Consider the following 144,179-nt stretch of genomic DNA (forward strand, 5'->3'; position numbering starts at 1 on the left):
TACTGACAACAAATAAGGTTAATATTGATCAATTTCGAATGTCTATTTCTCAATTTCAGGAGATCGAGGGACTTTTCATTCCGAGCTAACTTGGTCAACAAGGTTGAAGATTATACAAGGAGTCGCACTAGGGATGCAATTTTTGCATGAAGAGTTTGCGTCCTACGAACTTCCCCATGGAAATCTAAAGTCCAGTAACGTTCTATTAAGTGAAACCTATGAGCCACTGGTCAGTGATTACGCATTCCTCCCACTTCTTCAGCCTGACAACGCCTCGCAGGCGTTATTCGCTTTTAAATCCCCGGAATTTGCTCAAAACCAGCAGGTTTCACCAAAATCTGATGTATATTGCCTCGGAGTAATCCTTTTAGAGATCATGACGGGAAAGTTCCCTTCGCAGTACCTAAACAACGGCAAAGGTGGCACAGATATCATTGAATGGGTGCAATCTTCGGTGGCGCAGCATAAAGAAGAAGAGCTTATTGATCCAGAGATATCGAGTAATACTGATTCGTTGCAACAAATGGTAGAATTGCTGCGGATAGGCGCTGTGTGTATTGCAAGTAATCCAGATGACAGGGAAAACATGAAAGAAATTGTTACAAGGATAGAACGAATAACGATTTGACGAGATTTTAAAGAGAAAGTAAAAAGCCCTCGGAATCTTTAGATAAACAAACATAAGAGGAAAGGTATGTTATATAAATAGGAATGAAGATACTTTTATTCTTAATGACAAAAATCATATTTATCTGTTCATTAGGAAGAGGCCAAGAGAATACCACCTTTTTCTTCCTTTTTTTGTTTCATAGAACTTTTTCCCCCTTTTTTTGTTAGGAGACTAAAATCGTATTAGTCGTTTATTTTTGCTTTATTTTTCAAGGAACATTGTTGTTTATAAATCCATGTTTTGTGTTTATACAATGAATTTTTACCAGTACCTGTCTAATATTTTTGAATCTATACACATTTTAAAAGACGATTTATAAATTTGACCTACTAATAAATAATTGTAATATACGAGAAAATCACAATTAATTTTTTTTAATATCACGTAAGTTGTTTATAAATAAAACAAAAAGTGTAATAACTTTTTTTACTATTAAATTATGGTTGTTTTTGTACATATATATTGGAGAATAATAAACCAAGAAGTCACTACTCCTGCTACTTCGACCTTCATTTTTTCTAGAAAAATCTCAGCTTCAGGTCCGGGTCCATCAATGCTTCTAGGTAATATAGAGAACTTCTGCTAAAAGGGATTTTTTTTTCATATTTCAGGATATAGAAGGATTTAGCCTAATTTCATACTACGACAGTCTATGTAAAAATAAATCGTCTGTTAGAATTTGTTAGGACATCCTAGCGAATTCCTGACGGTTTTCTTTTTCCCTACGACATAGCCCGACGGATGGCTCCGTCAGAAATCTGTCGCAAATGAGCATTTTTGACAGGTTCCTGACGGATTTTTATCCCGGAATTCACTTGTTTTTTGGTGGTAAGATTTTGATCAGAATAGTTCATCATTTTGATAAAAATATATAAATTGATGTTTAATAGTAGCTTACAAAGTAACAAATTACAATAATTAAAGAATTCGTATACAGGTTAAATTAATATCATATCAAAATAATACAATTAGATATTTTATGAACATACTTTGTTACCAAAAAAAAATTGATGTTAAAATACATAGCTCAAAAGATTATTATTTTTGGGTGGTGTTTGCTTGATTGCACATATGATATACTATGAATTTTATCCAATTTTAGCTATGGTATATAGGTGTTTTAGGAACTATTTATTATGTATTGGAGTCTTTTTAGCACATTTACAGGTTAAGGAGTGTTTTGGAGAATAATGATGATTTTGATGCATTTTAGAGATAAAATGAGAAGAACCTCGTAGCTGACCATTGAACATGTCTGATGGTCGACGAACAGAGACCAACATCGACTGACGCACACCCTGTGCCGTTGATGTTGGGGTCAAAATCGGTCACGATGGAATCAATGTCTTAAAGTCCGTAAAAATCAGCATGAACGTTTTTACGAAAAGTAATCTTCGTAAAGAAATCTTTACGAAGAGCCTTGCGGTAAAATCTTGTTCAAATCTCAATCGAACCACTAAATACCGATTGTCCGAAGGCAACGGACACGTATCCAAATCGGCCACGGACAAGCTCACGTATGGCCATCGGACCACGCACAAGCCAAGCTCGGTCGCTACGTAGCAACCGAACTTTCCCAAAACGTCGATACGATACGAATCCATGCACTCTCGTCTACTCTTTAATGCTATCTCCCGTAGGCCATGGCTAAACCATTCTTTGTTTCTCATCACTCGAAGTCATCAGTCAAACTTTATGATAAAAACCGCGGGAATTTGTTTTTATCGAAGAAACCATAATAAACATTTCGAGTCAAAGACGGCCCAAAGAGACCTAAAACGCAACTCGAAGCCCACTTACGATTTCTTAACTGAAAACCCATAAGCCTTATGATGGTTTATGCTTGGTTCATAAGGCAAGATAAATGTGAAGTTTCCGAAGATAATCACGAAGATCGGGAAAATTGGAATATATCCATCTTTGATCTATGACGGCTTAAGGGCAGAAGGGGAAAGGCGCAAACCGACCTAGGAGCAAGTAAATAAGGAGTCCTAGGTGAGAGGCAAAGGGGATTCGAGACACAGAAAACTCTCGGCACTTAAAAACTTTGAGGCATTATTCTCAACATGCTCTGTTTCTATGATTGGCACCCGATTACCAGACGAGCGCCACAAGCAGTTCGATCTCTTGGTCCACTCTTGAACTACGTTCGGCTTGATCCTCGAAAGGGGTACGTAGGCAGCCTTTCATAAGGTTCAGTCCGAAATCAATCAAAACCGTTTTCATATCTTTTTCGTCTTCTGTTATCGAGCTGCGACTCAACTAGGTTTAAGGTTTAAGGTTTTAGGTTGCTAGAACTAGGTAATTCGCTGACAGCTCTTGCGGCCGAAGCTTTTATAATCTCTTGTAATAATCGCAACGCTCTTACGCGGATTCGAAATAAGATCTACCTTTTCTATAAATTTGTTTTGTTATCGTTTCATATTTTCCGCATTTATTTGGTCACTTGTCGTTGGCTCTCGCAGAGAATCTGGGACCTCAGGGAAAGTTAGGGTTTCCTGACTTTCCTCCGAGTACGGAAATCGACGGTGTGAATTTTGGTTCCCACAGTTTGGCGGTAGAAGGAGGGGGGTACGGATTACTCTAACTCATAGCCGCAAAACACTTGATCAAAACAATGTCTGGAAATAAGAAAGACAAAATCGCAGTTCGCAACAACGCTGGTAAGACAACTCAAGCCGCCGCTGCGCCTATGGCCAACGCTTACGCAAACGCCACAGTTCTTGAGAAAATCGAAAACCTTGCCGCGACTTTTCGCCACCGGAAGTGCAATGAAACGAGCTCGCGATTTCTCTTTCTAAACATAAAGGGAAACTATAAATCTTATCAAACACCATAAGTTTGGCTCATTACCGAACTAAATAAATCTCAACATGTAAGGGTTTTACCAAAACACGTTTTCCGAAAACTTTTCGGAGATGTAAAACTTCCTCTCCCCAAAACCGCAGAAAAACCCTAGGTTAATCGCGGAAAAAGGAAGCACATCAAATCGGGTACATAACTCGCCGTTGTACTTCTTCCGACTATCTTGCGGAAAAATCCTAGGTCAGTCGCAGAAAAAAGGAAGCACAGTAAATCTGGTACATAACTCGCCGCTGTACTTCTTCCAAATATCTTTCGAAAAAAACCCTATATTTATCGTATAAAAAGGAAGCGCAACAAATCGGTTATGAAACTCCCACTGCTGTACTTATTCCATATAACTTTCAGAGAAACGAAGTTAATTTCTATAGAATCACTCGAAACCTAAAACGGCTGACGAAGATTAAATAAAGCCAAACGGGAGATCGTATCCCCACCGCTAAAACGTTTTCTGAAGCCTAAGGTTTCGTAAGAATTCAAGTATCACTTCCATAGTAACAAATTCTGCGAGTTGTCGATGTCTGTCACCTAAATCTTACTTCGGAAAAAAAAACTACTCGAAACTTCCACGGATCAACGGATATGAGAAAAACTTCTGATTAAGTTTGGTTGCAATAATTAACCTCGTCACGGTTCTCGTACAACCAAAACTTGAAAACTTTTTTACGAAATAAATCTCGTAAAATTATGCTCGGCAACATCTTGCGAAATAACCTTTGCAAAAATTAAGCTCGACAACCTTTTACGAAACAAGTTCCGTAAAATTAAAATCGATAACATTGTGCGGAATAACTTTCGTAAAATTAAACTCGATATTATTTTTCGAAAAAACTTTCGTAAAACTAAAGTTGGCAACATTTGACAACCTTCGAAAGTCTAACAACAATCGTAGAAAAAGAATATCGGATAAGGAAAGAGATGGAGCGAAATCCGAGAATCAAAATTCGCCCATTCGCCTCTCTCCACGGTCTCACCATCCTTTCTCTCGCGCCTCGATCTGTTGCCAAAATCTCATCACCTGAAAAATCTTCCTGATCATCCTTGGCACCTCTTGATCATCCCTGGCTATTTCTAAACTCAAAAAGAGTTTCCGGCGAGATGCTCATTCATTTTCGTAAATCCAATGATACTCAGATTGAAACATGGATCACGAAAACCGCAAATATTGACAGCAGCCTAAACACGGCCAGGAAAGCAGAGAAGTCCAGGAAGAATCTATATTCTTGCTGTTCGAAATGGGCAGACAGACACGAAAAGAGTAAGGGCAAATGAGCAAGCAAAACGGAGAAGAGGCTAACCCGAATCTTCGAGAGAACTAAGGTATTTCCGACTTGAAATCAGGCTTGGAACTTTCGTAGGAAATTACTAAGAAATAGAAACGCCTTTGAGACTGCCGTAGAACTTTAGGGAACTTAAAACCTAGGTGGGCGAACTAAGTCTTAGGGGATTTTTCCTGTCCTGGTATATTATTCCATGGCTGTTCAGCCAGATCTTGCAAACTGATCTAAACTCCCTGAAAATCGAGAAACGATGGCCACGCATATCCTGCTCGCTTCCTAAAGAGAGAAAAAACTTGAGACACGAACGTCGTCTTAAAACTGATTCGTTTCTAGCGATTTTCTTAAAACCGACATATTCCAAGTCGTCAACCTGGAAACAACCAAATCACAGTCCCAACGTCGTCTGTAAATCGTCCCGGATTATCGATCATTCCAAACCTCGGAAGAAGAAACGTACACAACCCTTCAAAGTATCGGTTCAACCATTTTTTCGTAAAAAAAGGGGAGTAGGTACATATACTATACTCGTATACTCTCAAAGTTCAAAAACTTTTGCAAATCGTCAAGAAAACGCTTTCGTCCAAGCAAATCGTCCCAAGTAGGCAAACGACAATCTAAAATTCGTCTAAACGCTAGCAACATATCCAGACAATCATGAACATAATCTCAAAGACTATACAGCATTTCTTGTCGCAATCATGCGTATAGAAAACTTGTACCAATATCAAACTGAAACTCGACGATTAGCCAAAGTCTTGAAGCCCTTTCCGACTTTAATTAAAGCCATTTTCGTATAAAAATTTCTACGAGAAATCTTCAAGCATCAAAGCATTTCTTTCAGTTTCCGTTGAACCAAGTGAGTCACGGAAAATCATCGAGAACATTTGTGACAAAGAAAACTCGAGAATAAATGTAGCATCGAGCACATTAAAGGGAACACTTTCTTCCTGATCGTTGGCTAGATCTACCTCTGGTTGACCAATTCATTCCAGAAACGAATGTGTCATGAGAATCCTCTCAAAAAACCAATGAAAAATCCTCTCAAAAAATCAATGAAAAACGTTCTGCGACTAGATCGTAGTGAAATAAACTTCGGTAACACTCCATGAGTAACTCCAAGCAACTTTCACCTAAGATAGAAATCTCAGCAGAAACGTTTCTCGTAAAACCCGCAGAAACAACGCTACTTTGACATGTGTATACATATCACCGATTTACAATCTTCGTAAAACCGGTCCCCATTACTTACACGAAAAATCCTTCGTACAATCAGACCAAGTCTTACGAAGAAACTTTTGAAAGTAAACATAACTGGTTTTACGAAAAATTATATTTTGTATAGCAAACACAAAGCTGTAAAATCTGACTTTGGATGACCAATCTAAAGAGAGATCTCTTCGCATTACGATTTAATAGATCTCGTATTTTAGCCATGCGGCTCACTGGCTTCTGCGTTTCGTTCCCCTCGGTCACATCCGAGCAGGCAATCGTCCCGCAACTGACTCCGCACTGGTTCTGTATCAAACCTCTTAGGCTACGTCTTCCTCAGACAAAAACGAATCAATTTTCATAAGACTATAGGTAACATTATACGAAACATTCATCGTATAACTGAAACCTAAAGCATGGAATCGTTTTCTATGACTATCATCCATCTTAACACGGATAACTCTGGCAAACTTGGCCTATCAATCTCGACAAGCGCTCTTTAGCCCTCGGTCAATTACGCCTTACAGTAAAGGTCGAAACCAGAATTTGCCATCCCCTCTAAGGACAATTGTAAACTAACACGGCTTTGGTATTAACACAAAAGTGCCATGGTTTAATCCCTTACCAACACCGTCCTTGGCTATAAAGCTGAGCACAGCCTTCATGCAAAGCCAAAACAATTGAGCGACCACCGCTCCAATAACTTGACGGCTAAACGGTAATCCGCAATTTCTCTTGAAACGCCAAGTAACGATTACACAAACAATTATCGTATGACCCAGAAACGGGAATCGTACGGTAAATTCGTCATAACAAAACTCAGTCCTAACAACCAAACAGTTAACGGAAAGGTTGAACTTGTCGAAAATCGACCAAGTTCCATATACTACGATTCACATTAAGCCCACTGTGTATTACTCGTAAAATGCGGCATGTAAGGAAAAACTCGTAACAAATCTTCTAGAGCTATACGAAACATCCTCAAAATGAACGAAATAGATCTCGGAAGGCCAACACTTCACAAAACACTATGGAGGAAAACGCTTCTTCCCATGGACAAATTTACGCGACCGTCAGTCCAAATTCCTCGATCGCAAATCAAATTATTAGCATCCAAACATGAACAACAATTTTGGCTGCGAACATCCGTAGACAGACCAGAATGTTTCTCAAACGCAGGGCTAAGACTAAACCCTTACAATATCGCGAAACATCTTCAAGCCCGCGAACATTTCAAGCACGAAACGCGGCATATGAAAGAAAAAAATCAATCTTCAGCATTGCGAGACGTCGCAGACGCTTGAAGAACCATTTTTCGACAAAATTACCTTCCTCGATAAAGGCACCTTCTTGGAAGACCAAACAGTCATGCATACTAACATCTTCTCAAACACGTATTCTTCGCGAAGACTCAAAAACAGTAGTATCTACCGATAAGTTTGTTGCTGATCACAACAAAAATCGTAAAGTATATAAAAATCTCAGATTTAGGAATTTGATGCTTACTAACTCATTGATCAAAGCAGCTCGATATCCAATTAGAATGCCCAATCTCCCTATGTTACGCTTCACAAAAAAGGAGCAGCCGGAATCGTAGCTCTGCCTTTCCCAGTCAAGCAGAGATTGGGGCCCTGCCGGTTGATTTGGATATCTTCCTAGCCATTTACTGGTCGGATTAGTTGATTATGTTGAAGTTCGTGAAAGTGAGATGCGAGATGCGAGAAAAGGCAGGAATATATATAAGCTTTGACGCTGCGGGAATCGCAAGAGTTGAATGCCTGTCGAGTGTCAAAATAGTTAATAGGGCTATTAGGAGCCATTGTTGTGGGGTTCAGACATTGAAGAAGTGAAACGGAAGAGTCGTAATAGTTGATATTTGGCGATGAGAATGAATCAAATTCTGTTGTGACCCACATGGGGTTCAATTATTCTATTATGACCCCATGTATATTTGATTTTATTTTTTATTTAAATTTAAGTCAAAAAGTAGGTAAAATAACTAAAAACCCTAAATTTTTTAAGTTATTTACACATCCATGTCATTCCTATTTTACCCAAAATCCGGCCCGACCCAAATCCGACCCGACTTTCAACCCTAATTATTCTTTTTCTTTTTCCTCTTTCTCCATTGTTGTGTCTTTCACTTCTTCAGTTTAAAACAAAATCAAAACTTTTTCTTCAAATATTCATTGATTTTTTCTTTCTTATCCCAAATCGATTAACCCATAGTCATATTTAATCAATTTTATCTTATTCGAAATCGAATTTCATATTTTATGTACGAGTTCATGATAAAGAAGAACGCAAAGTATTACTCGTACAACTAGTACAACTCTAACTCGTGCAACTAGTACAACTCTAACTAGTACAACTAGTACTACCAAAATTAGTATAACTGGTATAAATAAAACACATATAACTAGTACAACTTTGAAATTAATATGGTCATATTTTGGATTTTGTTTTCAACGTATGAATGATGCTATAAATTGAATGATGTAGAACTAATGAGACATGGTTGTCTAATTTTTGTTCGCTTGCATGTGTCAAAATACATAAATAGTTTTTTTCAGTAATATTTGATTTGGATAATAATTTGGTTACTAGTTGTATTAATTATACCAGTTGTATCATTTCTAAAAAAAATACATTTTCATCTTTTTGCACCCGAAGCCCGAAGAAAGCAATTGCGGAGCCGGACAAGTTGCAGTACAAGGACATTTAGAAGAGCATACTGCAAAAATGATGTAAAAATTGAAGGATACACATATTAGTTTGGTCAGTTGATTGTTTTTTCATATAAAAAACACATAAATAGCCTCACATGTACAATAGGTTTAACAATAGTATAATTCTACAACATACTAGTTTTGCCATTTAATTGTTTTTCATTTGGAATACACAATGTGATTTTATAAATTTTAAAATGAAAAAGTTGTACCATGTGTACTAGTTCAACTACTCTAAATTTTGTACAACTGATACAACTAAGGCAACTGAGTGGTAGGCTTCCGCCCCAAAGTCTTTTTTTCTTCGCATGTACATAAAAATAAGATAAGAGACATACCAATTGTAAACACATATACAAAAATAACATGATGCAACTTGCATTTTGATATGTAAAGATGACACATCAATTTTTTGTTGTATTTCCATATATGATTTCAAATAGCTTTTTATTCTTATGTTTTCAAATTAACAAGGTCCATTCAGTATATCATAACATTTTTTACTTAAAAAAAATATTTTCATATACAAATAATTACAAGTGATGATGATAGATATGAATGGTACAAGTACTTGACATTAGTGTGCAACCACAATGATGCAGAACAAATGAAAATGTTGGTCTAATCAAATAAGAGAAATCTTAAAAGTATAAGATATATTATGTAAACTTATAGGGTGGTGTGATAATTGCAAGAATATTATAATAAAACCTTAATAAAATTAGGAATATATCACAAAACGGCCTCGTAACATTACATTAACTTAAACTAACAATTTTCGAAAGTTAAATTATGTTTTTCTGAAAATAATGTTGTTAATCAAGTAAACAAATAGATAAAGTATAAGGTAGATTATGTAAACTTTTGAGATGGTGTAATAATTGTCAACAAAAATTTACATAAAAATATTTAGGAATGGTAAAATTAGTACACTTATTTGACATTGGTGTTCAACCACAATGTTTAAAACATGATACACGTTTAAAACAGTGATGCACAATACAAAATGAAATAACATAGTTGTATTAATATTTGAGTTGTACTGGATTGTACATAGTTGTACTAGGTTTTGAGTTGTACCAGTTTGTACATAGTTGTACTTTGACAGTGAAATCGAAAAAAACTATTTGTACCACATAAAATTTAAATTTACCTCAGTTGTATCAATTCTTTATGTGTACATGTATTGTCCCCACTAAAGTCGAAACATTAATTTGGTTAAAATGCATTCGGTGCATGTTTTTCAAAAATATAGTGGACAAACAAGTTAACAAAACTTAAAAGTATAAGGCATATAATGCTTATTTACTTGTTTAGCCACATTATTTCTTGAAAAATACACATTGAGCGTCTTTATACAAAATATATGATAAATAACATTTGTGACATAGTATGGACACGTAAATAAGTGGTACAACTAATAAAAATATATTTTGTGTATGGTACAACTAATTTTTTCAATTTCGTAGTCCAAGTACAACTACATTCAAGTCGGTACAACTCAAAAACTGGTACAACTAAATGAACATATTAACACATAGTTGTACCAGTTTTTGAGTTGTACCGGCTTGAACATAGTTGTACTTAAACTACGAAATTGAAAAAAAAATAGTTGTACCATACACAAAATATAATTTTCTTAGTTGTACCGCTTGTTTATGTGGTCATACTATGTCTACCATATTATGGAATCATAAATTTTGTAAAATATGCCTGGTGAATATTTTCTAAAATATTGTGGTAAAACAAGTAAATAAATATTAAAAGTCTAATGTAGTCTGATGTTTATTAATTTTATAGGTTTTTAGCTATTAATTTTGATCATTTTATGTTTAAATATTACATTTAGGCATTATTGGGGGGCTTTTTGCAAAATTGACTCAAAACTCAAAGTCAAACCTAAAACTAACCCATGTTTTTTTTGGATTTTTCTTTTGTCCTATTCACCCCACAAGTTCATATAATTCACGAAAATGCCATCAAATTTTTTTTTTTTCCGAAAATGACATTTTTACTCTCTCACCCTCATCATCTTTAAGTAATTACAAGATTTCTATTGTCATCAATACCCCATCCACCATGAACAACCAATTTGAAGCTCTTAATGCACCTAAAATCGATTTACACTCTCTCTTTCTCACTTGTTATGAACTAAAAACAACATCTCTTTCACTTTGCCACTATATTCATCCAAAAAACTCAAGCTTTTGATTCAAATTTTTTTTTATGGTTGATAGAGCCATTCAAGCATACTATTCTTGGTGGGTTACTTTCGTTTGAGATTCTGGGTGGTTGGAGAAGACTCTGTGTGCTAAGGAAGTCATCTCACTAGTTAAGGTATGAAATTGGAATTTTTTCCAGATCTGTTCGTGTAGAAGACTTACCCGTAAGTAGTCTGGCTGTAAAAGACTTACGGATAAGTCTTCTGGTCAAACGGACGACTTACTTGTAAGTCTTCATCTTTGTTTGTTAAAAAATAATCTAGAGAATACCCTAGACGACTTACTGATAAGTCGTCTAGGATAAACGGGTTAGTTTTGCATTTGACCGAATTGTGTCAAATATTTGACTTTTCCTGGACGACTTAACAGTAAGTCGTCTCCGGGAAAACAAAAATTTCAATATTTTATTAAAGCTGGACGACTTATCTGTAAGTCGTCCCAGGTTACTTTTGCAATTGGAAAATAAAACTTAAATATTTAACTTTTCCCAGACGACTTACGCGGAAGTCGTCAAGCAAGACGACTTACTTGAAAGTCGTCCAGGATAAGCAAAGTCGTCAAGATTTATTTCCAAGATTCTGGTCAAACCTTGCTTATCTCGGACGACTTTCTCGTACGTCGTCTACCTGGACGACTTTCAAGTAAGTCGTCTGGGTAAAGTTAAATATTTAAGTTTCTTTTTCGAATTGCAAACTAACCTGAGAAGACTTACAAATAAGTCGTCTAGCTTTAATAAAATATTTAAATTTTTGTTTTCCCGGAGACGGCTTACTGGTAAGTCGTCCAGGAAAAGTCAAATATCTGACACAATTCGGTCAAATGCAAAACTAACCCGTTTATCCTAGACGACTTACCAGTAAGTCATCTAGGTTTTTTTTTTTAACAAACAAAGCTGGACGACTTACCACTTACTTGTAAGTCGTCCTATTTAAAATTCAATTGCAAAAATGACCTTTTTGGATGACTTACTGGTAAGTCTGCCAGACGACTTACTGGTATGTCGTCTGCGTCAATGTTTAATAAACTTTCATTTTCTCTATGTTTACTAATGTGTTTTATTTTGAATTTTTGTAGATGATGCGTCAGTTACATGCAGTGTATGGAGAATGGTTTTTGAAGATTGCCGTTGGGATTTTGTGGTTGATAATGTCAAAGGAGCGAGAATCATTTTTTTGGGGGAAGGTTCGACACATGCCGAACTTCGTCCAATGGCTTAAGAAGATTATAACCTGGACATGAGCACAGAATCTGTGGAGATAACCTACTCATTACCAGCAGAAATGATGCAGGCTCCAGACACCCCTCCTATTCATGTTACAAGTGATCGACAAGTTCGAAACTTGCTCGAGATAACCAAAACGCATGGAGTACGGCTTTGTGTATCAAGCCGTAGCAAGGTGGAAACGGTTTCAGAGTTCAGGGAAGAAGATGATGAAGCTGATGAATGTTTTGAAGATGATGATGATGATTTGGAGGATGATGGGGAGGAGGACGATGGGGAGGAGGATGTTGGTATCTCTATTGTTGCTGAAGCGGACAAGAATGGTGAGGATTACAGTGTTTAAGGAAAGGTTGAAGATGAGGATGAGGAAGATGATGATATGTGTTTTGAAGATATCAAAAAGATTGAAGGAGGAAGATCGAATGGTAACAGTATCTATGTCAGCCAGAGTTTTGTTAGCAAGGATGCACTGCTTTCAGAGCTGCGGTTGACAGCAGTGAGGTTTAGGTTCTCCTTCAGAATATACAAGTCAACGAAAACTCTCCTTGTGACAACATGTCCGGTTAGTGGTTGTCAATGGAAGGTCAGAGCGAGTGTGAAACATGGGACAAACACGTTTTGGGTAACAAAGTATGTGGAAAAACATACATGCTCAGTGGGAGACCGACTCGCTCAGCGGAGACACTATACTCCGAAGTATGTTGGTAGGCTTTTCATTGATCGTGTTGGAATCATTGATGGGTTGAATCCGCAGCATATCACTGATGCAATGAAGAACATGTTTGGCATGACGCTTGATTACACCACTTTATACATAGCACTTTTATATGCACAAACATTGGTGAGAGGATCAGCAGAAGATGGGTATTCGCGTCTGCCATCATATCTCGAGCAAATCTCCTTAGCAAATCCCGATTCTATCACGGCTATAGAACTTGATTCTATCAATAGATTTAAGTATCTATTTCTCTCTTTTGGAGCTTCTATCAAAGGTTTTAAGTATCAGAGAAGGGTCATTGTGGTGGATGGGACTCACCTAAGTGGGAAGTATGGAGGTGTTATGTTAGTTGCAGCCGCACAAGATGGGAATTTTCAGATATTTCCATTGGCTTTTGGGATCGTAGATGCTGAAGATGAACCTTCTTGGGAATGGTTTTTCACAAAATTGGCTAGTTGTGTATCTGATGAGCAGCCTCTGGTGATAGTCTCCGACCGGCACGCGGCCATTAAAAGTGCGTGTGATAAGGTGTTTCCTTGGGCAACCCGAGGAATATGTTATTATCACCTTCAAGATAACATTGTCAAAAAGTATAAAGGGAAACATCTCTTGTACTTGGTGAAAGGTGCTGCTTATGCTCATACGGTTTCAGATTTTGACCGGTACATGGCTGAGATACGGAGTGCAAACCCGGACCTTGCAACGTATTTGGAGAATGCCGACGTCAGCCTATGGTCAAGGGTTTATTGTCAGGGGGACAGGTACAACATAAAGACAAGCAACATCGCTGAATCTATTAATTCCGCTCTGAAGCGAGCTAGAGGATTTCCGGTTCAGTTCCTGTTGGAGTTCATAAGGGAGAAGCTAGGAAAGTGGTTTTGGAAAAGGAGAGAAGATGCTTTGAGTCTCCCAACTCAACATAGTCGAGGTGTTGAATACTTACTTGCTGTTCGATCAGAGATAGCGGATACGATGACGGTACAACCAATTGATGGATGGCGATTCTTTGTGGAAGGTGGCAAAATGGACTGTGTGGTTGATTTAGAACATGGAAAGTGTGATTGTGGTGTCTATGCAGTGGAAAAAATACCTTGCTCTCATGCTATAGCTGCTGGAACATCTGCTGGTTTGCATATCTCCACACTTGTATGTCCAGTGTACTCAAAGGATTTTCTGTTTGCAGGATACTCAGAGAATATATATCCTTGTGTTGGACAACAAGTTGAGGAACGCACATGCTTTCCTCCGGATGAAAAGCCTGGTCCGGGAAGACAGAAGAAATCAAGATGGCAATCTTGGTTGGAGCTATCCAGGATGAGAGGACGCAAACCCCAGAAGCAACACAGAGTTTATAGATGCTCAAAATGCAAGGAAACTGGCCATACGAAACCATAATATAAGAAATGACGTGGACGACCTTCAAGTAAGTCGTCCAGTTAGTCGTCCAGGGTTTTTTCTTCCAGAAGACCTTCAAGTTAGTCGTCTAGTGTTTAGTCTTCTAGAAGACCTTCAATTAAGTCGTCCAGAAGGTCGTCCAGTTAGTCGTCCAGGTTTTTTTCTTCCAGAAGACCTTCAAGTTAGTCGTCCAGTGTTTAGTCTTCCAGAAGACCTTCAATTAAGTCGTCCAGAAGGTCGTCCAGTTAGTCGTCCAGGGTTTTTTCTTCCAGAAGACCTTCAAGTTAGTCGTCCAGTGTTTAGTCTTCCAGAAGACCTTCAATTAACTCGTCCAAAAGGTCGTCCAGTTAGTCGTCCAGAGTTTTTTCTTCTAGAAGACCTTCAAGTTAGTCATCCAGTGTTTAGTCTTCCAGAAGACCTTCAATTAAGTCGTCCAGGAGGTCGTCCAGTTAGTCGTCCAGTGTTTAGTCTATGTATTAAAAATTTGTGTTATGAACTTATCTGTGTCAACTTCTTTGTCAAATTGCACTACCAAACAAATTTGAGATGGTCTTTCCCTTTATATTATCCGAAATATAGTTACAAAAGGTCACTGCTCAGAAGACTTTCCTGACTGCTTATAGTTAAGTCGTCCAACATTCCAGACGACTTAACTGTAAGTCTTCTGCGCAAAATATAGTTACAAAATAGGGATCAAGTTCAAATATAAAATAGGGATCAAGTTCAAATACACACATCAGCCTAATCTATCGTACAAAATAATCTAACGAAGCCTATTTATCACCCCTCATACGCACCCAGGTTGGCATCATTGTCCTTGTTTTTGAACTCATGCGCATCAGGAAGCTCTTGAAATATATCCACCGCCATCTTATCCCTCATAGTCTTCCCGTTGGCCTTAGAAAAGTCTTTTTTACTAAACTCTATCCCAAGAGCATGACATTCAATGTACTTTAGAGTGTACACGCCACAATCACCAGCTCGGGCCGGAGGTATATTGGTCGGTCTCTCATATGTGAATGGCTCCAGACTGTATTGGGCACGTTGTTTGTCTGAGGAAGCGCACTCAACAAGCAGATAAGGGACCATGTAGAGAAAAGACTCCATTACCACATCGAGTTCTTCTGGGGAGATACTGGAACAAATGCTGTCCCAGACGACTATGTGCCTCTTAAGGATCGATATCCACATAGCAATCCAATGAGTGTCGTTGTAGTTCACTGGCGCATAGAAATCATCAATATCCGTCCCCCAAACCTTGTTCGATTGGCAAAATGATGGTATAGCGCCTGCATAATAATTCCACGCCCCACCAGGGAGTCTTCTTCCTAAACCGTTCTGATCGGGCTCCGAGTCCTTAAAATCCTTGTAGTTGAATCTCCATTGCTGAGCAAAGAGATGATCAAGGAAGCACATTCTCTCGCTCCTGAAATGTTGTGGGTTAGCGTCGTACCTCTTCCTCAGCACATTAATCCAAGCATCAATATGCTGCATATAAAATAGGGTACAAGTTAGAAGATATCAGACGACTTACTGGCAAGTCGTCTACGTAGACGACTTACCAGACGACTTATTGGTAAGTCGTCTACAAAGAAAACTTATTAGTAAGTCATCTAAGTCATAGCAGAAGACTTACACAGTCCTCCAGCCACTCTAAGGAGGTCCAGGGGATTTGTTACCACCAAGTTCTACTTGTACGTGGTTTTTTATCGAGAGGTATTCTATAATGACTGCAAACACAAAATGTTGAAAAGCAATCAGTTTTTGTAGACTTTAGCAAGCTATTATGGGAAAAGCAAACACTTACGGACAAGTTTTCAACCAATCAGCGAGCTCCTTCAACTTCTTCTTGTCAATTGGTGCAAAATGATTATAGCCTGGATAAAGCTTTTTGTTTGGAATGATCACTTTGGTCGTGCTGTTTGCCGTATAAGGAGATTGCTATGAGGCAGCAAGTTTCCTTGTTCGATCACTCTTTGCACGGCAAAGTTCCAAAGCAGCATCCCTCTTTTCCAGATATCTAGCATCCTCCTTCTGTAAATCCAAAACAGTGGATTGATTTTTGTCCAATAGAGCAAGGCTCGGTTCTGGAGCTTTATCTTTCGAGGAACTAGCATCTGCGGGCACATCTGGACCTTTATCCTCCGGCAAGCTTTTCCTTCCCGCGTTCATCCCATTAACACTTTCACTCTGCAATATACAAGATGGGTTTATACAATAATAACCAAAGATCCATTTCAAACAATAATAACCAATGACTTTGTCCAAAGATCCATTTCATACACTATAAACAAAGCACACATGTTCTGACATACAAGAAACAAAGCAAATGCAACTTTTCAGTTCTTATTGTTAAGACTTTGTCTAGTCAATCTCTTGTTGGGAGAGGATTCGTTACTAACCCCGGGTTCGAGCGTCGGTTTAGGTGGAGGGGTAGTGTTTTGAGCTGATGCCCCTTTCCGTTTTGTGGTGATACCAACCTTCTTCTCCACAGCTTCCACCCTTTCCGACAGATACTTGATCTCCTTAAGGCACGTCCCAAACCCTTTCCTCATGGCATCAACTATGTCCTTGAACATGGTTTTAATATCCTCTTTGGTCAACCCACCAACATTCGTATGAACCTCTTCACTAGCCTCTACAGCTGCCTCTTCACTAGCCACTGCAGCTGCCTCTTTACTAGCCTCTTCACTAGCCTCTTTACGAGATTTCTTCCGAGGTCTTGGACTGTCTTCCTTCACTACCTTTTTCTTCGCTGGACTCACAACCGCCGGCTTTGTATTGACCCAAGTACCGGTGACTTTCCAGCAATCCATGGTCCACTTCCACGGTTTCTTCACAAACATGAGTTTAATTATGTTCTCCGCGGGCGTGTCCTCAACATCAAACTCCCATTTTGGAAACATTTCACCAATGTCCTTCTGAACAAAGTTGATCACCCTAGTCTGCAGTAAATAGAAGATATGAACTTAGGTATTTGACGGATTAAGAAAGATGGAAAGAAAAGACTTCGCAGACGACTTATAATTAAGTCGTCTGGAAAGTTTTCCAGCTGGATGACTTAGTAGACGACTTATAATTAAGTCATCTAGAAAGTCTTCCAGCTGGAAGACTTAGTAGAACACTTATAATTAAGTAGTCTGGATAATCTTCCCAGACGACTTAATTATAAGTCTTCTACTAAGTCATCCAGTTGGAAGACTTTCCAGACAACTTAATTATAAGTCTTCTACTAAGTCGTCCAGTTGGAAGACTTATCAGACGACTTAATTATAAGTTTTCTGCGAAGTCGTCCAGATTGCAGTAAATACCTGACTGAGAATAACCTCTTTAAACTGTCTGCGTCCTTTGCGACCCTTGTAAGCCAGTATCGGTGGAGACGGATTGTTTGGGAGAGGATTACCATAATTAGCACCCAATTCCGGCAGAGCTGTGTACACCCAGACCTGGAGAGCTTGCGCAAACCCATTAATAGTGTAACAACCCGAAATATCTCTGCCCTTCACAGAGTCCATCAGCACCTTAAACGCGACTCTCCCTCATGGATAATTCTCAAACCGTTCTAGCTCCATCACTAGCCTTGCCAGACTAACCCGTGTAGGGGTTGAATATTTTATCCCTTCAATGTATCCAGTAAAGATGGCAAGGTACGCGAGCCGCTTGCGATCATCCCGAGACCACCCTTCGCATCTCTCAAATTCTGTTATTATCATCTGAGTAGATGGCCCAGCTTCGACATGAACTCCCAACATCTCCCAGAAAGAAGTCAACTCCTTTGTAACAACAAAGTGAGGTATCTCAAGGTCCTCGATGTACTCGCAGTTTAGACCAGTGAGGTTTTCAAACTCTAACAGTAAAAACCTCATAGGTTCTGGACCAACGAGACTCCACAGCTCATACTTCTTGTTTATGTCCAGCTGGAAACCGAGCATGTAGTGAACCAGCCTTGAAGCCCAATCAAATCCCAGCTCTTGGAACTTGATGAAACTCCCAACTTCGACTCCTTCAGCTCTTCATATTCGTCATCATGAAGAGCTTTCTTTAAAGCATTATGCAACGTCCAACAAGTATGATACAAAATGCTATGCACTGCGGGGGGCTCTTCCCCTAATGTATGTATCCTACGGGGGAGTTCTGGTATATCCACTTTTTTTGCCTGCAAAACAATCAAAGACAACCATCTCAAAACAATCAAAGACTTATAATTAAGTCAACCATCTCAAAACAATCAAAGACTTATAATTAAGTCGTCTGGCAAGTCTTCCAAGACTTCCAGTAGAACATTTTAAAGCAGACCTGAAAATTCGGAGAAGATATAGTCGCCTTGACATAGCGGTTATATATCTGCAAAAATAGACGTGAAAAAACGAACAAGTGTATAAATTGATAGAGACAACGTTTTATGTTCATAAATCACTCGACAGTAAGATATATAATTTACCGGCGGCGAAGTTCAACGAGACGCCTCTGAGAGAATGCGCGCTAGGGTTTCCTCTCAGATCTTATATAGAGGAAGCGGCTGTGAGAACGGTGGTGAGAACGAAGGTGATAACGACGGAGAGATAACCGGCGGTGAGAACGATGGATTAGAGAGAATCGACGGAAATCGCCTTTGAGAGAAACGGCGTTAGGGTTTTCTGAATTTCGCGAAACAGTGAATAAAAAAAACACCTTATATATGTCCGGTAAATAATCCGGTTTGGTTTAAAAGTACACTGAAAAATTAAAGGTTCGGTCCGGTTTGGACGACTTACTAGTAAGTCGTCTGTTGAATACTGTACATCAGACGACTTACTAGTAAGTCGTCCCAGACCCTAACTTTAACCCCTAAACTAAATTGACTAAATTAACTAACTAACCACGTTATAAAGCCGTAATTATACTTAAATAGTGTTTACTATATACAGAAATAAACACACTTAGGTAAATTTTAAAGTTTTCAAAAAAACATTTATGCATTCCAAAATCTAACCCTAAGAACACATACAATGCTAGAACATATGTTGGCAAAACCTAAACAAAAAAATATCATGACTCACTACTTTCACTCATCTATGTTGAAAACAATTAACTTTTGTTATATCTTAATTTATATCTCTTAAAACATATTTTAATTACATGATTTCAATTTTTCACTTATCAAATATTTTTTACAAAAATTTTAAATTATTTCTAAGTAGAACTAGTCCAGATGACTTTCCAGTAAGTCGTCTGGACGACTTACGGGGATTATAAACGTAAAAAAATTTCGGTTTTTTGTTTGTTCACAAGGGGCTGGTTGTAATTTCAATAGTCTTTTAGGTTACTTTTGCATTTGATTCAAGTTTGGGTTTACTTTTGCATTTGAAATCAAGTTGTGAGTCATATTTGGCAATTTTCCCATTATTGGGAGTTGCATTTGTACAATTTGCATATACACGGGGTCTGGTTGTATAATCAGAAGTTCTGGGGCGAAATAGAGGAGAAAACTATAACTTTTAGAAGTTTGAAGCCACAAACGAAGATATCCAAAGTGCAGGGACCAATTCTACAAAAAGCTCAAAGTTGAGCAAAGCTTTGGATCTTTCGATCCGTGAGAGTGGAGGAAGCGACCAATTCCCAATTTGCAAGCTTGATTCGTTCGTTCTGTTTGTCCTCGACCTAAGCTTCTTCCTGACTAACATGAATGGATCGTTTTCGGAAGATCGATGAGCTCGATCGTGTACACCGGCCCTTGATTGTGATGACACAGACGATGAGGATGATCTCGCACCGGTGATGAGAAACGATGATGGCGAACCGTCGGTGGAGCAGCGACGAGGAGATCCGGTGGTCTCGAGGGAGAAAAGGTCCGGCGGTCTCGAGAGGAGGTCCGACGGTTGAGATCGTATCCGTTTTGAGATCTTTTTTTTTTTATTTATTTATTTTTTATTCATTTCATTAAGGCTAAATAAGTAAATCAACTTGTATGAGGCTATAAAGTTTTTTTTTTTTTTTAGGATGCTGTAGATTTCTTTTTGACCATTTAATATGAGATTTTTGTCCAAGAACGAAGGAAATGAAGATGAAAATATTTAGGAGATTAGTTACATAAGAATATGAGCTGGCACTCAGTGATTGGCTTATTATTTAAACTGACGTGACATAACTAGAATTCGAAGATTAAACTCTTTTAGTATTGTAAGATATAGATTAACACAAGGTCAAAAAACCTCTAAATCCTAGTTGAGATTAAAGATATCAGCGTATCTATTTTAAAAACAATTTTAGATATTCTGTAAAATAGTTTCAACTGATTTACTTCAATATTATCCATAATTATAATATATTTAAAAATTATTAATTTATTTAAATTTACATTTATAATACATTAATTAAAAAATATAACATATTTTTTTCCGTGCTAACACTAGTATATTATAGAGTTAAGTCATCTCGGTTTCTGAATGTTAGAGGAAGATTAACCATAGAACCCCTAATGGGTTCTTAATTCATTTTAATATTTAGCTTAAGAACTTTTGTTAAGAACCTCTTCGTTTTAACTGCTCCAATGGTAGGTTCTTAATTTGGGGTTCTTAAGAAAAAATAATATTAAAGATAAATTTTATTTAAGATAAAAAATTATTTATTAAATAAAACATATTACAAAAAAATATTTTAAACATAGATTTAAAAAAAAAACATTAAAACAAAGATTAGTAAAATAAACGAGAATAATTTCAAAGAAGCATCCGAGCTCAGTTGTTGTCCTCATCACGTCCGAATTTACGCCATATATGTTCAACCAAATCAGCTTTAAGTTGTTGATGCATTTGTCTATCATGAATTATAGTTCGAACACCCATCATATTGGCGATATTTGTAGGGGTATCTGTAGAATACGTGAGATCAACATGTGAACTGCCGTTGTGTTCTTGTTGGAACTCTGAAACATCATATTGAGTGTGTCCATCTCGTTCGTCTTCTACTATTATATTATGGAGTATCATACATGCTCTCATAATCTTCCCAATTTTAACTTTATCCCAAAAAGTGCTGGATTTTTAACAATGGCAAAGCGAGCTTGCAAGACTCCAAAAGCACGCTCGACATCTTTTCGGACAGCTTCTTGATGTTGAGCAACTAAAACTGCTTTCGGTCCTAGTGGAATTGGAATAGATTGGATAAAAGTTGTCCATTTCGGATAAATACCATCGGTGAGATAGTAAACCAAATGATACTCTCTTCCATTGACAGAGTAAGTGACTTGCGGAGCTTGACCTTTTATTATGTCATCGAAAACAGGTGAGCGATCAAGAACATTGATATCATTTAAGGTACCTGGAGGTCCGAAAAACGCATGTCATATCCATAGATCATACGAAGCAACCGCCTCTAAAACGATCGTGGGTTTTCCCGAACCACGTGAATATTGACATTTCCAAGCGGTAGAACAATTTTTCCACTCCCAATGCATACAGTCGATGCTTCCAATCATCCCGGGAAATCCATGATGCTCTCCAATATCAAGGAGACGTTGAAGATCAGCCGTTGTTTGTCTTCTTAGGTACTCATCGCCGAAAAAATTTATTATTCCTTCGACAAAATTTTCCAAACATGACTGTTGGACCCAATTTTGGTCAATACCATAATGGGCTGCGGTCAAAGGCATGGGCCTTAAAGGGCCGGAGCCCGTAGCAAGGATACGAACTCGAGAAGGAGTCACCGAGGTCGTGGAGATCGTGCAACAAGAAGCTGAGATAGCGGAGCTACCACAGAGGTCTCGAAGTCAGCTTACTATAAAGGAAGAACAATGGAAACAGAAGAGGACACGTTGAAAACCCTAGAGAGAGCTATACACTTACACCGATCTTGTTGTCTTCCCACTTTTAGATTCTTTCTTTACCGATCTCATTTGTATCACTCAATCTAGTTCAATCCATTTTCACCTACTGGAAACTATTCAACATCGTTGTGTTCTAAAGATATCGTTGCCTACATCATTTGTCTTCCCTAGATCAAACCCAGATCACTATCAAAAACTTTGTGTAGATTTTAGGTTCTACATTTTGGCGCCGACTGTGGGGAAGATAAACGAAAACATCTTTGCAAAGAAACCGATCTAAGTTTCCTAAGCGCGACTATGGATCCCAACCAAACCACCGGAACCACGCCTTCGGGAGTCAACGATATCGATCCTATCGGACCCGACTCGGGAGCCGGAGTGACCCAAACTGGGTTAACGAGAGCCAATGATGCGACCGAAACAGCTCCAACACAACGAATCCCTCCAATCGGGACTTCGAGTCAAGATTGATCTCTTCCGATCAACCAGACGTCGATCCCGGAACGAGCTGGAGCTCGAGTTTGGAACCACCCCGGAGATAGATCATCCTCCGACGACCTAACCCGATCCCAATCCAGTCCGATTTCACCGACTCCTCTAGCCTAAACCCGAGGAGAACTAACCGAACTCCAAGGAATGATGACAACTCTAATCGGTGAGATTCGTAGTCAAATGATCGCAAACCAAGCCATTGCTAATAGACTGGACCAAGCAGAAAGGGAACTCGCAGAGCATCGAACTGCAAACATTTGGGAAAGAAATCAAACGCCCCTCGATCCGTTAAGGGCGACGTCCAACCCCCAAAGCACCGGACTGTTCGGCACTCCAAAGATCCCAAGCGCTTGATCTGGACGCTACACGGGAGAAAATTCACAACGACCCCTGCCGCAGGGCATGACCCACCGAAGCTTAAGCTACAGTGGATTGGACGAAATCGACACTGGACTCCAACGCCCACGAAGCACTCCGATCTAATTCCAGAACGGATCGATGGAGAGGCAGGGGGAGCCAAGGACACAAATCTCACCACCAAACCATTCTATCCCCAAGAATCGAACTCCATCCGCGACGAGGACCTTCCATCAAGCGGGGTTCGATAACCCAACGGAACAAGCTCGGAGACACGACCTTCGCGGTCCCGTGCGAAACTGGAACCTTCCAGAATTATATTGAAAGGAACGAGTTCTGCTCCCGATACATGCGATCGTGCACATGGCGACGAGTTCTGCTCCAGATAACCCCATTCACAAACAGAATCGTCGGCGTAAGGCTCCATCACGTCGGGAAACTGAAATTCTCCGAATACGCCGGAAACTCCGACCGAAGGCCCATGTACGAGCCTTCCGTTTAGCAATATCAAGAGCACACCTCACCGACAACAAAAAAGAAGCAGGTTATTGCCGATTCTTCGCCGAGAACCTCACCGGGGCCGCCCTCGAGTGGTTCGCAGGATTAGAAGAAAATTCAATCGACAATTTCACCCAGTTGGTATCTACGTTCCTCAAACAGTACTAAGTCTTCATAGAGACAAGAGTTACCGAAGCAGGTCTCTGGAATCTCAAACAAGCGCCTTTCGAGCCATTAAGAGCATACATAAACAAATTCCGAGAAAGCAAGGCCAAGATCTCACATCCGAACGAAGTCATTGCCCTCGCGGCGTTAAAGAATGGCTTCTGGTTCTCATCCAAATTCAGGGAAGAACTGGCGGTACGAGCACCTATCTCGTTGGACGACGCCCTACACCGAGCCTCTTATTTTGTCACCTACGAGGAGGAGGTCGCAGCCTTGAAAGAACAGTATAGAGCGAACAAGAACAGCACAACCAAAAAAAACCTGCTACTCCTAAAGAACCGACCACCAAAGGGCAACATTCCTACGCAATAAATAATTCGCCGCAAAAGTCTTCAACATACGACCTTAGCAAATACTGCGCTTTCCATGATCGCAAGGGCCACTCAACCGAAGAATGTCGAGCCACACTTCGCAATCAAAACGAAAATAAGAAAACTAACGAAGAAGCCGGAGAAGAAGAAGAAGATCCAGTGACTCCGAAATCCAACCGAAAGGCCAAAGTCCCAACAAACAAAAGAGGCAGGGAGATCGAGTAGGAATCACTGAGCTCTCCACCCCCAGCCCCGAAGAAAAGAGTCGACATGATTTCATGGGGGCAGAACAGCAACACAACCGACGAAGTCAAGAGCCAAACCTAAGGAAAAATCCTCTTTGAGATCTCGGTAGCGATCCGCACATTGGAAAATCCGTGTCACTCCATACAACCCAAACACAAAGCCTCCTTACGTAAAAATCTCTAACTTCAAGCGAAAGAACGAAATGACCAAGATTTGCGAGTGCTGGAGAAACCGACTCAAAAAAAGGACAGAATGCAGACCCTCAATCGCAATCTATCTGGGGGGCAGATACACTACCGACCAGCACTTACTAAAAGGTGGAATTTCCCAGCCCACAAAGTGCACAAAAAACGGATCGACTTCATTTACGGAGGCTATAAATTCTGCAATTCGGTCAACTCAATCAAAGCATACCAACGGAGAGCAGAAAACAACATAGGAATTAGAGAGCCCCTGTCGGGTCCCGATCACGAAATCACCTTCAACGAAAACGAAACCGCATACCTCGATAAACCACACGACGATGCTCTCGTCATACGAATCGACGTCGGTGGCTGCGAACTATCCCGAGTAATGATCGACACCGGAAGCTCGGCCGATGTCCTCTTCTACGAGGCGTTTAAAAAATGGGATTCACTAAAGCACTCCTAAAGCAAGAGCGAACTCCCCTCATCGGCTTCGCAGGAGAGACCACCTATTCTCTCAGATCGATCGAGCTCGCGGTAACCGCTGGAGAAATCAGAAAAATCGTAGAATTCATCGTGATAGACCGTCCAGCCCCATTCAACGCAATCCTTGGGAGACCTTGGCTATCCAGCATAAAGGCAGCCCCCTCGACATATCACCAATGCCTGAAATTTCCAACCTCGAAAGGAGTCGAAACTATCAGAGGAAGCCAGAAGAACTCCAGGACATGCTACCTCGCGAGCTTTAAGGACATCGAGCAACACCCTTAATCAGGCAGCCAAAATTAACTACAGACGTACCTACGTACACGAACAATTGAACAACAGACCCTATCCTGGGAAAATAATCGAACTACGTTATGACTTGATCCCTCGACGACGGTACGTAGGCAACTCACGACACGAGTCCAGTCACCTTCCACCTACAGAACTCAAAGTGGGCATATCGCAACACCCGAAGAACAACGGCACAACAATATCAAAAACGGCCTTCTTTTCACAAATATGTAACGAAACAGAATCCGACATCCTAATAAATACAGTTCTCAGACATTCGAACACACCAGACTTCTCGAGTCAGAAAATCGCATAACTGCGATAGTTGACCAAAACCAGGACCCTGATCAAGTCCTCGGTTGCGGCCAACTCCGCCAACAAGCGCGACAAAACTAGCTAACAAAATCTTTTGTTACATCGAAACAGTCGATAAAAGTATCTACAACAAATCGACACATGGCCCCAAAAGATCGGCCCCACATAAAACATAAAAATGGTAACAAATAAATCGGGACCCACGATCCCTTCTTTATTAAATAAAAAATAATAAAGCAACAAAAGGCAGAGGAAAAAACAAAGAAAGTCCCTAAAGCTACTCTTCGATGCTGAATTCACCATCCTCAAAGCGATCACCCGAGCACTTCGCCACGTCATCCGCCGCAGAAGGGACCTTATCGAAGAAATCCTCCGGCAGATCCTCTGAAATCTGAGGCAGGTCGAGCTTCCCAACGGAGAAATCCGAAGTTGCCATCACATCGACCTCAGACCCAAGCTCGATCTCCTTCGCTCGAAGCCGCAACAACTCATCCGAAGCTAGGAGATTGTTGTTCATGATCTCCTTCAAGAGATCTATATTTGCCATGACTTCCCGAAGACGAGCGTCACAATCAGTTGCAGCCTTCTTCTTTTCCCATTTCTCCTTCAGAGAGACTAGCACATCCAGATAGCTATCCACCATAGTCTTTTTGGCCTCATGAGTCGCGCGGCGAAGGTCGTCAGAAAACTTATTGGCAGAAGATTCAACCTTCGCTTCCAAAAAGGAAACTTGCTCGAGGGCCGACTTCCTTTCGTTGCTCACAACTCGCAGACGAGCTTCGAGCGAAGCAGCCTGATTCCCTAGCTTTTTAGCGGCAGCTAGTTGAGCAGCATTGGCACGCTCCCGGTCTTGAGCCATCTTTAGACCGAGATTTAGCTCACGAACGACCTTCTTTATTTCATAAAGTTCGTCAGAACGCGAAACATCTTGCAGGCGTTTTTCTAAAGTCGCCGCAAACTCGTTGTTAGCCTCCATAGCCTGAAACATGACAAATCAGTACAGACAAAACGAACCAAAGATTCGACAAGGACCAAATTTCAAAAGGAACGACCTTGGCATGAGCCACAGCCATCTTTACGTAAGCCTCGCACTCCGTCATATTACGCAGAGAGGGAAGCGGACATCCAGCAGGTTTGAAGTGCCTCACCAAATGAGCAACACTATTCTGATCTTCCGTAATAGGACAATCCTTGGAATGCGAGAACTGCCAGTGGAACGGCTTAGCAACAGCCGCTTCGCCCGAGACACCAAGACGACGATCCGAAGCATTCGTTTTAGCCTTTTTCGGAGGACGATCACGCCCCTCCAAACCCGTTGGGCTACTCGACTTAATGCGAGCAACAGATTTTTCACCCTCGGGGTCTTTGGCCCCTTGGGTTGAAGGCCACAGAAGTTGGGTCTCCTCACGAAAAACTTCTGTGAGCACATCACTCACATCTCCGTTTTGTCTACCAGGTCGAGTTCGTACCCTATCGGAATCGTGAGAGTTCGATCTTCTCGAAGTCATATTCCTTTAGCGAACAAAAACGAAACTAAATGAGATACTATGAAGAATCCTAGAACAAAGCCAGAGGTTTATAGGGATCGGAACCTCGCTATATCTCAACAACCCGAACAAAAAGAATCTTGAAAGCTAAGGAAACAGGGATATTCCAAAATATTATGCTTATCCATTAAAAGATATCCAAGATATCAAGATCAAAGATCGTCAAAAACAAAAATATATTAAACAAAAAAAACTAACTAGAAACAGAATCATTGGGGACAGACGACCCCCCGACTTGATCCACCGAATCATCTGAGACTTGAGGAAGATCGAGCTTGGAGATCGACCAATCCGGCACGGCGGCTAGGGCGACAAGATCCTCGCAGTCTCCTTCCATTCCCTTTAATCGTGCAAGCTCCACATCCACAGTCAGGCCCCCATCCTTGAGCTCGTTCAGGAGATCGATGTTGGCGGTCACTTCTTGTAGCCAGATCTCAACAGACACTTCCTTCTTCTTGCTCGCCCACCTATCATTCAAAGACTCAAGAACTTCCCGATACTTTGCCGCAATATCGCGACGAGCAATACGAGAAGCGCAGCGAATGTTCCGATTTCTCTCGACCTCGAGCGCCGCAATTCTTGCGATGAACTCTCCTCCAGTCTTCAGTCAAAGCTTCGATCTTTTCGGCATCCTTCTTCCCTTCTCGCTTGGTGACTTCGAGCTCCTTCGAAAGCCTCTTGATCTCAAAACCAATACTCTCGATTTCCTTGTCGTTCCGAGAAGCCACGACATGATCCTCCATCGTCACGACATACTCATTAAAAGCTTCCATCACCTGAGAACAAAATGGAAATGAGCAAATACCACAAAACAGCTTTACAAATAGAATGAAGGCGAGAGACGAACCTTAGAGCTCGCCACAGCAACCTTGGCGTACGCTTCCTTCTCGACTAAGGAAGCGAGAGATGGGAGACGACAACCCACGGACCTCATGCGACCAGCGAGGGATATTAAGTCGCTTTGGGCCGCAAACGAAGAACCATCTCCCTCAGAAACAAACCTATGACGAGATGGACCGGGCAAGGCACCTTCCGATGACCGTCGTCGCTTAGGAGTCGCCTCCACGGTCTCGTCTTCTGAGCCAGGACTCAACGAGACAGAAGGTAGAGTCTCTCGTGGAACATCTTCTTCATCGGAATCATGAATCGAGATCAAGGGAGATTTTCCGGAAGCTCGGTCCCTCGATGCAAACCCAGAAGTTCGAAACGACGATCTCCTCACAAGTTGTCTAGTTCGTCGATCTGAAGACTGGGTCTGAACAGAAGGAGTCGCTACCATCTCCTGGGAGTGTTCGGCCTCGTCTTTAGACTCCTCGACCAAAGGAGCTCTGCCGGTCCCCGCCGGCAAGGCGAAGGCAGTTTGAATCCGAGTTCGATCAAAAGTAGACCAGTCCGAAGGACCCTCATCAGATCGCGGATCTCATCTGACCTTGAAGAGCTTCCAGAAGGAACTGAATCAAACGAAAATAAACAAAAATTTTAGTCTTCGACTCCTCAAACAAAGAAATCATCAACACATAGGCAAAAGAAAACTAACCGATATTCTCGGCCCAACGCCGGGGAAGCTTGGAGAAGTCGAAGTCACCCATAGACGCTAGATCCATCTTTAAAACCAAAAATTGCTCGCGCCACTTCTCGTCGCGATAAGGGATGTCCTCGATGACGAGGCGACCTGGGCGCGGAGACACGAGGAAAGTACCAGGGTTCTGCTTATTCCGCTTCACCAGAACGAGCTGATAAAACTCGCTAAGACCAAAAGCAAGACCCTCCTCCCTAGCCTTAACCAAGAAGGCGACAAGATGTCTAAGAAAATTCGGGAGAAGCTGGGTAAGCGATAACCCTAGCTCCCCCAGGACCTCGAGTATTTGCTCCGGAATCGGGAAGGTAATACCGCAGGAATGAAAGAATGAAAGATAAGCTCCGTAGTAGCCTTCTCTCACGGTTTCGGGAGTCTCATGCGTGCCAACCAAGTCGAGGACGACGGAACGGTCAACCCATACATATTGTAAAGGTTCTCGAGATCATCGGCTGTAGTAGTCGGATGAGGGAAATTGAAAGACGAACACATCTTAAGCTCAAAGAACAGAAAGATTCAGAGCAAAGGAGAAAGAGACGAGAAAGAAGAAGTGGGGGTGAGGTAAAAAGAAGATCCTCTACGTATATATAAGCCACCTTAACGGCTCTATCATCGCTATAAGGAAAAGCAATTATGACCTAGCCTATGCCCTAGCGGCGGCTATAGTAGCCGTTACCGATTAAAATAATAATTAAAAAAAACGCGTCAACGAACGGCTTTTTTCGAAAACAATCATTAAAACCGAATCCGAGCGATATCAGTTATCAAACGAGAAGACCCGGGTCAAAAGACAACCGCTCCTTTTCCTTTTCGATCAAATCAAAAGAGGTTGGGGAACAAATGTTGGACCCAATTTTGGTCAATACCATAATGGGCCGCGGTCAAAGGCATGAGCCTTAAAGGGTCGGAGCCCGTAGCAAGGATACAAACTCGAGAAGGAGTCGCCGAGGTCGCGAAGATCGTGCAACAAGAAGCTGAGATCGCGGAGCTACCAAAGAGGTCTCGAAGTCAGCTTACTATAAAGGAAGAGGAATGGAAACAGAAGAGGACACATTGAAAACCCTAGAGAGAGCTATACACTTACACCGATCTTGCTGTCTTCCCACTTTTAGATTCTTTCTTTACCGATCTCGTTTGTATCACTCGATCTAGTTCAATCCATTGTATTTGATCTTATTCATCAATAAAGTCCATTTTCACCTACTGGAAACTATTTAACATCGTTGTGTTCGCCTACATCATTTATCTTCCCTAGATCCAACCCCGATCACTATCAAATACTTTGTGTAGATTTTAGGTTCTACAATGACCGAGTAGTAGTTGAACCGAGTTGGAGGTATTCGTCAACCGCATCAGCCGGATTACCATATGCCAAGACACGAATAGCTGCTGCACATTTTTGAAGTGTAAAGAGACCAAGTCTTCCGAGACCATCTTTTTTTGTTGAAAGAATTCCATTTCATTGGAGAGTCGATCAACAATTTTCATGAACAACGGCTTGTTCATTCTAAATCGTCGGCGGAATAGATTATCAGAGTTTGTTGGAGTTTCACTGAAATAATCATTCCACAGGCGAACATTGCCTGCTTCACGATTCCTTTCGATATAAACTCATTTTTTCCTTCTTCTCCTTTCTTCTTGTTGATCACCAAAATTAGTTAAAATATTGTCGAACGTTTGATCGAAATATTGATCAAAGTGTTGATCAAAATTTTCATCTTCTAGTTCGTCAAAGTTATTATGAGAAGAATATGCCATAAAGAATAATGAGAAGAAGAAGAGGTGATATAAGCAACAAGATGAGTTTGGTAACTTTGGAAAAAGATAAAAGCAACAAGATGGTGGAGAAGAAGTATGGAGGAAGAAAGAGAAGTTTGGAATGGAGAAGAAGTATGGAGGAAGAACGAGAAGTTTGGAATGAGAGATCATATGGAACAACAATACTTTAAATACAAAAGAGATCATAAAATATTTGATGTTTTATGGAACAACACATGACACAAGACACGACTTATGGAACGACACAAGACACGACTTATGGAACAACACATGACACAAACATACATAAAATACACTCTCATTGCTTCTCCTTTACAACTCCGTGATACAAACATACAAAAAGACACTCCCATTGCTTGTCCTTTACAACTCCGTGACACATTCATACAAAAGACACTCTCATTGCTTGTCCTTTACAACACAACACCGTGAACCCAAAACAACAGAAGCAACAGACAGCTTCTGCTTCAATAATACACACCATAAGACAACAGACAGCTTGTGATCCACGCGTGTTTGCCCTGCAAATATTCACACAACAAGACAATAACATCAGACCAAGAATAAGTTAACAAGGCTAGAACAAACAACAAGCAACAAACAACATTTTTATTATTCAAACAGAGACACGATCATGAGAAGAACAACACAAACATTTTTATTATTCAAACAGAAAAACAGAGACACGATCATGAGAAGAACAAACAACAAACAACAAACAAGCACACATCAACAACTTAATAAAAGCAAATCTGAAACTGCTTCTTCTACTAGAACTAATTAGAGAGCAACTTAGTAATGAGCTTCTTCTTCAGATCTTCTTCATACTCAGCTAGCTCTTGTTTAGCGATTAATGAGTCAAGTAGCCTCATCTTCGAGAGCCTCTCTTTGACAGCCAAATCCTCTTTCTTGATGTTCCACATAATCTGAAACTCATTCACAGCCAAATCCTCCTTTTTATTACCACGGCCCTTTGAAGCCTTAACACCAGGTGGTCGGATGGTAGCTTGCTTATCTTCACCAGTGGTGGTTTCAAATGCGTGAGAGCTTGATGATTGTGCACAGTCATCGAGCTTCCTTCTTTTAGCGCTGCCTTCGGTTTTAGAACTAGACAACTCACACCATTTATGGTCATTCCTCAAGTCCTTCCATGCATGCTCTAGTGTGAACTTCTTTTTGTGGTTGTTGTAGAAGATCTCATGCGCAAGTTTCAGAACATCATTTTAATTCTGGCCGCTACTCTTCTCCCTACTTGCAGCTTCATACGCCCCACAAAACTTGTTCACTTGGTCGTTGATCTTCTGCCAACGCTGCTTACAATGACTAGCCTCTCGAGCTCCAGAACCTGCCACCTTGGGACTTGCCGCGAAGTATGCAGCTATCCTTTTCCAGAACGCACCAGCTCTTTACTCATTAGCTACAACTGGATCTTTGCTTGTATTTAACCAAGCGCTGATGAGAGCTACGTCATCTATAGGCGTCCATGTCCTCCTTTCCTTCCGCTCTGCAGGAGTTTCTTCTTCCGTTGCTTGACTGCTAAAGACAGGAAATTGGGAGGAAGAAACTTTGACACTGTCTTGAACAAATCCAAAGACAGTGTCTTGCTGACTATTCAGCAGGTCAACAAAGTTTGACCTCGGCCTATATGAATTGGAATCCATATCCGAATGTCTCAAGAAAGAATGAAAAGAGCTGTGTTTTAGATAGAAGGAAGAGAAGAATGATATTTTTTTTATAGAAGAGAAGAAGAAAAGAAGGAAAGAAGCATTGATCACCATTGATGAAAGCGTTCATAACACCCAACCATTTCGAGAAGACATTTATCTAACACATTAAGTTTGAGCTCGCACTTCAACTTTGATTTCTATCTAACTTCTTACATCTATTTATTACCTAAGACAGTGTTCAATATATCACTAACCACAACATTAATTACCCTGTGTTTAATTCATACCAAAGGCACAATCAATCCAGTTCAGAACACTGTCGAAATCAACATTATTCAGAGCCTAACAAAATATTTATCAAACTTTCAATCTATCTAAGTTATAAAAGATAGAAAATGTACCTCTATGAAATAGTAGTCGAGCGTTGATGTCTGTTGATCCGCACCATCTTGATCCGAACCATCTTAGAAGAAGCTTGATGTCTCTTGATCCGCACTATCTTGGTCCAAACCATCTTAGACGAAGCTTGATGTCTGTTGATCCGTTGTCTGTTGATCCGACCATCTCGACACACATAGAAAATAACCAAATCAAAATGGATCAGAGGTGACCAATTTATTAATCACGAGACATAAACAAACAGAAGAGACAGATCATATGAAGCAAACAGATCAAAATAACTAAGAAAGACGACAATCTAAGACATGCATCAATTGAGAGATTCAAACATAAAAGTACATAGCTTTAACCTTTCGATTCGTCGAGGTGAGGCGTGAAGAGAGAGATAGAGGTTTGCCACCGTCGAGGAGAGCCGTCGGGCCACCGAGAGAGATGCCTCGATTCTTCGCCGAGGAGAGATGAAGAATCAGACTCGGAGTGTTGGAAGAGAGAAAGAGAGTCGCGGAGTCGTCGATCAAAACGAGATAAACAACGACTCCTCCGACACAGACGCCGAACCAATCGTTGAGACTTCGAGGAAGACCGGTGGATTCGACGAGGAGAGGTAGAGAGACGCGGAGTCGTCGATCAAATCGAGAGAAACGACAAGTCCTCTGACATAGACGCCGAACCGATCGTTGAGACTTCGTGATTCTCCGGCGGATTCGACGAGGAAAGGTAGAGAGACGCGATTTCGTGTGCGAGAGGGAGAGACGCCGAGTTCTTTTCTCGAAAGAGAGAGACAGTTCTTTTGTCGAAAGAGAGAGAGAGAGAGACGCATGACACAACACGTGTCCCACAAGAAGCAATTCTTCTAACCCCTGATTAAGAATTGCTTCTTCCCATTTAACCTATTTTCCTTTTAATTTAAATCCTAATTAAACTAAGACCCCCCAATAAGCAACCCGGTTGATCATGGTCTTTTAGTGTAACGACCCGGATTCTTAAGAAAAAAAAATATCGGGTTTCTTTTTCTATTAATTTAATTTCTCTAAACCGACCTGTTTTTTTTTTTTTTTGTAAAATCTCGGGTTTCTTTTTCTATTAATTAAATTTCTCTAAACCGAGCTGTTTTTTTTTTTTTTTTAAGTAATTATCTCAACGTTTTGTTTTCGTTTGCCAAACCGGTAGGTTTATCTTAATTAATTATTTTTACCTAGCTATATATATATTCATATGTATCTCCACCCTCTTCCTTACCCTAGCCGCACACGTCTCCTTAAATGGCGATCAAAAGAGGAAGCCACTACAATGTTTATTAATCGTGTTTTATTTGCGTTGTGTCTGTTCTTTTCCGATCTGGTGGGTTGTTGCGAGAAGTAAAGATCCATGGTGAAACCCTAATTTACCTTAGTCATCAAGTCAATTCGTTTGTTTTCTGATCTGCTTCCGATTCTCTATTTTGGCTAAGGAGAGGGCTATTCTGTTAAATCATGTACTAGTGTAACTCTTTTTATGGTAGTTTAGATTTCAAAACGTGATCCGTCTATTTGAATCGAGTCTTTCTGAGTTTTGTTTGGTAGTTAATTTATCCAATGTTAACCGGAATTGTTTGATGTTAAGTGATGATATATATATATATATAGTTATACGGTAAGGACTATGTGGTGGGTGTGGGGGCCCGAAGAGATCTGGGCTAGCGATGCATATGAGTACGGGGGCCCAGATTTATTTGAGCTAGCAACGTATAGAGTGTGGAGGGGGGGGGGGGGGGGGGGGGGGGGGGCACAGAGACATCTGAGCTAGCGACGCATATTGGATGAGTACGGGGGACCCAGAGACGTCTGAGCTAGCGACGTATATTTGGTGTGGTGCGGGATGCAGAAACATTTGCATATCGACGCATAGTGGTGCAGTGCGGGGGTCCAAAGATGTCTATGGACTAACGATGCATATTATAATATTGTATATCCGTATTAGGAGAATACCGGATGTGTGGAGTAGCTATGTACCATCAGCGCATTGTTTATTTTGTGTGATGTGCTAGGCATAGTGTTTGTTCATGTTAGAGCTAAACTTCCATAGTGGAAGTTCTATTTATCTGACTTAGTGGTTTACGATTTAACATCTCATACCTCACTGAGTGATTCCCCTGTTACTCACTCCTCTTTCTTCCCATTGCAGGTGAGCTTGCCGAGTAGTTGGATATCTGGACGGTTTGGTGTTTTTGGGATAATTGTATTTATTCGGTTTCAATTAATGATTTATACGACTTTTACATTCAATTTATTTGACATATTTTTATAATTCAATTTAAAGATGTATTTCTTTCGGATTAATTTTATTAAATGTTTTGATATTTTATTCGGTACTGAATAACTCGGTCTAATTCGATATTTCGCTGGTAGTAACACGCCGTTCTCGAGAGAGGAAGAGACAGATGTTACAATTTGGTATCAGAGCCAGGTTTCGTTCCGGCTCTGACCCGGGACGGTGATTTATGGGACTTGGATTTTAACGATTTTGATAGTTATTAACGTTTTCGGGGATTGGGAACTTTTTCAAAAAAAAAAAAGAAATATGAAACCCTTCTCTCAAGTATCACTTGGTTAGTTTTTAGCGTTTCTGAGTTTGTTTTGTTTCGCAGGAGAAGACCAAGTTTCTATTTGTTTCATTTGTTCTTTATCTTGTGTTCTTCTTTCCTTCATAGCCGTTGAAGTTCTTTGCCGGCTCTTCTTGGAATTCGCTCCGAACTCCAGTTAAGTGGAGAATAACTGTAACGATGTGGATTCTCAAAAAAAAAAAGCTCAGATTTCTTTTCCTATTAATTAAATTTCTCTAAACGAGATGGTTTTTTTTGTTTAAGTAAATATATCTCAACCTTTTGTTTTCGTTTGACCAAACCGGTTGGTTTATCTTAATTAATTATTTTTACCTAGCTATATATATATTCATATGCATCTCCTCCCTCTTCCTTACCCTAGCCGCACACGTCTCCTTAAATTGCGATCAAAGGAGGAAGCCACTACCATCACACGCCTCGTTAGGTGCCGCCGCATCCATGATGGTGAAGTTATGTACCGGATCCGTTAGATGGTGAACATGACCGAGATAAGGAGGGAAGGTGAAGACATGCCACCGTCTCATCGCCACCGTATCATCACCACTCGTCAACTCCAATGCGGTCTATATGCATGTTCATGGGATGAACGTAAGACCTTTTGCTTCCCTTACGTGATGTTCATTTCATGCTAATGATCCTTAATCGTGTCATTTGGTCAAGCGTGAGAACTCATGCATATAGGTGTCTATTTCGTTGTTGCTTGAGCAACAAGTAATCATCCCTTTAGCCCTATATTAATTAATTTATTAATCGTGTTTTATTTGTGTTGTCTCTGTTCTTTTCCGATCTGGTGTATTGTTGCGAGAAGTCGAGATCCATGGCAAACCCTAATTTACCTTAGTAATCAAGTCAATTTGTTTGTTTTCCGATCTGCTCCGATTCTCCGTTTTAGCTAAAGTGAGGGCTTTTCTGTTAAATCTCATACTAGTGTAAACTTTTTCTATGGTAGTTTAGATTTCGAAGCATGATCCGTTTCTCTAAATCGAGTCTGTCTGAATCTTGTTTGGTAGTTAGTTTATTCAATGTGAACCGGAATTAGGGGTCTAGAGGATTCAAATGTTGTTTGGATTGTTTGATTGTGTGATGTGCTAGGCATCGTGTTTGTTCATGTAATAGCTAAACTTCCCCAGTGGGAGTTCTATTTATCTGAGTTGGTGGTTTGCAGTTTAACATTCTATACCTCACTGAGTGACTCCCCTGTTACTCACCCCTCTTTCTTCCCATTGTAAATGAGCTTGCCGAGTAGTTGGATATCTGGATGGTTTGTTGTCTTTGGGATAATTTTATTTATTCGGTTTCAATTAATGATTTATACGACTTTTACATTCAATTTATTTGACGTATTTTAATAATTCAATTTAAAGATGTATTTCTTTCGGATTAATTTTATTAAATGTTTTGATATTTTATTATGTTTTGAATAACTCGGTTTAATTCGATATTTCATCGGTAGTAACGTGCCATTCTCGAAAAAAGAAGAGACGGGTGTTATAGTGAGTGACCACCAGTAACTTACTTTATTAATAGCATTTATTTCTACGGATGATGCAATAGAATTGGGATTATTATGGCAACGGTTGCCAAAAGAGTAATTTTGAAGTTGGATCTAAAATTGAAATATTGTTTTAAAAAATAACATTAATAGGTGATAGTTTAATAAACTATAATTTTTGGTTAGTAACAGTATTGTATCTCATACATGAAAATGGTTTTATACCAATTTTAGATCAATTTGTTTTTCATAGTATGCATGATTTAATAGTCTAATATATTTAGTGGGGGTTATTGGTTGATGTATTTTAATATATTTGAAAATCTAAACTAAATCTAGTGTTATTGGTTCTATGATTTTAAAATCGTAATGAAATCAATTGTTGTTAGTTTTATAAATTCTAATTCAAATAAAATATTGTTGGTTTTATGATTTATAAATTCTAATTCAAATCAAGTATTATTCAATCATACAAATTTATTAATAGATTTTATTTTATAATGGATTTGAATAGACTTGTATAGATTTCTTTGTTAAAAATACAAAGAGTCAAATCCGAGGAAAAACCTCCGGATTTGTAAATATTAATCCGAGAAAATTATATGAATTTCTAAATCAATCAAAATATATAAACCAATAACACTTCCTTCGAATTTCCAAAGAAAATATATTATTATTTGGTTTATGTATTCTAGTTGATTCAGAAATCCAAATAGAATTTATAAATCCAAGTAAAATATACATATTTTAAAATTTAACATATGAATTTAAATTAGTATTTACAAATCCGAAGGTTTTCTTTTGGGTTACCTTCAGATTTGAGATTTTATATTTTAACAAAAAAAAATACAAATCTATATAAATCCATTATGAAACCAAATCTATTAATAAATCTATATGATTGAATAACACCTGATTTAAATTATAATTTATAAATCATGCCACCAATAACACATGATTTCAATATATATTTTACAATTATATAACCAAAAACAATATATTTACTTTGGATTTCCAAATCTATTAAAATACACTAACTAATAACATTAGAAATAAAATTATATATTCAATATCTTATTAAACTGAGAAAATAACATTACAAAATATTTGGAGAATTAATTATCCCATATATTAGATTGACGTGGTCACATGTGTCTAGACGCAATATTTTAGTCAAAATATTTCTCAGGTACAAGTATATTATATGCAAGTATTACAAATAAACACTCTGTTTTCATGTTATAGATGTTTTCGTCTTCAGATTTTAACCATTCCTTTTTGTTATATGATAGTTAAAGTACAAAAACGTACAATTTACTAATTTCCGTAACACTTCTAGAAAAATATATGACATTTGGAACATAGCAGATGCTTGCAGTAGACGTAACAACATTTACAAAACTGGATAGAGTATTGCTTAGCAAATGAAATTTGAAGGCCTGTTATCTTCAAACAAACATATGTTTATTCTAAATCGCAAAAGATCTATATATTTAAGGGAGAAGGAGGTCTGTTCTTCTTGAACCATGTCACTTTACCCAAGGATTCTCAGATTGACACGTCAGATTATTCTTCTACGACTTTTGCATCACTTGCATTTTAAACAATCTAGAAGTCTGGAACTATAATGTTTGACTTTTCCTCATCCAGCCCAAAATATCATCAGCCCACTATCTGACAAACCAAATAATGCAGCCCAAAACCGAATCAAAATAACCATCGTATAGGGATTTATCGTCTTCACCATTAACATCGAGAAAATCTAATACCTTCTCTTCGTTGTCCCGTAGAAGTCAGTAACGGCTCCACTGCACTTGCAAAGGATACCATTAAACCTTGCACTGAATCTCAGTTAAGACGACCCTCAGTACGTCTCATTAGTTCACCACCTCGGTCCTCTTCAGCTTCTTCAGGATTTCGAACCTGTAAATAGGCATCTCTGGCTTGATGGTTTCCACAGATTCATAGCTCCTCTCTACTCAAAATTCAGAAAAACTCATGCAAGAACAATGGCCGCTTCCCAGATCTCTCTTTGCGACTAGAAGAAACAATTATTTCAAGCTTTGTAATTCTGTTGTTGCCATCTGTTTTAACGATTTAACGAAGATGGTTGAAGTGCCTGCTGTTGCTAATCCAATCCCACTGAGATGTTTAGGTTCTGAAATGTTGAGCAGGTATTTTATCATTTTTACTGAGTTCGTGCTCATAAGTTTAATTTGCAGCCGTCTCATACCAGAAAACCCTTCTTTTTCAGACATCATTGGTGCGGTTTGCGACATCAGGGCAAAATACAATGACCACACTCAGACTACTCAGCGAGTGTTCCAAGAAGCTCCAACGAGGAATTTCATCTTTCATCTGCACTAAATGTTTTAATGCAAATGCTGTTGGAGTTTTCAGGTTCTCTTTATTCATGTTTCTTAATCATCCATATTAGCTTAGAGATTTCTATTATTTTCACTAACCAAGATCTTGGAATGACAACATAAATGCTTTTTAAGGTACCGTGTTCAGATGCTAGTGGAGGCGGGTGTAATGACCCAAATTCTGGTCCAAAGAATTCAGGTCGAGGCCCAACACCTTTTTCAAAAGTCCAAGGTATTTTGTTATAAAAACCCACCTCTATCCACTTTGGTTTCTCAGAAACTTCATACAAAAAAAAAAGAGTTAGAGAGAGAGTGAGCTAAGAGAAGAAGTGTGATTATTTTACAGTGAGTGGGTCGCCGGAGCTCGTCGCCGAAGCAACCGTGTGCCGTGATCACGTTCAGCTCGACACCACCGTTCGCAACCCTAGGTAACCACCACAAAGTCATCATGCATTTAGTTTAGTTTCGGCCATTTTAGTAAATCTATCATATCTCCCTAACCGTTGAGAATCTCGTGCATTCAAGACCACCATCGTGTTCCTCTCGTCGAGACAAAGCGGTAGACACAAACCACGCCGCAATCAGAGCCTGGACGAAGCCGTTAGAGCCTCCCGAAGTTTCACATCCGCGAGCGCGTGAAACACACGTGCCGCTGCAGTCCGTCAGAGTCACCGCACCGCGCATTCCGGCCACGCGCCGCTGTCTCCGACCGCCGTTCGCCAGAGTCGCCGTGCTCGGCCACCGTCAGTCTGCCGTTGGGAAGCCGCCGCCGCATCGCCGCCGCACCTTCGCCACCGCCGGTAACATTCCCTGTAAGCCACCGCCCCTCTTCCATCGCCACCGGTGACCTGAGCCGGTGACTCGCCGGTGACTCGGCCAACTCGACTGAGTTGACTCGGTGAGTCAACTCGGTGACTCGGTCAACCGGTGGTTTGACTAGTTTAATTGGTTTAAATCGATTTTGGGCTGGTTAGGTTAAAATGGTTGGTTATTGGAAATTGATTTTTGGTTAGAAGTAAACCAAATTGCAATTAATTAGGATCTGGTTCAATTGAATTCGAAATCGGTTAGGGTAACCGATCGGTTAGGTCAAATTGATTTCTGGTCAAGAGTTGACCGGATTTACCTTTGACCAGCGAGTTGACTTTTCTCTAGACATTGACCAGACCCGTTTTAAACCGTTCGAAAGGCGTTCTGACTCGATTTTTCGCCCTGGTTTCAGATTTGAGTCTATTTGAGCATCTGGAGTTCATAGATACCACTTCTTCTTGTTGCTAAGGTAAGGGCTTCTCCGTTTAAATCCCGAACTAGTTTAGTGCTACCATTATGGATAGTTTAGTTTCGAAACATGATCCGTCTCTGTGAATCGAGTCTGTTTGAGAGTCTTGCTTGTTTATTATTATTATTGATTGTTAAACAGGAAATAGGATAATAGAGGATTCAACGGTTGATTAAAATGATTGATGTTAAGAATTGTTATACATATGTATATATATGCGAGTCCAAGTGTGGAGATTTGCGGGGTGCAGAGCCGTCTGTACTGGCTGCCTATGTTTGAGGAGTTTTGCGGGGTGCAGAGACGTTTGCACTGGCTGCCATGTTTGGGGAGATTTGCGGGGGTACAGAGACGTTTGTACTTATGACGCCTTAGAGATTTGCGGGGTGCAGCGTGGACCACTATGCTAGCGACGCCTGTAGAGTTATATATATATATATATATATCCTTATGAGGAGAATGCGGGGTGCAGAGAATAGCTATGTACTATCATCGCATTGTTTGTCGTTGTATGGTGCAATAGGCATATGATTGTTCTGTGTGGTGTAATAGGCACCGTGATTGCTTCATGCTAGAGCTAGGCCTACATAGTTGTAGTGCTATGAACTGAGTTCGTGGTTTACGGTTTAGCATCCCATACCTCACTGGGCGATTTCCTTGTCGCTCACCCCTCCTTTCCCCCTTTCAGGTGAGACCGACGAGCAAGAGTGATTTTCGGACCGGTGCTATTGGGCTTTTGGGCTTCTATCGTTTTATCGCTTTTATCGTTATCGGGCCTCTAGGCCTTTGGGCTTTTATCGTTTATGTTATTTCCTATTTCAGACTTCCGGATTTATGTCGTCTTTATATTTCAGAATTATGTTGTCTTTATATATTTCGGACTTATGTTGTTATCAGTACTTTCATTTTGACTTATGGTATCGTATTGTCTTTTATATTATGATATGGAGATTATTATTATTATTCTTTCGATTTTATTTAATTTCCGCTTTTATTTATTTATTATATTCCGAGAAAACCGGGTGTCACAATTTTGGTATCAGAGCGGGGTTTCGTCCCGGCTCCGACCCGGGATGGCGATTTTGGAGACTTGGTTTTATTCGGTTTAAACGGTTTTAGACTATTTCAAATATTTACGGGGATTTGGGAATTTTGAAAATGAAAATAAATAGCACATTTCCGTTCGGCATCACTCCTTAAATGTTGGTATCCAGAGTTCGACAGAAGTTAACTTTTTCGCTTTTCTTTCAGATGCCGCCCAAGAAGAGAGTTGTTCGTACTCAGGCCGCCGGAGTTGCTAGAGAGGCTGAGGATGAGCATGTTCAGCCCGCAGTTCCGCAGCAGGCGGCTCCGCCTATTGATCAAGATGCTTTGAGACAGATGGTTCACGATGCGGCTAGGCAGGCTGCACAGTAGGCAGTCCAGCAAGCTGCCCAGGAGGCTGCCCGAGTAGCTGCTCAGGAGGTTGCCAGACAGATGGCTGCAGTTCAGCAGGGTCAGCAAATTCCGCATGGTCCTCAGGTTCAGGTGCAGCAGGGTCCGCAGATTCACATGCAGCAGTCCCCACCAGTTCAGGTTCATCATGATCATCAGGTTCCACATCAGCCGGCTCCAGCCCAGCAATACCCTCTGGTTCCCGTTCAGCCGGTTCCAGGAGTTTTTCAGGTTCCACCGCCGCCACCTGCTTTCCCAGTTCAGGTGCCCGAGGTTGATGAGACATTTATCAGGGTGTTGGGACAGATGAAGTATGTGAGTTTGGAGCATTTCAGTGGAATGACGGAACCTACTGTTGCTCACGATTGGAAGCACAGTTTGGATAAGTGTTTGAAGACCATCTCGTGCCCACCAAGGCTCAAGCTTAACATCGCTGAGTTGTATTTGCGTGGAGATGCATCAATCTGGTGGGATGGAGAGTGAGATTGATGCACCGTGGCGAGCTGACATATGATGATTTTCTTTACGCGTTCAACAAGAAGTATTTTCCGAGGGAAGCTTTGCATGAGAAGAAGAATGATTTCGAGCATTTGAGGTAAGGTGCAAAGTCTGTTAGGGAGTATGAGCTTGAGTTTAACCAACTCCGCAGATTTGTGGGTAACAACATAGATGAGGAGGATCTGGTCAAGAGGTTATTAGATGGGATGCGAGTAGAGCTTCATGGTAGGTGCAGTGTGGTTACCTACACAAGTTTAGAGGATCTGGTAGAGAAGGCGGCTGTGCAGGAGAAATGTATGGGTGAGGAGCAGAAGTTCTCCAAAGCAGTTCAGCCTAAGGCAGGAGGGGCTTCGGGGTCGCAGAAGAGGCCTTGGGAGCAGACTGGAGCACCCCGTTGCGAACGTTGTCGTCGCTACCATTTTGGAGAGTGTTTCCAGTGCTATAATTGCGATTAGTTTGGGCATCTTTCAAAGAATTGTAGGAAGCCACCACGTACTCAGGTTGCAGCGCCAGCAACGGCAGTAGCACCAGCAGTGGCAGCGAGGAACTATTACGGCTGTAACCAGCCGGGTCACATCTACAGAGATTGTCTGAGGAGGGGCAATGCAGCACTTCCACCACCACCGAAGCGTCCAGCGATTGTTCCACGGGTGTTTGCAGTTGGTGATCCCCAGGGAGTTGAGCCGATAGCGGGTATGTGACTTTTCCATACTTGTTTGTGTTTGAATATTTTGGTGAGTGGTTATCATGTGTAGTTAGTAAAAATCTTGGGTAGGATCAGTTTTGGTTGGAGGAGAGTCAGCTCATACCTTATTCGACACAGGAGCCTTTCATAGTTTTGTGAGTCCGCGTGTAGTCCAGTCTTGGTCCTTTCGGGGTGTCTTCGAACCGAAGGCTAAGAAGATTCAGACAACCGGCACAGAGAGATTGGGAGCAGTCGGCGTTCATCGCGATGTACCCGTTATGCTTGGAGGAGTCGACTTGTTCGGAGATTTGACTGAGATGGAGCTGAACTACTATGATGTTATACTCGGGATGGATTGGTTATCACGACATCGAGTAGTACTGGATTGTCCGAGAGCGAGAGTTCATATCCCCAGAACAAAAGGGAAGATCATATTCCAGGGGATTCAGACGCACCATGGAATTTCCATTGTCTCCATGTTGCACGCAGATGAGCTACTGAAGAGAGGAGCAGAAGGATTTTTGGTGACCATTTCGATGGTTAAGGAGGTTGGTCAGTAGGAGCTGCATGACATTCCAGTGGTTTCCGAGTACGAAGACCTTTTTGAGGCTTTAAAAGGGCCACCACCAGCTAGAGCAGACGTTCTTACGATCGAGGTTGAGCAAGGAGCAGCACCAGTTTCACGAGCCCCATACCGCCTTGCACCAGCTGAGATGGTGGAGTTGAAGAAGCAGTTGGAAGAGTTATCGGATAAGGGATTTATCAGGCCGAGTACTTCACCTTGGGGAGCACCAGTGTTGTTTGTGAAGAAGAAAGATGGGAGTTTAAGACTTTGTATCGACTATAGAGGTCTGAACAAAGTGACCATCAAGAATAAGTATCCGCTTCCCCGTATTGACGAGTTGTTGGACCAGTTGCAGGGAGCTTCTTGGTTCTCTAAGATTGACTTGGCATCGGGATACCACCAGATTGCGATAGCTGAGGGAGATGTGCGGAAGACGGCCTTCCGTACACGCTATGGCATTATGAGTTTGTGGTGATGCCATTTGGATTGACGAACGCACCGGCAGCATTCATGAAGCTTATGAATGATGTGTTCCGGGAGCACTTGGATAAGTGTGTGATCGTTTTCATTGACGACATCTTGGTTTATTCTCGGAGTAGAGAAGAGCATGCTGAGCATTTGCGGATTGTGCTAGATAAGCTTCGGGAACACCAGTTGTTTGCCAAGCTGAGTAAGTGTAGCTTTTGGCAGAGAAAGATTGGATTTTTGGGCCACGTGGTTTCATAAGCAGGAGTTGCTGTAGATCAGAAGAAGATTATCGCCATTTCAGAATGGCCGACGCCATAGAGTGCTACGGAGATCCGCAATTTTTTCGGTTTAGCAGGGTACTACAGGAAGTTCGTCAAGGACTTTGCCAGCATTGCAAAGCCGATGACGAAGCTGACGGGCAAAGACGTCAAGTTTGATTGGTCAGACGATTCATCGAGGAGTTTCGCTGAGTTGAAGCGACAGCTGACACAGACGCCAGTTTTGGTACTTCCGAGGCCAGGGATACCATATGAGGTCTACACTGATGCTTCAGGTACCGGGTTGGGATGTGTATTGATGCAGGAAGGTCAGGTCATTGCATATGCATCACGTCAGTTGAGGCCTCACAAGGTCAACTATCCTACGCATGATTTGGAGTTAGCAGCAGTTGTATTTGCATTGAAGATCTGGAGGTCATATTTGTATGGAGAGAAGGTGAAGATTTTCACGGACCACCAGAGTATGAAGCACATATTTACGCAGACGGACTTGAATTTGAGGCAGCGTAGATGGATGAAGTTGTTAGCAGACTACGACTTGAAGATTACTTATCATCCGGGCAAAGCCAATCATGTGGCAGATGCCTTGAGTAGGCGCAGAAATGATGTATCGGGAACTAGAGAGGTTCAGGAGCTTACGGAGACACTTACTAGCCTCAGATTATGTGCAGTTACTGTAGAGGGAGACACAGTTGGCGTTGAGGCTGTGGAGCAGGCAGATTTACTATAGAGGATACGCAAAGCTCAGGATAATGATGGGGCTTTGTGTAAGCAGATTGAGATGGATAGTGTTGGTTATCATACAGCCTCCAGTGGGATGTACATGTATCGAAACCGGGTTTGTGTGCCAGACGATGAGCCGTTAAGGAAGGAGATCTTACGGCAAGCACACCACTCGAATTTTTCAATCCACCCGGTGAATACGAAGATGTACATGGATCTGAAGCGATATTACCATTGGCCTGGTATGAAGAGGGATGTTGCTTCATTTATATCGCAGTGTCAGACGTGTCAGATGGTCAAGGCCGAGTATCAGGTGCCTAGCGGGCTATTGCAGAACCTGCCATTGCCAGAGTGGAAATGGGACATGGTAACTATGGATTTTGTGACGGGTTTGCCGACCACCTCAGGAGGAAAAAATGCCATATGGGTAATCGTGGATAGACTTACCAAGTCAGCCTATTTCCTAGCGATTAAGAAGACGGACAGAGCTGATCAGTTAGCACAGACTTACATCAGCGAGATTGTGAGATTGCATGGAGTTCCTCTCAGCATTGTATCAGATCGGAATACAAAGTTCACGTCCGAGTTTTGGAGAGCCTTCCAGAAGGCGCTTGGGACAAAAGTTCATATGAGTACGGCTTATCACCCGCAGACAGATGGTCAGTCAGAGAGGACTATCAAGACCTTAGAGGATTTGCTCAGGGCTTGCGTCTTAGATTGGGAAGGTAGTTGGGTGAAGTATCTACCTCTAGCCGAGTTTGCCTACAACAACAGCTATCATTCGAGTATTAGGATGGCACCATATGAGGCTCAATATGGTAGACCTTGTCGCACACCACTTTGTTGGACATAAGTGGGGGAGCGACGTGAGATAGAACCAGCCATGGTTCAAGAGACGGTAGAGCAGGTTGAGATGCTCAAGGTTCGGCTTAAGGAAGCCCATGACCGTCAGAAGAGTTATGCAGATAAACGGCGTAAGGATTTTGAGTTCCAGGTTGGCGACCTGGTATACCTGAAAATGAGGACATTTCAGGGAGGGTCTAAGACTCGGAAGCTAAAGAAGCTTAAACCGAGATATATGGGGCCATATCCTATTTTGGAGCAGATTGGGGCAGTTGCTTACCAATTGGATTTATCAGGAGAGTTATCAGACTTCCATGATGTTTTTCATATATCGTTTTTGAGGAAAGTCGTGAAAGAACCAGAGCTTATTTTGCAGCAGCCGCCCAGTGACCTTGGTAGAAATTTGCATGCGCCGTGTCAGCCAGTAGAGATATTGGATCGCCAAGTGAGAGCAGATCATGGTATGATGACCATGTTGGTCAAAGTTCGTTGGGAGAGAGATGGTATTCAGGAGGAGACTAGAGAGTCCGAGCCCCAAATGAAGATTGATTACCCAGAGCTATTTTCGGACGTCATTGGAGAGACAATTGGTGATTCGAATTCGGGGTCGAATTCCTTATTAGTTGGGGAGAGTTGTAATGAGCCAAATTCTGGCCCAAAGAATTCAGGTCGAGGCCCAAAACCTTTTTCAGAACCCCAAGGTATTTTGTTATAAAAACCCACATCTATCCACTTTGGTTTCTCAGAAACTTCATACAAAAAAAAGAAGAGTTAGAGAGAGGGTGAGCTAAGAGAAGAAGTGTGATTATTTTACAGTGAGTGGGTCGCCGGAGCTCGTCGCCGGAGAAACCGTGTGCCGTGATCACGTTCAGCTCGACACCACCGTTCGCAACCCTAGGTAACCACCGCAAAGCCGCCATGCATTTAGTTTAGTTTCGGCCCTTTTAGTAAATCGATCATATATCCCTAACTGTTGAGAATCTCGTGCATGCAAGACCACCATCGTGTTCCTCTCGTCGAGACGAAGCCGTAGACACCAACCAAGCCGCAATCGGAGCCCGGACGAAGCCGCTAGATACTCCCGAAGTTTTGCATCCGCGCGCGCGTGAAACACAAGCGCCGCCGCAGTCCGTCGGAGTCACCGCGCATTCCGGCCACACGCCGCCGTCTCCAACCACCGTTCGCTGGAGCCGCCGTGCTCGGCCACCGTCAGTCCACCGTCGGGAAGCCAACGCACCTTCGCCGCCGCCGGTAACTTTCCCGGTAAGCCACCGCCCCTCTTCCATCGCCGCCGGTAACCTGAGCCTGTGACTCGCCCGTGACTCGGCCAACTCAGCTGAGTCGACTCGGCCAACTCAGCTGAGTCGACTCGGCCAACTCAGCTGAGGCGACTCGGTGAGTCGACTCGGTGAGTTAACTCGGTGACTCGGTCAACCGGTGGTTTGACTGGTTTAATTGGTTTAAATCGATTTTGGGCTGGTTAGGTTAAACCGGTTGGTTATTGGAAATTGATTTTTGGTTAGAAGTAAACCAAATTGCAATTAATTTGTATCTGGTTCAATTGAATTTGAAATCGGTTAGGGTAACCGATCGGTTAGGTCAAATTGATTTCTGGTCAAGAGTTGACTGGATTGACCTTTGGCCAGCGAGTTGATTTTTTTCTAGACATTGATCAAACCCGTTTTAAACCGTTCAAAAGGCGTTCTGACTCGATTTTTCGCCCTGGTTTCAGATTTGGAGTCTATTTGAGCATCTGGAGTTCATAGATTCCACTTCTTCTTGTTGCTAAGGTGAGGGCTTCTCCGTTTAAATCCCGAACTAGTCTAGTACTACCGTTATGGAAACTTTAGTTTCGAAACATGATCCGTCTCTGTTAATCGAGTCTGTTTGAGAGTCTTGCTTGTTTATTATTATTATTGATTGTTAAACAGGAAATAGGATAATAGAGTATTCAACGGTTGATTAAAATGATTGATGTTAAGAATTGTTAAATATATGTACTAGTGGTTTGTCCGCCTTACGGGCGGGGCGGTTGTTTTTCGGTTTAATTTGTATGTAATTGATTTAGCCATATTTTGAGCTATTGAATGTTGTATAAAAGTGTTAGTTGTTGTTGGTGTTTTTATGAGAAAGAAATTGTCACCATTACACGGAGATTTCTTCTATAGACTTGGAATGTTTGTTTTGGGTTTTCAACTGAACATTTTGTTTGATGTGAGAGCCGATGAGATATAAGTGGTTGGTTACTCATTTTTGAAGTATTTGTGGGAGCATAACGTATTGTAGGAATGTATTCTATAGAATGAGGTTAAATAGATGATTTTATTGTCTTCTTCTAACTTTTGGTTTTAAATATCATTTATTCATGGGTGTTAATTTTTTTAGAGTTATTTGTTTGTGTTGAACTGAATTTTTTTAAACGTTTTTCAGTTTCTTTTTTATGAAGACTATTTTTTTACGAAGACTATGTATTAATTGTATATTGCATTTATTTGGAGGGATCATCATAGTATTAGTTGTTATGTAGAGTTCAGCTTTAGTAATAATGTTACTTTAATTATAAATTGCTAAGCAGTATATGGGTTGGGCGAAATATGTTAGTTCTCTGTACATCAAAAATAATTACAAAGACCTCATATAATATTTTATATCAAAGAAACTAAAATCGATATTACTCTCCATATCAAACTATTAAATTACAAACAAAACATCTAAAATTATACTCCCTGATTATCATATATACGTAGTGAGATGAAATTTTAAATACACGAACTAATTGATTTAAAAAAGTCTATATGTAGACGATAAGCATATTAATATTCTTGAAGCATTTGGAGAAACGGGGTTGAGTGTAGCTCAAGCAAGGGCTTCATGCCAAGATACATTTGTCATGGAAGCAATTTTTGTATCTCAATCCAAAGCCAAACTGTGGAGTGTATATGGTATGACCGATACTCTGGTTAGAGCACTCTACCCACTGTAATATATTGGAAAAAGGAACTAAAGAAGAAAAATAGAAGCCGAAGAATGTAATTCTTATTTTCGAATGGGAATTTGAATATATATGTTGTTTTGAAACTCATTTCAGATCCAGTGTTGCCCAATGCACACCATGGAAATCAAAGTCAAAGTTAAAACAACATGAATTTATTTGGGCAAATTAAATTGCTTCTTTTTGGTTTTTTATTTATTCTTTAAAAACAAAATACATAAAGGATAGAGTCTAAACTCTTTGAAACAGGGGAATAGATAAACTGGTGGAATCGATCCCTTCTCCAACGGATTAGTCTCGTCTAGTGCAATTGATTAACGTAATTGATAACGTTTGGGTGTTGATTATTAATGTATAAGAATATTGTAGACATATTTTTGGTAGGCGATGAGTTACTGTTTTGGATGGTAGTAGGTTCCGTTGTATATTTTGTCGTAATTTTCGCCGTGATATATACGTGTAGATTGAGACTAATACTCATATCTTTAACAAAAAGATATATACGTGTAGAGAATAGTTGGAAAGAAGATAGCAATGAACGATTCTGTATTTATTATGTTTTTCTTTTTGATTTGCTTGATTTGAGTAGATATTTTAATATGCTTATATTTTTGGAAGATTAAATTTATGAGATTGTTGTTAAGCTTAGTTTTTTCATGATTTCACGGCGATGGGATCCTGGAAATGGAGGCGGCGAACGGGTGGATCTACAGGAACAGCAAGGCATGGAGTGGGGGTTCTTAGATTGGGCGATGTTACCGAATCTCAGGGGATTTGATTTGGATATACGGAATGGATATTTTGGAAAATTAAGAAGGACTGTTTCAGAGATCTCGATTACGATTTCGATCATCATCAAGACGAAATCACAGAGATCTACAGGTATTGAGTCTGGCGGTTTAAAGATTCTGTATTGTTTCTCTTTTAAGGAGAATGGGGAAGTACAAAGGCGATATGGAGAGTTGTGATTTCTAGTGTTTATGATAATAAAATTCCATGGAGAAGATTGGGAACGAGATTTCACAAAGAATATCAGTTGGAGATATATGGAATTAAAGGGGATCAACCTTGGCTCGGGTATTTGGAAAGTGGGATTTATTATAAAGGGGATATTGGGTCTCTGTTTTATTGGAACTCATCGAATCAATCTTGTACGTTTTTCTACAGAACAAAACAAGGTCTTTCTCTCATTTTGTTCATCATGACACAGGGGCAACTAGTGGGTAACGGTGGGGATATGAAAGAAGGAGAGAGTGCTCGAAAAAGATTGAAGATTACGGTGCCTCACTTCGACAACTCGGCGCTCATCAAGACCTACTCCAAAACTCTGATTGGAAGGTGTATGAATCCTCCGGAGCAAGATATGAAGGCTTTGATCCAGAATGTACCTAAGATATGGAAGTTGGAGGATCGGGTGATTGGGACAGACTTGGGGTTTGGCAAGTTTCAATTTGATTTTGAAACGGAGAATGATATTGATGCGGTCATGAAGCTTCAGCCTTATCATTTTGAATACTGGATGCTTGCTTTGGCGCGGTGGCAACCAAAGAAGAATCAACTATTCCCATCCGAAATCACTTTTTGGGTTCGAGTGATTGGTGTTCCAATGGAGTTCAGGACGACCCCAACTTTTGAAAGCCTCGGCGAGGCACTTGGAAGATTAGTAGCAGTGGATGTGGAACATTGTCGAGTTCAAGTGGTGGTGGATGCGTTTCAAGAGTTATGCTTTGAAACCACTTTGGACTTCAAAGGGGGTGAGTTCTACGATGGCGAGGAAGTAAAGACCTCTTTGAGGTATGAGAAACTGTTCGGGTACTGTGATGTTTGTTCGAGTCTCTGTCATAAAGAGGAGCTATGTCCTCTGTCAAAGAAGACTGTCGCGATGGCGAGTCCAGAGAAGAGAAGGAAAGATAGAGAAGGGAACGGGGGTTGGTATGATGGGGGGAAGCATGACGATCGAGCACGGAGCTATAAGGGGGTAGTCATCAATGGAGCTCCGAAACAACAATACAAAGAGCGAGATGGCCGCGACTACCATGGGAAGGGCAAGGGCAAGATGACTGATGAGGCTGACTTGAAATGGGTTAAGGCGGCTGATAGAGGAAACAAGGGATCCTCTAATGGCCACAAAGGCTACCGCGGAGATGGCGAGGGCTCGAGATACAGAAGTTCACGGAGAGATGAGACTAAGGTTGATACTCAAGAGGGCCATGGTAGGACTTTATCAGGACACACAGGGGCTCAGCAGGTTCATGGTACAGTAAGGAGTGAGGCGAAGGAAGATGGAGAGATTAGGGATCCTGTGGTGATCGACAAAATACTTCCCTCTCAAGAATTCCATGAACAACTTGTTAAGACTCAGACGTTGGGAACAGAAGCTATCTCAGATCTTATGGAGGTGGAGAAGGGGCTCCAAATGATTCAGGGTTTGGTGGAGAAACAACCGGTTTTGGAGGATGATAAGGTGATGAATATGGATGAGTTTCGAGCTGTCTTTTTGGAGCATGGAATTGATTTGGATGCGGCAGATAGCTTACCAGACGTTTCTGATAGTGAGCTGGAGGAGATGATGAAGGAACAGGAGGAGGGTGATAACACCCAGAGGGAGCTGGAGATAGGCACTAACGCTGAGAAGAAGGAGCAGGTTGATGAAGTAACAGGGAAGAAGCATGCTTCTCGCAAGAGACTGCTTAAGGCCTCATTGGGTACCGCAGTGAGCACGAAGATGAGGATTGCGTCTGCGCTTGCTTCGCCGCGGAAACGAGCTCCGACCAAGATAGGCACACGCCATGGAGATAACGTCAAGCAGTAGGAGAGCAAGGGACCCTCAATCCCGAAGAGTGGAATGCCAAAACATAGGTTTTATGAATCAAGTTTTCTCTGTTGTTTTAAGTGGGCGGGGTTTTAATTTTCGTATTGGGTTTTACTTTTTTAAAATAAGTTCTATGAGCAAGTATGGTGTAGTTGGTTCAAATGGTAGCACGGTTTCTTTTTGCGGTTTGGGTTTAAGGTGTCCTCTTTGTCCTTTTAATCTTGTTATGTGGTTTGGGAATAAAAAGGAACTTTCATGGATTCAACATTGGGTTCATCTTAGATGGTTTTCCGTGGTTAATCTACAGGTATCTCTTGGTATAATGGTGCTAGGTGGATTCTCTGGCGATGACTTTTGGAATGTATGGGAGAGTTGGATTAGATCTAGTACACATAATGTCACTAATAATTGGTTTTTTCTTACCATTATCTTGGTCGGGTGTGTAAAGCCAAATTGGCTAGGTAATGGGTTGGTATTAGTGGCTTTGAATGTAAAGGGTGTGGCCCAAAAGCAGTATGAACAAATGCTTGCGATTTTGGTTCTTATGGCCACAGTAGCTATTTTTTTAAATAAGATTCATTATAAGGATTCTACGGGGAGAATTAGTAGGGGAGATTCGAGGAATAATTATTATAATTTGCATTGCCTTGGATATGTGGATATATTTGAACTGCAATGGATTAGATTCTTTATGACATGGACTTGTCTTAATAGATTTCCTCGATTGATTTCGAGATCATGGTTATCGAGAATGAGACTGAACTCGGGTGTTTCAAGGGGGCCTTTGTTATTAAATCACAGTTATAATAATAATGGTTATCGGAATGTGGCATTACGTCAAGGTGTGATGGAACTATATAGGGGTTTTGTATGTGTTGAATGTGTAACAATTGCTCTGGTATGGTGGTTATGGAATGTTGGCGTTTTCCGGTCTTTGGGTGACCTCAAGCCTGAATCCTCTAGCTCGCATGAGCAATATAAAAATATTTTTTTATGAAAATACTAAGTTGGAATTGCAGAGGACTTGGAAGTCACTGGACCATAAGTTATCTTAAGGAAATACGGCATAAGCATAAACCAGATTTTTTATTTTTGTCAGAGACGAAACAGGAGTTTGAATTTGTTCAAAAATTTCAGGCTCACTTTGGATATGATAGCTTGGTTACTGTGGATCCAAGCGGGAGAAGTGGTGGTTTGGCTCTTTACTATAACAATGAATATCAAGTAAAAATATTATACTCTAGTAATAGAATGATTGACATAGAAGCGGTGTCTAATGGGAAACAAGTCTTTCTTACTTTCGTTTATGGAGATCCGGTTCAAAAGCTAAGAGAACAGGTATGGGAACGCTTAACTCGATACGGATTAGCACGATCTGAAACCTGGTTTATTATTGGCGATCTAAATGAGATTACTGGGAATCATGAAAAGGATGGGGGGTCTCTATGGAGTGTAGCTTCTTTTATCCCTTTTAATAATATGATAAGGAATAGTGGTTTATTGGAATTTCCGGCTCGGGGAAATAAGATGTCATGGCAAGGTCGGAGAGGTAAAGGGAAAGGAGCATTTACGGTTAGATGTCGACTGGATAGAGCTTTGGCTAATGAGGAATGGCATACTCTTTTTCCATATTCTTATACAGAATATTTGAGATTGGTGGGATCGGATCATCGACCTGTGGTAGCCTTTTTGGAAGAAAAAGTACCAGGAAGGAAAAGAGGACAGTTTAGGTTTGATAAACGATGGATTGGTCAAGAATGGCTTATGGAATCAATAGTATCAGGATGGACAGAAAATCAGGAAGGCCGTTCAGAGGATTTCATCACAAAGATTGGTAATTGTCGTCATGAAATTTCATAATGGCGGAAAAATAATCAACCATATGGGAAGGACAAAATTCAGAATCTCCAAAATGCGTTGGAAGAAGTACAAACTGATAATAATAGGTCACAAGAGGATATTATTGAGATATCTAGGAAATTACAAGAGGCCTATAAGGATGAAGAGGAATATTGGCATCAGAAGAGTAGAAATATGTGGTATTCATCTGGGGACCTAAATACTAAGTTTTACCACGCTCTGACAAAGCAACGTCGGGTCAGAAACAAAATAGTAGGCCTCCATGATGAAGCGGGTAATTGGGTCACTGAAGAGAACAGTGCTGAGAAGGTGGTAGTAGATTACTTTGAGGATTTGTTTAGATCAACAAACCCAAGGGAGTTTGATAGTTTTTTGGAGGAGATAGGTCCATCTATTTCCCCTCAGATGAATCAAATGTTACTGCGAAGAGCAACGGAGGAAGAAGTTCGACAAGCGTTATTTATGATGCATCCGGAGAAAGCGCCTGGCCCAGATGGAATGACAGCCCTTTTTTTCCAGCATTCCTGGAATGTCATTAAGAAGGATGTGGTTGAGTTGGTCAATAATTTTTTGATTACAGGTGATATGGATTCACGGTTGAACATAACAAATATTTGTATGATTCCAAAGATAGAGAGACCATCAAGGATGACGGAACTACGACCGATAAGCCTATGCAATGTAGGTTATAAGATCATTTCGAAGGTTCTGTGTCAAAGATTAAAAAATTGTCTTCCCCAGCTAATTTCGGAGACACAATCGGCTTTTGTGGCAGGAAGGTTAATATCGGATAATATTCTTATTGCGCAGGAGATGTTTCATGGTTTGCGAACCAACAAATCCTGTCAATATAAGTTTATGGCAATTAAAACGGATAAGAGTAAGACATATGATCGGATAGAGTGGAATTTTATAGAGGCCCTTCTTAATAAAATGGAATTTGATGCACATTGGGTTAAGTTAATGTGTGAGTGTATATCTTCAGTTCAATATAGAGTTTTACTCAACGGGCAGCCGCGTGGTCTCACTATACCTCAACGAGGATTACGTCAAGGGGACCCATTATCCCCTTATTTATTTATTATGTGTACAGAGGCTTTAATAAGGAATATAAAAAAGGCGGAGCGGGAGAAACAATTGACCGGTATGAAGGTAGCTAGAGTGTGTCCAGAGGTGTCTCATCTGTTATTTGCAGATGATAGTTTGTTCTTTTGTAAGGCAAACAAATATGAATGTCAAACTATTCTCAGGATATTAAAGGATTATGAGGCTGTATCCGGATAACAAATAAATTTCCAGAAATCCTCAATCCAATTTGGACATAAGATTGAGGAATCAAGCAGTCAGGAATTGCGAGACATATTGGGGATTCAGAATTTAGGAGGAATGGGATCTTATTTAGGTTTACCGGAAAGTCTAGGAGGATCGAAGGTTCAAGTGTTTGGTTTTGTACAAGATCGTCTCAATAACAGGGTGAATGGTTGGACTTTTAGATTTTTTACCAAAGGGGGAAAAGAGGTAATTATCAAGTCGGTGATAACTGCGCTACCAAACCATGTGATGTCGGTGTACAGATTACCGAAAGCTATAGTGAAGAAACTAACGAGTGCAGTAGCTCAGTTTTGGTGGAGCCCAGGAGGAAGTACAAGGGGAATGCACTGGAAATCATGGGATAAATTATGTGAACATAAGGATAATGGTGGACTAGGTTTTAAAGATTTAAATGATTTTAACACGGTAATGCTTGGAAAGCAATTGTGGAGGCTGATAGAGAAACCAAACTCTCTTTTCTCTCGAGTTTTTAAAGGACGGTATTACAGGAATGCTTCACCCCTGGAACCGATTCGCTCATACTCCCCGTCGTATGGATGGAGGAGTATCATCTCAGCTAGATCTCTGGTTTGTAAAGGACCAATTAAAAGGGTGGGCACAGGGTCATCTATTTCAGTATGGAATGATCCTTGGCTCCCATCCACTCGCCCGAGACTAGCTAACAAAAACCTTCATAATAGTTACCTGGACCTTACAGTGGATTCCCTTATTCATCAGGACTCCCGCACTTGGAATTTACAGGCACTTAGGACTTTGGTGGAACCCAACAATGCGAAATTGATTGAGAGTATTCCTCTGAGTAGAAATCAAATGGAAGACAGGAATGGTTGGCATTTCACTAATAATGGGAGATATACGATACAATCAGGGTATCATGTCGAAAGGATATATCCATATAAGGAAAAACCACCGGAGTTTTATGGCCCTAATGTGGATATTCTCAAGGCATTCTGCTGGAAAGTGAAATGCCCTCCAAAGAGTTTTATGGCAGTTGCTGACAGGTTGTATAGCAGTGACAAAGAATTTAAAATCAAGGGGAATAAAAGGAGATACAGTTTGTGCATGGTGTGGAGACCCAGAGGAATCAATAAATCATGCTTTCTTCGAGTGTCCTCCGGCACGTCAAGTGTGGCCACTATCAAAGATTCCATCAAACCCGACATTATTCCCTATTGGTTCTCTATTCGCTAATATGGATCACTTATTTTGGAGAATCAACCCGAAAATGGAGGGTCATCAGTTTGCATGGATATTATGGTACATTTGGAAGGATAGGAATAATAAGGTTTTCAGTAATATAGATACGGATCCGAGGGAGACGCTTAAATTAGCAGAATTGGAATCCACACTTTGGGCAGAGGCACAGATGATCAATAATTCAAGGGTGGCGCCTGAAGTACAGATCCAATCACATTTAGGGAACGCAGGACGATGGTGTTTCACGGATGGTTCTTGGAAAGATAAAGATTCTTTCACAGGACAAGGATGGTTCAGTACCATTCCGGGGTTTGAAGGTTTACTAGGGGCAAGGAATGTAAGGGCAAGTCTCTCACCTCTTCATGCGGAGATGGAGGCATTAATCTGGGCAATGGAATGTATGAAAAACTTGCGACAGTACGGGGTCACGTTTGCAACGGATTGTTCCCAACTGGTGAAGATGGTTTCAGAACTAGAGAAATGGCCAGCATTTGAAAGTTACCAGGAGGATATTAAGCTTTTGAGAAGAAGCTTCACCAACTAGGATATTGTTCATGTTCCTAGGACGAATAATACAATGGCGGATCGCTTGGCACGCAGTGCTCGGATACAACCGTCGTTCGTCGTACACATGGATGCAGAGTTGCCAGTTTGGTTTACAGAGTCCACATGAGTTTGTAGATACTTTTGTTGTCAAAAAAAAAAAAAGTTTATGAGATTAATTGTTGTTTTATCAGTAAAGAGTATTATAGTAATTAGTAGGTAGGAATGAATGCAATAAGTAAATATGATATTTTTGTATTTCACTTTTTTACGTCCATATATCTGGTATTTTTTCTTTATATTGTATTGAACATAATATGTTTTTTATTTCTTAATGGTTTTATTATATTTAATTGTTGTAAGAGTTCGTTTATATTTTTTTTAACTTACTTCAAGAAAGTTTCCGGAATAATAATTGGGGATTCTGTATGTACCCGAGGTAGTTTTGTTTTTCAAATAAGACACCTTATATGTGAAAAAATGAAATACTTTAATTTAGTAAAACGGTAAAAGAAATTCAAACAAAGCAAGAGCAGAAATCTTAATAAAAACTGAAACAGAAATTCAAAGAAGAAAACGGGAATGATAGCAGTAGATGGGCTTGACTCTGAAGCTCCCATCAAATAAAGTCAATAAACTTCAGCACTTGCTTGTAGCGAAAGCAACGCTTGCACCGAGTATCCAGATCATTGACGTGGCACCTTTTGGAGGGTTTAAGGAGCAGCATGTTTCGGACATATCGCTTCTTCATGGAAATGTCAAAATGGCGCAGAGATCTCCTAATCCTCCTCCAGCAACGATCAACTTGTTGTTTGTTGTCCCTCCAGCCTAGAGTAGCCATGTACCGTTTCCCTTCTTTCAGGTTTCCTCTGGACAGCATAAGCAGACCATACATGTACGTAGCGTTTGCGTAATCTCCATCAGCGGAACTGCGAAGGTGGAATAGTCCTTTGGCAGTGTTCCCAAAGTGAAAATACTCCTTCAAGCCCTCGATATAGTGGGCTTCAGGATTATTTTCCTTCAGGCACATCTCCATTAGGGCAGTATGGTCTTCGAGCGTATTGAGAGGATGGTCCGAGAAGTAGCCAAGGTCAAGATTTTTGAAAGACGATGGTGATGCTGCTCCTGGAACGGCATTGTACGACAGCGATGAGTTTTCGGCATTTTCATGTTGGGTTGACACAGCCAAAGGTGGGATTGTTTCGGGGGATTGGTTGGTTTCGTCAGGGAAGACGATGTAGTCATCTTGTGGGGAAGCCATGGCTTTGTGTTTATTTCTGAGTTTGTATATTTTGGGAGACAAGCTTCGGTGTTATATATATTTTTGGGATGCTTATAACAAAGATCTCGTGAGTTAAATGTATATCGTGTGTTTTAAAAGAGGGTCTGATCTTACTGCGTAGTTATAGGGATTTGATTTAGGCATGATTTGCTCTGTCAGTGATTTTTGTGTGAATTCTAAGGTTATGTGTAATTTTTATGATTAGAGTTTATAAATCAATAATTAGCGGTCCTCACTTGTCGGACTTTATTCTAATTTATCCTACTACCTCGTACAAAAGTTCTAATATGCACCACTTATAAAAAGTATTTTCTTTTTGGTTTTCTTTTAAGTCGAAAACACATCTAAATACGATAAACCCCTTAGTGAATCTTCAGAATTACCAACCCAATCACAATACTACCGGGTTATCTACCCAGATCCGATTCAAATGGATTTTTTCCTAAAATTTAATTAAAAATATATATTTTCCTTTTTCATCTCTCTCTCCCATTGTCTCGTCGTCTTCTTTCTCCTTCACAATTTTTTCTTCTTCTGATTTTTTCTTCTTTCTCTGATTTGTACAGCAGAGTATTTTATCCTTCGTATTTGATCACATTCTCGTTGGAGAATTCATTCAGTATGGATTTTCGTACTATCTTCTCATTGGGTAGCGACAGTTTGGTGTTAGTTTATCTAGGGATTGGTTCGGGTTGATTTGGTTTGAAACTACGTCGACCTTGGAAACTACATGGGAATTGTATGCTTCGATTTGGAGGAAGATGAGAGATTTGTTGTTGCTTTATATGTAAATGAATCAGAGAGAGAGATAAAGTCCTATGTGGGCATACATATTTGTCTTCATAGTGTTGGCCAGTGACCATAGGACTGATAATGGTTGGATGGCTGCGCTTTTGTGCGTTGAGAGATTGAAGACGCTGATAATCTTGTCTTGTAGGAAGAGGGATCCTTGTCCTGGACCGAAGAAGTTGCTGGGTTCTTGTCCGGCTCTCGAGAGTTTACAACTCAAAAGGTTTGTTACCATGTTCGCTTGGTGTGTTTAGGATGTTCTACTTCTTCTTAGAGTCAGACAGCACGCCATTTTTCTCATCCGCTGCGTTTTCTTTCCACTCTTCCTCTGCACTCTCTTCATTCAGATCATCAGCAGTGTTGAGTGGGCCTTTTGTATTCTGATCCTGCTGTTTACTGAACCTGATTAGGTAAACATTACATGGTCCGTTAAAGTCAATCTGGGTTTAATTTTGGAGAGTGTACACAAGTCGTTTTTGTGTGTGTGAATGATAATTTGATATTTCCATTTGGCAAAGATACAAACTTTTAGATTTGGTATAGAAGAATAGATAGAGAAAAGGCAATGGGTGTATGTTGGTTCAGTAAGCCAATGTTCTTTGTGAAGTCTGTGATTTAGATTTTTTGTTCAGTGGTGCTCTGTTATTTTCGTGTGATTCAGTGACTGCTACGTTTCATTTCGAGTATGTTACTGATCGTGAGGAAAGCTTTGGCCTTTATGTTACTATTTGTTCTAATTATGAAAGATGAAGACTTTATGTTATCACTCTCATATGAATAGTTTAAGCTTTTGTGTCTAAAATCGTCTTGTTTTGTCTGTTTGTACTAATAACTTTCAATGGTGTTCTGTTTTTTCATGTGATTCAGTGACTGTTATACCAATCAACAATGAGCGGAGAAAAGAAGCAAATTAATCAAGAAGCAAGACTTGATACAAATGGTCATCCACGGAATGGTTACACGTCTGTCCACGAGTTCAAGGTCTAAGAAAGCTGAAGAAAAGTAAAAAAAATTGATATATAGAAGAGCGAAAAAGCAAGACTATTGTTCTGAACTTGTCTAAATGTAACTTAAATTTTGGACGTTCGATGTTTGTTGTTTAAAACGTCTTGGTTTAGACTATTAGAATATTAGGTATTAATGTGTAAAACGAAAATATTTGGATAATTGAGTTTTTTAGGTGTTATTAAAAAAACTATTTTTTTTAGAAAATTAGTGTTTTCAATTATTCATCTTAATATGGTTTTTCCATTAGTATAGAAGCATAATGATGTTTTCTATAGAAATGAAAAGTTTTCTATCAACTTGAGAAATAAAGAGTTTTTATGTCTAATTTGACAACACATATGTAAAATTTGACAACACTATTGCTTGTGTTGTTGCAGGATTGGACTACTAGAATACTAGGTATTATTGTGTGCTAAAAACAAAAATTTGAACTTAGTATTATTACTAAGAAAACAAAAAAATTTGGATTTGTCTAAAGCGTGTCAAAAAATTTCAACAAAAAAAATATATCTAAAACGTGTTAAAAAAAAAAATAATACATATCTGAAAATTTACACTTAGTAGTACACAAGATAGTAGTAATATTTTCTTCTTCGTAGTAATACTTTGGCAAAATACAACATTTTTTAGTAATACAATATCAAAAAATCAAATTTATTAGTAATACTAATGCATTTAGACAGTTTTAGATTGTATATAACACATTTCTAGAAAAAAAGTTTCAAAAAATATGTATTTTCTGTTATTCATCTCATTATGACATTCTCATCAAGACATTAGTATGGAAATATAAGGATGTTTTCTATGGAAATGGAAAATTTTCTATCAACTTGAGAAATTAAGAGTATCTTATGTCTAATTTGGCAAATAAACACATATATGGACATATTATCACGTAATATATGATATACATCTTCTAAAAATAAACAATAAGACAAAAATTAATGTTCTTATAAACATGAATAATACATAGTAATTTAAGGTATTTTAAGGTAGTTCAAGGTAGTTCACAATAGTACATAGTAGTTCATATTAGTAGTACTAGTAATTCTAGTAATTCTTAGAAATTTTCATTTTCATCGATTTAATCCTTTTTAACCGACCACGAAGATGTTATTCCCACCATTGAATGTATTATTTTGGTTAAAAAGAGTGCAAATAAGCATTAATATACAAAATAGTCCTTAAACATCATTTTAGTATTTGTTTTATACCAATACACCTAAACTTTAGTTTGTCCTTAAATATAAAACCATTTTTTTTAAGTTTTCTGAATAGTTAATTGCGGACCGACCTTGTGTACGTTGTGGTAAAGAATGAATGTTTGTAACAACAAAACTTGCCGTCAACGTTTCAGTAAACAGCACGAATGTTTGTTGTTAAGAAAAAAACAGCATGAATGTTGTAATAATATATTTCTGTTTCGTTGTTTCAGTAAACACTATACATCGTGATCGTTGTAATAACATATTTTAATTTAGGTGGTGTAGTAAGATTTTAAATTTCATATCTGAAGGGAGGCACGTGATCTCGTATCGGAAGGGAATATATATTTGTAGCATGGAGAGAATAAATTCTATATCTCGACAGAGGACTCATATTTATTTACGCTCGTGTGCTTGTCAAGTAATCTAAACTGTGGACCTTTTGAACCAAGGAAATTGGTAACTCCAATAGAAGACATGTCTGTTTTAGAGGCAGTTAATCTTTTCTACTCGAGAAATCTATAAAGGATGTCGTACTACAATAACATGCGAAAACAGATCTTTGTAAACTTTGTGAAACTTTTTCTAAAATAAGAGATTAGAAAACCTAATTATTTTTTTTGAAGACAACAGCGGCTAAGAATGAACATTATCTTTTTCTCTATTGTTTCTTATCTGCCCGCTGACCGTGTGCTGTTGTGGGATTGACTGTTAAGCACTGGATTGGTCACCCATCCTGTTTCCTGCAATGTATAAGTGTACGCCTGGATGATATATGGTTTTTACGATTAAACTGTCGTTATGAGATTGATCTGTTAGTGTGTGACACCCCGATTTACATAATAAAATGTTACGATAAATAAATAGCTCTGATACCAAAATGTGACACCCCGATTTACATAATAAAATGTTACGTGATACCAAAACTTGTCACACCTGGTTTTCTTAAAATAATATAATTGCAAAAAAAAAAACAAAATAATAAATACTGAAATAATAATAATCTTCATATCATAATATAAAAGTCAATACGATACCAAAAGGCCTAAAAGCCCAACATCGATAACATACGAAATATAAAATACGACATAACCCGAAAGTCTGAAATAGGAATAACATAAACGATAAAAGTTCAAAGGCCTAAAGGCCCGATAAAGATAAAAGCGGTAAAAGCGATAGAAGCCCAAAAGCCCAATAGCACCGGTCCGATAATCACTCCTGCTCGTCGGTCTCACCTGAAAGGGGGAAAGAAGGGGGGGGGTGAGCAACAGGGGAGTTGCAGAGCGAGGTATGGGATGCTAAACCGCAAACCACAGACTGAGTTCATAGCACTACTAAAATGTAGGCCTAGCTCTAGCATGAAACAAACACGGTGCCTATTACACCACACATAACAATCAATATTCGGCTAGAGGACTAGCCGTTACAACTCATGCGCTTATAGTACATAGCTACTCTCTGCACCACGCATCTACTCATAAGGATATATACATATACTCGAAGCGTAGCTAGTACAGTCTGTCTCTGTACCCCCGCCCATCGTAGCATCGAATGCAAACGTCTCTGCACGACGCCCCAAACAGTAGCGTCGAAGCTCAAATGTCTCTGAACTCACGCCCATACCACACCGTAGCGTCGAAGCTCAGACATCTCTGAACTCACGCCCTCATCACATAATCCCTACTCATAACTATGTATATACATATATATATCAGTTCTTAGCATCAATCATTTCACACAATCGTTGAATCCTCTATTATCCTAATTCCAGTTAATAATCAATATCAATAATGAACAAGCAAGACTCTCAAATAGACTCGATTCACAAAGACGGATCATGTTTCGAAACTAAACTTTCCATAATGGTAGTACTAAACTAGCTCGGGATTTAACGGAATAGCCCTCACCTTAGCAACAAGAAGAAGTGGTATCTATGAACTCCAGATGCTCAAATAGACTCCAAATCTGAAATCAGGGCGAAAAATCGAGTTAGAATGCATTTCGAACGGTTTAAAACGGGTCTGGTCAAGGTTTATGGAAAAGTCAACTCGCTGGTCAAAGGTCAATCCGGTCAACCCTTGACCAGAAATCAATTTGTCCTAACCGACCGGTTTACCCTAACCGAAACGAAATCAATTTAAACCGGTCAAACCAGCGGTTAACCGAGTCAACCGAGTTGACTCGCTGAGTTGACTCGGACGAGTTGACCGAGTCACCGGCGAGTTACCGGTGTCGGTCACCGGCGGCGACGGCGGCAGCTTCTCGGCGGCGAACGGACGGTGGCCGGTCACGGCGGCTCCAGCGAACGTTGGTCGGAGACGGCGGCGAGTGGCCGGAATGCGCGGTGGCTCCGGCAGACGGCGACGGCGCGTGCGTTTCACGCCCGCGCAGAGGAGAAACTTTGGGAGGCTCTAGCGGCTTCGTCCGGGCTCCGATTGAGACGTTTTTGGTGGCTACGGATTCGTCTCGACGAGAGGAACACGATGGTAGTCTTGGATTCATGAGATTCATCACGGTTAGAAAGTTATAGTCGATTTACTAAAACGGCCGAAACTTAACTCAAAAACATGGCGGTTTTCGATTACCTTTGGTTGCGGATGATGGTGGTGACGAGCTTGATGACGTCCTGGCGTGTGGTGGATCCGGCGACGAGCTCAGGTGAGTTTTCTCCATTCTTCTTCTTCTCTCTCTCTCTCTCTCTCTCTCTCTCTCTCTCTCTCTCTCTCTCTCTCTCTCTCTCTCTCCTCTCCTCTCTCTCTCTCCTCTCTCTCTCTCTCTCTCTCTCTCTCTCTTTCTTAATTTTTATAGAAGATGGAGATGGTGGGAAAGAAGGTGGAGATGGTGGAAAAGAAGGTGAAAATGGTGGGGTTGGGGAAAGAAGTGGAGATGGTGGGATTGGGTCATTACAATTCTCCCCCACTTATAAGGAATTCGTCCCCGAATTTATTGCATAAGCTGACGTGCCCAATGTCATCATAGCAAAACCTCGAATAATAATCTTCGCTCGGCCTTTCAGGTTTCCTCCTAAGTCTTATCTCCCTACCAATGAACTTTGACCAGCATAGTCATCATACCATTATCTGCTCTTACTTGGCGGTCCAACAAAGTGGTGTACGACCAGACCCACCATAAAACTTCGACGGTGCCATCATAATATTCAAATGATAACAGGTACATCACGATGAATTCCTGATCGCTCTCAAACTCTCCATAACAACAAGCTAAATATGCTTATCTTTCGGTTAGAAGATCCTCCCAAAAAGACTAAAACTTAACCAAACGCGAACTCACAAAACTATGAAAAGCTCTTAAGTCAAATAAGGTGTGAGGTAACTCACACCAACCACAACCAATCATACACGAGATTCATTAATCTCGAACTATACAAGATAACCACAAAACCACAAATATTAACACAAGCAAGTATGATAAGAACATACCCGCTATCGGCTCAGCTCCCTGGTGGTCTCCAACCGTAAACACACGTGGAGCGATGGCTAAACGCTTCGGTGGTGGTGGAAGCGCTGCATTACCCCTCCTCGGACAGTCTCTGAAAATGTGACCAGGCTGGTTACAACCAAAACAGTTCCTAACATCCACTACTGGTGCTGCTGCTGCTGGGGGTGGCGCAACCTGGGCATCAAATAGCCTATTCCGACAAACCCTACTCTTATGTCCCATCTTTCCACAATAAAAGCATTGTATGCTCGGTTTGTCCCATGTCCTCTGCTGTGCCTCTGAAGTCCCTCCAAACTTAGGCTGATCTGCCTTGGAGTACTTCTGCTCCTCTGCCAAACCTGCCTCCTGCTCGGCAGCTTTCTCCACCAAGTTTCCCAATCTGTGATAAGTGGCGACACGGCACCTGTTGCGAATCTCTACTCGCATCCCATTCAAAAATTTCCTCATCAGGTCTTCCTCTAAAATGCCCTCTCCAGCAAACCTGCGAAGTTGGTTAAACACAACCTCATACTCCCTGATAGACATCTTACCCTGGCTTACATGCTCGAACTCGCATTTCTTCCTATCCATAGCTTCCTTCGGAAAGTATATCCTATCGAACTCTCGGACGAAGTCTGCGAAGGTAAGCCTCTCTGGCCCAAAGTGACTCAATCGTATTCCCTCCCACCATATAAGAGCATCTCCACGAAGGTACTGCATAGTCAATCTGAGCGACAATTCTGGTGGACACTCAATAATCTCCAGCTTCCGCTGCAAGGCTAACTTCCAATCATGTGCAGCTACAGCATCCACTGTCCCGCTAAAATGCTCCATCTCCATGTTTCTCATCTGACATGTCAGCCTGTAGAACCTCTCATCATAAACCGGGTAAACATGAGGTCGCGGTGGTGGTGGCGGTAGATCCTGAACACCATGAGCAAACTGCTGAACTGGACCCTGCTGATCCTGTTGGACCTGAACCAGTGGAACTTGCTGAACCCGAATCTGCGGACCCTGCTGCACCTGAACCTGAGGACCCTGCTGAACGGCAGCCATCTGACGAGCAACCTCATGAGCAGCTACTCGGGCGGCCTCATGAGCGGCCTGCCTGGCTGCCTCATGGGCAATCTGCTGAAGTGCCTCCTGAGCGGCCTGTCTAGCGGCATCCTGAACCATCTGTCTCAATGCATCCTGATCAATTGGTGGAGCCGCGGGTGGTGGAACTGCGGGCTGCTCATGCTCATCTACATCATCTCTAACGGCTCTGGCGGTCTGGGCACGGGTGGTTCTTCTCCTTGGCGGCATCTGAAAGGAAAGCGAAAAGTTAACTTACGCTGAACTTTTGATACCAACATTTAAGGAGAAGTGATATCGAACGGAAATGTGCTATTTATTTTTATTTTCAAAATTCCCAAATCCCCGAAAATATTTGGAAATCGTTTAAAACCGTCAAACCGAATAAAACCAGGTCTCCAAAAATCGTCATCCCGGGTCGGAGCCGGGACGGAACCCCGCTCTGATACCAAATTGTGACACCCCGATTTACATAATAAAATGTTACGATAAATAAATAGCTCTGATACCAAAATGTGACACCCCGATTTACATAATAAAATGTTACGATAAATAAATAGCTCTGATACCAAAAATTGTCACACCCGGTTTTCTCAAAATAATATAATTGGAAAAAAAATAACAAAATAATAAATACTGAAATAATAATAATCTTCATATCATAATATAAAAGTCAATACGATACCAAAAGGCCTAAAAACCCAACATCGATAACATCCGAAATATAAAATACGACATAACCCGAAAGTCTGAAATAGGAATAACATAAACGATAAAAGTCCAAAGGCCTAAAGGCCCGATAAAGATAAAAGCGGTAAAAGCGATAGAAGCCCAAAAGCCCAATAGCACCGGTCCGATAATCACTACTGCTCGTCGGTCTCACCTGAAAGGGGGAAAGAAGGGGGGGTGAGCAACAGGGGAGTTGCCCAGCGAGGTATGGGATGCTAAACCGCAAACCACAGACTGAGTTCATAGCACTACTAAAATGTAGGCCTAGCTCTAGCATGAAACAAACACGGTGCCTATTACACCACACATAACAATCAATATTCGGCTAGAGGACTAGCCGTTACAACTCATGCGCTTATAGTACATAGCTACTCTCTGCACCACGCATCTCCTCATAAGGATATATACATATACTCGAAGCGTCGCTAGTACAGTCTGTTTCTGTACCCCCGCCCATCGTAGCGTCGAATGCAAACGTCTCTGCACCACGCCCCAAACAGTAGCGTCGAAGCTCAAACGCCTCTGAACTCACGCCCATACCACACCGTAGCGTCGAAGCTCAGACATCTCTGAACTCACGCCCTCATCACATAATCCCTACTCATAACTATGTATATACATATATATAGCAGTTCTTAGCATCAATCATTTCACACAATCGTTGAATCCTCTATTATCCTAATTCCAGTTAACAATCAATATCAATAATGAACAAGCAAGACTCTCAAATAGACTCGATTCACAAAGACGGATCATGTTTTGAAACTAAACTTTCCATAATGGTAATACTAAACTAGCTCGGGATTTAACGGAATAGCCCTCACCTTAGCAACAAGAAGAAGTGGTATCTATGAACTCCAGATGCTCAAATAGACTCCAAATCTAAAATCAGGGCGAAAAATCGAGTTAGAATGCCTTTTGAACGGTTTAAAACGGGTCTGGTCAAGGTTAATGGAAAAGTCAACTCGCTGGTCAAAGGTCAATCCGGTCAACCCTTGACCAGAAATCAATTTGTCCTAACCGACCGGTTTACCCTAACCGAAACGAAATCAATTTAAACCGGTCAAACCAGCGGTTAACCGAGTCAACCGAGTTGACTCGCTGAGTTGACTCGAACGAGTTGACCGAGTCACCGGCGAGTTACCGGTGTCGGTCACCGGCGGCGACGGCGGATATTCCGGCGGCTTACCGGAAAATCAACGGCGGCGACGGCGAAAGGACGGTGGCCGGTCACGGCGGCTCCGGCGAACGTTGGTCGGAGACGGCGGCGAGTGGCCGGAATGCGCGGTGGCTACGGCGGCGGCAACGGCGCGTGCGGTTTCACTCCCGCGCAGAGGCGAAACTTCGGGAGGCTCTAGCGGCTTCGTTCGGGCTCCGATTGAGGTGTTTTTGGTGGCTACGGATTCGTCTCGACGAGTGAAACACGATGGTAGTCTTGGATTCACGAGATTCATCACGGTTAGAAAGTTATGGTCGATTTACTAAAACGGCCGAAACTTAACTCAAAAACATGGCGGTTTTCGATTACCTTTGGTTGCGGATGATGGTGGTGACGAGCTTGACGACGTCCTGGCGTGTGGTGGCTCCGGCGACGAGCTCAGGTGAGCTTTCTCCCTTTTTCTTCTTCTTCTCTCTCTCTTTCTCTCTCTCTCTCTCTCTCTCTCTCTCTCTCTCTCTCTCTCTCTCTCTCTCTCTCTCTCTCTCTCTCTCTCTCTCTCTCTCTCTCTCTCTCTCTCTCTCTCTCTCTCTCTCTCTCTCTCTCTCTCTCTCTCTCTCTCTCTCTCTCTCTCTTTCTTAATATTTATAGAAGATGGAGATGGTGGGAAAGAAGGTGGAGATGGTGGAAAAGAAGGTGAAAATGGTGGGGTTGGGGAAAGAAGTGGAGATGGTGGGATTGGGTCATTACATAGTGTCTAACCTGTATTGAGATTACTGAATATCTCTCTGTACACGATATGTGAAACTGCTTCCTTTGAAGTAGTAGCTTCTGTATCATCCAGAATTTTGAGACCTTCAGGTGTTGTCACTCTTGAGAGAGCAACGTACAATTGACCATGACTGAAAACTGGTCTCGGGAGATAGAGAGCGACATGTTTGAGGCTTTGTCCTTGACTTTTATTTATAGTCATCGCATAGCAAACTTTAATGGGAAATTGTCGCCTTCGAAACGTGAATGGTTTCGCTGTGTCGTTAGGCGATAACTGAATCCTTGGGAGCAAAACGCTGTCGCCTACATGAGTCCCAGTAAGCACCTCGGCTTGTATTATTCTGTTACCTAGTCTTGAAACCATCATTCTTGTTCCATTGCAAAGCCCATTTCGTTGGTTCAGGTTGCGTAGCATCATAACTGGGACGCCAACCTTGAGACTAAGTTTGTGAGTGGGCAAGCCTGGGAACTCGAGTGAGTTAAGGTATTCTTGTGTGTACTTTGATGTCCAGTCATCTTCTGGTGTAGATTCGAAGGCAACACTGTCAGCACTTAAGTAATCCTTCTCTGCAGATGGTACCTTGGACAAGAGGTAAGCGTTTATATCACGTGCACTTGCGTTTGTAGGTGCCAATATCGCTCGCTCTGTTAAGTAACAACGATTCAAGTAGTTCTTGACGAAGTCAGGGTATGCTGCCTCTGATAAAGACTGTTGCGGATCATCATTTGTGGGGATCACGAACTCTTTCCCTATTAAAAATTGGTCACCCTCGTCATTAGTACCTTCTCTACATCTAGCAGTAGCAGCTGTGCCATTGCCAACACTTAGTATCCATTCTGCAAATTCTTTATCTGCTTGACTAAGTCTCATGTTGATCAACAAAGTATAGACCTCTGCAGACGCCCATAGATAGGACTTGCTGATTGATGCTGCAACAGTGTCTTGGCGAGTTCCTTGAGGAATTACTGGTAATATTTGTCTGAAATCACCACCGAGAAGCACAGTTTTACCACCAAAAGGTTTTGAAGCAGCTTCTGGGTTTGCAGTAGATTGAAGATCTCTGAGTGTACGGTCCAATGTTTCAAAAGCCTGACGATGTGCCATGGGTGCCTCGTCCCATATGATCAAGTCTGTCTTCACAATCAGCGCTGCTAGCATTGAGTTTTTCGGGATATTACACATTGTATGATCATTCAAGTTTAGGGGTAACTTTAAACGTGAGTGAGCAGTCCTTCCACCTGGGAGTAGGAGAGCTGCAATCCCAGCAGACGCAACATGAATAACCAATTTACCAATTGACCTCAGCCTTGCAATAATGGTTCTGTAGACATACGTTTTCCCAGTGCCTCCAGCCCCATATAAGAAGAATAACTTTCCTGCTTGTGTATCAACTGAATCGATGACAGCGTTGTATATCTTCTTCTGGTCTTCGTTGATGGTGGTGAATAGTTTTTCATGCTCAATCCTCTCTTTCTCGGTATCGTAATTGAGTTCTTGACGAAGAACTGTGTTAGAAATCTCCTTGAGAATAGTTTCGTCTGGCCGAGGCATCCCAAGGAAATCAGTGAGTGATTTATCATTCTCTTTCAAGAGTCTTTCAATCTCCAACAAAGTATATTGCTGAAGTTGCTCATCCTGAAGAATCAATTCCGGAAACCTGAATTCTTTCTGTTTCATATAGAGAATTTCTTCAGACAAATACTTCCATGCATGTTCCCAGAGCTTCAAAGGATTAGCGACTTCACAGTAGATCAGTATGATGATAAACAACCTCCGTAGCTGCCATCCTGTTGCCCAGTGTGATGGTTCTTCGATAGCTTCATGCCATTCTTTGTCATCATCAAGTAGACCACGAGCATAGCAAGCATCCCTGAACTCTTCATATACTGTATTGCCAACTGTGCAGAGATATTCAAAACCAGTAGGTCCTTTGAAAACGTGAATGAGCATTCTCAGATAGTAAAGAGCTCCAGATGCTGGATGCACATAGGTGACTCTTCCTATGGAAGCCCCCGTTTTTCTTGGTGTCCAGGTTTTACTGTCGGAGTGGTATGTAAACCTTGTTGGGAACTGAATGTACGTGAGTTCTCTTGCCTCCTCATAAGTCTGGCATGCCACAAAGAACGCAGTTAGCATTGTTTTTTCAACGTCATCTTTTGACAGTACGTCCCTTAAGTTTTTGTCTTCGTCATACACGAGCTTGTGCTTCCCAGGAAGGTGGACTGTAAGCTTCATGTGATAAGCCCTTGAGATCATATTTCAGAAAGAGGAAGAGAGGAGCTGAGTTAACAAAAGATACGGGTAACTTTGGAGAAGTTGAGTCAGCTGAAGATGACGTGGCATTGGCTTTAGAAGATTGAAGAAAGAAGATCATTATTATAAATAGGAAAAGTATTATATTGTATTGGTTATCCGATTTGTATAGGAACCGAGGCTCGTAGAGAAATATCTCTTTGAGAGGCAGTTACGAGAGCTTATTCTCGTTTCTGAGGATCATCTTCATCTCTTTGGTGAATTTGATACGGAATCTCTTTGTTAATCATACAGGTACAATTGTTTGCTTAACAAATTGGTGCGGTGAGCGAATCGGATCTACGCGACCGTGTTACGATTCAACACGGTGATGGCTTCGTCGATCGCGTCGATCAATACGGATTTGGAGGAGATGCATAACAACATCGGAGAATTGAAGAAACAAGTCGAGGTGATTCACGGAGGTTGGGAACGCCTTACGCAATCGAATACGGAGCTTTCGTCTCAGATGGCGACGATCGTACAGTCGTTATCAGGAATGGAGGATTGGCAACGAGCGGATAAAGCGGCAGGTAAAGCCGTAGCGGGGACGTCGAGTCATCAAGATCAGGTACATCCTTCGATTCCAGTTCCTATCGTGGGAGAACATCCGTTAGGTTATCGGGGAATCGCAAATAATCTTGAATCGAGGAGTGAGTTGTTAAAGAAAGTGGATTTGCCTAACTTTGTGGGAGCAAATCCAAACGTATGGATCAACAGAGCTGAAAGGTTCTTTCGTTTGGGGAACTTTACAGAACGAGAGTGATTTGATTTGTTATCTGTGCGTTTTGAGGGGACTGTACTGAACTGGTTTAACATTGAGCTGGAGGAAGATCCGTTTGTCAGTTGGGAGGATTTTAAGGAGAGATTGGTTCTGCGGTTTACTCAGCGAATGGAGGATGAACCAGGGAAGAGACTGTTCTCCATTACACAGAGGGGTTCTATCACAGACTACATCAATGAATTTGAAGAGTTGCGTTCAATGGTTACAGGAGTGGATGAAAAAAATTTGGTTCATGTGTTCTTCAATGGTCTGAAACCAGAGATGAAGGAAGTGATTAAGATGAAAGAACCGAAAGGGTTACGTCAACACATGGCTGCAGTGAGCATGATGGAGGATAGTGCTTTTTGTAAATCAGTAGCAAGAGTATCTAACACGGTTACGACTTCTCGTGCTACTGGCTTTATTCCCTTACGATCTTCTTCACACTTCAATAGTAATAAATAAGATGCTGGTAGTGGTAACACAACAGCACCGGTGAGTACCAAAGATCAACAAGGGGTTAAACAACAAAGACCGGGAGGCCACGCAGGGCCTAGACGTTTGTCGCCAGCAGAGGTAGCAGAGAAAAGAAGATTGGGATTGTGTTATCAGTGTGATGAGAAGTGGTCCAAGACTCACGAGTGCAAATTTTTGGGACTGCAAGTGTTAACAGTTCTCGAGGGGTGTGAAGTGGAGATTCGTAATGAAGAGTGGATTGATACATTTGAGGATGAAAATGGAGTGGTTACAGAGTTAATGGTGATATCTTTATCTTCGTTTTTTGGCATGTCTTCACCAACAACTACGAAGGTTTGGGGGAGTATTGGGAAGCTTGACATTGTGGTTATGCTGGACAGTGGAGCCACTCATAATTTCTTGTCTCCTCGAGTGGTCCAGAAGATGAATATTCCATTGGTTCAAGACCGAAGATTGGAGATATTGTTGGGCACATGCATCATGGTTAATGGGGCAGGTTTCTGTGAAGGAGTGTCATTCAAGTTACCAATATTAGAGGACAGAGCCGATTTCATCATGTTGGAATTGGGACAAGTAGATATGATATTGGGTGTACAGTGGTTGAGAACCTTGGGCAAGTGTGAAGTAAATTGGGAGACTCATGAGATGTCTTTCACGTTTAAAGGAAACAAAGTGTTGTTACGAGGGGATTCATCTCTTCAGAATGGGAACGTTTCTAAGAAGGAGTTGCAGTGTAGTAAGTCTCACTTAAATGGAATCGACGCTGAGTTCTTCCAGGTCAATACCACCGAGACGCAACAAGAGACTCCACTTCCGATAGAGCACTTACTGGAGCGGTATTTGAAAGTTTTTGTTGAACCGAACCAGCTTCCGCCTCTACGTAATAGAGAGCACGCTATCAATTTAATAGCAGGAGCTGGACCCATAAGTGTTCGTCCTTATAGATATCCTCACTCATATAAGGAAGAAATGGAAAGATGGTTTCTCAAATGTTGCAATCGGGCATCATCCGACCTAGTCACAGTCCTTATTCTAGCCCAGTGTTGTTGGTTAAGAAAAAGGATGGTACTTGGCGATTTTGCATTGACTACAGAGCATTGAATAAAGTCACCATAGCGGATAAGTTCCCTATTCCAATGATAGATCAGCTATTGGATGAACTGTTTGGAGCAAAGATCTTCTCAAAGCTGGATTTGCGTTCTGGATATCATCAAATTCGAATGCAGGAACAAGATATTCACAAGACTGCTTTCAGAACGGCTGATGGTCATTATGAATTTGTGGTTATGCCGTTTGGCCTGACAAACGCTCCAGCAACTTTCCAAGCACTCATGAATGAGTTGTTTAGGCCGTATCTACGCAAGTTCATTTTGGTGTTCTTTGATGATATACTGGTATACAGCAACTCAGTTCAGGAACACATTCTTCATCTTCAGATCGTTTTGGATATTTTTGTGAAGCATCAGTTGTTCGCCAACAGAAAGAAATGTCTTTTTGGCCAACAGCAGGTGGATTATCTGGGACATCTGATTAGTGCTGAGGGTGTGGCTACTGATCCTTCAAAAACAATAGCCATGACAAAGTGGCCTTCCCCTAAATCTGTGAAAGACTTGAGAGGTTTTCTTGGTTTAACAGGTTACTACAGAAACTACGTGAAGAGTTATGGTACTATTGCTCGACCGTTGACAAATTTGCTTAAGAAAGATGCTTTTGAGTGGTCAGATAAGGCACAGGAAGCTTTTCAAAATTTGAAGGAAGCAATGGTGAAAGCTCCAGTGTTGGCTCTTCCTGATTTCTCAGCTACTTTTGTTCTGGAATCAGATGCTTCAGGCTACGGTATTGGAGCGGTATTGATGCAGAATAAAAGGCCGATAGCTTACTTCAGTGCAGGGTTATCAGACAGGGATCAGATCAGGCCAATTTATGAGCGTGAGCTAATGGCGATCGTGTTGGCAATTCAAAAATGGCGGCATTATCTTCTAGGGCGACGGTTTGTGGTGCATACAGATCAGAAAAGTCTGAAATTTTTACTAGAGCAACGAGAAGTGTCCCTAGATTATCAGAGGTGGTTGACAAAGCTCCTTGGCTATGATTTTGAAATTATCTACAAACCAGGGGTGGAGAACAAAGCGGCAGACGGGCTATCAAGGATAAATCCGCCAGTGGGGTTGGCTTCATTCTCTATTCCATCGAGTATTAGTCTTCATGACTTATTGGCTGAGATACAACGTGATCCGCAAATTCAGGACCTTTTGTCAGTGGTTCAGAAGGGTGGTAATCAGTCGGAGAGTTATTCGATTAAGAGTGGCAAGTTGTTTTTCAAAAACAGACTGGTCATATCAAGAACTTCTGCGTTTCTTCCATTGATTTTTCGAGAGTTTCACGACAGCTTGATGGGTGGGCATTCAGGTGTATTAAAGACTTTTAAACGGATTCAGGAGGTTTTTTATTGGCCGCATATGATGAAAGATGTGCAAGCATATGTAGCTGCTTGTGATGTGTGTCAGCGCCACAAATATTCCACCCTTTCTCCAGCAGGCTTACTTCAGCCATTGTCAATACCTACACAAATTTGGGAGGCGGTGTCTATGGATTTCATTGAAGGTCTTCCTCTCTCTCAAGGTATCAATGTGATATTGGTGGTGGTGGATAGGTTGAGCAAGTATGCTCATTTCTTTGGGTTGAAGCATCCATTCACGGCTGTCGATGTGGCTAATCTGTTTCTTCGGGAAGTGGTTAAACTACATGGATACCCTGTGTCTATTGTTTCGGATAGAGATCGCATTTTCCTGAGCTCTTTTTGGAAGTCCTTATTTCGCTTTGGAGGTACTACATTGAAATATACCACAGCATTCCACCCTTAGACAGACGGTCAAACAGAAGTATTGAATCGTTGTCTAGAAACTTATCTCAGGTGCTTTGCATCTTCTCATCCGAAATCATGGGCTCGTTTTTTGTCATGGGCGGAGTTGTGGTATAACACGAATTTTCACACCGCGTTGGGGACTACTCCTTTTCGTGTGGTCTATGGAAGAGATCCTCCGAATCTACTCAAGTTTGAGGATGGTTCAACGGGAAACTTCGAGTTGGAAGTGATGTTGCGAGAACGTGATAAGATGTTAACGCATATTAAGAATCATTTGGTACTAGCTCAAGACCGTATGAAAACAAATGCTGACAAACATCATCGTGAGTTGGTATTTGAGATTGGGGATATGGTGTTCCTGAAGTTACGACCGTATAGGCAGCAATCTGTGGTGAAGAGGTTGTATCAGAAGCTGGCTGCTAAGTACTTTGGGCCTTTTGAGATCTTGGCTCGTGTGGGTGTTGTGGCGTATAGGTTGAAGTTACCACAAGGCTCAAAAATTCACGATGTTTTTCATGTTTCACAGCTCAAACCGGTCATTGGGAAGGACCACGTAGTGTCGGAGTTACCACATTCATTGTCTATCAATAATGAGATCGTGATTGAGCCGGACATTGTCATTGATACACGTTATGACGCGGAAGGTCATTTGGAGGCTTTGATTTCGTGGACGGGCTTACCGGATCATGAGAACTCATGGGAACGTGCGTCTACGTTGATTCAGCAGTTTCCTCACTTGAAGCTTGAGGACAAGCTTCGTTTCGACGCGGGGGGTATTGATAAGCCCTTGAGATCAAATTTCAGAAAGAGGAAGAGAGGAGCTGAGTTAACAAAAGATACGGGTAACTTTGGAGAAGTTGAGTTAGCTGAAGATGACGTGGCATTGGCTTTAGAAGATTGAAGAAAGAAGATCATTATTATAAATAGGAAAAGTATTATATTGTATTGGTTATCCGATTTGTATAGGAACCGAGGCTCATAGAGAAATATCTCTTTGAGAGGCAGTTACGAGAGCTTATTCTCGTTTCTGAGGATCATCTTCATCTCTTTGGTGAATTTGATACGGAATCTCTTTGTTAATCATACAGGTACTATTGTTTGCTTAACATCATGACTGAAGGTTGGTTGTGATGAATGTGGAACGAAAAAAGTCTCCATGATGCTTCACATGCGGAGATATACCTACAATCTTGAAACCTCTCGATCTCATCAACCTCGATCTTTTGCTTTTTCTTTTCACCATCTTCAACCGATTCTTCTCCAGCCTTTTTAAGCAGAACAGTGGATCTGTCAACCCCTTTCGTGATGTACTTAAACAGATACTTTATTGCATTTGTCTTGCAGCACCATTCAATGTTTATGTGCGCTTGGTATTTCTTGAGAAGGCTGAGGTTATGAGCCACAACATACTGATTACCAATAGTGGTATCACCTTTCAGAACAGAGCTTCGTTCATCAGCTCGCCTTTTATAAACCACAAAGCCTGATTTGTCAATCCTCGTATTATCTGAGTAAGACTTTGGGTAGTTCTTGGTGCATTCTCCCTTTTCCATACAGGGGGATTTTGGTCTGTCCCGACCGCAAGGTCCGTGCATCATGTGCCGCTCTACCAAGTCAAACCCTTCCCTGTCTGTCTCTTTGTCTGGTAGCTCCGCTGAGATGTATTGGTCTATTACAGCAGCACTTGGTTCTCCTTTAAATCCTTCGAACCATAACAGTATGTGGGCATGTGGGAGACCACGTTTCTGAAACTCAATGGTATATACAGCTGCATTTATTTTAAAAAATATAACTATCAGTTCACTAATCTGTTAGCTCGCTAAGATGCTGTTTAAATTAATATGCACTGTGAGAACTAATATAATATTGTACCTGCAGCTGGCTTAGGAAAGAACACGCCCTTTTTGAAATCAGACATCATTTCATCGAGGTTGAGCTTAAAAATTCGGCATTCAAGGTCCGGTCTGTTGTTAGCTGTGTCACCACCGTAAACATCAAGGTGTTGTCTGAGTTCAACCCAGTTTGGGTTGGCGGTGAATGTTATGAATAAGTGAGGATTACCATGCCAACGACAGATGCCCATGGCATCTTAGTATTTTTCAGACATGTACCTTGGTCCAGCTGTGAATGATGAAGGCAGGATAATTCTTTTTCCTAATTCCTTAGCATCAGTATCACCGCTGTTCACGGCGTCACATATGTTTGTATATAATTCAGCTCTGAGCTTTTTCTGAATTAATCTGATAAACCGCAACCTCTATTGCTCTGTTGCAATGTAGGAATCGACAATATACTGATGAAGCAACCGACCTGACTTGATGATAGTCATACCCTCTGATGGTCTTGTCTGAAGCTGATAAGCATAAAATTCTCTCATTGTCATACATTCTCTTCTAATTCTGGAGTTTTCTGTAACATGATATGGGATCCTTTCATGATAACCATATTCGCCATAAGGAAAAAGCAAAGGATACTGAAAGCTCATGTAAAGAGGATGCAAATCACTGATCCTCTGCAACTTCTTCGATTTAAACTCCACGACAATATCCTTGCCAGCTGAATTTGCAGATAAATCACCAACTATAAGACCACCAATTTCGTCAGAACTTGGTAGATCATATTGTCTACCCATCTGGCGGTTGCTTACAAAATTGATGGTGAAGTCGTCTGATTTGTTGGTCTCTATTCGATCGCGAGCATGCCTGAATGTTTGAGCCAAGTGGTTATGTCTGTCTAGCATCTCTATCAACTGAGCAAGCAAGTTGTCGTCAACTGCCACTTCAGACGTCCCTTTGCTAAAAGCTTTCTTCCAGTTCTTCAATTCGTTGAGTTTGTCACCGATATACAACTATAAATACTGAGGTGTTTTGCCATCTTCAGGAAGGAGGGAGCCAATTTGATGCAGAACTTGACCATATACTCTGAATGCAAAAGGACCTGAAGTTCCAGTGACAGAATGATCAACATGACCTCCCATAGAAGTGATTGCCAACATTCCATTGAAGACGCGTATTTGCAAGCGGAAACTTGGTTTCTCTAAGAGTTCCTTCAGGGGCGACGGTGGTTCCTGACGTGGTGGAAGCTTTACACGGCCTTGCTGACAGCATATGCTAAATCTTCAGGTTGAATTTCGGGTCTCTTTCACTACTGCTTCAGCTCTCACACGTAAGCGTGACAATCTGGACAAGTAACCAAATCCCAGATGCTAACAGGAGGCCGCCTTGAATGCCCTGCAATGGGTTTAAAACATTGATGAATAACTAATTCAAGAGATTTTGTTAATGTTTAGATTGATAGTATCAGTTTTAGTACCACGACGACGGGTTCCACTCGTTGAAGCAACGTCTGCAATCAACACAAAATTTTTAGTTCCGGTAACGGGTGCAAGGTCTTATGATATAAATGATTATTTATTTGATAATAGTCAATGAAATTCAAACTGACTAAAATGCATGATTGTTTAGTCAAAAATAAGAACAATATTCCAGCATGGCCATATCTATAATATCAGTATAAATGGACGTTTGATAGAATTACTAACCTTTGTTTCTTTCCAATTGTAACTTGCAAACTTTTTTTCTCACATGTAAAACTCGAGCCTTCTTAGCGTCGTCTGCGTTATAAAGTATTAGTTAAGATAACTATAACTTCCGTTGTAAAGAATCTGTTCTATACCGGAAATGTAAAGATTCTATCTAACCCTTTTTTCTGCAACTTTCAGGAGTAATAGCTTCCGGAGCAAAGTTGGTTGTTAGACACGGTTGCATCTGCTTCATACTGTACGCCGCTGCTGCTGCTGGGCGTCTCTCTGTTCACAGACCAATTCTATCTTATATATTTTTCCAAAAGATAATGCACCAAGCTGATTAATGTATTTCCTATAACCTGATACTGTTTGACGGTGTATCATAGGAGTAACTTGTTCATATAAGATTGGCTCTGTTACATAAATGGGGCCAGCTACATGGGTGGGGTTAGAGGTTGAGACATTGTCCGGTCTGTCACGACGTTTAGCTGCTCGGATTAGTTGTCTTCTTTTCCGAGCCTGTCTCGAAGCACATCTTGTTGACATAACTGATGGATAACGTTTATATCAGTGAAACAATTAACACAAAATCAATAAAATAATATGTTGAGAATGAAAATGTGTTAACCATTGCTATCTGCTTCAACTGAAGGGCCTGGAAGTAAGGTTGCCTCTATGAGAGGAAGATATTGGCTGCTAAGCCATGGCTGACGTAATTTACACGCTAGGAAGAGCACAGAAAAAAATAAAATAAAAATAAGAGGAAATGCCAGCAAACAGAAGAAGTGAAGTTTGCGAATAACAGACTTGGTTTTCTTCTATAACCACTCTTCTTGACGGTTGATGACGTTGAGCTCGATGCTTCAGACTGAGGCTGATTATCTGAGACACCTCCTTTGCTGTCTTTGCATCTAGCTTTAGCGGTTGGTTTAACCATGCTTCAGAGTTTGTAATTTTAGAGTAGTCTTGGAATATGTAATTGTGTTAGGTATATTAGATATTGATCCAGTAAAGTGTAACAGCTGAGTAATGTGTATTTAATTGACTTTAACGTTAAATGTAAAAGAATGATGGTGGGTAGCTGTAAGAACTATCGTTAACCGGTACTGTCTTCTATAAACCTCTAAACTCTGCATGGTAAAGAGGCTAATCTAACTTTTTTTTTATTTAAGGTAAATCACAAATAGCTGATACTCTATTTTAACGTTAGTGCCAATTAATGTATGTTCGATCTTAATTAACTTCAGTGCCAAGCAATATCTGCTCCATATTAGAGCAGTATATGTTTAGTGTCCAGCGCATATAATAATTAGGTTTCTATTCATTGTTTTTTCTATCAGCACAGAGATACATGGGGAAAACTTTAACACATAATTAGTTGGTTTAGAATTTACAGTGTATTAGTTGATTTATAATTTACACGGAAAGCCCAATTTACATGATTTTATGATTGATCCAACATTGCCACAAATATTAGACTTCATCTTCACCTAATTTACATGATCTTATAAATTTAAAAATTATAATTTTTTTTTTGTAACTTGGAAGTACAATGTTTAGCATAAAGGATAATAAATAATTTGAGCATATCAAAGCACCAAAACGGAAGACTGTATAATCTTGAAAGAAAAAGATCAAATTGCATTCAGAGTTAAAACATCCACCAGACAGAGAGTTCAAATCTATAATAATAGGAAAAAGAGACTAAAGAGTTTAAATTAAAAAGAGGAACAAAAGATAAAGCATTTTTTTATAGGTAAGCGGTGGGAAATGATGCAATCCAGGTTGATCTACTCCTTGCGTGCCTTCTTCTTCACGTTCCCATCGTTGACAAGCTTCTGTTTGTTTGCAGCCTGAGAACCGTGATATGGGACATTTGATGCCGATGCATTGTTGCTGACAACGGTACTCTCATCAATTTTTGGTGCCACACCAACGGCACCATCTCCATTGTCATCGGGCCCATGATCACCCCCCTGAAACCATTGTAATGGTGTCAATATAGTGCTGTAAAATTTGTAAAATCTAACTTAAACAAAAAATACTAACATCGTTAACAAACGCTGGCAATGGCGCTCTCTCGTGTTCACTTATTATACGGGAGACAGTGAAGCTCTGGTGCTTGGAGGCGAAGTTGAACTCACCCAACTTAAGCTGGAAAGTGAAAGTTTTTCCAACTACTTCATTCAAGAACGGAGGGAAGTCGCTGTCGACCCTAGCATTCACACCCGCACCCTGCAAATGGAGGCTTAGGATTCCGGAAATGGATCAAAGACACAGAAGCATAAGCTACTGTTACATGTTCTGAGTGCTTACCAAAATATGTGCAGCCTCAGATGCTTGGATGTTGGTTAGCTTAGCAATCTCTGTATCAAATGCTACAAATACAACCGCATCCGTATGGTCCGCCACCGAGAACGCCACCCGATACCTTTAAACAGAAATGAGATAGTGTGATAAATTAACGCACATGCAAGGAGACAACTTCTCTGAAACAGTTGAATAAGATCAGTCAAGAAGCTCAACCTTAATACACCCGTAGCGTTTTCCCTATCACATGAGAGACAAGTGAAAGATGTTTCATCCCGCTGAAGCTTCTTTGCGCATTTGGAGCATCCAATATAGCACCATCCCTTCTCCGACTGAAGACTGGTCACCTCGGCCTTGCACAAAAACTCAATATTCTGAGACCAATAAGAATGTTCGTAAAATTAGAAGGAAACACAAGGAATAAAAGATTTTGCTTGGAATAATTTAACATGTGGGTCAGCGGCAAGGACATATTGGTTCAGTTCAGCAACGGTCAAGGGCTCGATTTTCTGAGCAGAGACCACTTTTGATTTAGAAGAGCTCGCATTGGCTCCATCACCAACCAGCCTAGCGTGCAAACAACACGCAAGAGAAATCAGTTGAAAACGATGATAAACCAATGAGGTGAACTATATCAATCTCAGCATAAAACACTTACCTTTCATAATGCTCTTTTCCAGCTGATGTTTCACAGTCAAAATAAAAGTGGGTACCAGATGTAGCGTTGAGAAAAAGCTTCCCTGAAAGTGAAAAGTGCGTAAGTGGACCGTGCTAATGAAGGGTTCCTAGGTGAAAACACGTATCTTACCTCCAACAACTTTGGGATTGATGCTTGTAAGGAGTATAACCTTTGGTTCAGAGATGTGCTCGTCAAACTTAGTTTGGAAAGTTACAGCACGATCATCAAACATACTGACACAAACATTGACATCCCTGATGCAATTTGATGTCGTGTTAGCTACAAAGACGATGACAATTACTGGATAAACAAATATACAGCTTACCCTTCCAAACGCAGAGTCACCATTACACGCTGAGGACCGCGTAGACCGTCGGTGATCGTGCTCCTGACGGAACTTACTTCACCAACGATATCTTTTTTAAAAAAAAAACGTTAATAGAGGTGAAAAAATGCAATTGGATAAGTTTATTAGTACAGAAGAGATAGACCTGGGAGCTCTCTGTTAGTGTTTGCCAATGTCAGAAGCTGTTCATGGCTGAAAAACCTGAATAACTCAGTCGGAATGTCCTTGTCCGAGTAAGTTTTTGTTTCAAAAAATGTTCCATCATTGAAGCGTATGGACACCGGAGAGTCAGAGAGTCGGAATTTTGGGTTAGCCCGTGCGACGTCGAAACCACTGAGAGATTAAACAGAGCCTTCACTGAGCCGCCTCCGGAAAGTGTCAACGCGGCTTGAGTTGATGCTCCCGTGTATCAGCGTAGACTGCAACGAGTCAAGAATAAACCAAACAATTAAACACCTAGGTTTAACTGACAGAAATAAGAAACAGAACACTATCGGATTTACCTGTTCATCGAGGAGAAGCATGTCAAGGCTCATAAGCTCTCCATCTTTCCTGACGTTGCGAGCTTCCCAGAACCTCAGAAGACGCACTTCAGCGGTGCTTGAGCAACGGCCTGCTCTCAAGTTAGCGAGAAGAACATAGGAAGACATATCAGAAGGCGTGCGTCGGATTGCTTAAGCTATAAATCTCAAAGTTGTACATCCTCATCGCTCCAAGACACACTTATTTATAGCGCCACCTTCGATCTGTTACAAACGCGGGTCGACAATGAGAGTAAATGAGATGGAGTGGGAAGAGAGGTGGGGTAAAGATTGATGACCGAATTAAAGATCGATTTCAATGAGAACGAATACGTTACATAGAGGAGAGAAAGCAGAGACGATGGAAAGAGGAAGAGACGATGGAAAGAGGAAGGCGAAGATCGCAATCTCGAGTAGACCTCGAACCCTAATCGCAATATCATTAAAGCCCATGATTTGAGGCCCAATAAAACCACAGTTTCACGCGGAAAAAAAAATGAAGCCCTCACCTGCTCGACACGTGGCGGCAAAAGGAGCATGGTGTGCTTAGGTGGAGGCCTAAGGAGCCTTTCTAGGCTACTTTATTAATATAGATATATATGCAAGTCCAAGTGTGAAGATTTGCGGGGTGCAGAGACGTCTGTACTGGCTGCCTATGTTTGAGGAGTTTTGCGGGGTGCAGAGACGTTTGCACTGGCTGCCATGTTTGGGGAGATTTGCGGGGGTACAAAGACGTTTGTACTTACGACGCCTTAGAGATTTGCGGGGTGCAGTGTGGACTACTGTGCTAGCGACGCCTGTAGAGTTATATATGTATATCCTTATGAGGAGAATGCGGGGTGCAGAGAATAGCTATGTACTATCATCGCATTGTTTGTCGTTGTATGGTGCAATAGGCATATGATTGTTCTGTGTGGTGTAATAGACACCGTGATTGCCTCATGCTAGAGCTAGGCCTACATAGTTGTAATGCTATGAACTGAGTCAGTGGTTTACGGTTTAGCATCCCATACTTCACTGGGCGATTCCCCCGTCGCTCACCTCTCCTTCTTTCCCCCTTTCAGGTGAGACCGACGAGCAGGAGTGATTTTCGGACCGGTGCTATTTGGCTTTTGGGCTTCTATCGTTTTATCGCTTTTATCGTTATCGGGCCTCTAGGCCTTTGAGTTTTTATCGTTTATATTATTTCCTATTTCAGACTTCCGGATTTATGTCGTCTTTATATTTCAGAATTATGTTGTCTTTATATATTTCGGACTTATGTTGTTATCAGTACTTTCATTTTGACTTATGGTATCATATTGACTTTTATATTATGATATGGAGATTATTATTATTATTCTTTCGGGTTTATTTAATTTTCGTTTTTATTTATTTATTATATCCCGAGAAAACCGGGTGTGACAGCGGATGAAGATAAAGTTGTGTTTGTTGCATTTTGATACAGCTATGACTAAGCTTACAGGTGTCAGGACTGCTGAATTAGTGAATCCTATGGTTTGTGCCATACAAATAATCTATCTTTGGTTAATCATTTTATAAAAATACATATGTATATTAATTAACAGTTCCATGTTATTTGATTGGAATTTACTAATACGTGTTTTGACTACATTCAGGGACATGTTGAACCAGACCCAAGAAGCTGTCAACTCCCTCAATTCCTCCAGGACAATGTTGGGAATACATACATATTCCATCTCAAGCTCAGTGAATTCAGTTTCTCGGCAAACTATAAGTCCTTCACCGTTGCACGGATCTTTGACTCTAATGAGTGAATCCCATGACCTTCTTTTGCACCACATGTAAGTCAACAAAAAATTATCTCTCCCTAAGTCTCCTTATACAGCAAACGACTTATAAGTCCTTCTGTTTCTCGATAGGGTGGGGGCAACAACCCTGATGGTGATATGCATGGAGAAAATTGTGCTTCTTGCAAGTTCCATTTTGGTGACTCCCCAACGGGCCGTAAGCCCCAAAAAGATGGAGATGAGCCAAAAGACCAGTCTGATGCCTGAGGAAACAAATACCAGACACCGAGAATGTTGGTAACGTGGCCCATGTGTCACCAGAAGGGAATCCATCCAAGAAGGCTCGAAATGCATAGATTCCTACATCGAGCACTAATGATGAACTAAACTTATGTTTTCACCAAGGCTTTTGCTTATTTTACTCACTTTAGGTTTTCAAATAAGGGTTAGGACATTTAGTCCACTATCTAATTTCATATTTTCTCGCTTTTTGGTTGTCACTTGGTGAACGTTTGAAGTTTTTAATATGATATTTACATATTTTATAATGCACCACTCTCATTGAAGGCCACACTCAATACGAAAATAAAACTTACAATCCATTTGTGCGACACATATTTGTTTTATTAAGTATTTTATTCATTTTCATGAACTCTCTCAAGCGAAAATGGGTAAGTAAGACAGAACAATCAATAACTTCCAAAGTTTCGGCAAATATTTAAACTTTAGCTTAGATCACATGTTTTGGTGGCTTAGTTCTATATGCTTACTTCACTATGACTAGAAGTTTGTTTACATGATATATGTAAATGGTTATGAGTGGTAGTCTACAGTCCATGCTCATAACATGCGTTACAAGTAAGGTGGATTGAATAACAAGCTCCATTGCTTTCAGGCTGTACGACTATGATGTGACTCTACATCCCACTCTCAGTTTAAAATAAAATTCAAATAATAAAGTGATAAACTTTTAAGTTCCTCATCTTCCTCTTACTACTTAACTTAAACCTCTCATCCCAATCAAATAAACTGATAATCCTTTTTCTTGGCTTACATATGAGCTACACATAACGACGCCTGGACTCCGTCACGTACATTGTTTAATCAACCCTCCAATCGTTGTCCGAAACCGCCCCTGATTATACGCCGTTTAATTAATAATCCATTATCAAAGCTCTCATTCGTAATAAGTATAGGCAAATTTAGACTTTAATGTGTACAATTAAAATGTTTCAGAGCTTTGTACAATAACTGCTCTTGAAAACAAAAAGCCACATGATTGTTTAGACCACAGCAGAAGGTCTTACTATATGCAAATGTCTTTCTGAGTTTTCAGCAAAACACATCTTACACGTCAAAAATCCGCAACACAATTACATATAACACAATTATAAGACGAAATGAATATTGATCACAAAACCCAATTAAAAAACTATATCAACATATACTTTTCCATACATCTAAACAGCCCACCTCAAAGCACATAAATTAGAACAAAACCCGATCACTGGATCACTTACAACAAATGAAACTCCCACGGTGCATTACCCATATCATCTACAAAATTGTCATAATACATAAATCAAAGAAACACACACCATTTAAATAATAAACCCATGCGCGGAGCGCGGACAACCTCCTAATTATATTATAACAGAGAAAGAAAGAACTCATGTGTCTTTTAATTAGCAATATACGAATGATTAATATTTCTAAATAAAAATAAAAATTTAGTATGTGTTTAAATTTAGATAAATGTACGCAGTTTGTCCATTTTAAATAATATTTTTATCACCTTTTTATTTTTTATTTTTATTTATAATTTATTCATTTTTTCCGTATAAATAAACTTAGGCCAATTTGACCGGAAATACAAGAAAGAGAAGTTTATTAGGATTTCATGCAAACCAAAAGATAATTAGGTAGTTAGAGAGAGATGCATAGGCGAAATTACTCACATGTCCCGTTGCATTGGCAATATACAAGTTGTGTATATAGGCTGCAGTGCTATCGTAGGCATATCCAACTTAGATACACCTGTCAGGTGTGGTCAGACGAAAATGACATTTTGTCTCACATTATTCCCGCATAACCTATTCGAACAGACCAAATTCCTGAGTGTTTGAGATACAATGCAGCAACCCTAATAATTAAATTGTTACTAATTTATGCACTTATCCCTTAAAATTTGCCTTATTAGAAGAAAAAGTCGAAAGTTTGAATATGGATATTTGGTCAAAATTTGAACGAAATCAAACACAAAGGAACTTTGCAAAGCAATTTAAGCATTATAAAATCTAGAAATAGCGTAGGAACATTAATTCAAGTATATATATTATGAAGGTTCGATGAAGAACATAGTAAACAATAACATACATTGGAAACAGAATATGATACAACGGTTAGGGAGAATCGAACATGACTATAGAAATACATAAAAACTGATAACGAAAGTATAAATTGAAGTCTATCCTTTTAGCATGTAGGCAATAACAGTGGTAGCTACGACGAACCCACCCCAAGAATAAACGACAAATTGAAGGAACTTCTGATCGAAATGAATGGTTTGTGCTTTGACGATATCTTCAATTGACTTCAAAATATCAACGTTGGGAGCTGTTGAGCGAGTGAGATGAACCTTGGCTACCTGAGCATTGGCTCTGCACAAGGCTTCTCGCAAAGCTTTGATTTCTTCTGTTTGGCGACGAATCTTCTCGCGAGCTTCCAACAGACTTTTCTTCGGCCAAAGACAGGGCATGTCCTTGTCTAACCACTCGAAGAATCCATGTTCCTCGCATTCGAAAAAGCGACGCCCAGGATTTGCATCGGTCCATGAGATACTTATGCTTGTCGGCTGAGAACAGTGGCAAAGAGGAGCACTGTTAGTTGCGTTCAACCCAATCGAAGCTGATGAAGAACTCTGAGAAGACGCCATTGAACCCGAAATGTATCAATGTAATCGAAACAGGGAAGTTTATACTAATGTTTAGTTTGTAGCATTGCATTAAAAAATAAAAATTTAACACGTGTTTCAACAAAGTCCACAAAGTTAGAGGAAAAAGAGATAAATAAGTGGATATAATAGGAAGAACGTTACAATCGAAATCGATTTATACCCAAACGGTTTACCTCAATTGATTGAACAATTTAAATCATAGCGGATGTAGGGGTGTATACCACTTTACTGAATCAAACCAGGCCCCGAACCATCAACAAGTCGGGCAGAAACCATCAGTAAGATTATCGGACTCCAGTAATGCACCACCAACTTCACTTCGTAGACTCCGCCAGAAAAAAAATTGAAGATGATTATTGAATAGTGCTACGCTAATAAGCAGGGGAACAATTTTTTTTTGCAGGCGTAGAGAAATGTAATTGCGTGATGTAGACTCTTACAAGATTACTGTAGCATAGACGAGTCAGATTTCCAGAATCTACGTTATAGGAGTACTTGTGGGATATATAGAAAGTGAAACAGTAGGTAACCAATAACCTAAATAACTTTTATATCGTGTATATCAAATGCAATTGCCCATAAACTTATTAGTACGATTTATTACGTAATATATAAGCAAATATAACCAAAACATAACACAAAAGAAACAGAAAAAGGCCAAGAAATATACTTCTTTAGTCATCTATTCAACATAATTAGTTATGTAAAAATACATAAAGTAACCATAATAATCTATTATAACATAAATATTAAAAAAAACAATTGTTAATAATAGAAATTATTAACATTGTCCAAAACAACTATAATAACTTCGACATAAGGTTCCTCTAAATTAAAACTTCATTCGACATTAGGTTCCTCTAAATTAAAACTTCATTTTCCACTATTTTACAAACATTCACAAAAAAAAATACAATGGTATTCGAAAATTCAATCTCATTCGGATCGAATTCGATTTGATTTGTGTATTTTATAGTGTAATAATACTAAAAATACTATAAAATCTTCCAATTCTGAATTTAAACAATACTAAAAATTCAGCCATTTTTAATTATAAAACTGAAATTTAGTATAGATAACATAATCATACTCACACCAACTTAACATAAAGAAATTTAAACAAAATTATATTTTTTTTATAAAAACCGATCCATCAAATCGGTTTATTAGGTCGAACTTGTGTGTATTATTAGGTTGTGAATGAAGAGGGGAACTTGTGTGTATTATTAGGTCGACCAAAAGATCATGTGAATGAAGAGGGGAACTTCATTATCGTGTTGTGAATGAAGAGGGGAACTTGTATGTATTATTAGGTCGACCAACTGGTCTTTATATACATATGGTAATGACGGTCTAAGTACTGGATCGACATGAGATCGTACTTATCCTTAACTAGATAATGACTAGCAATACGTAAGATAAACACCAACTATAATGTAGATAAACACAAGAGTAGATAGGCGCCAGTATGATCCTGCGGATGGGCTTGGCCCGTCTTGCTACACGGGCTGATAAATGGGTCGATCACTAAATGGTTTATAACACTCCCCCTTGATCGACACATCCGGTCAAGGTTCATTCATGCTTTGGATGTTGCCTCATTAAAACCTCTCTTGACAAACCCAAAACCCAATGTGGTAAAAGGGAAAACAAGACAGGAAAAAGAGTACAACACATGAACTCCCCCTGATGAATGCATCACCGAAGATCCTTCAGTCGACGCATGCCTATCTTCCATATGAGCTTCTTGAACGTTGAGGTTGGTAGTGACTTGGTGAAGAGGTCGGCTGAATTCTCACTCGAACGGACTTGCAATACTTGGACCTCTCCTGCCTTCTGAAGCTCGTGTGTAAAGAAGAACTTAGGAAGAATATGTTTCGTCCTATCTCCTTTAATGTATCCATCCTTAAGCTGTGCGATGCATGCTGTGTTATCCTCGTATAGGATGGTCGGTGGATCCTTTCCTTTGATCATACCACAAGTGGTACGAATATGCTGTGTCATGGATCTCATCCATACACTCTCACGGCTGGCTTCATGCATGGCTAATATTTCTGCGTGGTTAGAGGATGTGGCTGCCATGGTCTGCTTCATGGACCGCCAGGATATAGCTGTCCCACCGTGTGTAAAAACATAACCAGTCTGAGATCTAGCATAATGTGGATCAGAGAGATAACCTGCATCAGCAAAACCAACTAAATCTTCCTTAGATTTGTCAGTAAACATAAGACCCAAGTCTTTCGTTCCTTGTAGGTAACGAAGTATATGTTTAATCCCGTTCCAGTGCCTTTGGGTCGGACAGGAGCTGAACCTAGAAAGTAAGTTCACAGCAAAGCTGATGTCTGGTCGTGTGTGGCCAGCTAAATACATCAGAGCTCCTATGGCACTGAGATAAGGCACTTCGGGACCAAGGACTTCCTCATTTTTCTTCTTCGGACCAAATGGGTCAGTGTCCGGACCAAGACTTCTCACGACCATGGGGCTAGTCAATGGGTGAGACTGGTCCATATTAAATCTTTTGAGTACTTTTTCTGTATATGCCTTTTGATGCACAAGAATTCCATCTTTCATATACTCAAGTTGCAATCCCAAACAAAACTTTGTTTTTCCAAGATCTTTCATCTCGAATTCTTTCTTGAGATATTCAACAGTTTGGGAAATTTCTCCAGAGGTTCCTAGGATATTTAAATCATCTACATATACTGCAATGATTACAAAACCCTTATTGAACTTCTTTATGAATATGCATGGGCAGATCTGGTCGTTTTTGTATCCTTCTTTCAGGAGATATTCGGACAGTCTATTGTACCACATTCGACCTGATTGCTTTAATCCATAAAGAGACTTGTTCAATCTGATACAATGTTGTTCTCGAGAACTCTCTTTGTTTTTCAATTCAATACCATCTGAGAATTTTCATGTATATCTCATTATCCAGTGGACCATATAAGTAGGCAGTTACAACATCCATTAACCGCATATCAAGACCTTCTCTTACAGCCAGACTTATTAGAAATCTTAAGGTCGTAGCATCCACCACAGGGGAATAAGTTTCCTCATAATCTATTCCTGGTCTTTGTGAGAATCCTTGTGCAACAAGTCGTGCTTTATATCTCACAACTTCTCCTTTCTCATTTCTTTTTCTCACAAAAACCCATTTGTATCCCACTGGTTTTATGTTGTGAGGTGTCCGGATGATCTGTCCAAACACTCCTCTCTTTTTCAGTGATTCTAACTCCACATTAATGGCTTCTTTCCATTTCAACCAATCTGGTCGTTGCATACATTCTAGTATAGATGTGGGTTCTAGATCCTTATTATCCATCAATTCGACTGCTACATTATAAGCAAATATATCATTCATGTCGACATGTTTTCTGTTCCATTTCCTTCCAGACATGACATAATTTATTGAGATCTCATTATTGTCAGGAACTTCATTACCTTGATTCTTAGCGTCCCAAGTATCTTTTGGTGGTACATGAGTTTCCTTTTCCATGTCTAGAGTTTCCACTTTGTCGGATTTCTTTGCACTCTTTCTTTTCCGAACTTCTTTGTCTTTGGAACCTACTGGTCTACCACGTTTCAATTGTGGTTTAGACGTAGTAGCAGCCTGATTATGTCCATCACGGACATCAAGTCTTATTGGTGCATTTGCAGCTGGTATGTATGACTTGGTTACTCTATTTGGGTCAGCAAAGGAATCTGGCAATCTGTTAGCTAGCTCTTGAAGATGTATAATCTTCCGGACTTCTAGATCACAATCTCTAGTCCGAGGATCCTGCCATGTTAAGGATGTTTGATTCCATTTTATATCCTGTACCAGCTTACCATAATCTCCCCCTAATGCTGGATACTGGGATTCATCAAAATGACAATCCGCGAACCTGGCCTTAAACAAATCACCTGTTGTTGGCTCTAGGTACTTAATAATAGAAGGGGAATCGTATCCAACATATACTCCCATCCTCCTCTGAGGTCCCATCTTTGTTCTCTGTGGTGGTGCTATAGGCACTTGGACGGCACATCCAAAAACTCTTAGATGGGATATATCTGGCTCATGACCCGTTAGTAGTTGGGATGGCGAGTATTTGTGCTCACTAGATGGCCTGATGCGAATTAGCTCAGCTGCATGTAGTACTGCATGTCCCCAAGCTGATACTGGGAGTTTGGTATTCATTAAGAGTGGCCGGGCAATCAGCTGGATCCGTTTTATAAAGGATTCAGCCAGGCCATTCTGAGTATGGACATGTGCTACAGAATGCTCCACACTTACCCCCATGGACATACAATAGTCATTAAAAGCTTGGGAAGTGAATTCACTTGCATTGTCTAGACGTATAGTCTTTAATGGAAAATCTGGAAAATGTGCTCTCAGTCTTATTATCTGAGCCAGCAATCTTGCAAGTGCTAGATTACGAGTTGATAGGAGACAAACATGTGACCATCTTGTGGATGCATCAATCAGGACCATAAAATATCTAAATGTCCCACAGGGTGGGTGTATTGGTCCACAAATATCAACTTGTATTCTTTCTAGGAAATTTGTCACTTCCTTATTCACTTTGGTACGTGATGGCTTAGTAATTAGTTTCCCTTGTGAGCATGCTTCACATGTGATATTCTTAGGGATAACTCTTTTTGTTTTCAAACTGTGACCATTTGAATTTGATATGAGTTTTCGCATCATGTTCGAACCGGGGTGTCCCAGCCGATTGTGCCAAAGAGTGAACTCTTCTTTGAATTCTTTATTCAAGACGGCATTAGCCTCAACAAGACTGGTCTGGGCATAATAAAGACCAGTCCCACACGCAGGTATAGTCTCAAAGACTTTCTTATTGCCTTGGGTGATTTTATAAATCTGTAGGAATTCTTTACTTCCTTCACCCATTGTTTCGATGTGGAAACCATTCAGTCTTATGTCTTTAAAGCTCAATAGACTTCTGTTTGAGCTAGGTGAGTACAAAGCATCTTCAATCTCAAGATGTGTACCTTTTGGCAATAAGATATTAGCGTGGCCATAGCCTTCAATTAAGCTAGCCGTGCCAGCTATAGTGGTGATGTTAGCTACCTTATGTGTGAGATGTATGAAAAATCGTTTGTCTCTCAAAATGGTGTGGCTGGTGCCACTGTCCACCACGATTGTATCCATTCCACTTTTCATTCTTCAAAAACAATAATCATAAAGTTAATGAATAAAATTTTCAGAGATGGTATCTTTAATGATCTAATTCTTAGGCATATGAGAAATTAAAAAAAAAATTATTCATTCATAAGGATAAAGTTAAATCCAAAGCCAAACACTGATAAACAATCTTAAAGAACACCAAATCCAGGGGAAAACAATAAAAAAACGATATGGAATTTTAATTCCTTATTTCAGTATGTCTGAAGTTTCAAACTCCATGTGATCAACTTTGTCTGACTCGTGCTGGTGATCCTGGACGTCTTCCAAGTCGTCATCATCATCATCATCATATCCCGGGTCTCGAACCATGTTAGCTTCCAAGGTTCTTTTTAAGCTCTCCATGTAAAGCTCACACAAATGCTTAGGAGTTCGGCAATTCTTTGCCCAATGATTACCCATACCACATCTGTGGCATCGATCAGCTTTGATCTGTGGTTTAAAAGACACACTACGGCCTCGGCCACGACCACGGCTAAAGCCGGGTGTGGTACCGCGACCACGTCCTCGCCCGTGTGCTTTAAAAGAACCACGACCTCGTCCTTGACTTCTTCCACGGTTTGGACCGGGATGGTCATTGTGTTGGACAAGGTTACTCTCTTTCTTTGGCTCTATAGCCAGCTTAGAGATGTCGGGTAATGGAGCTGTACCAGGAGGTCTCATCTCACTGTTTTTCAATAACAGTTCGTTGTTAGCTTCAGCCAACAAGAGACATTCTATCAACTCAGTATATGTGGCGAAATTCCTCTCTCTGTACTGCTGTTGCAATACCATGTTGGTTTGAGGAAACGTGGAGAGAGTTTTATTAAGCATCTCTTCCTCGGTTACTTTTTCACCACATAACCTTAACAAGGACACAATTCTGAACAGGACTGAGTTGTACTCGTCTACTGATTTGTAGTCCAAGAACCTTATGTGTTTCCAATCATATTGAGCCTTTGGAAGCAACACCGTTTTCTGGTGGTCATATCTTCGCTGTAAAGCGATCCAAAGGTCATATGGATTTTCCATGGTCATGTACTGAGTTTTCAAGTTCTCTTGGAGATGGTGGCGTATCATGTAGATAGCTCTATACTTGTCTTTGTCACTGGAATTGTTGTCTTTGGTGATTGTGTCACCAAGATCTTTTGATCGCAGCATGATCTTTGCATCAAGCGCCCATTCCAGGTAGTTGTCACCATTGCTTTTCAAAGCACTGAAATCAAGATTCGCAATCTTTGACATCTGAAAAATATTTGTAGTTTATCCCCATTAGTAAGAAAATAATCGGATCATTCACATACTCTTTCAGTCGGATACAAGCAATGCAAGTAAATAACAATTTTTTTTTCAATGATCCAAACGATTTCATGTATATGCAGGAAGGTAAAGTTAAACCTATACATCTAGGATAAAGTTAAATCCATTGCATGAAATCTGATCAGTTTTATCAATTTTCGACATGAAAGTAAACTAATCAGTATGAATGATCTATCCTAATCAGATGATTTCATGTGATATGCAGGAAGGTAAAGTTAAACCTATACAAAATCGAGATAAAATTAAATCCATGCATGAAATCAGATTAGTATACATTTTCAAAAAAAATGCAATCATTTCTTACTTTTATTTGTTTTCGATATTTATCAGATTAAATATAATGATTTGATAATGCTAGTATATCAGTAATAATCCGAAATTTATTTATTTTCAGATAAATACTAGCAATTCCTATTCCTAGTAGGATTAGGAAAAAAATAAATCGATATTTTTCTGATAAATGCTGAAAATCCTATTATTTTTTTTTAAGATAAAGATATAAGTTTTTTTTTTAAAAAAAAATAGGAAAATCGAATTAAAATATATAATATATTGTTTTCAGTCGGATTTATCAAAAAAATCGGATTTATCTTTAAAAATTTCAGATTTATCTATAAGAAAAATCGGATTTATCTTAAAAATATTTAAAAAAAATTCTTTCAAATTTGAGACAGGTTCTAGTCGATTTCAACATATCAGAGAAAGACTTTAAACATTCAAGAACAAGTTTCTAATGCAAGCAAACAATCAGATTAAGTTGATGCAGCAGTCGGATATGTAAAAAAAATTGGTGTAATTGTCAACCTAAAAGGTTCTAGCAATTAACTCACATCAGGAAGATTAAAAAAAATCAAACAAGCTTAAACAGGGTGAAACAAGACGAGATTTAAGCTTTGAAAATAGATTAGGGTTTTAGATTTTATTCTGCAAAGACATACGGCTAGATGTAGCTGTATGTATGCGGCTGAGTGTTTAAATCCTTTTTGGTTTTGTTTTGAGTTTTCTGTAGATACCTGAACCTTTTGTGATGAGTTGAACGGTCTGTGAGGAGAGAAAGCTGCTGCTGGTTGCTGACAGAGAGAAAAGGAGGCGACTGGAAAAGCTTTAGGAGTCGCCGGAAAATAGCAAGAGATCGTTTGGTTTCTGATTTATGGGTGGTGGATTTTTGGAAGGGTTTAGAGACAGTGTCGTGCTGATAACGTGTTGTGAATGTAGAGGGGAACTTGTGTGTATTATTAGGTCGACCAACTGGTCTTTATATACATATGGTAATGACGGTCTAAGTACTTGATCGACAGGAGATCGTACTTATCCTTAACTAGATAATGACTAGCAATACGTAAGATAAACACCAACTATAATGTAGATAAACACAAGAGTAGATAGACGCCAGTATGATCCTGCGGATGATCTTGCGGATGGGATTGGCCCGTCTTGTTACACGGGCTGATAAATGGGTCGATCACTAAATGGTTTATAACAATTTTTAATTATAAAACTGAAATTTAATATAGACAACATAATCATACTCACACCAACTTAACATAAAGAAATTTAAACAAAATTATATTTTTTTTTATAAAAACCGATCCATCAAATCCCACTCGTTTGGAACTGTCCTAGTTAAAAATAAATAAAAATGAAATTCATTTTATAAAGAGGATATTTTAGCTTTTAATTTTAGATACAGGAATTTAATAGATTATTTCTCCGCCTTAGCCTTGTTTGGAGATCATCCGCAACTGCATCGATGAACTCCTCCGTGTTCAGGTAAGTGTCCCTAGAGAGCCTGGACAAACATATATCAATCTTGATGGGAACATGTAACTAGATGATGACGAAGAAATCAGTGACTTACTTTGCGCCGTGAATGATGAGTGCAAGATCTTTTGTCATCTTTCCAGACTCCACTGTACCAACACAGGCAGCTTCGAGCTTCTCGGTAAACTCCAAGAGTTTTGAGTTGCCATCTAACTTAGCCCTGTTCAAAGATATGTTTGCATTCGCTTATTTACTCATCTTCCTAGTTAAACAAAAACAATATCACCCGCGTAAGGAGATTGTTTTCTCGCTACCTGTGTGCAAGTCCACGAGTCCAAGCAAAGATGGAGGCTATGCTGTTTGTGCTAGTCTCGCCACCTTTCTGGTGAACCCTGTAGTGACGGGTAACAGTTCCATGTGCTGCTTCGGCTTCAATAGTCTTCCCATCAGGGCAGACCTAATCAAATGATTAACACAACCGTTGTAAAAGACGCAACGTATAATCAACAGCTCAAAAGGAACATTGTAGCAAAGATTGTGTCATGATCAATACCAGAACAGATGTCATCAATCCAAGTGACCCGAACCCTACACACATTGCAAGAAGCAATTTAGCTAACAATAAACATAACGAGACATAAGCACTTAATGGCTTATATATATATTCATTTATCATTTTCACAAACCTTGTGCCAGGAAATCACTTTGGACATCACCATCATAGTTTTTGCATGCCCATACATAGCTTCCTTCGCTCTTAAGAGCGTAAGCCACCATATCGTCAATGAGACGGTGCTCATACCTAACAAATTCAATCATCTTCCTCGGTCAAATATAACATGCATAAGGCACAATGAGACCCCGAGGATGAAAAAACTAAATGCTGACTGACTCACCATATTCCAGCAGCCTCATACTTTGACTTCCAGCTGGCTTCATACACTTCTTGGAAGATGTCTTTGAATCTTCGTAGTAAAACGAAAAATGCAACCAACATCAAATATGGACAGAGCAAAAAAGATAGTGTGGTAAAATAACAGAAAACTAACTGTCACATACCTGCCATCGTATTTCTTAAGAATGGTGTTCTTTGTGCTAAGATAGAGTGGCCACTTTTTCTGGTAAGCAGTGTTCATCGATGCCTCAGCAAAAGCACGGATGGACTGTATATACAAGGAGAAAATATATAACAAGATCGTCAAAAGAACAAGTAGTTTTGACTGCAGTTGGAAGAGAGTGTAAGTGTTTATACCTCATCAGTGTTGTACATGGCCATAGCGACACCTCCTTCACCGGTAAATGTAAAGACTTCAGTTTCAGTTTTTCCGTCTTTACCCTCTGAAAACAAAGACATGACAGACTCTATTAGCATCAGGAAGAAACTGAAGGTTTCGAAACTATACAATGCCAGGTAGTAATATTACCAAAAGTCAAAGTCAGTTTTCCTGGTCCCTTGATAACAGCATCAGTGGCACGGTACTGATCGCCAAAAGCATGCCTTCCAATGCAGATGGGCTTTGTCCAGCCTGGGACAAGCTTGGGAACATTTTTGCAGATAATTGGTTCTCTAAATACAGTTCCTGTGACAATAAAAACCACAGTGTAAGGCAGCATAGAATGATTAATTCGTAGGCGTGTGTACTTCTCACCATTCAGAATATTCCTGATGGTCCCATTTGGACTTCTCCACATCTGCTTCAAGCCAAATTCCGTGACACGGCCTTCATCTGCACGCAAAAAAAAAAAAGAAGAAGAAGAAAGAAGATCAATACTTGGTAAAAATATTCAATTTCAAAAGATCTAACAAAACATACCTGGCGTGATGGTGGCACACTTGATGGCCACATTATACCTAAAACAAAATTTACACAAACATCATAAGTCAGACTCAGAGAAGCAGAAAAGAGAAAAAAAAAAAGTGGTTTGAGTAGTCTTTGTTTGTTCCAAGTTCAAACGCATACTTCTTGGTGGCTTCAGCACTTTCAACAGTAACTTTGTCATCAGTAGCATCACGGTGGGGAAGACCAAGGTCAAAGTACTTGATATCCAACTCCACAAAAGGGGTAATAAGCTGAAAACATACGAACATACGAATTTAAAAAAAAAAAAATCTGCAGAAAAAAACAAAATAAACCGCACGTATTAGAATAGGTAGCTCATACCTTATCCTTGATGGACTTCCAGATAACTCTGGTCATTTCATCACCTATTACACAAGACCAACGAAGCATATATGTTAGTATTTAGTAAAAAGTTATTTCAAATTAAAGACTAAGGAATTAACAGCACTCGATCACATAAAATCTGAAAATGTTATAGTCATATATTGAATCTATTTCACCGATTTGAAGCTGTAAAGTGTAGACTAAATAGTTTTACCAGTATACAACGAAACGAGCCAAAAATATTCATTGGATCATCAAACCTGAATCGACCAATCGATGAACAGAGCTCCAGTTATTATCGATCTATAACGTTCAGACAAGACCATCTAATAAAAAAATAAAGAGATCGTGAAAGTAAAACTAGTTTTCAGCTCTAAGATCAGGACGAAACAACGAAACTTCGATAAGAACTAGGCAAGCGAAAGGTAATACGTTTCATTTCCGTATCAAATAAACGAAAAGCGAGACAAAGACTGATAGAGAGAGAGAGAAGGAGATCTCACCATCCATCTCGACGATGGGATTTGCCACCTTGATCTTTTCAAACGCCATGGTTTCTCGTTTGGACTCTAAGAAAGACGGATTCGACAGAAAATAATGGACTTCCCTAACTGTCGGCGATCTATAAACGAGAGAAGTTTTCTGGCGAGAGACGCAGATGAATGGATCGAAAGAGGGTGACTTTTGTAGGTGAAGAAAGGCTTTGCAGGTAGAGGGAGTATTTTTTTTTGTTTCCCTCACAACCAAACGCTATGTGTTAAAAGCTCCAATGCTCTTAGTGAAACAAAACTTATTCTAGTAATTCACAAATCCTCTTATCTACTAGTCGCATAGTCTCCGCGCAAGCACGGAGCCAGGTTCGGAGTTTATGCGTTTGGTAGTTTTATGGACCGACATTGTCGAGTTTATTTTCTGAAATGTTTGTGTTTCTGTGTTGTCTATAATGGTGATGAATGGAATATTGTAATGCACACACCTTGATTTGGTTGATATAAGAATGACTTAGAATTCAAATGGTTCGAGTTTTTCAAAACAAAAATTAAAATTTTTTAATTGCCCAGTAGCTTTATTAACGCTTTCAACTTCATGAGATTAGGTTTATGGGTTGACATGTGTTTACGAAGGTGGTTTGTAAGTATATATTTTAAAAAAATGAAAGGGAAAAGGTATTAAAATTTTTTCATTTAAATTTAAGATTTATTCGAGCAATAGATATAATTTACACTTATTTTACCCATAATTAATAGTGGTAGGCACTTCGGTTATTTTATCGGTTCAGTTTGGTTTCGGTTCGGTTTGGCTAATTCAGTTCTAGAATTTTTCCAACTGAAGTAAACCATGATTAGTTTGATTTGGATAGGTTTTGGTTCGGTTTATATTCGGTTCGGTTTGTATTCGGATTAGTTTGTGTTTCTGTTCGGTTCAATCGGGTTTCCCTTATTGAGTTATTTTATAAGAAATCATGTCTTAAAACATAAACGCATGGTCATGAAATCATCATGCTGGTGACTATGAAAAAATAAATTATATAAAGTATTTCCAATATAAAACTGAAACAAAAACCTTTGAAAAAACACAAATAATTTACACTGCCCCTTAAAAATTAACTATATAAATTTAATCTATTATAAAACCTTAAAATCTTACAAAAAGTCTATAACAACACAATCAAACCAAAGTTAACTAAAGTAAATAGAATATTTAAAAAACCCTAATAAGTTAACAATGACTTTAGTCTTATGATTTTAATATATTATATATTGCTAGCATGTTTAATTCAAATAATAACAAAAACACATTAGTTTATGGGTTCAGTTTAATTCGTTTTGATTTGGATCGGTTTCAGTTCGGTTGGTTCGGGTTGGGAAAATCTTGTACCAAACTATTTGATAATAGACTTCAGTTTAGTTTGGATTGGTTTTGGTTCGGTTGGTTCGCTTTGACTCGGTTTAGGTTTTTTACCCATCCCTAATAATTAATTTCGAGAATGTAGATTTGTACTAAACTGGTCTTTTAAAGTATTAATTAATGTTAGTATTTTTTTTAAAATGTATTTAAGTTTTATTTTTTTTGTACTGGGCTTGGATAGTGAAGATAAGTCGTGGACCAAAAGAAGTTATGATATGCCGACAAAACTAAGTATTTGGTATAGTGTTCAGGTCAATATAAAGATTAAGTTAAAATGGGTTTATTAAGTGTTAGAAATTAAGATTCAAAACGGTTCTAAAACCGCATGAAACGATCAACGTTTGATTATCCTAGGCAATAGGTAGGAGAGAAAAATAAATCAAATCTATATTATTAAAAGAGAAGTACCCATTTGAAAATGTTCTTACTTCATTAATTAAACTCTCTTTTCTTTTGTTTGTATTTTTCAGTTGCATTTATGATATCCTAAAACGAATAAAACTGCCTAATTTATTACTTGTCTTTTCAGTTACATTAATCAAATATGCTTAAATGAATTTAAACTTCCTATTTTATTGTTTGTCTTTTTCAGTTACCTTAATGAAATATCCTTAAATAAATTTGGACATAATGTCATTTAATCAACCAAAAAAACTCATGAGTTATCCTTACGTGCATAGTTTTAATAATGGAGAATTTTAAAAACGTGCATCATTAAAATGTTACCAAAAACATGCAGCACTAATATATAACATGTATCAATAAAACTAGAATTTGACTCACACAATTGTACGGATATTATTTTCAGTTGATTAAATTTAAAAATAATTATTTATTCAAAAAATATTTAAGAATGACTATGTTTTAAAAATTATATGGTATTATTTGCTCATAACTCATTTGTCATTTGATAAACTGTTAGAAAAAATTTTTAGCATAATTTAATTCATTTGTCATTTGCTAAATTTATGGTTTTTATTTATATTTTTTATTATTTAAATATAATATTTTCATTTTATATTTGAAAGATAAATGAATTTTCTTTCAAACAATATTTTTGTAAATGTATTTTTTTTTAAAATAATCAATTAAAATTGTTATTATCATTGAATATCATTATTTTTGACATAATTTGAGTTTTCGTTTACATCAAAATTTATCATATTTTAGGATAATTTTAATTTAAAATGTAATTTTCATATTTTTCCAACAAATTCTAAAAATATTTTTTAAATATTTTGTTAAATTGTTAAAAAAAATATTGAGTTGCATTTCAAATAAAAAGGTAAAGATATTAAAAATATTCTAATTAAAATATGTAAAATTTAATATAGTTTTAAGGAAATGGTCAAAATAAAAAAAAAGTACACATAAAATAATCATGTTTTTTGTTAACCGGGCGGATCATTATTTATATGATATCGCACACGAAAGAAAAATTTCTATTTTTAAAATTATCTAATTAACTCTATACTCATTTTTTTATATTTTTATATGATATCACATTCGTAAAAAAAAAATAGTTTAAGATGCAAAAAAAATATATTTACTTAATGAATATGATATGAACGAATATTACAAATACATCATTTAATAAAATAAATAATTAAAAACTGAAAATTCATATCCGCGCTGGCGCGTGGATCAGAGTCTAGTTATAGTGTTAATTAATTAGCATTCTTATTAAATGCCGACGGTGTTAAAGGATCTAAAACGAAAACCAGAGAGGGTTATAGTACCCCTGAATCGGCCGCATATATGAAAGCTCATCTGCTATGTATGTTTTAGTTCAATTTCTAAGATTTAATGTGGGGTAATCATGTTACACCAATCAATTCAATGGTCGTGATTCTAATCGTCTGTGCATGTTCCTTCAATGGAAATTTGATGGTTTGTACGATATAAAAACAAAGACGTTTAGAAATCGAAAACAGAACGAACAATCTACGCTTTTAAAACAGCTTTTTCTCGGTTAACCATTTATAGTAGTTTTTTTAAGCGCATAAAAAAGACATTGAAGGGCTGATACGAATACATAATTCGAATCACTCACGGTGGCGCTTGCGGTTGTTATGAGGGTCTGCAATCTCTGGAGGATCTGCTGTAGCACAAACCTCGCTGCCCTTGTCTCCCAAAACAGACGGCCCCGAAGGTGATGCTTCCAATCCTACGTTAACTTCATTGTTTGGAAGAGTGTTCTCACTGTCCTCCTGAGATAAAAGAACGTGATTATCAAACAAAAATCCAAACAACAAACATATGGACAAGAAATCATGACAACCTTGTGAAGTTGAAGGGTGTGACACACGTATCTGGAACACAAATTCCTTCCCAGTTAGCTCTTCAGCAGATAGGGAGATCCTCCTCTACACCGTTTGGAACATAAAATTGGGATGATTCACCTCCCACCCTGCATATAGTATGCATGGTAACATTACAATACGTACAAACTCTGTTACTACTTCAGTATTACATTCTTACCTGTTTACAAACGCTGTTATTTAAGGGAGGCTGGTGTCGAAAAAGAATCTATGCCTGGTGTGGAGTTTAAGTACAGGTTTCCTGGACAGAACTTATTTGACGAACAACAACTGGAAGCTGAAATATGAGTTAACAATTCGGAAACATAATCATACTTAATGTTACTTCTGATGAGCCACATTTACGGCAGATAGCTTTTAGAGTACCTCTCCTGCACAAAAGTAAATTTTATTTGTTAATCTATGAAGGTACAAAATTCAAAACGTGCAAGTAGTGTAAGAAATTCATGGATAAGAAAATACATATACTGTGTAGACTACGCGGATGCATACATAAGAGGAAAGACGACACTCAAAAGCAAAAAAAAAACAATAAAGGATGGTGGTGTCTTTTACCGTTCATCCACTCGCTCAGATTCAAAATCTTCTCGTGTTTCACTTAAAGCTTCTTCACCAACCATTTTTTTTTTCTGATCTCTCAGTTTAGGATGTTGTGTAGACAACTAATTCCAGTAAACCCATGACATGAAACATACAGAGCAGAGATCTTGGTGAATGTATGGATTATCAAATCTAAACCAAAGCTTATGGGATTAAAATCACCAAAACGAAGATAATCTATGGTGGCGCTGCACAGAAACAGTTTTATTTCATATGTAGATCGAGACAGAAGGAAAGTGCGATATGAAAGCATTCAGAAGACTCACCATTTAATAGAATCTCCCTCTCTGCAATGACAACAATGAAACTCAATCAGAAGTTATAAGGTTTGCTGGAAGAGGATGCGATGCAATTTTTGAAGATGAAGGAAACCCTAGATGTTTTTTTTTGAAGACGAAGCTTACGTTATAAAGCCAAACGATGCGTAAAGATCTAAAGGTCAATCGGGCCTTTATGTTTAATTTGTTTTACGAAGCCCGTTTTAATATAAAAGCAAAACTCATGATCAAAGAAAAAAAAATCTAACTGGGGCCCACACGTTTTGCCACGTGGATAGCCTTAGAAGTGAGCAAAAAGTGATCTATTATAATATAGATTTTCATACTTTTTCTATGGATGGTTAATGTCGAAAGTGCCATTTCTCTACCTCACCAAATGAATGACCAATCAAACCATTCCAAATCGGGACTGTTACTATTGTCTCTCTCTTCTTCTCTCACCTGAATTCATTCCTCTCTCAATCGTCGGATTCGTTCTTCTTCCTCGCTATCATCGCATTGAGCTAACTCGGTTTCGTCGGTTGGATGCTAAATAATTGAGCTATTGATTCCGTTTTACATGGTATGTATCTTAAATGATCGTTAAACCCGATGTTTAGAATCTACCATACACGATTTACAGGAATTCCGATTTACAAGATTCGTAGTTATAATGGGACTGGACTAATCGAGGATCGGAAAGTGTGGATGGTCTGTATATTAGGAAATTGGATAATCAACAACTGTATGTTGGGGTCAAAATCGGTCACGACGGAATCAATGTCTGAAAGTCTCTGGAAAATATTTCTCGCAATAAAAATTTCGTATAATTAATATTGGAAAGGTTATACGACAAGTTCTTGAATTATTGTATTGACAACAAGAAGCAAACATTGTTGGGATCACAAGTCTTCGGACGTTCTCATCTTATGCAACGACAAGTATCACGATCCGCAGAGTCAGAAATGAGATGACAACTCACAGTCTTTCTCTCATCTCTGCGTATGGCCTCTCTATACGTTTTTAAAAGGAGATAACCCACAAAAAAAAACAGCCAGAAAGGCTACTCTCAAGGCCGCCAAAGGTCCAGTATAGAATGCCATCGACAGAACAATGCCCGATAATCTCTACGTGATACACAACTAGACTGTAAAGGTCTCACTGGAAAACATGTCGTAAGAACCTGATACACCCTAAGAAAGGAACACTCAGCTGGTACGGTTTTGATAAGAACTCCGAAAGGAGAACGGATGGATCGTTGGGTCTCACGAAGGGTGCGGAACGGCCTTAGATATTCCAGTGTCTAATTGTCGCCTGATAATTCCCGTGTCTAATTGTCGCCTGATATGACTCACAGGTCCGACAAAGAGACGGTTCTCAATCTGTTGCCGGATGTGACTCACAGGTCCAACGAGAAAGAGAGAATTTTTTGGAGCTAACCACACCAAGCAATCAAGACAAGTTCTTGAAGAAGAACAAAGAGAGTAAAAACTTAAGTTTTATAAACGGAAAATCGATCCAAAATCTGAAGTTGAGTTACATACTTATAGAATTCTTAGTCAAAGAGAATTGATGAGAAATGTGTAACAACAATGCATAGAAAACATAAGCTTAACCAGATCTAGTCAAACACGGAAAAGAACAAGAAGACTGGTCAATGTTCTCTTCGCCTAGTTCTGTCCAGATTCAATGTATTCGGCAGCACTACCCGCGGTAAGGACCAGTACATGAGCCGGACGGTCCGTTCGTCCTGAATGGAGTTTCTCACGAACTGAACTGGACCAAATGTGACCGAGATCATCTGAGAGCTTCAGTATCGTTGCCTTAGAGAATTCCTGATGATCAAACTCGAAGATCGGATCAAAGTAGTTGGTCAGTCCATCAGTACGTCCGTCAGTACTTGCGGTACGGCCCATCCTAACGAGAAATGAGAAGCTACGGTCTGAATCGGAATCGGTGCGTTCGAAGTTGATTCTGGCTCGATCATCAGTCCTAGCTTGACGAATTGGTTGGGAAGGACAGGCTTCAGTACGGTCAGTTCGGACCGCAGGACGTGGATCCAGCCTAAGCTCCTTGTCGGACATATGCGGGTCGATCCGTTACATTTCACGGTCGGTCTGTCTGGTACGAACGGATGGATGAACCTCAGTCGAAATAATCTGATCGTCCTGATCATCATCCGATGCTGATTCCATGTGCTGATCCATAGACTGGGGCGCATCATTCCCTCCTTCTTCAAAAGTATTTGTCCACAAATCTGGAACATCTGCATGAAAAGGGGAAAGATCAGAAACATTAAAGCTAGAAGAAATGCTGTACTTACCTTTCAAGTCTAGCTGGTAGGCATTGTCGTTGATCTTCCTAAGGATCTGGAAAGGACCGTCAACTCGAGGCATGAGTTTGGACTTTCTTTCTTTTGGAAATCGTTCCTTCCTTAGATGAACCCAAACCAAATCTCCTTCTTTAAAGATCACTTCCTTTCTTTTCTTGTTTGCCTTCCTTGTGTAGATTTCAGTTTTGGCTTTGATGTTGTCACAGACTTTCTCATGCAACTTTAGAATCGTGTCCGCTTTCCTCTTGCCATTTGTACTAACTCTTTCACTCAAAGGTAAAGGCAAAAGATCAAGTGGAGATAAGGGATTGAAACCATAAACAACTTCAAACGGAGAAAAGTTTGTAGAAGAATGCAAAGACTGATTATATGCAAATTCTACATGAGGCAAACATTCTTCCCAAAGTTTCAAGTTTTTCTTAACAAATGATCTAAGCAATGCAGATAAGGTCCGATTCACAACCTCAGTTTGACCATCGGTTTGAGGATGACAAGTAGTAGAAAACATCTGTCTAGTGCCTAGCTTAGACCACAAAGTTTTCCAAAAATAGCTAAGGAACTTAGCATCTCGATCTGAGACAATAGTCCTAGGCATACCATGCAATCTAACAACATCTCTAAAGAAAAAATCAGCAATATGCACGGCATCATCAGTCTTATGGCATGGAAGGAAATGAGCCATTTTAGAGAACCTGTCAACTACCACAAAGATGGAGTCTCTACCAGATTTTGATCTAGGCAAACCAAGTACGAAGTCCATTGAAATGTCAACCGATGGATGAGAAGGAATGGGAAGAGAAGAGTACAAACCTTGGTTCAAGGCCTTAGAACTGGCTTTCTTACACACCACACATCGGCTGCATATTCTCTCCACATCTTTCATCAAGCTCGGCCAATAGAAGTGCTCATGGACGAGCTTGTGTGTTTTCTTGACTCCAAAGTGTCCCATCAAGCCTCCTCCGTGTGCTTCCCTGAGAAACGACTCCCTCAAAGAACATTGGGGAACACAAAGGCGGTTATCAAAGAATAAGAAACCAGAAATCTGATAATACTTCCCATAAGCTTTTTTAGAACTTTTTCTGAAAACTTCTTTGAAATCTGGATCAGTTGCAAAAATGTCTTTTATAAATTCAAAACCCAACAATTTAGTTTCAAGGGCCGAAAGTAAAACATACATGCGTGACAAGGCATCAGCCACCACATTATCCTTACCTTGTTTGTATTTGATCACGTAAGGAAACGTTTCTATGAACTCTACCCAGCGTGCATGACGCTTGTTCAGTTTCTGCTGACCCTTAAGATGCTTTAAGGACTGATGATCAGTGTCGATGACAAATTCCTTAGGCCAAAGATAGTGTTGCCACGTTTGGAGAGCTCTCACCAAGGCATACAATTCCTGGTCATATGTGGGATAGTTAAGCGTGGCTCCACCAAGCTTCTCACTGAAATAAGCAATTGGCTTCCTATCCTGCATCAAGACAGCACCAATTCCGACCCCGAAAGCATCACACTCAATCTCAAAAGTTTTAGTAAAATCTGGAAGAACAAGTAAAGGGGCTTGAGTCAACTTCCCTTTGAGGTCTTGGAACGCCTCCTCTTGGGCTTGTTCCCACTTGAACCCAACATTTTTCTTGATCACTTCGGTGAGAGGGGCGGCTATAGAGCTGAAGTTCTGGACAAACCTTCGATAGAACCCGACCAGGCCATGAAAGCTTCTCACCTCGCCCACGGTCGTTGGACTGGGACAGTCTCGGATGGCCTTGATCTTTTTCTCTTCCACCCTGAGTCCTTCTGCACCTACAACAAAACCTAAGAAGACCACGTGATCTGTTCTAAAAGAACACTTCCCAAGGTTAGCAAACAAGCGTTCTCTTCTTAGTACCTCAAGAACTGATTTCAAGTGTAATTGGTGTTCATCAATGCTTTTGCTGTAAACAAGAATATCATCAAAGTAAACTACAACAAAGTGGCATATAAACGATCTCTAGACATGATTCATTAGGCGCATAAAAGTACTAGGTGCATTTGTGAGACCAAAGGGCATTACAAGCCAATCATACAAACCTAGTTTTGTTTTAAAGGTTGTTTTCCATTCATCACCTTCTTTCATCCTAATCTGATGATAGCCACTTTTCAAATCAATTTTAGAGAAGACACAAGCACCATGAAGTTTATCAAGCATATCATCAAGTCAAGGGATAGGATGTCGATACTTTACCGTGATGTTGTTGATGGCACGACAGTCCACACACATCCTCCACGAGCCATCTTTCTTTGGTACAAGTAGGACAGGCACATCACAAGGGTTAGGACTCTCCCTGATGTATCCCTTCTCAAGTATCTCTTCAATCTGTTTTTGCAGCTCCTTGGTTTCAACTGGATTGGTGCGGTACGCCGGCCGGTTTGGTAAGGAAGCACCCGGGACAAGATCGATCTGATGCTCAATGCCTCTTATTAGTTGTAATCCCTTGGGATTCTCTTCTGGAAAGACATCAGAGAAGTCCTGCAAAATACCTAGCAATTCATTCGGAATCTCCGGTGCAAGCGTAGAAGAAGAAGAAGCCAAGAGAGATTCTTTACAAACAAGTAAAAGAAATGGCTTTTGAGAGCAAAGGGATTTTCTTACCTGACATTCCTTGATGTAGAAGTTGGAATTTCTGGAGGAGGCTTCAGGTTTGTCTGCTTTAGACTCTTGTTCACGACCTTTCTTGAGCTGAACCTGGTCTTGATGAACCTCCAAAGGTGACAAGGGAACCAAAGTGATTTTCTTTCCTTTGTGATCAAAAGAATGTCGGTTTGTGAACCCATCATGTACTGCCTTCTTATCAAACTGCCAAGGTCGACCCAAAAGGATATGGCAGGCGTCCATGGGAAGGACATTGCACACGATCTCATCCTCTTAACGGCCAATGGTGAGTGGAACGGTGACTTGCTCCTTGACATACTGTTCACCATCTTCATTTAGCCACTCCAACCTGAAAGGACGAGAAAGAGGTCGAGTAACAAGCCCAAGTTTCTTTACAAGGGTGTCACTGGCCACATTAGTGCAACTACCTCCATCAATAATCAAAGAACAAACTTTAGAAGAAATGAGACATCTAGAGTGAAAGAGATTCTCCCTTTGTTCTTTGTCATCGGTTTTTGGTTGCACACTCAAAGAACGTCTAGTAACAAGTAGTGGACCAGATGTTGGGTAGTCAAGGCTGTCCTCATCAAATATCGGACCTGAATCCTCCACAAAGGTCGAACAAAACTCGTTAATCACGCCATCGACCTCCTCATTGAAAATGGGTCCATGTGGGTCGTCCAAGAGTTTTCTAGTAACAAGAAGTGGACCACTGGCTGGATAATCAAAGGTTTCTTCATCCTCATCAAAAATTGGTACAAGGTCCTCCTTGTCTTCCTTTTCAACCTCGGACTCAACTTCACCATTATCCATGAGAATCATCACCCATTGGTTCGGACACTTGTTGGCATAGTGTCCTAGACCTTAACACTTGAAGCATCTGATGTCTCTTGCACGGCTTGGGTTCTCAACTGCTTTTTCTTTGTCAATCCCAGCAGAGACATCAGTTTTCAAAGTAGTATTTGTTGTTGAAGAAGACTTACCTTTGTCTTGGTAGTTTGGCTTAGAAAGGAAGGACGGTTTTGGAGCATAGGCCGGCTTAGAGTAACTCTTTCTCTTGACTTGCTGTTCGATCAGGATGGCCTTTTGTAGCATCTGCTCCATGTTGTCGTAGTCTTGGAGCTCCATACGATCCTTAATGTCTCGGTTGAGCCCGGTAAGAAATCTCGCCATGGTGGCATCTAGAGGCTCGTCCACATCAGCCTTGATCATCAAAGTTTCCATTTCCTGATGATAGTCCTCCACTGACTTAGTACCCTGAAGCAAACGCCTGAGCTTCTGATGTAGATCACGGTGGTAATGGTCAGGAACAAAGCGTCGCCTCATCAGCATGGTAAGCTCCTCCCATGTTTCAACTGGTGCTTCACCTGTCCTTCTCCTGTGAGTCACAACTCGATCATACCAGTTAATAGCATAGCCCGAAAATTAAGCAGCAGCAAGCCTAACCTTTTTAAGATTTGAATAATTTTGGCAATCAAAAACCAATTCAATTTCAATTCAATTTTTCTTTCCCATTCTAAAAAGGCGTCCGGTTCATTCTTGCCATCAAAGCTCGGAATTTTCAATTTCAATCCACCCAAACCATTATCAGCTCTATCATTTCTACGAAATGGATTGACTTCACCTTGATTTTGGTTTCTAGGGCCTATCCTAGGTCGGTTGATTGATCTGTTCTCGTAATCTTGGCTGTCCTCCTCATGGACGTCTCTGTCGGACCGGCTGTGTCTCCTTGGCCGATCTCTTCTTGGTCCGGTTTGAGAATGAGTTGGCCGGTTGAGTTGAAGCTCATCAAGCCTCTGATGGATCTGATCCAAACCTGTATTCAACAAATTAGTCATAGAATCATTCAAAGCCCTCATTTGCAGATTAGTCAATCCGGCCATAGCATTTCCGGGACGGTTCCGTTCTTCCTCACTACTCATGGTTTCCTGAAAATCTTAAACACGGAAAGTTAGATAAAACCTCACACCCTCGAGTGTTTGATCCTTACACACACACGTGTTTCTCTCAAGTTTTATAGTGATTCACTCAAGATCTTTGTTTCTCAAGGTTCTAAGTAAGACATGTCTAAGAGAACCCAATGGGTAGATCCAAACAAAACAATGGGATTTTGGTAAGAAAGAAAGATAAGAAAGTTTTGGTTTGGAATCCGCCTTAACCACCTCAAAGGCTGGATTTCTCTTCAGCCAGTAGGTTTACTCTTCCACCACCAATCCACAATCGAAATCTCTTTTTAAAAAAAAATATATATATATATATATGGATCTTTTTTTTTTATATATAGATGGTAAAGAGGGGCCCGGATTCAAGATGGGAAGAAGAAGAAGTGTTTGAAGAAAATGAAAGAAGAGAAGATGGAATGATTAGATGATACCGGTTGAGTGGCTCTAATACCAAACTGATACGCCCTAAGAACGAAACACTCAGCCGGTACAGTTTTGATAAGAACTCCGAAGGGAGAACGGATGGATCGTTGGATCTCACGAAGGGTGCGGAACGGCCTTCGATATTCCAGTGTCTAATTGTCGCCTAATATGACTCACAGGTCCGACAAAGAGACGGTTCTCAATCTGTTGCCGGATGTGACTCACCGGTCCAATGAGAAAGAGAGAATCGTTTGGAGCTAACCACATCAAGCAATCAAGACAAGTTCTTGAAGAGAACAAAGAGAGTAAAAACTCAAGTTTTATAAAAGGAAAATCGATCCAAAATCTGAAGTTGAGTTACATACTTATAGAATTCTTAGTCAAAGAGAATTGATGAGAAATGTGTAAAAACAATGCATAGAAAACATAAACTTGACCAGATCTAGTCAAACACGGAAAAGAACAAGAAGACTGGTCAATGGTCTCTTCGCCTACTTCTATCCAAATTCAATGTATTCGGCGGCACAACCCGCGGTAAGGACCAGTACATGAGCCGGACGGTCCGTTCGTCCTGAATGGAGTTTCTCACGAACTGAACTGGACCAAATCTGACCGAGATCATCTGAGAGCTTCAGTATCGTTGCCTTAGAGAATTCCTGATGATCAAACTCGAAGATCGGATCAAAGTAGTTGGTCAGTCCATCAGTACGTCCGTCAGTACTTGCGGTACGGCCCATCCTAACGAGAAATGAGAAGCTACGGTCTGAATCGGAATCGGTGCGTTCGAAGTTGATTCTGGCTCGATCATCAGTCCTAGCTTGACGAATTGGTTGGGAAGGACAGGCTTCAGTACGGTCAGTTCGGACCGCGGGACATGGATTCAGCCTAAGCTCCTTGCCGGAAATACACGGGTCGATCCGGTACACTGCACGGTCGGTCTGTATGGTACGAACGGATGGATGAACCTCAGTCGGAATAATCTGATCGTCCTGATCATCATCCGATGCTGATTCCATGTGCTGATCCATAGACTGGGGCGCATCAGAACCTTAACTCCAAAACGAACTACGAAAGGCTTGATCCCTTCAACAAGGATACGTAGGCAGCCGTCATAAGGCGCAGCCCCAATCTTATTGCGTTCCACTCTTTGAAAAGCGAGAAGACCACTTACGACGGACCTATTCAACCATTAATTCCGCCTAACTTGCGTAACTTGCGTAACTTGCCTAACTTGCCAAGCCACTCGCTAGAACCTCTTGCTAAAAGCTCAAGGTTCTAACGAGCTGGGGGGGCTAACTGTTGGGGTCAAAATCGGTCACGACGAAATCAATGTCAGAAAGTCCTCGGAAAATATTTCTCGCAATAAAAATTTCGTATATTTTTTATTGAAAAGGCTATACGATGAGTTCTTGAATTATTTTATCGATAACAAGAAGAAAAAATTGTTATCCGCCGAGCTGAACCCGTCCGCCAACCTGAACTAGTCCAGGTCGGCGGCGGATGGCCGAGCTGGATCGACCATGCAACCAGCCTGGCCATCCGCCAAGCTGAACCCGTCCAGCTCGGCGGATGGCCGAGCTGGAACGACCACGCGACCAGCTCGGCGGATGGATCGACCACGCGACAAGCTCGGCCATCCGCAGAGCTAGACTACTCCAGTTCGGAGGATAAATGTGATGTTTCCAAAGATAAACACGAAGATCAAAGGAAAATGGAATATTCCTGCGAAGCGATAAACTCGACCAAGGGTAGAAAGGAAAAGAGAAAACCGCCTCTAGGAGGAGTATATAAGGACATCGAGGTTGAAGAGGCAAGGGGACAATACTTTTACTCTTAGAACTCTCTGCACTTAGAAACTCTAGGCATTATTCTCGACATGTTCTGTTTCTATGAATGGCACCCGATCACCAGACGAACTCGCACAGGCAGTTCGATATCTTGGTTCACTCTTTCAATCGAACTACGTTTGGCTTGATCCTCTAAAGGGTTACGTAGGCAGCCTTTCATAAGGTTCAGTACGAAATCAATCAAAACCTTTTTCGTATCTTTTTCTTCTTTTATCGAGCTGCGACTCAACTAGGTTTAAGGTTTTAGGTTGCAAGAACTAGGTAATTCGCTGACAGCTCTTGCGGCCGAAGCTTTTATAATCTGTTGTAATGATCGCAACGCTCTTACGCGGATTCGAAATAAGATCTACCTTTTCTATAAATTCGTTTTTGTTATCTTTTCATATTTTCCGCATTTATTTGGTCACTTGTCGTTGTCTCTCGCAGAGAATCCGGGACCTCAGGGAAAGTTAGGGTTTCATGACTTTCCACCGATTACGGAAATCGACAGTGCGAATTTTGGTTCCCACAGTTTGGCACTCGAAGGAGGGGGGGTACGGATTACTATAACTCATAGCCGCAAAACGCTTGATCAAAACAATGTCTGGAAATACGAAAGAAAAAAATCACAGTTCGCAACAACGATGGTAAGACAACTCCGGCAGCCACTGCGCCTATGGCAAACGCTTACGCAAACGCCACAGTTGTTGAGAAAATCAAAAACCTAGACGCGACTTTTCGCCACAGGAAGTGCAACGAAACGAGCTCGCGATTTCTCTGTCTAAACATAAAGGAAAACGATAAATTTTATCAAACCCCGTAAGCTTGGCTCATTACCAAACTAAAGAAGTCTCAACGCGTAAGGGTTTTAGCAAAACACGTTTTCCAAAAACTTTTCAGAAAAGTAAAACTTGCTCTCCCCAAAACCGCAAAAAAAATCCTAGGTTAATCGCGGAAAAAAGAAGCACAGCAAATCGGGTACATAACTCACCGCTATACTTCTTCCGAATATCTTGCAGAAAAACCCTAGGTTAGTCGGCAAAAAAAAAGGAAGCACAGTGATGCGCCCTAGTCTATGGATCAGCACATGGAATCAGCATCGGATGATGATCTGGACGATCAGATTATTTCGACTGAGGTTCATCCATCCGTTCGTACCAGACAGACCGACCGTGCAGTGTACCGGATCGACCCGCTTATGTCCGGCAAGGAGCTTAGGCTGGATCCACGTCCCGCGGTCCGAACTGACCGTACTGAAGCCCGTCCTTCCCGACCAATTCGTCAAGCTAGGACTGATGATCGAGCCAGAATCAACTTCAAACGCACCGGTTCCGATTCAGACCGTAGCTTCTCATTTCTCGTTAGGCTGGGCCGTACCGCATGTACTGACGGACGTACTAATGGACTGACCGACTACTTTGATCCGATCTTCGAGTTTGATCATCAGGAATTCTCTAAGGCAACGATACTGAAGCTCTCAGATGATCTCGGTCACATTTGGTCCAGTTCAGTTCGTGAGAAACTCCATTCAGGACGAACGGACCGTCCGGCTCATGTACTGGTCCTTACCGCGGGTTGTGCCGCCAAATACATTGAATCTGGACAGAAGTAGGCGAAGAGACCATTGACCAGTCTTCTTGTTGTTTTCCGTGTTTGACTAGATCTGGTCAAGCTTATGTTTTCTATGCATTGTTTTTACACATTTCTCATCAATAAGTATGTAACTCAACTTCAGATATTGGATCAATTTTCCTTTTATAAAACTTGATTTTTTACTCTCTTTGTTCGTCTTCAAGAACTTGTCTTGATTGCTTGGTGTGGTTAGCTCCAAATGATTCTCTCTTTCTCGTTGGACCGGTGAGTCACATCCGGCAACAGATTGATAACCGTCTCTTTGTCGGACCTGTGAGTCATATCAGGCGACAATTAGACACGGGAATATCGAAGGCCGTTCCGCACCCTTCGTGAGACCCAACGATCCATCCGTTCGGAGTTCTTATCAAAACCGTACCGGCTGAGTGTTCCTTTCTTAGGGCATATCACACAGCAAATCGGGTATATAACTCGCCGTTGTACTTCTTCCGAATATCTTTTGGAAAAACCCTAGATTAATCGTAGAAAAAGGAAGCACATCAAATCGGTTACGAAACCCCCACGGCTGTACTTCTTCCAAATAACTTTCAGAGAAACGAAGTTTATTTCTATAGAATCACTCGAAACCTAAAACGGCTGACGAAGAGTAAATAAAGCAAAACGGGATATCATATGCCCACCACTAAAACGTTTTTTGAAGCCTAAGATTTCGTAAGAATTCAAGTATCACTTCCTTAGTAACAAATTCCACGAGTTGTCGATGTTTGTCACCTAAATCTTACTTCAAAAAAACTACTCGAAACTTCCACGGATAAGAGAAAAACTTTTGATTAAGTTTGGTTACAATAATTAACCTCGTCACGGTTCTCGTACAGCCAAAACTTGAAAACTCCTTTACGGAACAAATCTCGTAAAAATTATGCTCGACAAAATCTTTCGAAATAACCTTTGCAAAAATTAAGCTCGTCAACATTTTATGAAACAACTTTCGTAAAATTAAAATTGATAACATTTTGCGGAATAACTGTCATAAAATTAAACTCGATATTTTTTTCGGAAAAACTTTCGTAAAACTAAAGTTGGCAACATTTGACAACCTTCAAAAATATAACAACGATCGTAGAAAAATACTCTCGGATAAGGAAAGAGATGGAGCGAAATCTGAGAATCAAAATTCGCCCATCCGCCTCTCTCCACGGTCTCACCATCCTTCCTCTCGCGCCTTGATCTGTCACCAAAACCTCATCACCTGGCGAGTCTTCCTGATCATCCTTGGCATCTCTTGATAGTCTCTGGCTATTCCTAAACGCTAAAAAGTTTTTGACGAGATGCTTGTTTATTTTCGTAAATCCAATGATACTAAGATTGAAACATGGATTACGAAAACCGCAAGATTGGCAGCAGCCTAAACGCGGCCAGGAAAGCAGAGAATCCAGGAAGAATAAATATTCTTGCTATTCAAAATGGGCAGAAAGACACGAAAAGTGTAAGGGCAAATGAGCAAGCGAAACGGAGAAGAGGCTAACCCGAATCTTCGAGAGAACTAAGGTATTTCCTACTTGAAATTTTTGAAATCAGACTTGGAATTTTCGTAGAAAATTACTAAGAAATAAAAACGCCTTTGAGACTGCCATAGAACTTTAGGGAACTTAAAACCAAGGTGGATAGTCTAGCGAACTAAATCTTAGGCGATTTTTCCTGTCTCGATATATCGTTCCATAACTGTTCAGCCAGATCTTGCAAAGCAATCTAAACTCTCTGAAAATCGAGAAACGATCGCCACGCATATCCAGCTCGCTTCTTAAAGAGAGAAAAAGTAGAGACATGAACGTCGTCTTAAAACTGATTTGTTTCTTGCGATTTTCTCAAAAGCGACATATTCCAAGTCATCAACCTGGAAACAACCAAATCACAGTCCCAGTGTTGTCTTTAAATCGACCCGGATTGTCGATCATTCCAAACCTCGGAAGAAGAAACGTACACAACCCTTCAAAGTATCGGTTCAACCGTTTTCTGTCGTAAAAAAAAACGGGAGTAGGTACGTATACTATACTCGTATACTCCCAAACTTTAAATTTTTTTGCAAATCGTCAAGAAAACGCTTTTGTCAAAGCAAATCGTCCCAAATAGGCAAACGACAATCGAAAATTTGTTTAAACACCATCAACATATCCAGACGATCATGAACATAATATCAAAGACTATACATCATTTCTTGTCTCAATCATGTGTATAGAAAACCTGTACCAATATCAAACTGCAACTCGACGATCAGCCAAAGTCTTGAAACCCTTTCCGGCTTTATAAAACCAGTCTCGTATAAAAATCAAAAATTATACGATAAATCTTCACGCATCAGAACATTTCATTGAGTTTCCGTTCAACCATGTGAGTCACGGAAAAGCATCAAAAATATTTGCGACAAAAAAAAATCGGAATAAAAGTAGCAGATAGCACAACAAAGGGAATGCTTTCTTCCCGATCGTTGGCTAGATCTACCGCTGGTTGACCAATTCGTTCCAGAAACGAATATGTCATGAGAATCCTCTCAAAAGCCTATGAAAAACGTTCTGCGACTAGATCGTAATTAAACAAACTTCGGTAACACTCCCTGAGTAACTCCAAGCAAATTTCACCAAAGATCGAAATCAGAGCAGAAATGTTTTTCGTAAAATATGCAGAAACATCGCTACTTTGACATGTCCATACATAGCACCGATTTACTACCTTCATGAAATCGGTCACCCGTTACTTACACGAAAAATCCTTCGTACAATCAGATCAACTCATACGAAGAAACTTTCGAAAGTAAACGTAACAAGTCTCATTCTTTAGCCCTGCGGCTTGCTGGCTTCTGCCTTTCATTCCACTCGGTCACATCCGAGCGGGCAATCATCCCACAACTGACTCCGCACGGGTTCTGTATCAAACCTCTTAGGCTTCGTCTTCCTTAGAGAAAAACGAATCAATTTTCATAAGTCTATAGGTAACATTATACGAAACATTCATCGTATAACTGAAACCTAGAGCAGAGAATCGTTTTCGACGACTATCGGCCATCTTAACACGGATAACCCTGGGAAACTTGGCCTATCAATCTCGACAAGCGCTCTTTGGCCCTTGGTCAATTACGCCTTCCAGTAAAAGTCTGAAACAGAATTCGGCATCCCCTTTAAGGACAATGGTAAACTAACATGACCTTATTGTTAACACGAAAGTACCATGATCTAATCCATGACCTACAACGTCCTTGGCTATATGAGCAACCATTGCTCCATCACTTAACGGCTAAACGACAATCTGCGATTTGTCTAAAAACGTCATGTGACTATTAAGAGAACAAATATCGTATAACCCATAGTCGGAAATCATATGATAAATTCTTCGAAACAAAACTCAGTCCTAACAACCAAACGGTTAAATGGAAAAATTTAAACTTGTCGAAAATCGACCAAGTTCAATACATTCCACAATTCACTTTAAGCCCGCTACGTTTTATCCATAACACGCGGAATCTAAGGAAAAATTCGTAACAAAGCTCCCAGAGCAATACGAAACATCCTCAAAAATGCACGAAATAGATCTCGGAAAACCAACACTTCACAAAGCACTATGAAGGAAAACACTTCTTCCAAGGGAAAAATTTACGCGACCCCTCGGTCCTAATTCCTCGATCGCAAATCAATTTATTAGCATCCAAACAGGAACAACAATTTTGGCTGCGGATATCCGTAGACAAACCAAAATGTTTCTCAAACGCAGGGTTAAGATTAAACCCTTGCAATATCGCGAAACATCTTCACGCCTGCGAACATTTCAAGCATGAAAAGCGGCATACCAAAGAAAAATCAATCTTCAGCATTGCGAGACGTCGCAGACGCCTGAAGAACCATATTTTGACAAAATTACCCTCCTCGATAAAGACACCTTCTTGGAAGACCAAACAGTCATACGCACTAACATCTTCTCAAACATGTATTCTTCGCGAAGACTCAAAAACGGTAATATCTACCGATAAGTTTGTTGCTGATCACAACAGATTCTTAACGTCCTAAACAGACTAAGTTATCTCATAGAGATAGGTCTCGTACGCCCAACACAAGGGTAATAGCGCTATATAAAAAATCCAAAATTTTGGTCAGAACTTTCGGGAGACTTAAAAATTCTCGTCAAAGAGATGCTCGATTCCTACCATACAAGTCACGTAAGACTAAAACATATCGCGGACTTTAAAGTGGGACGGAATCAGGTCGAAAACGATACGGGAAACGTAAGTCGAAGTAGGCATCGCACCCCCTAAAGCCGTGATGAGACCTAAGTCTTGCCCTAAACCCAGCACACTGGTCTCTAACATCTCTAGGCATGATATCAAAGATACGAGATCCTAAAACATGTCTCTTCGTCGATATTTGCGCGTTTATGAGACTTCTCGAACACAAGTCTTCGGACGTTCTCATCTTATGCAACGACAAGTATCACGATCCGCAGAGTCAGAAATGAGATGACAACTCACACCCTTTCTATGGCCTGTCAATACATTTTTAAAAAGAAATGAGATGCCAACTCACACTCTTTCTATAGCCTGTCAATACGTTTTTAAAAAGAAAGGTCCGATATAGAATGCCATCGGCAGAAACATGACCGATAATCTCTACGTGATACACAACTAGACCGTAAAGGTCTCACTGGAAAACATGTCGTAAGAACCTTAACTCCAAAACGAACTATGAAAGGCTTGATCCCTTCAACAAGTGTAAGTAGGCAGCCGTTATAAGGCGCAGCCCCAATCTTATCGCGTTCCACTCTTAGAAGAGCGGGAAGACCACTTACATCAGACCTTTTCAACCATTAATTCCGCCTAACTTGCCTAACTTGCCTAACTTGCCAAGCCACTCGCTAGAACCTCACGCTAGAAGCTCATTGTTCTAACGAGCTCGGGGGCTAACTGTTAGGGTCAAAATTGGTCACGACGGAATCAATGTCTGAAAGTCCCCGGAAAAATATTTCTCGCAATAAAAATTTCGTATAATTTTTATTGAAAAAGGTTATACGACGAGTTCTTGAATTATTTTATCGACAACAAGAAGCAAACATTGTTGGGATCAAAAACGGTTATCTCGAAATAAAGGTCTAAAAATTGAATTTCTGTACGAAAGCTTTCTCGACACACTCTCAACAAAAGTTCATCAATAAAATTGCACAGACGTATCAGATGTTTAGCTATAGATAAAGACCTTCCCATGGTGGGATGGAGTCCATCTTTTGATACAAAATAGAGTTTTGAGTTAGCTTTCCAATGCCACAGGTCTGAGTTCATCATTCATGTAGCAGAAGTTATGCCCGTTTTATTGAAGGGTGGATAGAGCACACCGTCCAGCTCGGCGGATGGCCGAGCTGGATCCACCACACGACCAGCTCGGCGGATAGCCGAGCTGGATCGACCACGCGGCCAGCTCGACCATCCGTCAAGCTGGATTACTCCAGTTCGGCGGATGGCCAAGCTGGAACGATCGTGCTGTCCTCGTCCTGTCCGCAAAGCTTCTTCCCCGAATTTTGATCAAACTTGCTCTTGTCTCACTTCGATCGGTGGCACCGTTGGAACTTTACGACTTTAAAACCGCCAGAACTCATTTTCTCGTATGAAACGGCGACGGTTAACTGAACACCTTGAACTGCCTAAATCGTATTACGAATCCAGGCTTTCTTCGGAATCGACGTCGTTTCGAGAGTGCTCTTTCGATAAATTGTAAAAACGCTTAAGTCGGGGAAATGGCCCGAAAGGGTCCAAAACGCGGCTAAAAGCCCACTCACTATTGTATACAAAATTAAGCCCAATTGTTATGACGGTTTATCTGTTATTATGCAGAAGGAGATAAATGTCAAGTTTGGAGGATAAATGTGAAGTTTCCAAAGATAAACACGAAGATAGAAGGAAAATGGAATATCCCCGCGAAGCGATAAACTCGACCAACAGCAGAAAGGGAAAGAGCAAACCGCCTCTAGGAGGAGATATAAGGACGTCGAGGTTGAAGAGGCAAGGGGACAATACTTTTACTCTTAGAACTCTCTACACTTAGAAACTTTAGGCATTATTCTCGACATGTTCTGTTTCTATGACTTGCACTCGATTACCAGACGAACTCGCACAGGCATTTCGATCTCTTGGTTCACTCTTTCAATCGAACTACTTTTGGCTTGATCCTCAAAAGGGGTACGTAGGCAGCCTTTCATAAGGTTCAGTACGAAATCAATCAAAACCTTTTTCGTATCTTCTTCTTCTTCTTCTGTTATCGAGCTGCGACTCAACTAGGTTTAAGGTTTTAGGTTGCAAGAACTAGGTAATTCCCTGACAGCTCTTGCGGCCGAAGCTTTTATAATCTCTTGTAATGATCGCAACGCTCTTACGCGGATTCAAAATAAGATCTACCTTTTTATAAATTCGCTTTTGTTATCTTTTCATATTTTCCGCATTTATTTGGTCACTTGTCGTTGGCTCTCGCAGAGAATCCGGGACCTTAGGAAAAGTTAGGGTTTCTTGACTTTCCTGAGATTACGGAAATCAACAGTGCGAATTTCGGTTCCCACACTGTATAATCATAAGAAAAGATAGAATGTTGGGAATCAAAGCTGATAACTATTTTGTTTTGAATTGAGGAGGAGAAACAGATAGAACTGAAAATTTTGGGAAAACTTGGTTAGATTATACAGTAAACTGTAAAACTTGGCTACTGACAAAACTGTGTAACAAGGTATAACTTAGTATAACTTAAATGCTATAACTCTATAACCACGTATAACTTTATGGTTTAATTTTTTTTTTGTATTGCAGATGTGTCTTTCTTTTACAAACATGCACTTTGATTATGATGGACTTTATTCGAAGTCTGGAGATGATTATGAATGGATTCCAACCGATGCTCATTTGTATGCTATATCCATTAGAACATCATCATTGGAGGAGATCACTTATTCGTTGTTGAAGGAGAGGATGTGCAGGAGGATGGGAATAGATCCGTTTATGAAGAAACTGAGTTTGGGTTACATTCCATTGGTAGTGGAACCTAAGAGTCAATCATATATTTTGGATGATGAAGATGTGTTTGCTAATCTAACATCAGTGGATAAAGAGCAAAGAAGAAGTATTTTGCATGTAGTTGACATCCAAGAATTGGAAATAGTTCAAATAACCGAGCACCTATCAAGAGTTGAGAAAGAAAGCTCATGTAGTAGGAACTATAGTGAGAGTGAGAGTGGATATGGAGAAGAAGAAAATATGTGGGCACTGGTTTGGAACAGAAGGAAAACAATGAACATCTCCACAAGAAACACTAGAGAAGTAGGTTGTAAACCTTTCACTTTCAGTTTTAATGTTTTTATTGTATGTGAACGTTGAAGGGAAGGTGAAATTTGTATTTTGTGTTTGTGCAACTAAGTGAAACTTTGTTTTTTAGTGGTATAAGTACGATAGGTAAACTGAGTAATAGATTTGTAAATTCTAAACTTATTAATAAGTCATGAAAATACTAAGATGGTTATTTATGAGTTATTTATGTTAATTATGATTTAATTAAAACTAATAAAATTTCCATCTAGTTACTTATTAGTAATCATATAAGAATTGCATGGTGTTCTTATAGCTTTTTCGTTAATATTTACCTTGTTACATTTGAAAACTTACTATGGCATGAAATCAAGTTTATGTTTACATGATCATATGAGAAATGAATCTAAGAAACATAATATAATTGGTATAACCATAAAATCAGTCATTCAAGTAGAGTAAAACTAAGATAAATGGAACAAAAATTAAAAAGTACAACTTTGATGTTTTATGTAAAACTGCAAACTTGTTGAAATTTCTATCACGAAAATCCTAGGATAAATTTTTCCGCCCACCAGCTTTTCAAATTTCAAATTTCATTCTTCCCCCTTTCCCAATTGGCTAAATTTTCGCAGACTCCAAAATCGTTTAAGCGAATAATAAAACATTTTTTTTGGGTTTTCCCCATTCTCTATCTTCCCTATTCTCTCTCTTCCTTTCATTCTCTCCCAACCCCAAAAAAGAGAAATAATGTCTGCTTCATCTTCCACGACTGAGGGTATTTCCGATGGTCGGAGACGAGTAAAAACTCCGGGAATACCTAGTAAGTGTTGTTGCGGGGAGAGCATCACCGAGCTCATCTCCAAATCCAGTTTAAATCCATATCGCCGGTATTATCGGTGTCTCTATGCGGCTCAAGTGAAGGTACGTCCGTTTAGCTTTAGTTATTGAAAGTTTGTTTTCTTAAGCTGTACATTTAGTTTTTTTGAACAAAATGTTGTAGCTTGAGAACGACAATCAAGTCTTCAAATGGGGTGATGAAGCTTTCACTGATGAGATACGACAGTTGGACTACCAAGTTCGAATCCTGGAAGAAGAAGTTCAATTTCTGAAAGCAACAATAAGGAGTGAAGGTCCCAAAATAATGCCTAAGATATCAGGATGTTGTCTTATTCTCACTGGAACTATTCTCATTGTCATTGTAGTTCTAGGAATTTTGATGTACAACTAATTCCAAAAGCTAGTGACAAAGTTAAACTTTCTATTTTTTTTTTCTAAGTTTTTTGTAAGTTTCTCCTAAGTTATGCAAAGTTGGACGATTACGAAGTTTGGTCTATTGAAAAAGTTTCTCTAATTTTTATGATGTTGGACAGTTGAGAAAGTGAAACTAACACAAAATTTGACATGTTTATACGAACACAAACTTCATGTTAACTTCAAGTTATTCTAAGTTTTACGCTGTTTCCCAATTACAAAAGTGAAATTTTAACAAAGTTTGACCTATTTAGAATAAGTTTGCCCTATTTAGAACTTTAACTTCAAGTTTTCTGAGATTTTTCGCAGGTGGACAATTACAAAAGTTAAGAAAACCAGTTTTAAGACACATTAGCACAAACATATGTTTTAAGAGCATTCAGCATTCACATACCAAGTTTCAACACATACTAACAAGTTTCATGAACATTAATACATAAGATAAAACTGAATCCCGATAAAATCTTACAAAGGCCCCATAGCCCCGTGCCTCCGAACATAAGGGTCACTGTTATTGAGAGATTGCATGAACTCCTTAACCTCCTCCAAACGCGGATTGAACCTGAAGTTAAATAATCCACCATATGTCTCAAGCCATAGTTCAGGAGGACCAAAATAACCTGTATAAATGAGTTTAGGAAACGTTTTACTCAACTAACACATTTAAAACTAACACATAACATAATACACTTACTCATAAATGACCAGACCCTCCACATCTTAAGGACCACAATCACCTGTCCACGACCCCTCATAATTTCGAACCCATCCCGGAAGGCATAAGCATGACCGTAAGTTGCGACACATTTTATCTCACTCTCACTATTATGAATAAAACAATGTGTATCAATTACACTACTGTAAACATTTGGCTCAGATCATATGTTTCTTTGTACTTACATGTTGTCCCTAATGTAAAACACCATCTTTGGTATTTCAGGGTCATCAAAATGGGCTTCCGTGTTGAAGACCACTCCCATTATATCTACCACATAAGTGTTTTCGATTCTGTTACTTACATCTATATATCCGAAATATATTTTAGTGGTTAGAATTCATACCTATGGGATAGTTTTTGTTCATGCTGCTGATGCAAGGGATTTCATAGATATTCTTGAATTTCATGTAATTCTGATTGTTCAGAGGATCGATGATCCGAACTTGTGTATACCACACAGCAGTTAGTGTGTATGGAGATTTTGTTGCTTTGAAACCTGCTAAGGTACGGCGAACTTCTACCCGATAGATTTTCACCAATTTTCCCTTTTGTTTCCACCCATTTTTCACACTGAAACGCCAAAACGTGAGACTCTTGTTATATACAACTTCACCAAGCGTATTGTAGTGATGTGCCATATTTGAGAGACAATGAGTAGTTTCTTTGCTTTTCTTTTTGGTGATTTTTGCAGAGAAATGAAGATGGGAGAGAAGGAAAGGTTTCGAGAAGGAGAAGATTTAGTGGGATTTAAATTTAATGCCATTAATATAAGAGAGAAAGTCAAGACTAATGATGAAGGAAGGGGAAAAATTCATCTTGCTGGTGAGAGAGGATGCTTGCTGGCCAAATACGTAGATGGTATGATGAACTTAGCATTTAGCGTTGATCATAGAGGATTGGTTCACAACTATCCTGGTTTTACTCGTGAATATGTTGATCGGATGTTGGGCACTCTCTGGCCATTGGGATTACGATAAACCTGAGATGTTTATGTCTCGATTGGAAAGAATAGATCCCAACATCTCATATGATTGCAGGTGCTCCGTAATAATAGAACCAGTGTTTTAGTCTCCATAGATGGATCAAGAACATGATGGAAATGCGATCGTTATTTCTAGCAATGTGCAGCTTGGGACTTCTTCAATGAAATTCATCTGACTGCTTGTGACTGGCCAATTGGAGAATAGTTGTGTGCTTATGAGTTATGATATGTAATTTTTATCTGTCTTTACTAAGTTTATGTAAAATATATTTCAAATTATGTAATATCTCTAGTTTTTCTCTATAAACTAATTTGTTTAATTATTTTAACTTCAATAAATATATCAATAACAACACTCTATCCAAAAAGAACATATTGCAAATGTAAAAGATACAAGAAGAAGAAGTTGAACTTTTACTAAGTTTGACAGTTACATAAAAGTGCGACTTAGTTCAACTTAGGTTACTTTGTAAATGATATAATCTATATTAGTTGAAGTTTTATTAAGTTGTACAATTATACTAAGTGTTACACTTACACCGAGTCTTACTAATTTTTCAGAACTTATGGAGAAAGAGATCTGAATTTTATGGGTCGGGTTTAGATGGTCCGCGAATGCGCTTGGTTGGCTAGTAATTATGAAAGTTTCTTTTGGTTTCGTGGTCTTTTGCTAATTTTTCAGATTTAAATAAAGTTTTATTTAATTAACTTTTCGGGCAGGAGTATCTTAAAAAAAAATTCGGGCAAGAGCTCCTCAACATTTGATTCAAATGCTATTATATTAATCAAACCTGAAATGGTCTGAGTAACCAAAACAGAATAGAAGAACCAATAAAACATAGATATCTATAGAAATACTTCAAGTCCTAGCTAAAGAGTCCAAAATATTATTTTGCACTCGTGAAAAATGAAAGATTTTAAAGTCCGAAAAATATATTCGCAGAGTTTCTATCCTCCAATTCTGTTGGAAAGCTTAGCCAAACATGAAACTCCTTAGTCATGGTAAACAAATCTTTGCAATCCGTTCCAAACTCTGACATATTAGACGCTGGAACATACTTTTCATGATCCATCGTAAAAGAGAGTATATTTATGTTATGTAGATTTTCAGATATTATTTTTGGACCCAATTATTCCCTTTTCATATTTATCCCTACTTCAGTTTTTTCCTTCGTACCGCCACTTGTTTTATGGAGGGGTCGAGAATGATGTTGACGTTGGGCTTATGCGATTTAGTTGGATCCAAATATCCAAACTGATATATTTGTATTGATATTCAGTTCGGTCATAATTATTTTATGAGATCATGTAAATTGTTAGAGAGAGAAATTGCTCTCTCTTCTTCTCCTTCTTACCGGTACAAAATCCTTCAGAAGAGGAAGAGATCTTTTGTTTTGATATAAAATAATTTGATCGAAAGATCGATTGTCTTTTCCGTTTGTCGGATTTTCATTTCGCTAGACAAATTTTGATGTGTTTTAAAATTGGAGCTTTGCTTCAAGTTTCTTATGTTTTCTCCGATTCAAACTGATTTTAATAAAGTCTGTTTGGTTCCAATCTTTAGGATGGTTGGACCTATCCTCTTTGCTTGCTCTAAATACAAAGCACATGTATCACGTTCTTCTTCTCTTCATCTTTGCTTGTTCGCATCCATTAGAAGTAAAGCTTCATGCTTTTCGGTCAATAAATTAGGCCTTGCGTGGAGTGTTCTTTGGATGTGATTCAGGTTGATTAGAGATCTTTAGGGATTCGGAATTCTATTAAGCAGAATTGAGGTTTGTTCATGGATGTCTCAGCGAATGATCTGGTTCTCCTTTGGGTCTCTAGTGCTTCATGAAGGTGATGAAAGTGGATCTAGTTTCATGCTTTGGTGATTAGTGAGAGAGTAATGAGACAGAGGTAAAACGAAAGTCAGATCGCGTCGGTAACCGGAGGTGTTCAAGATGGTGAATTCATGGCAGAACCATACCGGCGACGGCGACGGCGAAGTATAGTCAGCGGTAAGTGCATGAAGCGCTTCCTCTCTGGCTGCAACGTGGCCCAAAGTTGAGTAAATGGAAGACTACTGTCTTTTACGTGTATCTTTTTCTTGTCTTTCATGGTAATCTGTTTATGTCATCTGGGACTTAATAGACTTGTTTGTACTTTTTTTCTCTTGCCCATTAGGCTAATGAAAATGAAACAACGTTGACAAAAAAAAGATCATATAAATTGTTAGTTTTTTTCAACTATAGCTATATTAGTTATGAGATAACTAAATAATAGGTACATAATTAACATACAACGGCCACCGAGGAAACTCTCCCGTCGACACCGTCAAGCTCGATTTTGTGCTCTGTAACCGGTGATATTCTCCAGCTCAACTCGATTTCAGGAGGATTCAAGCTCATTATCGAATTGAAGGTAGATATTTAGGATATGCTTTGTAACGGCCCTGACCCGAGGATCTTTCTCAAAACCATAAATACCACACATTTTGTCCAACAACTCTTATTGAAAACTCAAATAGTCTTACATAAATCCGAACTTAACTTAAAGACTGAAATATTCAATGAAAACTTAAAGAAAAAAGTTCTGAAAGATGAGAAAACTTAAAGAAAACACTTGCACCATACGGACTTCTACTCCTGCTCCCTCTCGGCCATACTTGAAAGAAGAGGGGTGAATATGGATTACTCAGCGAGGGCAGGTTCTAGAAACCCACGAACTCAACTCAGGAAAAGCAAGCAATCACACAGTCATGAGCTAATAAGATCTATTATGCAGAAAAAAACCCGACTCGACTCCAATCATCCTAGACGTATGGACCTATAGCCGTTTACGGATGTCCCTACGCGTTCCGGCCTGTCCTGGAAGGGTGCCTCATTCGAGCATCCGTCCCCCTCCAGCTTCCTACATGGCTATCCGAGTTGCAGCACATTGGCCCACACCTGGCACTGTCTGCCACCCCAGTCGTAATAGCCATAATTATGCCACGACTCGACATTGACTCGATCTTATGGCGCCTTGCACATTTTCCTATCCCGCATTTCGCGGTCACCGTCCTTTCACGGTCTTTCTCATCTCACCCACGGGTACCTCATGTTAGGCTACTGTCCTGCAGGTTCACACATCCTAGACTTTAGACTCCCACCCGTTCTCGGTGGTCCAAACAGGACATCAAGCAAGTTCATTGACACGTTCTCGTTCTCATTCACATTCTCATCCTCGTTCTCATACTCATTCTCAATGTCATACACATACTCATTCTCATACTCAATCTCATCACTTCTAGTATCAGTTCGTTAACAACCTAGCATGTCTAGGTGCTTCATCACGTCAACACGTATCACACATCACTGACAACATAGATCTAGTACATAACACATCATCCGCACATACACAAGGTCTAGATCTGATTAACAAATGACTATGTCCCAACGGTTTACTCAACATGAGACAGGTTCACAACCAAGTCCTCACCTTAGCTTATTGCAGTTGTAGATCTGGATCTGGTTCAACAAGAGGGTTCACAAGAAGGAGGAGGGGGTTTAGGTTTCAGATCTGTCACCCACAATGACATAGAGAGCTAGGAATCAAGGTTTACCTTAAGGTTCAGATATGAGGTGGTTACACGAAACCGAATCAAGGAGGCGACGGCTAGGTGCTCGGGTTCGACGGCTCGGGCTTCGCGGGGGGTGATCGGCGGCCGGCTTCGACGGAGGCGGGCGGTCGGCGGCGATGGGAGGCGGAGGCGGGGTTCTGATCGGGCAGGGCTTCGCTTGCTGTCTCTCGTGTGACTGAAACCTAAGGGGGCTGTCCTTTTTATAGGAAATGGTAGGGGTTAGGTCTAGGGTTTCTCCCTCTTGGGCCTCCAGCACTTGAGTTTCGTTTTGGGCCGGGCCCCGGATGTTACATGCTTGCTTCGATCTAACAGATTCCCTCGATTTATGGTTTGTTTCAGTTTGAAGTTCTTAACTTGTTGCATGCATTTGTTATATGCCATTTGGTCTTAAAATTATACTGATTTCTCTTTTGTTTTCCGGGTGTTGGTAACAAATTATTTCCAGCAATCACGATTCACTCTTGTTCTAATCACACCACATGTTTTTCGGGTGTTGGTGTTGATTGATTTTTGTTTGATTCTCGTTCTTTAATTTGTGACTGGTGTCAAACATTTTGATTTACGTTTGATATTCTGCGTTATCTGCTCAACATTGTCTGTTATTTTGAATTTGTGTTATATGTGACCCAGATCTGGTCAAGTTTGCATTTTCTATGTTTCTTTTTCCCACATTTTCATTAAGTCTTTTGAATAGAAAACTCTATATAATGTAATCCCATTTCTGAATAACGATAATCTCGTTTTTCCTTTCTCTTTTGAGTGTATTCTCTCTGTTCTTTGTCAAGAACATTTCTTAGTTTCTTTGGTGTGGTGAGCTTCATAAAAACGCCTAGTTCTTGTTGGATCGGTGCGTCATATCCGACAACAGATTGAGTTTGCTTCCTTGTCGGACCTGTGAGTCATATCAGGCGACAATCAAGCACCCTTGGCAGTATCAAGAGTCATTTCACACCTCTTGTGTCGTCATTCATCCCATCAGTTCTCCTTCCTTTCGGATCGAGTCCATATCTTTCCTTACCGGTCGAGTGATTGTTCCTTAGGGCGCATCACCCGCCCCCTAAAACTAGCGAACAACAGCCCTCAAGTACAGCAACCGACAGCTCGACCGAAACAGGGAAAAGCAGCCAAAAAAATCCTGGGAGAACGCGTCCCCTGACCAACGCCGCCATCAACCCTCCAAATCTCCACTCAAGGGAAAGAAACATGCCGAACACTGACCTGGCGGTGATACTACAGTCTCTGGTTGAAAAAGTAGACGACCTCACCCGTGGAAAGGCAAGAACTGACAATCACGACCCGGACCTCGCTCAAGGACAAGAAGAAGAACAAGCCAACCTGCGGAACGTCAGACGCATACCCGCGGAACTCACAGCCCATATTCAAAGAAACCTCTTCGGAGACTCAGAAACACCAGCACAGAAGCAAACAATGTCGGCCCCTGACCAAGATCAAAACAATCCGGAGGATGCGGATCGAGACAAAGCAATAAAGGAATTACAAGCAACCCTAAAAGACATGAACTCCCGCGTACACCAGGCCACAAGCGCAGCTCCAGAGATAGACCGCGTGCTAAAAGAAACCCAAAACTCCTGTTTACCGCCAGAATATACAACAAACCAATACAGCACGTGGGAAAAATAAGATTCCCAACTTACGACGGGAATTCAGATCCCCGCCAGTACATGATAACATTCACCATAGCCATGGGACGAACCAACTTCACCCCAGACGAAAAGGACGCCGGATACTGCCAGCTCTTCATTGAGAACCTCAGCAGACAGGAGACCCTCAGCTGGTTTTCAAGACTTGAATCAGGTTCAATCGATAGCTACCAACAGTTATCTACGGCTTTTCTCAAACACTACTCAATATACATCAAAAATGGAGCGTCATAAGCAGACCTCTATACCCTCTCCCAAGAACGAACCGAATCCCTCAGAAACTTCACTGGAAGGTTCAAAACGATAGTATCCCGTGTGAAAGTACTAGACAAAATAGCCATCACGGCCTTGATCAACGCCTTATGGTACAAGTCAAAGCTGCGCGAGGACCTCAAGATAAATAAAACGCAAACACTCAAGGACACACTGCACAGATCGAACCTGTTCATTGAACTAGAGGAAGACAAAGAGGCCATGGCCAAAAAACACGTGACCACAAAAGCAACCGTAACGATAGACAAGACAAAGGAAGAATACCGCGAGTCGCAACACCAGTCAGAAGGCGAACGAAAGAGAGAGGAAGGAGACCGAAAGGCGCAAAACTTCCATGTAAGCGACACGCAGCGAATACCGAGGCAAGCCTGGAATAAATGATCCCGACAGGACGACTCAACGAGGTACTGCGAGTTCCACAAGAGAAACGGACACTCGACGATGGAGTGTAGGCACTTGCAAGATTATCTACTCGGGAAATACCAAAGGGGGGAAATCAAACCACCGGACAACGAGGGAACCAGAGCCGACGCCGAGAACCGAAGGGACAATCGCCAAAGGACGCCACCTAGGAGAGAACCAACCTATGCGGAGCACGAAATAAAAAAACGAAAACCGCACGAAGATGAAGTCCCTAAAAAGGGAACGCCCAGAGGAATGACAAGAAGACAACCTCCCCCTTCCGCCGCGAAGACGAATCAACATAATCATGAGAGGAGCCCCCAAGCGTCAAGAATAGATGTAACCACCGAAGGGTCAAGAGCGGCCAGAGACAATACCACTAACAGCCGAATCAAGCACCTCCCTGTCACTTTCAATAACCAAGATACCACGGGATTAGACGCCCCGCACAAAGATCCCCTGGTTATCACATTAACTATCGCCGACTGTGAAGTATCTCGAATTCTGGTGGATACCGGAAGCTCCGTCGAAATAATCTTCAAAGACACGTTGAGAAAGATGAACGTGGATGAAAGCAGCATAAAACCCAAAAGAAACCCCTAGCCAGCTTCGCAGGAGACACCACCATATCAGAAGGAACAGTAAAGCTTCCAGTATACATAGGAAACATTCGTAAAACAGTAAGATTCACAATAATCGATAGGCCGACCATCTACAACGCGATCTTCGGAATCCCCTGGATTCACTCCATGAAGGCAATACCGTCGACTTACCACCAGTGCATCAAGATCCCGCTGCCAGACGGAGTGTGCACAATCAAAGGAAGCCAGAGCGCATCTAGAGAATGCTTCGTAGCAGAAGGGAAGACTAGGGAACCAAAGGGATGACCAGACGATTATGTCAGAAAACTAAAGGAGAAACTCTGACGACGAAAGAGAGCATCCGAAAAAGGCACCAAAATCAAACACGTCACAATCGGAAAAGAAAACGACAGCCTCCAAAACGAGGCAAAACCCCCAACAGAGAACGAAGAGGAAAACATCTCCCAGACGTCCAAACCCGACGAACCATCGTCACCGACCAAGCAGGATCCGACGCAGGCAACTGCCAACACCGACGACTAAAATAGCGCTCGAACAAGCTCGACCCGAGCTCGTGGAATAAGCATCGCCCATGGAAACGCTTAGCCCCCGAGCTCAAATAAACGGACAAAACTCCATATGAACTACATATGGCTTGATCCCCCCGGGGTACGTAGGCAGCCCACGAAAAGGGTGCAACCACAATACCGCCTAAAGAAGAAACGCTCTCGGCGAAGGGCCTAAAAAACCCTGACCCGACAGCGAAGTCGAGGCTAGACTCGCACAGGTCGGTGATCGGATAAGCCACGTCGAGCTTGCTCACGCACTTATCTCGGTCCTACCTTACAGGGGATAAGTTGGGCCGAGTCCTGCCCTCCGCCTAAAAAAGAAACGCTCTCGGTGAAGGGCTTAAAAAACCCCGACCCGACAGCAAAGCCGAGGCCAGACTCGCACGGGTTGGTGATCGGATAAGCCTCGTCGAGCTTGCTCACGTACTTATCTTGTTCCTACTATTGGGGGTAAGCCTGCTCGAGTCCCGCCCTCCGCCTAAAGAAGAAACGCTCTCGGCAAAGGGCCAAAAAACCCCGACCCGAAAACGAAGCCGAGGCCAGACTCGCACAGGTCGGTGATCGGATAAGCCACGTCGATCTGGCTCACACACTTATCTCGGTCCTACCTTACAGGTGGTAAGCCGGGCCTAGTCCCGCCCTCCGCCTAAAGAAGAAACGCTCTCGGCGAAGGGCCTAAAAAACCCCGACCGACAGCGAAGTCGAGGCCAGACTCGCAAAGGTCGGTGATCGGATAAGCCACGTTGAGCTTGCACACGCACTTATCTCGGTCTTGCCTTACAGGGGGTAAGTTAGGCCGAGTCCCGTCCTCCGCCTAGAAAGAAAATAAAAAGCCGAGGTTAGACTCGCACGAATCACCGATGGGAAAGACTAAAGGCCAAACCCCGCTCACAGAATAGGAATACAAAAATCCATGTCACACGAAGGAGGCCGCAGGAACACGCCCCTGAAGAAAGGGAGGAAAAACACTCATATAGCCAAAAGCAAAGATAAGAAACCTCTTCAAATTTCAAACATTTTACATACGTTAATAAAAACCGAAGAATCACCAACGGTCAGAAAGAAACAACGACCCAACACAATTACAAGCGCAATGGCTCCCTCTCATACAACTAAAGACGTGGAGAAAACATGCATTTCTTCGAACAAGTCATACAACTAAAGGCGCGGAGAAGTCGAACAACTCAAAAGCAAAGATAAGAAACTTCTTCAATATCTTTAAAAGTCTTACACACATTAATAAAAAAAAAAGAGACAACAAAAGCAATCAATCGATCGTCAAATCCTAGTCCAAAGAGAAGGACGGAAGGTCGCTAAGCTCCAAGTCATGCACATCCATCTGATCCAAGGCAGCCGATTGCACCAACAAGGGTTGCTCATTCTCAGCCAGCTTTTCTGCAGGAATAGGAATCCCCTCTTCAATGAACAACTTAAGGCAACTGAAGACACCCGAAAGCTGAGTCTCAGCCAAGACCTGGGGACGAACAACATCCCGATTAGACATGTACTTCCTCACCTTCTCCACGAAACCACCGAAGCGAGCAGACATAACAGACTCAACACGACGCCTCTCCGACTCTACCAACTCCGTACGGGATTCATTCAGTTGCGTCATCTCCGCCTCCAAAGCCGACTTCTGGGATAACAACTCCTTCTCGCGACAATCCCGCTCAGCGACATCCCCTCTAAGGCGTTCAACCTCAACTTTTAGATCCCGATTTTCGACTTCAAGCTTCGACGAGTTCTCCTCCAAACCTTTCAATGACAAAGAGGTGCTAGACGATCTTTCCTTCTCCTCGGCCAAAAAAAGACGCTCCAGCTCAAGTTCGTCGGAAAGACGTTTGCATTTCCGTTCATACAGCCCCAACAGATGATTTCCCCGTATTTTCGACTACAAAAAGAAATCCGCGATAAGAAACAAACGGCAGAACGAAGAAGAAAGCAACAGAAATACCTGAGCCTCATACGAAGCCCACTCAACGTACTCCCGGGAGAAAATCAGATCCTCTAGATGCGGCATAGAGCTCGATGACAAACAAAAACTGTGAAGAAACCGAGCACAATCTTAAGAAGTCTTGGAACCACCGGAAGAAACCTGCTCGATGGCACCCGCTACTCCAGAGTCCCCACCAGATAAGACATCGGGACAAGAAGAGACCGCCGGTAGAGAAGTCGTCGGAACGCCAAGATGAGGAGAATCGACCAATGGTATTCGCTCACGATCACCCACCGGCTCATCAGGAGAAGAGCGAACAGCGGAAACAGGGGGATCAATACATGAGCGGCAGAGACGGTGACAGCCGGGGTCGGAATCAGAACTGAAGAAGAGACACCTCCCTATAGATTCACCCAAGGAAGACCGGAAGCCGATCCCTTAATAACAACAGAGTACACAAGAATGTCCCTCTTAACTTTCCCCATCCTCCTACCATGCGAAGCGTCTCTTTTCCTATTCGAAGACCCAGCAGCCAAGGAAAGCCCGGAACCAACTCCCCAGGAAACTAAAAATATAAGGAAAAAAAACAAAGATACAAGATAAGCACGGAAAAAGACTATTGCATGGACCACCGAACTATCCAGCATTGATACGAGGAATGCTCCGACAAACCCGCTCAACGCTAAAATCACTCCAAGAAATTTTCTCGGAGCCAAGAATCCGGTTTAAACGATCGTTCGCCCACGACGGAAGAGGCCAATGCTTCCCGTGACCCACTAAAAACACAACAACACAAAAATCAATAAATCAAGCAACATGACCAGCAAAAACCAGAAGACAAATTAAACTACCAGGCTGAGGATTCCATTCGGTCCTAAAAACCGCAGAAGAATCAACCACAGAAGCAGGACTGATACGCAAGAAGAAATATTTCCGCTGCCATCCATCGGCTTTAGACGGTCCCCGACCGTCCATAAGGCGACAGTGGGTCTTGATGCTAACAGAAAATGTCTCATCCTTAGTAAAATTCATCTGGGAGAACATCTCGAAGAACTCGACATAAACGTCAGCATCCACCTCCGCACCACGAACCAAAGCGATTACCATATTACGAATGGCGGCCAGAGACATTTGAGAGATAGCCACATCACGGTTCGTAGCATAAGAGGTTAGCAACTGAGGAAGAGGAAACCATAACCGCGATTGAAGAAAAGACAAACTATACAAACACACCCAGCCCGGAGGCGCTGACCACGGTTTCTCCTCTTCTAGCGAAATCTGCGCTTTGATCTCCCAAGAAAAACCGCATTTCTTCCACATACGCTTTAAAGCATCCTCAGTAAGGAGAGAAGATCCAACAAACTCTTTATTACCCTCGACAGGATCATCAGCAGAGTGTTCCTTTTCAGAATCATTCCCAGAATTGTCACCGAGGGTAGGAGACGGTAAGGCACCCACGGAGTCAACCCGATCGTCAGGTTCCACAAAAGAAGAAGCCGTTGCCGGAGGAACGGAAAGGACCGTCGCATGAGAAGCAGGAGCCATCGCCGGAGGAACAGAACCAGAGGCTGACGAAGTACGAGGAAGATCCTCAACATCCGCCATCTCGGGGGTCCTAACTAGCGATTCAAGACTATCATCCATCGCGAAAAGAAAAATCTGAGAGACCGGTGGCACAATTACAAGGAGGAACAAGCAAAATAAATTAAAATAGAAACGCTACGAACGAGAAGAAACGACGGAACTAGAAAATAAGGAGAAAGGAGTAACTTTTTAAAGCAAGGAAGTCAGCAGAATTGGAGCAACGAAGCAATAAGTGGGGAGCAGAAGACAATCGGGAGAGCAGGACGGCAGAATGGCAGGCTCCGACATCTATCGATGTGATTGAAAGGTTTCAAAGTAATGAAAATCGGTGGTTCACTATAGCGGACCCAACCCACGAAGAAAAAAAGCCACTCCAAGCCCAAAGCGTGCACTCCTACCCAACTCGCTCAAAGACCGCAATGACGACCTATGACGCACATCCACGCGCCAGACTCGAGGGGGGGGGGGTAATGTTGGAGGATGGGCCGTCGGCCTATTCGCGAGTTGGATATAAGGGAAAGAACCCTAGAAATGCCCATTTAAAAAATGACATCTGCAGCGACATCCAAGGAACATGAGCCTAGGACGCGTAGGCTGCACTGATCATAGGCAGGAAACCTACGCAAGCAATAGGGTGATGATGAGTGCCGAACCAACTCCCTGAAATACAACCACTACGAAGCGGAAAAGGTGCATCCAAGCGAATATAAATAGAGGGGAACATTCAATGAAGAAGGGGCAGCGAGATAGAGAGAGAACAGTTAGAGAGATAAAGTAGAAAGAATTATTCTTGAGTTTGATTTCAAGACAACGAGTTCTTCTTTGTATTTTTCTCTTCGGCTTTTGTTAAACACTTAATAAACGAAACTTTTGGGTCCTTCTTAATCTCACTTAATATTTGTTTAGTCTTCTAATCTCCTGTTACCGGATGTAGGATTCATCAATGGGGATAAAGAAAAAAAGTTGAAACTAAATCCAGCTTCGCTGTTGACTTCAAAGTTCTCACCTTGGGGGATAAAACTAACTCTTTGGTAATGACTAGAGTTGAATGATTGTGATTCTCATATTTTAAAAATATACTTCAATGATGATTGATTAATCTTTTCGAGACTGAAACAGACATCTCATGTGTAAACACATCTTAAAAATGAGTTTATTCTCAAAATAAAATAACTATATAATAATAATATAATTTAGTGAAATTAATAATTTTAATTGAGCCGTTTATTAAATAACAAATGTTGAAAGATTTCTACATTCTTATTAACAGTTTTCTTTTTTTCTCCTTTATTTATTTTATTGTCTAAGAGATGGAATGGAAAAAAATCAATGATAATGCTCCTAGACATAAAAGTTGAAAACTAAATCCATCTTTTTTGAAAAAAGGCTTAAACTAAATCCACCTTCGGACTTCATGGGATGATACTAACTCTTTGATAACGACTATAATTAAATGGTTCTTTAGAAAATAATTGTGATTCTCATATACTTTTTTTAAAAAAAGTATACTTTAATGATGGAATCTTTTCGAGACTGAAACAGACTTCTCATGTGTAAACACATTTTAATGGATGGAGAATGGACTTTCAAGTAAACAACTATTTTGACTGACGTGATTCGTTATCTCAGAGATCGTTACGTCAAATTATCTAATTGAGAGTTGACTTGAAATGTCCACCATGTGTGTCAAGTTGAAACATGCAGTAACGTAACGTAAAGTTGGCTAGATGCAAACTAACACACATGACACTTTTCAATAAAAAATGTTCACAAGAAACTAGTTTACTAATCAATCCTAGAGCTACGTTCACAAGAAAGAAAAAACTAGTTTTAGTAGATGAATAAAATTCTTTGTTTAAAAGAGTTTATATGTTTAATATGAATAAACCTCTTAGTGGCGCCGATTTGTTTATGTATTGATATCAGATATTGACCCTCTACTTTGTGTACTCTTGATCAATTATATATATATATATATATATGAAGATTGTTAACTTGAAGACATAAATAGAGCCAAATGAGAATGAAGTGCAGTGAAGTGAAATTGGATGAACCGTAGTAAAGTGGATAAGTGCAGTGAAGTGCAGTAGAATGCAGTGAAGTGCAGTAGAATGCAGTGAACTCTATACATGTATCTAGACACTTATGTGGGCTGATTCATGGGAACCTTAGCTCAACCAATCAGAAGCCATCATGCTCTCCTACAATCAGATTCATTTACTCAGATTACACCCAGCAATCAATCCTAGCCATTCATCTTCAAGCAATCCTATACATTGATTTTAGGTAACTGATTTTGTAATTTATTTTTTTTATTTAAAGACCTTTAGATGCCAAGTTGTAATCCAAGAGAGAGATGGGAGTTTCCCCTCCTCCTTCATAATCTGAAAGTGTTCTCGGTTATGAAACTTTAATCTTGGTTACTTAATCTCTCAATATCTTTTACTCTCAGTCTCTCTAATCTCTTCATAATCTCCTGTTTCTCAATCACTTGCACTTTCTTCCATCAGACTCTCTCCTTCATCAGTTCAAGACTTCTCACCCCCTAAAGGGCTTGTTCTTTACTCACATCACCTGAGACTCTGAAAATCTTATATGGTATCAGAGTTTCCAAACTCCTGAAAATCACAAAGCTTCCGCAAATCAAGCACAAGCTCACCCTCATTTTTGTTCAAACCATTGGAGAAGTTTCTGTCTTGTTGGTTGTTCAATCTCTTCAAGAGGAAGAAGACTGCAACCAAGGCGTGTCCAGAGATTTCCCAAGGTCTATCATCCTTTCCTGTTCAGCATGAAGAGATCTCTTGGAGAAAGAAGGTTTTGGAGCTGTTTGGCAAACAAAACTCCAAACCAAATCTGTACAAGCAATTTTCATACAGATTTTGTAATCTATTATCTATTTAAAGGCCTTTAGATGGCAAGTTGTAATCCAAGAGAGAGATGGGGGTTTCCCCTCCTCCTTCATAATCTGAAAGTGTTATTGGTTATGAAATTCTAATCTTGGTTACTTAATCTCTCAATCTCTTTTACTCTCAGTCTCTCTAATCTCTTTAATCTCCTCATAATCTCCTGTTTCTCAATCACTTGCACTTTCTTCCATCAGACTCTCTCCTTCACCAGTTCAAGACTCTTCACCCCCTAAAGGGCTTGTTATTCACTCACAAAACCTGAGACTCTGAAAATCAGATGATCGACTCAACATTTGTTTGTTGGGTTTCACTTGATGATTTTGCTGTGTTTGTGTTTGAACAGTTTGGTAGTTATCTCTTTGGGATGAGTGATGTTGTTGCTAAACAATCAGCTGAAGCAAATACTCCTCTCAACATAAAGAATCTTCATTTGGGTTAGATGATTGGATTTCTCTTTATTGTTAGCTTTCTTGGTCTTTTCTCGGTCGTTCCTCTTCGAAAGGTACGTATATGTCCATTAATTAAATCTCTGGTCATTAACCATTTTAATACATTTTGTAGCATTAAGTTTCACAAAGTACAAATCTTTTGATCATGATCCATTCACATAAATTATATTACGATGATTCTCGTGTTCTGAAAGTTAATCACTTACAGGAAGCAAGTTAGAGCATTGGGGAAGTTTTTCTCATTCAGTTTCTTGTGGGGTTTCTTTCAATGGTTCTTAATTTACTTCTAGTGATGACTCTGGTTTTGCTAACTTCCCTAAATTTGGTCTAAAAGCCTATGAAAACAAGTATGCTAACTATTCACATTCCACATATCGGTAAAATTACAATTTCATCTTAAACTAATTTTTTTATTGTGTATATAAAAACAGGTTCTATTTCGATTTCTCGGCTACATATGTTGGTGTTGGAATGATATGTCCATATCTAATCAATGTGTCACTTCTAGTTGGATCAATACTCTCATGGGGTTTTATGTGGCCTCTCATAGATGCCCTTAGGCCGCACTGTCGTTGGTCTATACAAGCAATTCAAGAACATAGACGCTTTTCCTGTCAACGACCGTTCAACACCAACCACCGTAACACCAACCACCGTAACCATTTCTTACGACAACAAACGAAGAACAGAGCTTTTCCTTAAAGACAGAATCCAATCATGGATCGCTGTAACAGGTTACGTAATCATGGCTATTGTCTCCATCGTCACAGTTCCACACATCTTCCCTCAGCTCAAATGGTACCACATCTTGACAATGTACATAATCGCTCCAGTACTAGCCTTTTGCAACGCCTACGGTTGCGGACTCACAGACTGGTCCTTAGCTTCTACTTACGGCAACGCCCACTGTGTATAAACACATATCCAGTCTGAGATCTAGCATTGTGTGGGTCAGATAAGTACCCAGCATCTGCATATCCGGCCAAGCTATCTCCTGGTCGGCTCATATAGAACAATCCGAGTTCCTTTGTTCCTTGCAGATATCTGAACAGATGTTTTATTCCGTTCCAGTGCCTAAGTGTCGAACATGAACTGAATCTAGACAGTAAACTCACGGCAAAACTGATGTCCGGTCTAGTATGACTAGCCAAGTACATTAAGGCTCCAATGGCACTTAGGTAAGGCACTTCCGGTCCGAGTGTCTCCTCGTCCGGCTTCTTTGGTCCGAATGGGTCCTTCTCTAGGTCTAAGGACCTTACGACCATAGGACTTGACAAGGAATGAGCCTTGTCCATATTAAACTGCTTGAGTATCTTTTCTGTATATGTCTTTTGATGCACAAGGATTCTTTTGTCTACATACTCAAATTGCAGTCCCAAACAGAACTTAGTTTTTCCTAAGTCTTTCATTTCGAATTTTTTCTTTAGACATTCGACTGTTTGGGAAATCTCTCCAGGGGTTCCTATTATATTCAGGTCGTCCACATAAACCGACATGATCACGAAGCCCTTGCTGTCGAATCTCTTTATAAAAATACATGGACTTATTGGATCGTTCTTATAACCCTCTTTCATTAGGTACTCTGATAATCTGTTGTACCACATTCGACCTGATTGTTTCAAGCCATATAAGGCTTTATTCAGCTTAATACAATGATGTTCTCGAGAACCTTTCTTATCTTTGAGCTCAATACCCTCTGGAACTCTCATATGAATTTCATTATCCAGTGGACCGTACAGGTATGCAATTACTACATCCATTAGGCGTAAATCAAGTTTCTCTTTTACGGCCAGACTGATTAAATATCGTAATGTAGTTGCATCCACCACAGGGGAGTAAGTCTCCTCATAGTCTATTCCTGGTCTCTGTGAGAATCCTTGTGCTACAAGCCGTGCTTTGTATCTCACTACTTCTCCTTTCTCATTTCTCTTTCTCACAAAGACTCATTTGTATCCCACTGGTTTGACATCTCTTGGTGTCACGGTTATAGGGCCAAAAACGCCTCTTTTCTTTAATGATTCTAACTCCACGTTTATAGCTTCTTTCCGTTTGATCCAATCTGATCTTTGCATGCATTCATATATGGACGTGGGTTCTAGATCCTCATCTTTTTCCATGATCTCAAGTGCTACTTTATATGCAAATATATCATTGACGTCGATATCTTTTCTGTTCCATTTCGTTCCAAACATTATATAGTTTATAGAGATCTCTTGACTGTCCGGCCCTTGTGTCCCATGAAGTTCGGCGTCCCGAACCCCATCATTTGGAACGGTCGGATCAGTTGGTGTGGCCGGCTCACTTGGCTTGACCGTTTTGGTCGGCTCGGCCGGTCCATCAATGTTCTGGACGGTTTCCTTGATGCTCTCGGATCCAACACCTCTCTTGGACTTCCGAGGCTGTATATCTTTGGAACCAATAGGTCTACCACGTTTGAGACGTTGTTTAGACTCTGTAGCCACTTGACCTTGTCCCTTCTGGACGTCTATTCTTATTGGTGCATTACAAGCCGGTATGTATGACTTTGTCACTCTATTTGGGTCAGCAAATGAATCTGGCAATTGATTAGCTAGCTTTTGAAGATGTATAATCTTTTGGACTTCCATATCACATTCTTTAGTCTGAGGATCTTGCCAAGTTATTGATGGTCGAGACTATTCTATTTTATTGCTCAACCGGCCGTTATCTCCCCCTAAGGTCGGATATGTGGACTCATCAAACTGTGAGTCTGCGTATCTGGCCTTAAACAAATCATCGGTTGTTGGCTCAAGATACTTTATAATTGTTGGGGAGTCATATCCAACACATATTCCCATCCTTCTCTGTGTTCCCATTTTCGTTCTCTGTGGTGGAGCAATTGGAACGTAGACGACACATCCAAATGTTTTGATGTGGGACACGTCTTGCTCATGACCCGTGATTAACTGGGATGGTGAATATCTATGCTCACTAGATGGCCTGATGCGAATCAGTTCTGCTGCATGTAATACTGCATGTCCCCATGCTGATACCGGGAGTTGAGACCTCATTAGTAATGGCCGGGCTATCAGCTGGATACGTTTAATGAAAGATTCGGCCAAGCCATTCTGTGTATGTACATGTGCCTCAGAGTGTTCTACACTTACCGCCATGGACATACAATACTCATTAAACGCCTGGGACGTAAACTCACCAGCATTGTCTAGACGTATAGTCTTTATAGGAAAATCTGGAAAGTGTGCCCTTAGTCTTATTATCTGAGCAAACAGGCGTGCAAATGCCAAGTTTCGTGTGGATAGTAGAAAAACATGTGACCATATGGTCGATGCATCAATCAGAACCATAAAGTATCTGAACGTCCCACTAGGTGGGTGTATTGGTCCACATATGTCTCCCTGAATCCTTTCCAGAAAATTTATGATCTCTTTATTAACTTTGGCTGGTGATGGCCTAGTTATGAGTTTCCCTTGTGCACATGCTGCACATGTGAGATTGTATGGGACAACTCCTTTAATCGTGTGCCCTTGTGAATTCATTATCAACTTTCGCATTATGTTATTACCGGGATGACCAAGCCGGTTATGCCATAGAGTGAAAATTTCGCAGGCATTAGCCTCGATCATACTGATCTTTGCATAGTATAGACCAGTAGACATTGCAGGTATGGTTTCTAGGATCTTTCTATTGCCTTTGGTGATTGAAATTATCTTAAGGAATTCTTTATTTCCTTCTTCCCATGTTTCAAGATGGAAACCATTCAATCTTATGTCTTTGAAACTCTAAGCTTCTTTTAGAGCTTGGGGAATACAAGGCAGTTTTGATCTCTAGATGAGTGCCCTTAGGCACCAATACACATGCCTGGCCGTGACCTTCAATCAGGCCGGCTACACCTGCAATGGTGTGTACGTTTGCACTTTGCATTGTGAGATTTACGAAATATCTTTTGTCTCTAAGTATTGTGTGACTTGTGCCACTATCCACCACGAGTATGCTCATATCATCTTTCATTTCTATAAGTAATAAGATTTCTAATCTCAGAGACTTTATAAAACTTTAAAACTTTCTTTATTAAAATTTCAGAACACCAACAATAAAAATTAAAAACACCAAAGCAATCATAAAGCAATAAAACAAGTCGTATAGAAAATTTTAGTCTTTGAGACAATCAGAAGTCTCAAAATCCATTAGGTCATCTTTAGCAATGTCGAAATCATCATCAGCCTCATATCCGGAATCGTGAACCATGTGAGCCTCCGGGTTCTTGTTCTTAAGACTTTCTTGGTAGAGCTCACACAAGTGCTTAGGAGTTCTACAATTCTTTGCCCAATGGTTGCCCATCCCACATCTGTGACAAACGGATTTGGTCGAGTAAGACGGTTTGGATATACCACCTCGACCTCGGCCATAACTGCCTCGGCCACGGCCGGGATTGGAACCACGACCACAGTTATTGTGGTTTCCTTTCCGGCCGGCCAAGTAGTTGTCTCGGCTGTTCGAGTAATTGTCACGACCACGGTTCCTGTATCCACCTCGGCCTTTGCCGTGTGATCTCTTATCATTTTGGATGTAATTGCATTCGTTGGGATCTTTCTTTTCAACCTCATTGGCCTTTGGTAATGATGCTGTTCCAACATGTCTAGCTTCACTGTTCTTCATCAGGAGCTCATTGTTTGCCTCGGCCAGTAGCGGGCACGAGATTAGATCAGTGTATGTGGCGAAGCCTTTCATTCGGTACTGCTGTTGCAGTATTATGTTCGATGAATGGAATGTAGAGAATGTTTTCTCAAGTAACTCTTCTTCGGTTACTACTTCACCACAAAGTCTCAGCATCGAGACCGTCTTAAATAAGACTGAATTGTACTCATCCACTGACTTATAATCCATGAATCTTAGATTCTTCCAGTCATTTCTAGCCTTTGGGAGTAACACCGTTTTCTGGTGATCATATCTATGCTGTAAAGCATCCCAAAGCTCTAGTGGATTTTCCATCGTAATGTACTGATATTTTAGACCTTCAATGAGATGATGGCGTATAATACTTAAAGCCCTGTACCGATTCTTATGGGTCTCATTGTTGCCCTTGATGATTGTATCACCAAGTCCCTTTGACCTTAAGCTGATCTTTGTATCTAGCGCCCACTGCAAGTAGTTATCTCCGGAGAGATTAAGGGCTGCATAGTCTCTGTTTGAGATTTTCGACATCTGAATCACATTATCATTCACAATTTAGGTTCACAATGTGATCATGTGGCCGCAGGGTAATTAACAAACTCGGCCACAAACCTGTCTTACGCATTTATGAAAATGAAGCAATCTAATCGACCATAGTGCGAAACAATCATCAAGCCACACGGCCATGTAGTTCTATCTAATGCAACCGGTTTCAAGATTGTATAAACTACATGCTGGTCAATCCCTTTTAAACAATATGAATACAATCCATATTCAGATTCATATGTATGCAAGTAATCTAAATCAATTCTAGGGTTTCCGATTTAAACACTAGAAGGATTCGGTTTCAAGATTAAGGTTTCAAGGCCTTTATGATTTAAATTCTAGATTAGATTATTTCAATCAATCTAACAATCCTAAAACTCAGATTTTATTAAATCAATCAATCAAGCAAGAATAAATAAAAATTGAATTCAAGCTTTAGGTTTAGGGTTTTCGATTCCAAAATTAGGGTTTCTCAAATTCAGATCAGAAACAAATAATCAATCAATTATGTTCTAATGGAATCGATCCTTGTTACTAGTGATGAGATTTGTATGTTTTAATTATGTAATTTCTAGGGTTTCATCAAGAACAAAGTTTCCATAATAATGGATTAGAGTTTTGATCTTTCTAGGTTCTCAGATCAAGATATACCTTTGCTTTGTAGGGGTTTAGAACCGGACCTCCAAAGAATGAGAGAGATTGGATGGAACTTGAAGATGAGATGAACAGACGCTTGCAGGCTCCTATCGGGTCGTGAAACCGGGATGGACGCGAGCTGTCGGCTTGTCTCGGGTGCGAGCCGTGTGCTGATCGGGTTTCGTCTGAGCTGGAGCGTGAGCTGGGGACGTCGAATCCGAACGGACAGAGGATGTCTAGGGGTTTAGATGGATCGTCTGAGTTTGGAACAAAACGAAGAACGTTCTTAGGGTTTTAGAGTCGCCGGTTTTAGGCTTTTAGGTTTCGATTTTGTCTCAGGGTTTTGGAGGCTATCGTGCTGATAACGTGTTGTAAAAGAATGGGAAAACTGTGTGTTTATTTCTGAATAATAAGTTCCCTTTATATAGGGGTTACAAGGAAGAGATAAATGGAAAGAGTACAAAACCTAATCCAAAAGGAAATAGGAAAACTAAAGATAACAGGAAAAGGAAAACGTCCTAATCTTAAGTCGGTCCAAACCGACCGACTCTCTCTCCTCTTGGTCGCGGCTGCGGCTGGGCCTGGTCGTGGCTGATGGGCCTCCTTCTTCTGGTCTTGGTTAATAGCAATTCACTCCATGATTTATAACAGTTTTGCTTTTAATTGTCAAACTGTATCTTTGTTGCATCTCAATTACTTAAGTTTGTTACTTCTATTTTTTCCCATTAGACTGTTATAAAACAAGGTGACAAAAAACGTAAGTACAATTTTTTTGAAAAAATAGTACCGAACTGTTTGAGATTAAAATATTCTAAATAGTTTTTTTGTGAATTAATATTTTTAAATAGGTGAGTCGTCAATAAACTAGCACATGTTTTTTTTCATTCAATATAGTCATTCAAAGGTGAGATCTAAGTTTTAAAAACTAGCACATGTTATAGTTCCAAACTAGATTTCGATCCGCGCAATCGCGCGGATTTTTGTTTTCATTTATTTTTATATAAACATTTTGTTTTCAATTTTAAATTGGTATATATTATAATATATATGTGTCTATCAATTTTTAAAACATAATAAGTTTACAGTATATTTTTTTCATTGAATAGATTGTTTTAAACTTTCACATGTATTTGTATCTTCTTCTATATATATATTTTCGGATTATTATTTCATTATTAAAATTGTAACTATATATATAAAGATTAGTAAAATATTGTTTTATTGTCATATTCAAAAATATTGTAACATTTTACAAATTTAAAAAGTTTTTAAAAAATTAAACTTTTCGCTTCGTAGATTTATATGATAGAGTAAATTATTAAACATTTAGTTTTTGTTTAATTTTTAAAATAAACTATATAGATTAAAATTTGAGTGTCCTCCTGCCATTCAGACATGGGCACGTGCGTCAACCCCAACACCACCAACACTATTCCCAAGTGGAAGTCACTTCACAAATATAGATTACCTCTTCTGG

At 40.4% G+C, this 144,179-nt stretch overlaps 9 protein-coding genes and 3 long non-coding RNA genes across 16 annotated transcripts in view; 3 read left to right on the forward strand and 9 right to left on the reverse strand.

The window, feature by feature from the left end:
* Positions 1–1,984, forward strand: part of LOC106405571 (pollen receptor-like kinase 3) — a 4,327-nt gene extending 2,343 nt beyond the window's left edge. Inside the window, exon 2 of the mRNA XM_013846097.3 lies at positions 60–1,984. Coding sequence (XP_013701551.1) covers positions 60–628 — 569 coding nt within the window. The 3' untranslated portion in view covers positions 629–1,984. The remainder of the gene's footprint in view (positions 1–59) is intronic.
* Positions 1,985–20,217: 18,233 nt separating this feature from the next.
* LOC125584465 lies at positions 20,218–28,478 on the reverse strand. The gene is made up of 2 exons (XM_048752956.1): positions 27,912–28,478; positions 20,218–27,840 (listed from the first exon to the last, which is right to left on the reverse strand). Exons 1-2 carry the CDS (start codon positions 28,341–28,343, stop codon positions 27,547–27,549), a joined length of 726 nt encoding a protein of 241 aa, XP_048608913.1. The 5' UTR covers positions 28,344–28,478; the 3' UTR covers positions 20,218–27,546.
* A 2,717-nt stretch (positions 28,479–31,195) lies between these two features.
* On the reverse strand, positions 31,196–32,080 carry LOC106404256. The gene is made up of 3 exons (XM_048749704.1): positions 31,866–32,080; positions 31,672–31,802; positions 31,196–31,512 (listed from the first exon to the last, which is right to left on the reverse strand). Exons 1-3 carry the CDS (start codon positions 32,078–32,080, stop codon positions 31,196–31,198), a joined length of 663 nt encoding a protein of 220 aa, XP_048605661.1.
* Positions 32,081–34,494: 2,414 nt separating this feature from the next.
* Positions 34,495–41,186, forward strand: LOC106402894. The gene is made up of 5 exons (XR_007321385.1): positions 34,495–35,675; positions 38,370–38,753; positions 38,834–38,979; positions 39,081–39,177; positions 39,292–41,186. It is a non-coding gene; the product is annotated as an uncharacterized LOC106402894 (long non-coding RNA).
* Positions 41,187–48,978: 7,792 nt separating this feature from the next.
* Positions 48,979–59,734, forward strand: LOC125584466. 3 transcript variants are annotated; one of them, XM_048752959.1, is made up of 3 exons: positions 48,979–58,745; positions 58,870–58,932; positions 59,390–59,734. In XM_048752959.1, exon 1 carries the CDS (start codon positions 49,909–49,911, stop codon positions 51,517–51,519), a length of 1,611 nt encoding a protein of 536 aa, XP_048608916.1. In that variant the 5' UTR covers positions 48,979–49,908; the 3' UTR covers positions 51,520–58,745; positions 58,870–58,932; positions 59,390–59,734. The 3 variants fall into 3 exon arrangements, with proteins under 3 accessions (XP_048608916.1, XP_048608914.1, XP_048608915.1); XM_048752957.1 differs by having other exon boundaries at positions 48,979–58,932; XM_048752958.1 differs by lacking the exon at positions 58,870–58,932.
* A 1,987-nt stretch (positions 59,735–61,721) lies between these two features.
* LOC111204059 lies at positions 61,722–63,450 on the reverse strand. The gene is made up of 2 exons (XR_002656481.2): positions 63,321–63,450; positions 61,722–63,226 (listed from the first exon to the last, which is right to left on the reverse strand). It is a non-coding gene; the product is annotated as an uncharacterized LOC111204059 (long non-coding RNA).
* Positions 63,451–67,889: 4,439 nt separating this feature from the next.
* On the reverse strand, positions 67,890–70,139 carry LOC106403586 (ATP-dependent DNA helicase PIF1-like). The gene has a single exon (XM_013844400.1). The coding sequence runs from the start codon at positions 70,137–70,139 to the stop codon at positions 67,890–67,892; it is 2,250 nt and encodes a 749-aa protein (XP_013699854.1).
* Positions 70,140–91,765: 21,626 nt separating this feature from the next.
* LOC111203764 lies at positions 91,766–92,800 on the reverse strand. The gene has a single exon (XM_022697796.2). The coding sequence runs from the start codon at positions 92,798–92,800 to the stop codon at positions 91,766–91,768; it is 1,035 nt and encodes a 344-aa protein (XP_022553517.2).
* Positions 92,801–94,345: 1,545 nt separating this feature from the next.
* Positions 94,346–97,662, reverse strand: LOC106402382 (cytosolic isocitrate dehydrogenase [NADP]-like). Of its 2 annotated transcripts, none has more exons than XM_013843098.3 (14): positions 97,305–97,662; positions 96,799–96,842; positions 96,598–96,707; positions 96,451–96,488; positions 96,286–96,363; positions 96,061–96,216; positions 95,889–95,974; positions 95,696–95,799; positions 95,533–95,601; positions 95,323–95,438; positions 95,190–95,224; positions 94,951–95,093; positions 94,734–94,856; positions 94,346–94,664 (listed from the first exon to the last, which is right to left on the reverse strand). In XM_013843098.3, the coding sequence occupies exons 1-14, from the start codon at positions 97,351–97,353 to the stop codon at positions 94,556–94,558; spliced, it is 1,260 nt and encodes a 419-aa protein (XP_013698552.1). In that variant the 5' UTR covers positions 97,354–97,662; the 3' UTR covers positions 94,346–94,555. The 2 variants fall into 2 exon arrangements, with proteins under 2 accessions (XP_013698552.1, XP_022555560.1); XM_022699839.2 differs by lacking the exon at positions 97,305–97,662 and adding an exon at positions 97,062–97,208.
* A 2,615-nt stretch (positions 97,663–100,277) lies between these two features.
* LOC111203991 lies at positions 100,278–102,861 on the reverse strand. Of its 2 annotated transcripts, XR_002656411.2 has the most exons (5): positions 101,897–102,861; positions 101,586–101,692; positions 101,191–101,401; positions 100,991–101,119; positions 100,278–100,919 (listed from the first exon to the last, which is right to left on the reverse strand). It is a non-coding gene; the product is annotated as an uncharacterized LOC111203991 (long non-coding RNA). The 2 variants fall into 2 exon arrangements; XR_007321386.1 differs by having other exon boundaries at positions 101,586–102,859.
* A 28,419-nt stretch (positions 102,862–131,280) lies between these two features.
* Positions 131,281–133,575, reverse strand: LOC106384330. The gene is made up of 6 exons (XM_013824312.1): positions 132,783–133,575; positions 132,585–132,707; positions 132,425–132,496; positions 132,091–132,368; positions 131,981–132,037; positions 131,281–131,886 (listed from the first exon to the last, which is right to left on the reverse strand). The coding sequence occupies exons 1-6, from the start codon at positions 133,573–133,575 to the stop codon at positions 131,281–131,283; spliced, it is 1,929 nt and encodes a 642-aa protein (XP_013679766.1).
* Positions 133,576–140,590: 7,015 nt separating this feature from the next.
* Positions 140,591–141,733, reverse strand: LOC125583130. The gene is made up of 2 exons (XM_048749706.1): positions 141,013–141,733; positions 140,591–140,739 (listed from the first exon to the last, which is right to left on the reverse strand). Exons 1-2 carry the CDS (start codon positions 141,731–141,733, stop codon positions 140,591–140,593), a joined length of 870 nt encoding a protein of 289 aa, XP_048605663.1.
* Positions 141,734–144,179: the final 2,446 nt, after the last annotated feature.

Source organism: Brassica napus, chromosome C3 (assembly GCF_020379485.1).
Source record: "Brassica napus cultivar Da-Ae chromosome C3, Da-Ae, whole genome shotgun sequence".
Taxonomy (NCBI): Eukaryota; Viridiplantae; Streptophyta; class Magnoliopsida; order Brassicales; family Brassicaceae; genus Brassica; species Brassica napus.

Coding starts and splice junctions, on each gene's coding strand:
- LOC125584465 (XM_048752956.1), bottom strand. CDS start 28,343: ATGGTAGCGACTCCTTCTGTTCAGACCCAGTCTTCAGATCGACGAACT. Junction 27,841..27,911: donor TTGCTGTGGCGAGCTCTAAG/GTTCGTCTCTCG, acceptor TTTTGTTCTCAG/GTGATGGAAGCTTTTAATGA.
- LOC106404256 (XM_048749704.1), bottom strand. CDS start 32,080: ATGGATTCCAATTCATATAGGCCGAGGTCAAACTTTGTTGACCTGCTG. Junction 31,803..31,865: donor GTAGCTCTCATCAGCGCTTG/GTTAAATACAAG, acceptor GTTCTGGAAAAG/GATAGCTGCATACTTCGCGG. Junction 31,513..31,671: donor TGGGGCGTATGAAGCTGCAA/GTAGGGAGAAGA, acceptor CTAAAACCGAAG/GCAGCGCTAAAAGAAGGAAG.
- LOC125584466 (XM_048752957.1), top strand. CDS start 49,909: ATGACACAGGGGCAACTAGTGGGTAACGGTGGGGATATGAAAGAAGGA.
- LOC106403586 (XM_013844400.1), bottom strand. CDS start 70,139: ATGAAGCTTACAGTCCACCTTCCTGGGAAGCACAAGCTCGTGTATGAC.
- LOC111203764 (XM_022697796.2), bottom strand. CDS start 92,800: ATGTCAAAGATTGCGAATCTTGATTTCAGTGCTTTGAAAAGCAATGGT.
- LOC106402382 (XM_013843098.3), bottom strand. CDS start 97,353: ATGGCGTTTGAAAAGATCAAGGTGGCAAATCCCATCGTCGAGATGGAT. Junction 94,857..94,950: donor ACTCGTGGACTTGCACACAG/GTAGCGAGAAAA, acceptor ATCTTTGAACAG/GGCTAAGTTAGATGGCAACT. Junction 94,665..94,733: donor CTCATCATTCACGGCGCAAA/GTAAGTCACTGA, acceptor ATGTTTGTCCAG/GCTCTCTAGGGACACTTACC.
- LOC106384330 (XM_013824312.1), bottom strand. CDS start 133,575: ATGGATGATAGTCTTGAATCGCTAGTTAGGACCCCCGAGATGGCGGAT. Junction 132,497..132,584: donor GGTTTGTCGGAGCATTCCTC/GTATCAATGCTG, acceptor TTATATTTTTAG/TTTCCTGGGGAGTTGGTTCC. Junction 131,887..131,980: donor GATCTGATTTTCTCCCGGGA/GTACGTTGAGTG, acceptor TTCTTTTTGTAG/TCGAAAATACGGGGAAATCA.
- LOC125583130 (XM_048749706.1), bottom strand. CDS start 141,733: ATGGATTATAAGTCAGTGGATGAGTACAATTCAGTCTTATTTAAGACG. Junction 140,740..141,012: donor GGATTTTGAGACTTCTGATT/GTCTCAAAGACT, acceptor ACACCATTGCAG/GTGTAGCCGGCCTGATTGAA.